Source organism: Neopsephotus bourkii, unplaced genomic scaffold (assembly GCF_033783945.1).
Source record: "Neopsephotus bourkii isolate Nb327-2 ecotype Australia unplaced genomic scaffold, CSIRO-AGI_Nbou_v1 NB_948, whole genome shotgun sequence".
NCBI lineage: Eukaryota > Metazoa > Chordata > Aves > Psittaciformes > Psittacidae > Neopsephotus > Neopsephotus bourkii.
Genome location: NW_026901442.1, coordinates 39,681 through 183,859, shown reverse-complemented (window position 1 = coordinate 183,859; position 144,179 = coordinate 39,681). Strand labels below are relative to the sequence as shown.

Below are 144,179 nucleotides of genomic sequence, written 5' to 3'. Positions count from 1 at the left end.
ATATCCTTTTGTTTCAGTAGCTGTTTGGTAAATGATAGCAAATATCTGATATGAAGATAATTATTTTTCAGATGTATTGGGCTAATCTGGCATACCTGGGGGCAAGTGACATTATTTTAAATGGTTATGCCTGGAGAACCATGGCTGAATTTATTCCAATATTGCAGATAATAAGCATTTTAGAAGTTTTCACAGGGGGCTGAAAAACATATTCACATATGAAACATGCAAGGCAGTGTGCAATTTTCCACTTTTGAAGCAGATGGATTTCTCTTAGTTCTGCTTCTGGCTGGGCAAAGTTAGTCACACTGGTGAGAGGCAGGAAAGCTGCTCAATTCTGCTGTTGAGGGACATCAAATTAGGATTAGATGGCTCTTTAGTAAATGAAAGATGGAAAATTTATCTTGGAGATACAAATTCTGACATATTTTTGTTATTATACAATGTATTGTAACTCCTATAAAATGAAATGATTAAAATAATTTATGCTTTGTTAAACAATGAACAATAACATCAACTGCTGAAAAATACAGATGGATACTTTTTTTTCCTAATATTTCCATTCTTGTTTTTCAGTCTTCAGCAACTTACTACAGGTTAAAGCAAGATGTGAGATGTCCCTGCCCATGGCAGGTGGGTTGGAACTTGATGATCTTAAGGTCCTTTCCAACCCTAAGTATTCTATGATGATATGATTCTATGTGCATATCAACTACATATGTTCTTGCACTCCAAGGTGCTCTAAGTGGGCATGTGACTTAACTCTTCAACCACACACAGTTTTCTGTCCTCATTGCTCATCCTGTGCGTGTATCTTGGCTAAAATACATGTTTCAGTGCAGCAGAGAAGCACACAAGCAGAGATCCTGTTCTATGTTCAGGATCCTGTTATCATCTCTACATCTTTGACAGTGAGTTCTTCAGACTAGGCTATTTCTCTTACATTTCCACATTGCTTTTCATATACTTTTGAAACACTTGCAAAAAATACGAGCAAAATGTAAAACAGTTATAGTCAGTTCTGTTTGCTAGATGTATTAAAGCACATAGTGAATCTGGCAACCATAACATTTTTGTTAGTCGTTTTATGGGGTCTGAGAAAAGTCCCTGATTTATACTGGTCTGTGACAGTTTAATGGTGTTGTTTGTTATGAAAAAATTAAGAACATAATGCTCCCAACACCTATATGAGCAACTAAGTGCCAGATAAAATGAGCCTGAATTTGTTAAGTTACACGTGCACCAACAATACTCAGGCTGATACTCATTCTGAGCTAATGATATTACAAGTGAATTATTATCCAGTTAGATCACGAGCCCAGGTTTGATTATGAAGGCATGTTTATACACATTCAGGTTTCATTATTTGGAAGCAAGGGCACAGTTTAGCAACTCATTTTGATTTCTTTTTCTGGTACTAAACAGATGGAGGAGAGTTTGTTTTTTGTGAAAATAACAGGAAGGTAACATAAAATACTTGAACATGCAACATAAAAATTGGACATCTTAGTAGTGCTGCCTTGGGGGTCACCACCTCCTGGTCTGTATGGCTAAGTAAACATTAAAGATTAACACATTTGTTGCTTGGTTTTGATTAACCATCGATATTAAATGCAACACACAGAATGTAGGCTGGGGCGGTAAAGGCATTTAAAGCAGGCAGCATAATGTCTAGAACAGTTAAACCCTCCACTCCTGCCATTACCTGGCTATCTCTTTTCAGCCATGTTGGATCTTACTCTCACTTGACTTTTTCCTACCTTACACTAAAGGCAAGGCCAAATCCTAACTGATAATAACACTGAGAAAGGGCTTCTGCAGTTGCTTAGCACAGCAGGAGCCATGCAAATCTTTTCCACTTTGATGCTGCCAGTGCTGCAGTCTCTCATCAATTGTTGCATTAGTCTAGTTCACACTGACACAGCCCCAAAGCAGGAGATTTTAAGCAAACCATTCTATTCTTCAAATATGCATGCTGAGGCTCATGTGCATCTATGTTTGCATATTCTTATGCTTTGCATATACATATTACAGCTTTTTCAAATATAATGGATTTTATTCCGAAATGCAGTTCTAGGAGGAAAACTCAAACGTGTTTACTTGGAAGAGTTAGATACAAATAGAGGCCTCATTTGAGGGTCTTAAAATACAAGAATAAAGCCTGTATCTGATCTGATTGATTTGTAAAGATGAAGCATGTGCATATTTGCACAACTTTTACAGGCCTAACTGTGTTTATTCTGTCTGTGAAAAAGGCATCTGGTCGAAACTGAACACTGATGCTAAGGTGCTTTGTGCTCCTGTGTTAGGATGGTGCTGTTTATGGGTTCTGATCAGTCCCTGTCGAACCAGCTTGGAGAGCAGGAAGAACAAGCAGAAGACCAAAAAAGACATAGAAGACTCTTGACTGTTGGCACACTATATAACACTCAAGTACTTCTGATTCTGAGGGCAAAATCTGGGGAAGTGGAATATATAAGCCTTATTTAAGCAAATATGGTAAAAATAATATTTATTTTCCCTTAATGTTTTATCAGGATTAGTAAAACCACGATGTTAATGGATTACATATGTACAAATTTGAAGCTATGTGACTTAACTATGTATAATTTCCTTTTTTTTTTTTTTTTCTTCTTCTTCCTTTCCCAGGAAGATTTTGCAGGGAGCTGTTGCTTTGTGGCAAAAATCCTACTGCACTTTCACAGTTTTGAAGAGATTAATTTCTGCTGAAATCATCTCGGTTTACTTTCTTCCCTCCCTTCAGGTGATATAAGCAGAGCTAGGCCAACTGTTTATCCAAAGAATGTGTTTTATTGAAAAAGGTAACAGACCTGTTACAGTGGTGCCTGGTGACTGCTGTCCTGCTCTACATAAATGCGGAAGGTGGTGTGTTAACTGGCGAAAAACAAAATGCTGACAAACAAAACCACCCAAGAGGTGCAAACTGCAGCCTTCTCAAGCTGACAGTTCTGCCAGGCCTCTGCATGAGGCCATGCTGTGTGAGCTAACCACAATGCTGTGTGGAAGGTACCTGGGAACAGGAGGCTGCGACAAGCCAATGCTGCCCCGAATGATGGTTTAGTATTCTGCTGGCTGGGTTTGGGTTGCAGAGCAGCAGAGAAACAAGAAGGGAACCCCAACTGGTGTCTGTTAGTATGGAAGCTACCACTGGGTTCATGGTTAGAAGTTTTAAACTCTTTCTTTTTTGTCAGTCACCTACTTGGACTGCACTATTGTTCAGTATTTCTTTAGGTATGTCTTCAGACTGACAAAATCTGAAGCTTTACCTTCAAGCTAAGCTCTTGATCCACTGAACCGTAAGTAAAGAAGAAGCTGCAGCAACGTGAAACATGAAAATACAGGGCCATCTCTCTTTTCTGCAGCTGGCAGTGTGGGCAGGAAAGAAGGGTAGGAGCACACAACACACAGAGCATAAGGGCATCCAGGAGAGGCAGGTCCAGGGGTGTGTCTCACTGCTGCAGGCACTCCAGCAACTGTGCCTTGTAAGCACTTGTAAACCTCATGGGGTGAAAGGGTGGCAAAACCCCCTGTGACTGTGTTGCTCATTAACCCTTGTCTTGCCTGTTTCTTCTCTGAAAGTGTAGTCAGGCATTGGAACAGGCCACCCAGGGAAGTGATGGAGTCACTGTCCCTGAAAATGTTCAGAAACCCTGTAGAAGAGGCCCTCAGTGATATGGTTTAGTGATGGACTTGATGATATTAAAGGTCTTTTCTAACCTATTTGATTCTATGGTTTTATCTACCAAGGGCTGTTAAATAGCATTCCCTGTTCCCTAAGTAGCTAGCACAGTGTCTGCCCTACAGACTGATGCAAAAATAAACAAAAAGCATCCACTATCTTTAAAAAAAGAAATAAAATATCTGAGACATTATAACCCAAATAGGAGAGCAATAACCTCATCCTAGGATTTTATATAAGATGTACAGCAGTTACTCTGCTGCAGTATGTCCCATGGTGTTTGCTAAATAGAATGTAGCATGTGTAGCTGCCTCCAATTGCTAGTTCAAGTTGCCACACATGGCACATATATAACCCTGTGCTGTTATCATTATGAGTAGGGTTCAGGAAGGCATTTGCTGACTGACCACGTGAGCTAGAGACATTTTTGCTTGTTTCCCACATAAAAACTTCTCCATTCACTTTGTAAATGTACCCTAGGAAGATAGACACAGGCCTGATACATCTCAGAATTAGACTCCATGTAACTTTGGAGGTGTTAATATTGCGCCCTGAGAACTCTCAAAGTAACCTCCATCAGTAAAAGGTCCCCCATGAGCTCACTACTGTCAGTAAACTGAGGCAAGCCTCTCATATATGTAGGTCCACAAGGGTCTGCTCCTTGTGGACATGCGCAGCGCATGCAACTCTTGCAGCTGCTGCAAGTCACCCCATGCCTGCATGGCAATGAATGTTTCTAAATCACACGCTTTTGAAGGGACTCTCCCGGAGGTCCGCACTTGCCCTGTGAGGCTTTGCATCATGTCACAGATCTGAGCTGAATAATGCGTACTGGATGAAGCTGAACCAGAAAATACATCCTAGAAGAGCAACCTGTGTATTTCAGCTGCTGATTGGCATTAAGCGCACAGGACAAAGTCTGAAACAAACCTCTGAAACATGCAGTGAATGAGGCCACTGGGCTCTCCACACCTGCTGCCACACTCCTGCTGAGCAGTGCTGCTCAGCTAATGCAAGCACAGCCTATAAGGTTCCACCTGGCTGTGCTGTATGCTCCTCTGCCAGACACAGCGGTTCACACTTGGGGATGGGTCAGCAATATAGCAATGTTCAGCATGTCCTGCTGATGTCTATTCACTTTGACAGCTAAAGTGGTGTCAATAATGATACTTGCAGCAGGCAAAGATTACCTTACGTGCTGTATACAAACAGCATGCCCTAGTTCTTTGCAAATGACCCTTGGACTCCTCCTGCTACTTCGTGCAGAAGGAAGTCTGTCCGATCAGACACAGGGATGAGGAGGAGAAGGGTGGATGCCAGTGCACTGTTCAGCTTACCTCCTTATGCTGAAGTCCTTCCAGATTCCCACTCCTGTGAGAGTGGGGGTACTAAGTTCTTCAGTGATTTTGCTGGGTCTTTCACCACAGGTATTATTTTCCCTCAAAATCTCAGTCGTGTAGGAGCTCACGATACTTTTTAATGGCATCTTTAGCACTTGTATTAAGGGACAAAGCCTTCAGCTGTCGCGGCTCAAAAGCCAGGTGGCATACAAGGCAGCAGGCTAGAACGTACTGGCTCTGCACCCTCGCCACAGCGCGAGTCAGTGGGGACACAAGGTCGTTTTAAACCCGCCCAGTTTCAGCTTGAACGGGTGAACAGAAGGGCGGGCCCGCGGCTTCTCCGAGCCGCGAAGCGGACGCAGCTCCCGGCACAGCAGCAACGCACTCTGCGGATGCACCCGACGGCCCCGGCCCCGCCGCCCCGCTCCGGTGCCGCCGCCGCCACTCCGACCAGGGCGCTGCCGCTCCGGGCACTTTGGCGCCCCCTGGCGGCAGCCAGAGGCACCGGCAGGGCCGGAGGCGCTGGTCGGGAGGAGGTGACCGGGCGAGCAGCTCCGACTGCTCTCGGGCTGAACCTGGAATTGTAGAATCCTGGAATCATATCATCAGCTCGGTTGGAAACGACTTTTAAGATCACCAAGTCCAACCATTACCCCAGCACTGCCAAGACCTCCACTAAACCACATCACTGAAGGTCTCATCTACAGGGTTTTTGAGCACTTCCAGGGACAGTGACTCCACCGCTTCCCTGGGAAGCCTGTTTCAATAACTAATCACCCTTCCATCACCCGAACGCCGGCCGGGGCAGGGGGAGGCGGCCTGGCCCCCTTGGGTCACCATAGGATGCTTGGGGTCACCACAGAATCCAAGGCGCTGTATCCCTGAGCATCCCGCGGGGCCCCTGTGCTGCAGGTGTGCCCTGTGCGCAAGTAGGGCTCTGGAAAGGAACAAGCCCTACTTACAGGTTTATTTTTTTCCCAAGACCCCATTTTCCTAAATCCCGATTCAGTTTAAAAATAACTCTTTGCAGGATCTGAGCACTGCTACTTTTGAACAGTGGCTTGTGCAGGCTTTCTGCTCAGGTATGTGCTGCAGGGACTTCCACAGGCGCATCAGCGACAGAAACAGGTGCCTTTTGTGAAATCACATACAACATTCTGTCACTATGGCTAGAATTTGAGTCACATCTAACCATAATAAGGCATTATTTTGCGGGTTTGCAGTTGTATGGCAGGCAACGTGGGACAAGGCAATTTTGCTTAAAGAGCACTGGTTTGAATGAAAATTGGATTGAACAAAATCTCAAACACAGTCTTCTGGGTGCTTTGAGGAGTTGAATCAGTGCAATCTAACAGAGCTGTGTCAGTTCACCTTGGTTGAAGGTCTGGACAAATAGGTTTGTTCTTTCACTCAGCAGAACAGAAAAAGAACATAATGGTGACTGTTGAATTCATGTGATGGTTATACCACTGAGGATGCAGTAAGAAAAGCAAACCCCCCCTAAAGATATAAAAGGGTGTCGAAATAGAAAAAAGTATGAAGGTAGAAGGTGGAAGGAAGAGAAGGAAGAAAGCCTTCCTAGAATACATCTCTGTTCTTAAAAACAGTAATTAGCACTCAGTACAGCAAGGAAATGTCAGACTGAAGCTTCTCAAATATCTGTGCAACATGAAACGTCTCTTACAGAATTCAGGCAGAATGCATCTGATGGGTCAAGATTTTAATACATCACTATTAAAATTTATTTGTTCAACATTTTCTCTAAAAATAAACCCAGGGCTCTTTCAATGAACTTGATGTCTACAGAAGTAAACTTTAAAACCAATATGAGGTTTGTAGTGCAACCTTCTGGATTTCTCATATTTACTCTGATAGTACAATTTGATGTCATAAAAATGAAGCTATGATTACTCCATGAAACATGCTTCTGCAATGAATATGGGAAGAAAAGGTCAGCAGCAAAAGTCTGGTATCTTACTGAAGGAGTTTTCTTGTTGTGGGGGAGGGTGATTGGGTAGAAATCTTGACCCTAGTGCTGCAATTGGATCCATCATGCCTGACCTCTGTGCTCCTGCAGTCCCTGCTGGGGTCAGCAGAACTGTGTGCTAAGTGTGGGGATGTGTCCATGTGGAACTAACTGGGAATTTGGGACCTTCCAGTTTCCTGCTGTGGAGGGAGGATGAGTTCACCTCTGTGTAAATATTGGAAGCAGAGCAAGAGATTTCCGTAAGAGAAACATGAATGTATTTTTAGATCTTCTTTTCTCTCAGTCCTGTAGAGATAAAGCTGAACACAGATTGCCTGCCTTTCTCCAACTACGTATCTACCTGCTAACACCAGGCCATTGCTGCTGAAAATCAGTGTGGCCCATATTTCCCTAGAGGGAAAAACCTCACACATAATAATAACTGTCCAGTGGTTGCTACTGCAGGTATTAATCCAGGTTTGAGATGGTTAAAGTCGTGTCCCAAATACGACCTCTGTCAGTATCATATCCATCACTGTGTTTGTCAAGTGCTCCTCAAAAGCGCTTTATTTCGTGGCACCTTCTAAATATACAGGACAGGGAGCTGGGTGTGCACCTGAAGCTCCATGCAAGTGGACAATGCTATGAACGCACCTCTCCATCCAAAGCTACATCTTCTGATTGCTAGTGAGCGTACATGGATACTCAGTGGCTTCCAGCTGCCAAGTACATCCCAAATAACCTCCCTGTGTTCAACACCAGGATCCTCCAGCCCCCGGGAATGAGATCAGACACAGATCAATGACAAATGGCAGGAGTTGAGACAGCTGTGTTGGTAAGTAAGAGAAAGCTCATGCATTTGACAATGGACACCTGCTTTTAGCCATGCTATTCCAGGCCACGAGACTAACAAGCAGGCACACCAGCAGCACACCACTCAGTTACTCTGGATGGTGACCATTTCCCTCTAGATCAATTTGCATATTGCCTGTTCCAGGAGATGTGGGCAATGAAAGTACATTGGTTTGAGCCAATTGGAGGGAAATGGGCAGAACTGAGGTGATCTTGAATGGGGAAATACTGACATGGTTGGGCCAGGGCACTTCTAGGCATGCTCAAGAGCAGAATTTGAAGCTTATGTTGAAATACAAGATAAAAATGAAAGGACTCATGGCATTCTCATGACTCTGGTGTTCAGACATCTCCTGAGAAAAGGTTTTTTTGGGACCTTCATTCTGGATTGCAAGTTACCAGAGCTTATGCCTCTCATCCTTTGTTTTATATGGCTGTAAATCCATTTGTGGTTACAATGCCTGGAACCATGTTATCCCAAAAGTTGAAGCTGAGAAAGAAAGTTCACTGCGGCGCTGGGGTTACCTGCATGCTCTGGGGAACCTACAGCCTGAGCTGTGTGCTAGGACCCACATTCAAATAAGAAGGGACCTCAGGACCACCACTCCCATAGAGTGAGAGTGCAGCAGTGAGAAGATGCAGTTTCCAAAGGCTTTAAAACTGGTAGTACCATACCCCTCTGTCAAGGGTTCAGAAAGGTCCCATTTCCTTTAGGGACGTTAACCTAGTAGTTGTTAGGAATCCTGGTGAGAGACAGTGCTTTGCATCCCCTCAAGGTGATGAAGGCAACTGAGTCACTGTTTATATTTTCTCTGTTCTGGTTCAAGAAGAGTGCTCCAAAAATGCCTGTAGGACTGGGCTGTACAGGTGGACCAAACAGAGGAAGTCTCGTCTGTACACTGCACTTATTAATGAATGAGCTGGTCTATGGAATCAGACAGAATTAAGACTTTATAAGCAATTTCATGGATCAGATGCTTGAGCATTTTGAAGTTTCCCAAGCAATCAAGAGGGAAAATGAAGCAAGAATAAATCAAGTGTATTCTAATGATGATGAATGTGCAGGAGCAGTCATGACCTTCCACAAACATCTTGTGCATTCACAGTCCACACCGGTCAGCAAATCTGAAAATCAGGCTTCTTGTTGGGGAATCCTAATACGGATTTAGATCCCTGAGTTTAATAGCTTTGCTATTAATAATTTTGCTATTAAATAATTAATAGCTCTGCTATTCAATTGCATAGCAAAGGGTTAATGAATTCTGAGAAAAATAAGGAATTGGTTAAATATCTTCAGTGACACTGAGCTGTGTATCGGTAACAAGATTTTGCTCACACTTGCTTACCATGCAAGTGTTAAAAGATTCTTTGGGATTAAAAAGCTGGTGTGTCTTAGAATCACTGTCTGTTGTCCATAGTTATTTTATGAAGAGAATGGGTATATTTCCTCATAACGTGGAGGTGACAAGTCACCACAGGCGTAGTCTCCTAGCAGTTCCTCTGGCTCATCAGAATGGTTCTCTGACCTAAAAATGGGAAGGGAAGCAAGTGCAAAAAAGAGTTTAGTAAACACAGAACATGCAAGTAACCTCAGTGCTGCATTCTGCCTGCCTTATCTGAGCAAAGCACCTCCTGACTTCTTGAGAAAATGCTGTGAGATGAAGTTTTACTTGGATTGAACTGTTTGCTTGGTTCTTTTTGCGTCAGGAGGTGACCTTTGTTTTGATGCTGCCCATGCCTGTCACACATAGTGGTGAGAACAATGGGTCAGTCAGCAGTTTTTCAAAGAGACTTTGATAAATGAACTAAAAGTGACTTCTGTTCTAGGAAGGATATAATTCTAGAGTAATTCCTATAATAAGAATATTTTCCTTAGAGAAATGAACTATATAAAATTATTTAGTGTCTGATTAAAGCAGTTTTGTACTGCTCTGTAATATCAGTGGTCTTTTATATGCCCCAGAACTAGGAAAAAGGTAAGGGCTGCAGGGTTGCTACAGTGGGAAAGGAGCATGTTGTAACCAAGGGTAATGGGAATGAGAACATCTGGTACTAAAATTATTCTTGCACTGTTCTACAAATGGTGTTTTTGCACTGACTCGTGTGTTGTGATAGAGTGGAAGCCTCTACAGCCTTCTGGCTGTAGATAAAATAACCTTCTGGTCAACAGTCTAAAGTTAGTGAGATAAATACAACCGCTTCCCCTTCCCCCCCGCCCCCTGGAACAGGAGCAACAGTATCTTCAAAAATAACAGATTTAGTAGACTGAAAATTGAAAGGGATTCATAACTGAATTTAATTTGGATAATAATGCTTTCCAGAAAGAGTATGTCTCCATAGTCTCTACCCAAGAAATACTCCTAACAAAGAACAAAACCCCAGCTGTTGAAGAAGGATAACACCCTGGTCTACTGTTTTTTTTCCTTTGAAACCACACACAGCACTTGAAATAGTCATAAGCTTGTGTCTTAACACACCAAAGCATTTCAGAAGAAGTACCTCTGATCCCTGGTATTCTCTGCAGGATAAGCAGCGTAGTTCTCATCTCCGGTAAAAGCCAGGTTATCCAGGGGGTAGGCAGGGCAGAAGTGAGCAGACCCCGGGCTGGGAATTGATGAGGCACTGGGGGAAACAGCACCGCAGCAGCTGAGCACTGGGTGAAGGTATCCAGGGCTCACAGCAATGCCCTCCTGAGCTGGGTAGGGTGGAGGGATGTACTGTACCACTGTGGCACCATGAAAAGTTATCGGCTGGTTAATGCCAGTGAAGACGAAGGACTGTCCGCTTGCAGTCTGGTCGAGGTCTGATGTATTTTCCTCTCTTTCTTTGCAGGTCTTACATGTAAGCATGTTAAATTTACAAACAGCAATCAGAATAAAAGTTACCCCAACAGACAGCAGAATAGGCCCTAGTAACTGAGTCCACTCCAGGTGAGTAATGCCATCATATTTTATCCATCCCATCACGGTGAAAGTGATCCCCACCAGTCCCAAAAACACACCTGAAAAGAGCAGAGTAGCACCAGCTTTATCCCCATCTGACACCAGGGCATCGGATATGTTTGACTGACAAGGAGTGACAGAAAAGACATTCAAGGAGAAATCTTCTACACTGTTGCTGTTCGGCTCCATTTCTGAATATAATGTCTCTTCTGCCTCAAGGGAAAAGGGGCTTGTAAGAAACTTGGCAGAGCTTTTAAGGTTGAAGGTTCGGGTTAGTTATACAAGAACTTGTGTGTGTATATGGTTAACAGAGTCCACCATGTGAAAGAACTTTGCTTAGAAGAATAAAGGTCTGGGAAGTGAAGCCTGAAGCAGTCACTAAAGACTCCTTGAATTACCACCATCACTTCCGAAATGGCTTCACCCTTGCATGGTTTCTTATCTCTTTGTTTATCCTTTTCTATAATTTGGCACCTGCTGATACTTCCTCGCTGTGCCCATGTCAGATGGGAGAGAAAGGAAGCTGCAGCCACTGCAGCTTTTCCTAGGCCCCCTGCCAGCTGACGCAGCCAACATATGGACAACACACTGTCCATGTGTTTAATCAACAACAGCGTGGCAACTCTTGCTCTCCTTGGGCCATCACTTCCAGCTCCATTTTCTGCAGGAATACGCATGGGCATTGCTGGCAGTACTTTGGAGTGCTCTGAAGCATGACATTTACAGCCACACTTGCACCTCTGTTGCAGCTTGCTCTGCAGTCCAGACCCTCTGTGGTTTAAAAAATACCGAAGTAGGCTTTCTGATAGTTTGCCAAGGGGCTGTGGTGGGAGGGTAACCAGCAACAGGGTGCTGAGCGCTGAACAGCCTTGGGAGAGCTGCTGTTGTGGGAGAAAGGTTGTTTCAAGCCAGCCAAAGCTTTCCAGCTGTTTGAAGGTAGCATTAATTGCTCTGCAATTTCCCCTTAACTGTGGACAGTTTTTGTTGTGGGATCTCCACCCCTTTCTCAAAGTTTACACTGAATAAAGCTCACATATCCTGAATAGCACACCGCTGCAGGAATGAGAAAGCATCTCCTGCAATGTTTAACCTGGTAAAGTGAGGGACCTTATCCTGTACCTAGTAGTGTCTAGAACATTTTTTTTTTTACATCACAATGAACTGTTCTGTTGAACTTATGTCCCATATATTAAACAGACAACTTAATTGAATACTGAGATTTTCTATTTCCTAACAGTTTCAGACCAAAGTATTTGCTGATGGAGGGTTCTGGTAGAATATCTTTGTATAATTCATTAAGGAAGAAAAATCTCCAACTACTCAATCTGTTTTGACTTGCTTGTCAGGGGAGTACACACAGGACAGAGATTACTACTCATGTGGTAGAACATAAAATGCTATTTTCTGCTACCAGCAGCTCTGGGGAAGCAGGCTTATCCTGATATTTATAAGATGTAAATAGCTCTAGAACTAGAAAACTCACCTTTCAGACTGCTTCTTCAAAATCAGTAAAGGTGCCTTTAGTCTATTGTACCTTCATATCACAGTGTGACAACAGCTCACTTCTGAAAGGGCTGCTCACTGATTTTGGCACCTTTGGAACTGAATGCAATTGCAGATGGGAATTTCTCATTTGTTAGCAGATAGACCTTGAGGAATATCAGCACTGAATTCCTTTAGAAAATGTCTGTGAAGTCTCCAAAGTCAGTATAATATCTTCTATTACCAAGGGTGCCAATAAATTTTCTGGCAAATACACTCAATATCAGCCTTTCCCACAGCATCGGGTCAGTCATCACTTGAGCAAAGAGTTAGGGCTTGCAATGCAGTGGTTTCATATATGACAACTAAATCAGAAAGTGCTGAAATACTAGCTAAGCTGTCCTTGTATTGGCAATTATAGCCAAAACATAAGTCACCTTTAACGTTATATTTGGTAAACTTAATGGAATGAACTTCTGTTACTGCTCTCTGCAAGTCAGTTTTTTCCATACCATGAATCATTCTTGTCACTGCTTGCTGAATCTTCCAGGCTTTCCAACATCATTTTAAAAGCAAGCATTATATCATAATAGTTGTCTAAGTAATGATATGTACAGATGTAGTGCCACCTCCCTCCTCCCACTCATTCAAGAATTCAGCAGCTGCTGCCGGCATCAGGATTGTGGTGGAGCACTTCCTCAAACCTACGTAATAGTCCTTAGATGCTGGCTGGAGTCAGAGTTTTCCAAGCTGAATGTTACACCATCCCATGGTTGATGCTCTTTGCCTCTGGCCTAGGACACGAATTCATGGTTGTTGAGTAAGTAAACAGTAGAGCTGGAGAATACAGGTGGTTTCTTCCAAGACTACTTGTCGCTTGAACTTAGAAAATTGGATAGAAGACACTTTCTGTATGGTGTTGTAGGATCTAAATTAAAATGACACATCTTCCTGTAAACTGTTGCCTCCCTGTAAGGTAAGAGTTTCCTCTAAACCTCCCCAGATTTCTCTCATTATTTCCCCAGAGAGTGGCAATGTTGCATTTGGGCAGATATAAAGGTTTTAAGAGATTACCGGATCACATTGATTTTTTAAGTGCAGTACTTCCCTTTGTCAAGTATGTGTATATTCTGGGGATTCACTTAAATATGCTCATTTATTAAATACATCCCCTGTTACCTGGAATTACTCATAAACAAATGTTTTGTAAAACCTAACAAATTGGTGAGACTGAGATTTTCAGAATGAGTGGTGTTTCCAGATGTCTACAGTTTTCTTCCCAGATGCTTCAGGGACCTTAACCCTAAACACAAGCACTGCTTTGCTTTCTGTTCTCTATACAATTTTATATTACCAAATATTGCTTGCTGCTGGAAGTAGATTTTCTGTAATGCTCTGCACCTCCTAAGTTCTCTAACTTGTTTCGAGTAATCTTAGTACTGGCAGGCCTTCACTTGATCCTTTCCTCTTCTCCTTCTGCTATTTGTTTTTACATAACTGTTCACATTAATCAGCCCATTGTAGTGAGGTTTTACTTTCTTATGTGCCTGTACTATAGTCAGGGACTTAGCCACAGCCCATGCAAAAGATAATGTATAAAAGTATATTATACCATGGTATTGCACACTGAGTGACTTTAAAAAGAGTTAGGTACAAATCATCGCTCCGTAATGGAACATTCAATTGTAGGGAGATAAAGAAGCCAATGATTTGTCTGAGAGAGACTTTTTCCTAGGGACAGAAGCATTTTTAATGAAAGCAACACAAATCATGTGTAAGAGCAGTACCTGAAGAACCATCACAAATGAGCCTTGCACACTTGGTCCCTGTATTACTGCACTGCCACCCTCAAAGCGTAAATAAGCTGCGAGGAGCAGGCTCAGCCAGCTGCCCACAACCACATCTACCTGCAAGACAGTTTTATGTGCTCCTGGGGAGTGCCATCTTGTTAACAGGCACACCAAATTGAACCTATTTTCATGCCTTATTATCCAGATACATACACGCATGATAGATGAAAGAGCACAGTTCTAGACGAAGGCTGACACATTTGCACCAGAAACACGGAGGTATTGACACAAAAGTCTGCCTGGGCACAGAAATGCCCTGGGAGCCACTACTCTGAAAAGGCAGGATGGAAAACAGATAGATGGATACAGCACTACCAACCAAAAGAGCAACAATGGGAGGGGTGCATCAAGTGACTGTTGCTATCCTAAAAACATAGCATAATTGCAGACATCTATGATATCTCAGTTTTTCAGATGAGTTAGCTTCCTCTTTTTAGCTGCTGCTGATGCAGAAAGATTTCCTGTAGAGAAGAGGCATCCATTTATATTTTCATGAATCCTTCTCATATCCAAAGGATGGTACTGTCGCAGTTGGAAGCAGAACAATGTCAGTGCAGGCAGCAAGGAAGAGAGACCTTAACTTCACCTACAGAGGATAAGCAGTCCTTACCTCCCACTTTGCCTGTTTAAGTAAGTGTGAATCAGTAACCAACTTGATTTGCTTCCTAGCATTTGTATGTCAAGCACTTAAGCTAACCATTGGGCAGAAACAGGGTTATAGCACCATTAGTGTGACAGTAAAGTATCTCACTTCCTCAATAAAAAAGCTACTCTGTATTATTTTAAGCTACTTTTATAGTTTTACAAGGTGTTGCTTCCTTTCTAATACAGGCATTTCACCCCTACTCCCCACATCAGAAATTCCTCCCACTAATACTGTTCACCCAGTGGTAGCCCTCAGTGTCTGAGGCAAATCTGATAGACTCTTACTCACATTTTCTGACCTTGCTGAAAACAGATTTTGACAACACAGTAAGCAAACACTGCTGGCCTGGCTATGTTAGCTCTCACAGTGCTGAGCAGTTTATGAAGATGCAGCCAGCACATCCGCTGAGTTTTCAAGGAGCGATTCTCCAAGTCAAAAATAATACTGCTAATAATAATAATAAGCTAATACAGCTGTACACCAAGCTATTTCCTAAGCACCTTCTCAAAACAGTACAAACACTTGTCTTCAGTCCTCATTTCCAGAGATAAGTAACACCTACCCTTCCAGGGAAGTTCAGGTGCTGACTCCAAAGAGTCAGGTCAGCCGCTTTCTAAAGCATGCTTTCCTTGAAGACTGCTTTTTTAGAAATAAAGGGATCCATACTGGAGACTCTTCAGTACAGATCAAAACACAATAACCCTGAAATAGAACAAGATCATGTTTCAGTTCCAGGGGTCTCAGATCAGCCACAACATATTCTACTTGATTTGTCTGGTCTCTCGGGTACATCTTGGGAAAAATTGATGGTGCAAATTGCAGGCAGCACAAAAGTTTAATACCTATAGAGTAGAGCAATTAGATGTGACTATTTTTTTAACATGGTGACATATTTCAAGATTTGTTTAAATACTTTTTGATGAGTGAGTGTTCATTTGTAATTCAAACAACAGAACAAAGCCAATGTAGGTCTTTGCTTAGGATCTTTTAGGTAAAATACCCCAGTTTTTTTACTTGCTATGTAATTTGCATAACAAATCCAGAGAGACAAGCGTCTTTGACATGTGCAAGGCTTTGTATTCATGAATGAAGCATGCCAGTGGGCACCACTGTTAAATATCAGGTTAGAAACAAAAGCTTAAAAAAAAATAAATCAAAAATATGGTGAACCATAGCTTGGATTACAGAAGGCATTCACGGAACAGCATCCTTGAAAAACTCACTAGGTAAAAAACACTTCAGAGAAGAGATGACGAAACGCTGGCTTTTGTGGATCCCCTTTCGTCATATAGACATTTCCCACGGCTGAGTCATGCCAGTTCAATCAGCTCCCACATACCAAATCCCTCTGTGCTGCATTCTCTCATTACTTTGCATGTGTAAGCCCCTCAGCTCTATTGCTGGCTAAATATACCTCCCTCACTGGCTGGTTTGTTTTTGTGTAGCTGCACAAAGAGCAGCCCTAGCACAACTGAGGGAACAACACAGGAGCGTAAATAAATAGCCACACCCAGGAGCTCCTGAACGTCTCCAAAGAACCCTGCAGGTGAGAGGCACCTTCACAGAAAGATGACAGGAAGCAATCACCTTTCCCTGGGCACAGGAAGGAACTCGAGTACTTCAAGCTTGCATTCTGCTACAGCCATGTTCCCTGAAATTCAGCAAGGCAGAAAGAAGACAAGCTGAGGTGTAGCTGAGGTCCCAGAGCATGCAGGTGTTGAGTGCCAGCTAAACAAGACAGAGGTCACTCTTGCAAGATGTATTAATTCTGGTTAAGTTTACCGTGCTGAACCAAGTCAGAACAGTAGCTCTCCCACCTTCTGCTTCTGGGCACAGAACAAGGTCTATTTTTCTCAAATGGGGTTCAGAGTAAGTCGTGAAGTGTTAGAAGCAACTCAGTTCCTGATCATTACCCTTACCTACTACAAGCAAATCCCCCAGTTCAGGAATAGGTGCAAACAATGGGGTAATAGAACTAGAACCTGTCGTCCCTCCACCCTGAAGGCAGGCAGCTACTGCTTAGGGGCTGCACAGGCACACAAGCGCTAAGGGAGCTGTTTTCTGAAGGGTCTGTCAAGTCCTATGTCAGGTAAAAATATCCACCGCATGCTTTTCCGTGAAAGTGCCTCTCTTGCATTTGCTGGTAAGTAACATCTGCATCTGGAGCATATCGGGCTGAGTGGTGCTCACTCTCACAAAATAAACATTCCTTGTGTAAACTATGAATGATGATATATGTAACAGCTGTATAACCCCTCTGAAATCAGTCATTATCACAGTTAAACTGTTAGCCTATTAACTACCCTCCGTGCTGCTTTAGGGCTCTTAACTGCTTGTTAAAAAGGATCTTCCTAGGGATTATACTTATATAAGTACCAGAGAGGGTCTAAATTAAGCTATGGAATGTTTATTACCAGGCAGACCAAAAACTAACCATTCAAGTTCTCCATAACATACTTGATCCCAATCTTAAACATCCCCTTTTGTGATGTTCTCAGAGAATACATAAAGCCAGTAACTGTGCAAATCAGTATTTTCCACAAGTCATGCAAAAATAGAAACAAAACCACTTCCTAATTATTTCTTTTTGAAGCTCCAGATTTAATTAAAATAAGAAAAAAAGTTGGTTTCTACTTAGTGCCTCCACTATATCAACAACTAAAAATAGAAATTGAAGCTGTAACAGAACAAGATGAACATTTAACATTCTTACAGTGAACTGAATCCCTTCAGACTACTTGCTCAAGAAGCCCAGCATTATCTAATATTCCTTGAAGCCCAAATTCATTGTTTATGCTTTTTGATGAAAAATTAGACACAGATAACATTTTTTTATTATAAAATGTAAATAAATTCAAAAATTGTAAATCTGAATGTACAATTTAATTTAAAAATTAAGTCTAACTGACAGTCCTTTATGAGCTGGTGTCAGATAGAACTAAGGAAGTAGATGAAGAAGATGAAGAATATTCATTATTTGTTATTGATGCTTTTTCTTCGTATTTTGGAGGCGATTCAGAGGAGAGGTATAGCACTGGTAAAATATCTGAAGGTGAGCTGCTTCCAGAAATTGTATATATGGTTTCATAGTCTCTAACAGCAACTGTTCTTTCATCGTCTGCAAGCTGTGCTCTACAAAAACACAAAACTGCATATTAGCATAATTAATTTCTCTACAGTGAGTGAAATTCCACTTGACTTATGTAAACATACATGTATGCACACGCTCCCTAAAAATCCCTAGAGCAAATAACTTGCATAAGCATTAGGATTTCATTCCCTAGGCTACATTAGGATGCACATGAAAATTCTATTACTTCAGAAGGGAAGGGCAAACAAGCTCCTTTCTAGCTTTTCACATCACCAGTCACAGCCTGGCTTATGGGTATTAAGGGCTTCTAGCAGAGCTATCTCATAATCTTACTAAATCTTCTGATCCTTAGCTCCTGATGTATCTTCCCTTTTGTAGTCTATCACATATACGCTGTCCCCTTCCCTTGTGAAATTAAATGACTTAGAATCGCATTGCAAAATCACAATCCTTAGCCATTTGAGATCTTACATGAAAGGCAAATTGAAACTTCTATTAAGCTTTCCAGCAACCCACGACAGACATACGGAGTAGCAATCCTGCTCAGAGCTGGAGAAACTGAATTGGACACGACCAGACCGACAAGTTCCCAGTGACAGTCAAGGAGGGCAGCCAAATATTCATTACCATCCTCTGACCATCATACCTAGATCCCATCAGTTGTAAACACATGGCTCTGGCACCCTGCTCATCTCACCCTGGAGTTGGTTGGCCCTCAGCATGTTGCTTCGTCTGCTTCCCAAGGGAAGGGAAGAACTCATTCTTTATGAATAGCAAGTAGAATCGCAACCCTGGACTTTAGCAGGGCAAACTTTGGCCTCTTCAAGCGATTGCTAGGGGAAATCCAGTGGGCTAGGCTGCTTGAAGGTAAAGGGGCCCAAGATAGTTGGTTGACGTTCAAGGACTGCTTTTTCCGAGCTCAAGATCGGAGCATCCCGACATGTAGGAAGTCGAGGAAGAGGGTCAGGAGACCTGTGTGGCTAAATAGGGAATTGCTCAGTATGCTCAAGTGGAAGAGGAGAGTTTACAGGTCATGGAAAGAAGGGCTGGCCACTTGGGAAGAATATAAGGCTGCTGCTAGAGGATGTAGGAAAGCTGCTAGGATGGCTAAGGCCTCCTTGGAATTAAAGCTGGCGAGAGGGGTCAAGGACAGCAGAAAGAGCTTTTTCAAATACATGGCAGATAAAACTAACACCAGAGGCAATGTAGGCCCGCTGATGAACGGGACGGGTGCCCTGGTGACAGAAGATGCAGAGATGGCAGAGTTACTGAATGACTTCTTTGTCTCTGTCTAGTCTGCTGGAGGCAGTCCTGAAGAGCCCTGTACCGCTGAGACCCCAGATGAAGATAGGTCAACGGAGCGGTCTGCCTTAGTCGATGAGGAATGGGTTAAAGACCAGTTGAGCAATCTGGACATCCATAAATCCATGGGTCCAGATGGGATGCACCCGCGGGTGCTGAGGGAACTGGCTGAGGTCATTGCTAGACCGCTCTCCATCATCTTTACCAAGTCTTGGGAAACGGGAGAGGTGCCTGAGGACTGGAGGAAAGCAAATGTCACTCCTGTCTTCAAAAAGGGCAAGAAGGAGGACCCGGGTAACTATAGACCGGTTAGCCTCACCTCCATTCCTGGGAAAGTGATGGAACACCTTATCCTTGGTGCCATCTTAAGGCATATCAAGGATAAGAGGGTTATGAGGGGCAGTCAACATGGCTTCACTAAGGGGAAGTCGTGCTTGACCAATCTCGTAGCCTTTTATGAGGAAATAACACGGTGGATGGATGATGGTAGAGCGGTGGATGTGGTCTACCTTGACTTCAGCAAAGCGGTTGACACGGTCTCCCACAGCATCCTCGCAGCTAAATTGAGGAAGTGTGGTCTGGATGATCAGGTAGTGAGGTGGACTGTGAACTGGCTGAAGGAGAGAAGCCAGAGAGTTGTAGTCTATGAGGCGGAGTCTAGTTGGAGGCCTGTATCTAGTGGAGTGCCTCAAGGGTTGGTACTGGGACCAGTATTATTTAATATATTCATCAACGATTTAGATGAGGGAATTGAGTGTACTATCAGCAAGTTTGCTGATGACACTAAGCTGGGAGGGGTGGCCGACACGCCAGAAGGCTGTGCTGCCATCCAGTGAGACCTGGACAGGCTGGAGAGCTGGGCGGGGAATAACTTGATGAAACATAACAAGGGAAAGTGTAGAGTCCTGCATCTGGGCAAGAACAACCCCAGGTTCCAGTATAGGCTGGGGAACGACCTGTTAGAGAGCAGTGTAGGGGAGAGGGACCTGGGGGTCCTGGTGGACGACAGGGTGACCATGAGCCGACACTGTGCCCTTGTGGCCAAGAAGGCCAATGGCATCCTGGGGTGTATTAGAAGGGGGGTGGTTAGTAGGTCGAGAGAGGTCCTCCTTCCCCTCTACTCTGCCCTGGTGAGACCGCATCTGGAATATTGTGTCCAGTTCTGGGCCCCTCAGTTTAAGAAGGACAGGGACCTGCTGGAGAGAGTCCAGCGCAGGGCAACTAAGATGATTAAGGGAGTGGAGCATCTCCCTTATGAGGAAAGACTGAGGGAGCTGGGTCTCTATAGTTTGGAGAAGAGGAGATTAAGGGGTGACCTTATTAGTGTATATAAATATATAAAGGGGGAGTGTCACGAGGATGGAGCCAGGCTCTTCTCAGTGGCAAACAATGAAAGGACAAGGGGTAATGGGTACAAATTGGAGCACAAGAGGTTCCACTTAAACCTGAGAAGAAACTTCTTCTCAGTGAGGGTGACGGAACACTGGAACAGGCTGCCCAGGGAGGTTGTGGAATCTCCTTCTTTGGAGACATTCAAAACCCACCTGGACACGTTCCTGTGTAACCTTATCTAGGTGTTCCTGCTCCGGCAGGGGGATTGGACTAGATGATCTTTTGAGGTCCCTTCCAATCTCTGACATACTGTGATACTGTGATACTGTGACTCACTCCAAGAACTGACACTTGCCCTTGTGGGTACATCTCATCACCCACCAATACTGTGAGGAGCAGGAATACAGAGCACCTTATCTTTAGTGGTGCTACTGGTGTGTGAAGGTGTGTGCTTAAAGCAGAGTGAACATACTAAAAGATGAATGCTGAAGTGCTATCTAACAGACTGCAGTACAAAACCAACCATGTCTGGGATCAGACCATGACTCAGCTTCCTACAAGCTCCCTCATTCAGCACAGCGTCTGGTACAGCACTTGCTGACAGAACATGGAGCAATGGACTCAAAAATGAAATCACATTTGCCTAGTAACCACTCACATATGAAATGGGCATTCCCTTCCAGCTTTGGGATCTTCAGCCATGGCACCATGCTAGGAAGAACAAGGCCTCTGCTGCTCTTCCATGAAAAGGGCTAGGGAACCAATTTGCAGTAGTCAAGATGCTGTGGCCGTGACCAAGCTCTGCACCATGAAAGAGCGTGACTGAGTGAAATGCCCAGAGACGAGGGGTATCAGCTCACAGGGGCTCTGTGAAGACCCTGGGAAGCACTGAAGGGCAACAGTTTGATCACCCCCAGACACAGAACATTGAAGCAAGAGGTCAAGGTTTCAGCATCCAATGTTGAGGTCTTTTGTCCACTCCACTAAAACAAGCTAAGCTACAAACTGCCATTTTGTGTACATATGTTCACAAGATGGAGAAGTCCAGATAGGCAAGCAACAAGAATTAATTGTGATCACGTACAAAGTTCAGAGCACAAGAACTGGACGTTAATGGACTGACGCAGCTGATCCAGCTGCAGGGGATTTTGTAGGAGAATGGATGAAAGAGAGGGGTAACCTGTATGTGCATCAGCAGGGAGAGCCCACAAGAAGTGTGAGGAGCTATTGGTTTTGACATTCCCCCACCACCCTTTGTTTTCTGTTTCTCAGTAGGATGCACTGCTTCCATCCCTTCACAGCTTTTGGTAATCTACATATTTTACCAAACACATGGGTAGGCAGCCCACATCTGAACTCAGGGCCTGAAATCAAGGGTAATGAGCACTTGTGTCCCCCAGTTTACTGCACTGTACTTATAGACATGTGGTACAAGAGTCACACTCTCTCTCCCGTATGCTTGCAAGGCTACAGCAGAACATGGGTGTTCCTGTATTCATCCCAATTATCCACTCCAGCCTGGTCTTCTAAATGTATTTAAACAGTGTTTTTTGAGCGTGCTCTTGGACCATATTTGGATTGGCTGTCTCAGAGCTATTGGAGGTTCAGGTTCACACTCAGGGCAAATAATTTCTCCACATACATCCATTTGCTTTGTGTGTACATCTGGGATGTACATGCCAGAAGAGAGTTACAGCGCGTGCTGGACATAGACATGCTCATGTCTGATGCCTAACTCTAGACTAGCAGCAGCTGGCATGAAACACCTTCCAGCTGTGGACACCTTCACCCAGCCCAATCAGGACACAGATAGCTCATGTAAATTTCTTCTTTCAGTAGCAGCAGTTTATTTTCTCTCCTGCTTGGTCTGGCCATCCTTTAATTGCAATGATATAGCTCTGAGAGCTGATACATTACACTTGCAATCTGAGAGCAGGCAAAGACTTTTATACTTAACGAAATAAAGTGGTTTTTTGCACAACAATTTATCCCTGGCCATGAGAGTCACTGCTCTCTGGAAAGTACTTTCACTTGATCAGCCCAGTATCTTCTCATACTTACATCCGCCCTTGCCATCCTGAATTGGCACGTGTTTATGGCCCTGAGTAATCATTAGGTTCTCATCAGTTTTGTACAAAAAGTACTTTCTCTGAAACAATTTAAGTGGAAAACCCTCAGACCATTAACTGTGTGCATAGCTAGGATTTATTAGGCCTTGTATCCCTCAGCACACATCATCAATCTCAAGCTGGACCTCAGTCAGTGGGAACCAAACACCGAGCGTCTTCCTTCCCTAGGTGGTATGTAAATGACCATTTTATTTTGTTTGGGGGCTGGTCCCACTGTGCACTAGAAAGAGTGCTACATCAGTCATCAAGAAGACTGAGTAGGGGTTTTGATAGAGGTGTTTATGTTAAAAAAATGCAACACAGTGATTTTGAGAAAAAGCAGAAAAATGGTCTGGCTTGTAATAATAGCAACAGAAGAAGGCATCTGCTGTCTCCAGCAAAGATGGAAAGGAAATGTTTGGAGGAGGGCACTAGGAAGTTAAAGACAGTATGAGGAGCTGTTGATAATGATTGACTAGAGAACAGTGCCTTGCACAGTGGGGCTGACCCTCAAGAATCCACCAGGTACACTTCAAAGGATGACTGAAAAACCAGAGACGTTGCAGCACACAGTGTGGTACAAGAATAAGCACCACTTCTAACACAAGTATCCTCCTGCTGTGGCATTTAGGACTTTGGGCAGGAAGAAGGTTCATGCTTGCTCACTTCAAAAGGAAGATTAGCATAAGTTTTAAAGTGTGCCGACATCAGGCACACAGCTGGTCATGGAATACACTGCCTTGTGTGAGTAGAGAAACCTGGAGTACAGTGGAAAGTTATTAAAGCAATGGACCAACAACTACGAGGACTGGACACAGGCGGGCAGGCTGGAGTTTTTCCGCAATGATGGTGCTTAAGATGCTGCAGGTTGTAAACTGAAGTCATCCAATGAAGTACCACACTACCCACTGACTCACAGATCAAAAATAAGCTGACATAGGACCTCCCTAAAGGCAAAGTCAATTCTGGATCATGAAAGCCCTGAAAATGAGTTGGGGGCTCTAGGCATGTGGCATCTAGTTGTCCTGGACTGATGTAATTCTGGCTCCTAGTATGTGGTCCTTGCAGTACCTCTTTCACCTCCAAGTTAGCAGCCCATTGGTGGTAACCCACAGGGGATAGATAACCCTAGAAGTTCTTCCACTGTAGACTGGAAGTTTTCAGTCACTTGGCAGCTCTCCTTCCCACAGCTTGGTAGTGGCAGCATCTAGCAAATCAGCTGTTCTCAACCTATGGAAGATAGGCTGCATGGGTAAGGTACAACACCTTGACATGAAGCTGGCATTGCAACCTTCCTTTTAAAGCTCCTCCTGCTCTTCTCTGCCATATCCTTTTATCTTCACACACTGACACAGCTGGAACAAGGCAGACCAGCAGGTCTCACTTCCTCAAGGCAGTAAGCTAATGGTCACAGAGGGAACAGAAGCCACTGAAGTGGAGTTGCCAGGGTCACAGGACCTGGGAGTAGGTGTCATTAAGGGCTCACTGCATTGGTTCTACAGAGAAAAATCTCTGAGTGCAGGTATCATCACACTGAAGCACTGCTGGCAGGGGCACCTTCTCTTGGACAATCTGTGGAAGAAACCTTATCTGACTATATTTATTTAAGGCTTTGTTTTTACTTCATCAAAGTTCTTTTCAGTCACAATGAACTGGTAAGAATTTAACTCCCTTAAAGGACACTCTGTGGTTTGTGATTGCCCTTTCATACCAGGATATTTTAATGCTATTTCAAGTAAGGTATCTGAAGCAAGTCCAATGACACACTACAAAACTTTGTAGTGCCTAGCAGAGAGTTAATTCACAGTGATTAATTTAGAATGTGGTCTTAGATACCTTGAGAAGCAGCCCATATTTCCAAAGACAGAGAAGAAAACAGTCTTACCCATCACTGAAGATAGAATGGTATGGTGGGGGATTTTCACCTGTAGGCAAACTGCTTGACATAAGACAATGTGTTACAGTTGGTGACACAGGATCAGCAAAATAAGGAGGTGGTGGAGGTGGGAATATCATTACAGCATCACCTAGGGAAAAAAAAACCCACTGATTACTACCTCTGAAAAACTGAACACCACTGTTTATTATAACTGTATCCAAAAATATTTCCTATCTTTGGAATTACTTTGTCTACCTTTTAAGATAAAGAGCAACAATCACACATACAGAACTGTTATATTCTGGGCTGTTAAAGTACATTGGAGGTACATTCAAAATCAAAATTATCCCAGAATAAAGATGTGGCACATTGACAAATGGAAGATTTCATTTAGAAAATACCAGGTAGGGAGCGGAAGTGCTCCATCTAGCTAACAGACACAAACCTCTTCACTGTTGGCTAAATACAGAAACTGGAAGTGCAAGGCACAGTTACTGTTGGCTCACTTTAAGGATAGGGAAATATTTAGTTTTCCTCACATATCTAAAATAGTTCATCTTAAGTTTTTCCACAGTACTGCAGAGTTGTAACAAAAGTATTCAAGTCATATTAATACCACAATGCTATTGATGCACGATTCACTATTAAGTGTACTGCGCAGCATATCTGTCAATATCAACTTCATAATCAAAGAGTTTCAATTATTTAATTTTTAATTTAAACAGAAAGTTTGTATCTATCATTCACTGCATGATTTATACTGACATTCACAGCTGCCTGCCACCTTTCTTCCTTTGTAATTTGTCTGCAGGGACAGGTCAAGGAGCATCAAATATATTGAGTAAGGTGGTGGTATTTTTTAGCTGAGTCACCATCGTTCCAGAATGCCACAATGTCAACCAGACCTCAGCCTTCAGCCTGTGTTTTCCTGTTCCTCATGGAAATATAAAATGAATCCACTAATTTTGCTTCCTCACCTTTAAAAACAATCTGAATTCCTTTTTATGACCCTTTGATTTGTCCTGGTCTCTGGAAAACTGACTTTACACCTTCCCATCTTCTAAGGGTCACCAGGTTAGAGGTCTGTACACCGGTTTGACAGGCAGAAAGAAAAAGGTTTTGCATAACGAATTTCAAGTCCAGTCAGATGACAGTCAAGCAATATTATGATTGACTAATCATTTTTGAGAGGTAGAAAAGTTATCAGAATAACCTATGTATAGAATGTGTTCACAGGATATTAAAAGCAGTGGTATATGCAAGGGAGCATTCCCTGCCATCATACCACATTTACTCAAATACTGTGCAACTACAGAAGCATTTTGCAATTACATTTCTGACCAATGGAAGATGTGGCCATGATTAGAAGAAATATAGCACACTTCCTACAAAACAGATTTTCCTGGTTTTGGGGGTCAGAGCTTAAATCTTAAATAAAGTCACAGAAGTCAACACACCTGTGATTTGCAGTGTCATCTACACCCTCTGGGAAAGGAAAATGGGTTGGACTCATTTGTGTTTGATTACGTAGCTTCTTTTGCACAGATAGTAAGACCCTTTGCTCTCTCAAAGGTTTTGCCTTTTAGAGAAAGGTAACTGAACTGATCTTACAAAAATATGTATGAGACAACATTTTTCTGTTTTGGCTGGTTTGACATACCAGAACTGACATTCTTAGACCTCAAATAAGTAATATTCAGAGGTAAATAATTAGTGGGAAAACCCCCCGTATTACTAACTCTCAAATGTAAAGTTCACACACTATTTACCCACCTACTGTAACCTGAAAATGTTCAGGCCTCTGAGGTTGTTCTTCATTTTCACAAGATTCTTGGCTGAGATTTAAGTTTTGTTTCTTTTTAACATGAGCTATCACGAAGAAACACAGCCCAGTGAGCACAATCAAAGGTCCCATGATTTGAAGAGACAGGAATCCACAGCCCTGGAGGTCCACATCAGAACTGCCAGTGTGGTTGAGCTGTATGGTGTGCCAGCTGGAGCTGCAGCCAGGAACCCAAATGCCCAAGATGCTAATTAGCATTCCACTAGTTAAAAACAGGAATCCAAATATGAGAAATTGGGCAAACTGACAGTTCCCACGACAAAAAACAAGACTGTACACCTGTTCATTCTGCAACTGTCTTTGTCTTATATACAACCTGGCCCTTGATCTTGCCAGTAAAATACAAACCAGTCCACTTACAGCCAGCACAGGCCCAGCAGCCTTAAGGACCTCATTACAGTCACTGAATGTTCCAGATGGGCATGACTGTAGAATAAAGACTGAAAGCAGGAATCCAGCGCACAGCAACACAGCTCCACAAACAAAAAGGAAAAAAATAAGTTTCCCATGTTGTCCATTATTTCCTTCACCCCCTGGTGCAGGAACAGCCACTGGATACATTACAACAGAATCTTCTCAAGCAGATGAGTTGGGTTTTTTTTGTTTTTTTTTCCTGTTAGCATTTAGTGGCAGAAAACTACAGTAGATCTGTGAACATGAAAATACATTAATAAGAAGAAAAAAAACCAACAGTGGGACTAGCTACATTACAATATTTATTTCTGCATTTGCTACTTGGCCTGTATTGTATATACTTGGTCTATTTTCTGTTTTGTAGTACCTCCATTATGGATTAAAGGGCCTATTTGAGTCTACTGCCATTGAATGCTGATGAAAAGACAGAACCTGCTTTATAGGTAGACTGAAAAAAAACACCCAAAACCTGCAATTGCTGCTGCACATCTGAAGGAATTGTTTCTTTAGATACACAGTCTTATGAATAAGGGGACATTATTTTCAAAGGCTGAATCTGTGGAACAAGGACAGGCTACCTCGCCCCTTGAAAGCAGAAAGCTAAGGGAAATTTCTGCAGTGAATGGCAGAAAATGAGAGCTCTTGAGAGCTTGATGCAAATGAATACTGATGATTATTGGACTTTAAATCTTCTAATGCATACCTTTTCAAAGCATATAAACCTTGCTTCTCCTTCCACAGGCAATAAAAGCTTTTCTGTTTCTTTCCTTAAATCAGCTTATGGTCCTATACAGCTTCAAGAGCAAGCACACAGAAGATTTTGGTTCTGTTCTGAAAAGACATAAGAAAAAAAAGAAAGACAATTTAAAAATCCATACTAAAGACTCCGTACTTCACCTCTCACTCATTCAGTAGTTAGAATTGGTAAGCATACTGCTAGTCCATATGGTCTTATGGATGACAAATCTGCTGGATGTGGACAAACTGGGACAGGCAAAGCCTGACGAAGTTAGGACCTAGTGCCATTCAGTGAGCTCTAAGGAAAACAAAACCAAAAAGTATTTCTGACATTATGCACAAGGAAGTTTGTGCTACTCTGACACTCTGGACTACAGGGGTCATATGGACATCTGTATTCTATACTACAGTGACTAATAACCATGAGATCTCAGGTCCAAGCGGCTACATCCATCAAAAGTCAACCTGAAACCCAGGGGAATTTCAGACTATGGAAAATAGTATCTGGATGAACCACAAGAAAGCTGTTCCCTAACAAGTACAGGAGTTACTTATGTGCGCTCATATTGCGGTGTTTTAACACTGCCCTCTTCCCCTCACCCACAACCTCCCATGACAGATAACCTCATCTATTTCTTGGTGGATATTATCAGGATATATTGCATGTATCAGAAAGGATAAGTATGGACTGGAGGAGTCTGTCACAGATAGAAGCAGAGAATCTACTTAGTTACTGTTATTAGTTAGTTAACATCCAGACTTTCCTCTACCAGCTTCCACTGGCCTGCTACTAATTCAGATAACCAGAAGCTAGAAGTCAAGTTAGATTGACTCCTCCTTACATGTGCTTCGTAACAGTTATTCCACAAGAAAAACAAAGTATTATGTGATTTTTGTAAACAAACTGTTGAACATATGTCAGCCACAACAAGCTTCCCATCACTCCTTAGTAACTGCAGTGCCCCACTGGGATGAAAACAAAACACAACCATAAAACCCATGTGTCACTCAAACATATAATTATCCGTTTGGAACGCAAAGCAATCTATCAAGTCATTTTACTTAGCCACTTGTAACTGGCTGAGCAGACACAAGAATGGTGAAGTTATTAGACGTATTACTGCTGAACGTCAAAACAGACTGCCAGCAGCATGGGAGAAGGCAGAGAGCAGCATGCAGGTAAAAGGCACAGTAAGCGCTAAGCTCAATGAGCAAGCAAACAGACTATACCAGCAGCAGCAAGAAGGCCATACTACAGGAAGAAACAAAGTCTCCCAGCTGGCTATCTTGAACACCAAAACTGAGGGACCTCCCTTAATGCATCCCATCACTGTGGTTAATTAATTTGTAAACTGTGCCTGCTAAGTGTTTCTTCACTGTTCTGGATTTAGTCTATGTATCTACTAAGACTGGGTCGAAAACGTGCTAGCTGAGGTTCCCTTGGTAGGAGAGTCACTGTTTCAGTCTGGAAAAAAAAAAAAAAAAAAGGTTATAAAGAATACTAAAGATAGGTCAGTATATCAACAAAAAAAAAAAAAAAAAAAAAAAAGAAATTATGATTGATTTCAACCTCAGTACCATTAGACAAGCACACTTTCAAAACTGCACAAGCTGGAGCCAGTTTGAAGGCTTTCCTTCTGAGCAGAGAAATTGGATTAGTTTAGTCACTCCTCCTTCCTCGATTTCACTGGTCTTTCTGAAATTAATACAACTGTTTCTCATAGTTGCACATAATTTTTCATAATCCTTCACATCTAGTAATTTCCCCATTTTTATAATTGATCTGAAGTGGCTCAGATTTACTGTTCGACAAATGCACAAAACTGAATAAAGCGCCTCTGAAATACAAAAAAAGAAAAAATTCAATCAAAGCCTAGTTTCAGACTCAACTGTCTTGAGATACTTTTTGCTGAGGCACATTAATCATTATAGCAGCAATAATACACTATAATTAGAGACAACTCTGAATCCTTCCTTTGCATTTCACTCCAGGGAAGAAAACATGGACAAGTGAATTAGGACAAAAGGAAATAATGAAGGGAAAAACAAAATCCAAACATTTAGCCCCTAAAAAGAAGTATCTGTAAATTTGTTCATTACACCAGCACAGTGTCTGCTTCTCTTCCACCAATCTTGTTGTTATGAGATTAAGTTAAAACACACATTAGAAATGAAACATGTGCGTATTTTCTTAATTCTTTCAGGCCACAGAAGAAGGAACATTCAGAGCAGTCTGTTGTGGCTTTGAAGATGAAAGCCACAGATTTAATGCTGCAAAATCCAAAGGAGGACTAATTTTCATTTATGCTACCACCAAATTTCAATAGAAAACCCAATGGAAGATTAAGCTTTATTTCTTGTGTTTCAAGAAGAAGTATTTTAAGAAAGAAGTAAGCCTTATATTGACTATGTGCTTGAAATACTTCCATTAAATCTGATATATGCAGAGGCACAGACACAAGAGAATTTTCCCTTTACATTGACCCGAAGTCTGAGAGCAGACATGGAAATACTAGGTCAGAAACTGCTAGAACAAGATCTGTTAGTGTGGTGGCAGATAAGGATGAGGAAAGAGGGAGTTGAAACAGCTTGTAAAGGAAGTCTGGTTATGAGCTTAACTTAAATGATATATTACTTTATCCTTTTGTAAGTCTGGCCCAAGCCAGGTATATTCAACATGAAATAACATCACAATCTCGTCAATTTTCTGTGTAATACTTGCATTACAAAATTCATATTATGCAGAACTCCAGTAATTTTAAAATACAAGTTTTAATGATGGAACAGGGACTTTTTACTTTCTGCTTGAACCTTCAGAGTTCATACTGTCCAATATTTCCACTGCAAACACCAGGCCATAAATTTACTCCCACTTACTCACATGATACAGCTTTTTCAAATACATGTCAGATAAAACTAACACCAGAGGCAATGTAGGCCCACTGATGAACAGGATGGGTGCCTTGGTGACAGAAGATACAGAGATGGCAGGGTTACTGAATGCCTTCTTTGTCTCTGTCTACTCTGCCGGAGGCAGTCCTGAAGAGCCCTGTACCTCTGAGACCTCAGATGAAGTCAGGTCAACGGAGCGGTTTGCCTTAGTCGATGAGGAATGGGTTAGAGACCAGTTGAGCAATCTGGACATCCATAAATCCATGGGTCCAGATGGGATGCACCCGCGGGTGCTGAGGGAACTGGCGGAGGTCATTGATAGACCACTCTACATCATCTTGACCAAGTCTTGGAAAATGGGAGAGGTGCCTGAGGACTGGAGGAAAGCAAATGTCACTCCAGTCTTCAAAAAGGGCAAGAAGGAGGACCCGGGTAACTATAGACTGGTTAGCCTCACCTCCATTCCTGGGAAAGTGATGGAACACCTTACCCTTCATGCCATCTTAAGGCATATCAAGGATAAGAGGGTTATGAGGGGCAGTCAATATGGCTTCACCAAGGGGAAGTCATGCTTGACCAATCTCATAGCCTTTTATGAGGAAATAACACAGTGGATGGATGATGGCAGAGCGGTGGATGTGGTCTACCTTGACTTCAGCAAAGCGTTTGACACAGTCTCCCACAGCATCCTCGCAGCTAAATTGAGGAAGTGTGGTCTGGATGATCAGGTAGTGAGGTGGACTGTGAACTGGCTGAAGGAGAGAAGCCAGAGAGTTGTAGTCTATGAGGCGGAGTCTAGTTGGAGGCCTGTATCTAGTGGAGTGCCTCAAGGGTTGGTACTGGGACCAGTATTATTTAATATATTCATCAATGATTTAGATGAGGGAATTGAGTGTACTATCAGCAAGTTTGCTGATGACACTAAGCTGGGAGGGGTGGCCGACACGCCAGAAGGCTGTGCTGCCATCCAGTGAGACCTGGACAGGCTGGAGAGTTGGGCAGGGAATAACTTGATGAAATATAACAAGGGAAAGTGTAGAGTCCTGCATCTGGGCAGGAACAACCCCAGGTTCCAGTATAGGTTGGGGAACGACCTGTTAGAGAGCAGTGTAGGGGAGAGGGACCTGGGGGTCCTGGTGGACGACAGGGTGACCATGAGCCGACACTGTGCCCTTGTGGCCAAGAAGGCCAATGGCATCCTGGGGTGTATTAGAAGGGGGGTGGTTAGTAGGTCGAGAGAGGTCCTCCTTCCCCTCTACTCTGCCCTGGTGAGACCTCATCTGGAATATTGTGTCCAGTTCTGGGCCCCTCAGTTTAAGAAGGACAGGGACCTGCTGGAGAGAGTCCAGCGCAGGGCAACTAAGATAATTAAGGGAGTGGAGCATCTCCCTTATGAGGAAAGACTGAGGGAGCTGGGTCTCTATAGTTTGGAGGAGACTGAGGGGTGACTTATTAGTGTATATAAATATATAAAAGGGGAGTGTCACGAGGATGGAGCCAGGCTCTTCTCAGTGGCAAACAATGATAGGACAAGGGGTAATGGGTACAAACTGGAACACAAGAGGTTCCACTTAAACTTGAGAAGAAACTTCTTCTCAGTGAGGGTGACAGAACACCGGAACAGGCTGCTCAGGGAGGTTGTGGAGTCTCCTTCTCTGGAGACATTCAAAACCCACCTGGACACGTTCCTGTGTAACCTTATCTAGGCGTTCCTGCTCCGGCAGGGGGATTGGACTAGATGATCTTTTGAGGTCCCTTCCAATCTCTAGCATACTGTGATATTTGACACCCAGGTGCAATCACATCAATTCAGGAACTGAGGATTAAAAGCATTGGAAGAATTAAAATGCTGCTGTCCCTCTGTTTTGTTTCCCAGAGAAGGCCCCATTCCTGCTCTTTTGCTTGCAAAAGCACCCAAATGACTTCATGCAGAAGGATCAGATCTATCCTGTGCTTTTTATTTCAAAAACTACAATACCCTGTCAGTTGTAGTCCACAATGGAAACCCATTAGAAGTCACAAGCCATTTTTTTCAAGATTTTTCTATTTAAGGGTTTTAATCCATACTTTCAATTTTTGAGCAGCTACTGGGAAGTTGCTACTGCCATTGTGGCTGGGTGGGGTTTGTTTGGTGTTTTTTTTGTTTGTTTGTTTGCTTGTTTGGTTTTGTTTGGTTTGGTGGTGGTTTTTTTTTTCTTCGTAGGTTTCAAGTAAAACCATGACTTCAGACAGGACAAGCTACCTGGAAGGAAAAGTCCTGTCATCTTCATTCAGTTTAACTTCCATATCAAAACATGAAGAGCTCTCCACTTCCTCTCACTCTCTGTATTCAGTTCCCTCCTCCATTCTTAACTCCCTCTGTACAAATGCCATTTTCTGTTCTTTCTCGTATCACAATTTCCCCCCAGATTGCACTCTGAACTTGACATTCAGCAGAGAACCCATCCATAAGTACAGCTGGTTAAACCACACTAAACTGGAGTTCACTGCCTTCATTCCCACAGTATTCCCTCCCCATGGTGTTTTTAATCATTTGTGTTAAGAGCTAGGAGGAAATGCCTGACAGGTTGAACTTCCAGTTTTCTACTTTCAAACAACATTAAGGCTACAAGGACTAACAGGTTCTGAGATGCCAAACACAACCAATTTGATCTCTTGCTTACACACTCTTGGGTAAGTGCCTAACAGTGCTTTCACCTCATGGAACATACAACTCTGATATCCCAGGAGGATTTCTCTAAACAGGGAGTGGATGCCACAGAAAAACCTGCCCATATGGACTGACAAAATGATTGTGTTAGCTCACACTGTAAGAAGAGTAATGCTGTTATTTATGACCATTGAAGGTGGGGCAGAAGTCAATGTCTGGAGAAGTGCTGGAAAGCAGCTGCAGCAGGAATTTCCAGAAGATGGGATGAATCCTGACAGTCTCCAGACACGTGTGCCAGCTATCCTTCTCACCACAAATCGGCAGTCAGAGATTCTGACCTCTGCCAGGCAGAAACATGCTCTGTGAAGAAGCTGCTAGCTACAATCCCTGTGGGCCACAAGAGAAAAACAGCTAAAGCTAAAGTAAAAGCTAAAGTAAAAAGTTCACAAATGTTCCCCAATCACTCTGGCTGGCAAGAAAGCCCTGATGACACAGTTGGATGCGAGGACCCCAAATGGATGTCTGGACATAGAGGAGCTTGCAAAGCACGATTTGGTAACCCACTGATTAGATGCCTTGCAGGTAACTAGGACGGCACCTAGATTCAGTAACGTGCTCTGAAGGTTCCCATGCATGTAGGTGGGATGCTTTTTACAGGACCCACTGGTGGACCCAAGAGCTGGGACAAAGCAGCTCCTACTTTCTGCAGTACCTCCAGGAAGGCTGGGGAGAAGGTAGACAGACACAGGTAAAGCCAGAGCTGACTTTCTTCAAAGAGGTAACACAAGACAGACCGATTTCTGGCAAGTTCAGGGAAAGTCTGTCCCACGAGTCTGGTGTACGTCAAAGTTGCAAAAGCCACAGGCCAATCTTCGAGAGGGTAATGACAGTGACCATCAGGAAGATGCAAGTCTCCCAGAGCTACTCAAAGCCTTCCTGACCTGATTTCTTGAGGTTGGCTTGGAGCATTAAATCACAGCCAACTCACAGACAAGCAATTAAGCTGCTACTCCATCTGGTAAATACAGCATCCCATGGGATAATATCAGCCAATCCGCAATGCTTTCTTCTAGACACTAACTCTTTTAAGCCACGTTACGGTCTTCAGCAGGGCAGATCATGCCCGGAGAACGTAACTCCCATGCTGGAGCAAGGAGTGGCACAGGGCTGCCCGTTTACCCACTCTTGTGAGGGAGCAGCACTTTGCCGGTGTGGGGCCAGCCCATCACCCCAGCAAGAACCTTCTCACCAGTGCCTTCCCGGGTGTGTGCCACCAGCAGTAACTGGATCACGGTATATCAGCAGAACAATTTGTAAAGGCCCCGTCAGAGACATCTCATTCTCTCACTCTAATGGCGTCAGTCACACGGTGGGGAAGAGGTGTGGGGAGCGGTGGGCTCTCCAGGGAGATAAGGAGGCTTTACTTGCCGCAGGATGTTTATGCCCCAGATAAGCGAGACGCAGAGCTAATGCCCTAGCCTCCACGCTTGAGGGGAGTGAAAAACAACAGCGAAGGCAGCGGCCCGGCCGGCAGCTGGAAGACACGGCACACGGCCACCCGCCCGCCGCGGCCCCCTCCGGGGGTCAGCCGGGGGACGAGCCACCCTCCAGCAGCGCCCGCCTTCCGACAGAAAGCGGGCCTGCCAGGGTGCCCCTCTCCTCACCGCGACTGCCTCCCCTCGCACCAGCACTCCCAGGCTTCCCTTGCCCCGGTGGAGCGGCCCCCGCTTTCGCGCCCGCCTGGTCGCTTCTTTCGACTCGCGGCGGAAGCTGTGACTGCCCCGGCAGCCAGAGAAGCGCCTCGCCCCCCCGCGGTAGGCAGCGCAGAGCGAGAAAGGGTCGCCACGAAGGGCTCCCAGCATCCCCCCTTACCTGGCTGCGGTGCGAAGGACTGCGGTGGTGCGGCCGGCGACGCTATTTAAGCACCTTCGCCAGGCAGCGCGCACCTGGGCGGGGCAGGACAGGGCAGGGCCGGGCCGGGTCGGGCCGGCCGCGCCGCACCGCCCCGGGGGACCGTGCGGCTGCGGTGGCTGTTGCGGCACCGCCTCCTCTGGAGCCGAGCGCTCCGCCCGGCGGTGGCCTCGGTTTCCCGGCGTCACCTCTCAGCCGCTGCGGCTAGGCCCGCCGCAGACAGGGCGCTTCCCGCGGCCCGCAAGGTGGGGGGCTGCTCCGCCGTCCGTTGCCCACAGAGCAGACCCGCCGGGGCTTTGCCCGCGCCCCTGACGGGTGAGGAGGAGAAGGTGCGGGTGGGAGGCGACGCCATCTTGGTGTCCCCGCTCGAGGCCGGCGCTGAGGTACCAGCGGCGGTGCGGGAGGTTGCTGCGCGGCTGGGAGGTCTCTCAGCTGATGGAAAGGAGGCTCAGCTCTTTGGGCAGGGCCGTTGCATATGTCCCTGGAGTCATGTGTACGTGCCCATGGTCTGGTGTGCCTCTGAAGTACCGGTGGCTTCGAGGTGAGGCGGGTGAGCAGCCCTCATGGAGAAGTTGTGCCACATCTTCCGTTTCAGGAGCCCTTCTTTGGTCACTTTATCCTTGACAGACTTCTGCACACTTGGGAACTTGATAGGCCAAGCTTAGGTGCGACTAATTTCATAGAGCCATAGAATGGCTTGGAAGGGACCTTAAAGATATCTGGTTCCAGTGCCCCTGCCATGGGCAGAGATGTTTTTCACAAGACCAGATTGCTCTGGGGAACCTGTGCCAGCGTCTCACCACCCTTAAAGAATTACTTCCTAATGTCTGATCTAGGTCTACCTTCTTTCAGCTTAAAGCCACTTTCCCTTGTCCTGTCTCTACATGCCTGTGCAAAAAATCCCTTACAGATTTTGTGTAGCCCCCTTTAAGTACTGGAAGCGGCTCTGAGGTCTCCCCAGAGCCTTCTCTTCTCCAGTCTGAACAAGCTGAGCTCTCTCAAATTGTGATGAATTTCTATGGAATTCAGAATTTCCCTCAGTGATGTCCAGTTCAGCCAGTGGACATAGGGGAAGGTGCTTTCTCTCTTACTTGCTAGGTGCAGGTAGTGTGGAGGAAGAAGCTGGCTTTGGTAGCAGAGACGAGCTGTGAAGTGCAAGGAGCAGCTGTGTGAGACAAGGAGCCAGGGGAGGAGGCTGGGTTGTGCCACACGTAAGCGGGTGTAGCAGTGGTAGGACCTGAATGACAGCGGGACTAAAGCTGCCCCACTGGTTAATCACAGCCTGGTACCTTGGTGAAGTGTGAGGGAAGTCATTTGGAGTTATGTGAGTCAAAACAAGGGGAGCCAGAACAGAAATGAAAGGTGGAGTGGTGCCCAGAAAATAGATGGCAGGAGGAAAGAGAATGCATCAAAGTTTTGCTTGACAGGATGATAGGTTGGATAGATGGTGAGACTGGGGGGAAATGGGATACTGGGGTTTTGGAGGAGATCTGGATTTAGGTAGAGAAGTAGGGAAAATTTGGAATTCGATGAAGAACCAAAGAGTGTATGAAAATACATGTGGGGTGTAGGAGGGAGCTTGTGATGGGCTATAAGGCTCCAACCTTTCCAGAGCTTGAAGATTCCTGGATTTTATTGGCCCATTTCTGTCTTGACTGTTTTACGTCCCAGTCCAGCTCCCACTGACTGCGAGGTGGGCTTCAGTTGTTAAACACTTATATGCTGTTGTGAAGAGTCTTAGGATAAGGAGAGACTGAAGTAATGATTCCTGTGTTCTGTGAAGAGTGAAATATTTTAGTGAAGTATAAAAGGGAATAAAAAAAAATGCCTGAAGAGAACAAAACCGATTGTTATGAACACACATCGAAGCTTACGTCTTGCAAAGAGTGGAAGAGTGTAAAAAATGTATAGGCAGGCTATTTTACGATGTGTGAAAACAGTGACACGAAATTTAATTATGTTTATGTAGCAGTTTTCTAATACCTGATTCTGGTTCTGTTTTTCTTCGAACATGAAGATGTAATAATAACAATAAAAAAATATTTATGTGGTTCTTGTTTCTATATGAAGTATTTTATCAGGCTAAGCTTTCTTCAGTTGTCTGATACCATTAAATGATTAAACCACTACTGTGCTCTCTTTTCCTGTTATATAAATACTTTATTCCTTTTATGTAAATACTTCTCATGCCAAACCTAACATGTCTTAAGGATTTCACTTTAAAAAAAAAAAGTCAGGCTTGACAAAAGTTGTCATGTTTGCTGGCCAGCATCTACATGCAAATGGTTAATGATTTCTCTCTCCAAAGCTTGTCATAAGCTTTTCCTCTCCGTCCACCACTTGGGTTTCTTGTAGTTTTGGGCTTCAGGATTTGACACCAGTGATGAAAGAAGGGATTTCAGGAATATTGTTCTTCAGTTAGTGAGATTCTGACTCAGCCTGGTGTGCTTTTTCAGCAGATTAAATAGATACTGGTTCCTGTCATGGCTACAGTCATAAAACTATAATCTCGAGATGTATCATGTGATTTAAGAGAAAAATTATTTTCTTAACTACTTTTTTTAACTTTTGATATAGTAACTGTTTAACTGTGAGAAATGCATACTTTAGTTCCAGATTGTAAGTGGTAATATTTGTCAAAAATAGAAGTAAAAATACAGGAAGGTACCAAGAGAGTTGTTTGTGCTAAGTCTGGATATCATTGGGTGACAGTGTGTTTTGGATGTTGATGCTAATAGAGAAAGTAAAGTATTTTGGAATGGCATGGAAAGGAGTCCTGGAACTATGGAAAGCTACAGTACATTTGCACCTGGACTATGGCAAGGAACCCAGAAATACCAGAAAGTTACTGCTTTTGAAATTATTTCTGTGGTCAAAATCAGGAGACTCTGCCAAGAAGATTTTAGGATTATGAGCAGAGAAATACAGTTATTTATAATTTATTGGTTGGGAATTAGTCAAGGCTGCTTTGATGGAAGCCACTACTTATGGCAATAAACTGATTAAATATGAATGAAAATTTCTCATTTTGTATTCCTTTTTATTATTTTATTATTTTAATGAGCAAACATGCTTATAAATGGCAAAGCCATTTATGTGGCTTGGATTGTTTATCGAATGATGGCCTCTAGAAATGAGGTTGCAAATGCAGTAAGACTAAATGCTGGTCATTTCTAGAATAAAATTCCACGTTGCAGAAGATATGTTTATCTGTTATGGTCAATATGAGGCTGGTCAATAAAATCACAGTTGTTAGACTAATTTTTCTTTTTTGAGATTAGATGTGAAATACTGGATGTGCTGGGATTGTGCTTCAGTTCAAAACACAAAATGCGATTTGCAGAACTTGTTCAGATGTTTCAAAACACAGGGAATTCAGCCTGTTCTAAACTGTCCTGATGAGAATGTAACCACTAGAGAAATACTTAGTGTTTATAATTTGCAGCATTTAGGACTTTTTTTTTCCTGTTATTTTTTTTCTGAAATGATACAAGATCTTTGAGTCTAGGCTGGTGCTGTTTGCTTTGTTTTAGTCAGAGCAGACCTTTCATTAGTATACTTTGAAACAAGAGCTGCTGAAAAATACATAGAGGTAAATAGTAGATTTTACTTTATAAAGTGCGACTTGCTTTCTGTGATGTTGGGGGCCAAGTGAGATGATGGTTCAGAAGTCAACAGTGATACAGGCCTCCAGCTCTCATTCAGTTGTGTACAGCCAGTTCACAGCAAGAACTTTGTGTGCATAGAAACTGCAAAGCTCAGCTGAATGGCTAACAACTGTATGTTTTGGTTTATTTGTGTTCTGCTAGACTCAAATGAGCTATACTTACAAATAGGATATAAAAATTTTTGTTTTATTAGAATTGTTGATTTATAGGCTCAAAAATGACAGAAGCATTGCTGCCAACATTCAGTAAGCTTTTGAAACAAACTTAATTAACCCAGAAATAGTTCTTTGCAGTTTGGCAGATGGCTACAAAAGAGCCACAGAAAAAAGTATCATGCTGTATCATGCTGGCTGTACTGGCAGGGAGGGTGGACTAGGCATTGACACCCTCCTCCAGAACAGCAGCCAGCTGGGCCTGTGGTGGTGTGCTCATGCAGTATACTCTAGTGACCTGTAAAGGTCATTCCTTCGGGAGGAACTGGGAGAGACGCAATAACAAAACGAAGATGACTGTTCTCTTCAGGGCCGGGGCAGGGCAGGAGTGTTCACGGCTTGGCTGGTGGTCACTGCCTCCTCTTCATAAATCTTCCTTCCCAACCTCCCCTCTCACTCTCATCTAAAAAGTGTGTAAATGCAACAGTCTTGCTCAGTATTTCTGGCACTAAATTGTAGAACTGTGGAATGGTTGGGGTTTAGACATTTGAAGGCCATCTAGTCTAACGCCTCGGCAATGAGCAGGGACTTCAACCAGAGCAGGTTGCTCAGAGTCCCATCCAGTCTGATCTTGAATATTTATAGGTGTGGGGCATCTGCTTCCCCTCTGTTCCAGTGTTTCACCACCCTTATTGTAAAAAATTCCCTCCTTGTATCTAGTCTGACTCTACCCTTTTTTAGTTGCAACAGCCCTACTTTTCCCCATCTTTCTTATAAGCCCTCTTTATGTCTTGAAAGGAAATTAAGGTATTTAAAGAGAAGTGATTAAAAATTAGTATCATTCAAACAGGTTAAGCATTAACCCTAATGAAAACAAAATAGGGGTTTTTTTGCTAGGAGAGATAGACCCAAATCTCACATCTGAATCTTTTACTGGGTTTGCTTATCGCACATGCATTTTATTTTTAAGAGAAAGGCATGACAGATTCTTCAGCTCTGTGATGGCACTGGGGTCAGGAAATGAAGGTAAGCCCTGTGAATGCTTCTACGTGCTGCATCTATCAGTATAGGGTAATTTTCTGCTTCAAGAGTTCATCATCAGTGCTGTTACTTTAAAGGAACACATGGCCAATATACACTTAACCAGGAGAAAACTCATCTTGATGATGTGTCATTGCTGATTTCAAATAATTTTTGAAAGTAAAAGAGTAAGTGGTCCCAGTCTGGGAAGAAGGACTAAGTACAGTGAGAAACACTGGTGTTACACTTTCGAGGAGAAACCCCTCACTGCAAGAAAGACATTGAGGTGCTGGAGCAGGTCCGGAGAAGGGCAGCAAAGCTGGTGAAGGGTCTGGAGCACAAGTCTGATGAGGAATGGCTGAGGGAACTGGGGTGGTTTAGCCTGGAGAAACAGAGCCTCAGGGGTGACCTTATCGCTCTCTACAACTACCTGGAAGTTGTGCCAGGGGAAGATTAGATTGGATATTAGAAAAAAATTCTTTGTTAAAGTGCTTTGTTATCAAGCACGGGAACAGGCAGCCCAGGGAAGTGGTTGAGTGGCCATCCCTGGAGATATTTACAAGATGTGTAGATGTTGTGCTTAGAGATGGTTTAGTGGTGGGCTTGGCAGTGTTAGGTTAACAGTTGAATTTGATTATCTTAAAGGGAAAAGATGGATGGAGACCCAGGAAAATCCTTGCACAGAAAGTAATAATATTCTGTCCAAATAAAATCTAAGCATATCAGCATGAAGGGTGGAGAGTGTTGCTTCTGTTGTGGATGAACAAGATTTAGAATGGGTTATAGAGAGGGGTAGTTTGGACTAGGTCAAGCTCAGAAGTTAACCTTTTGGTAGGTAACTTCAGTCTGAAGTGAACCTTGCCTCCAGAACTTTTCTGTAAGCAGATCTGTCACACTGCCCTATGTCTTTTCCAGTCATTCTAGCTGAAGTAAAAGATGCTAGATAATAAATTTTGTTGAGGTGGAAAATAGCAAATAAAACCAAAGGTTTACCTCACTGTTCCACTGAGGTCAAGTGAAATAAAGCTTTCTTCAGAAAACTTCTTTCTTCAATAGATGAAAAAAATCAAAGAAAGATGTTGAGAATGGATCTTCAATCAAGTGCATGTGAATAAAAGGAGGAAAAGCATAAGGTTAGAGTGATAGTTAAATAGATTTTCAGTGAACTAATGGAAGGTCCAGAAAGCCAGGATAGCATAGAGAAGATTGTATTAGTAAATGGGGAGTGATTGGTTCTAAAGAAGTCACCCTTTTTTGACCTTTTTATGTTAAAATCCACATTTTAAGCTCTGAAGAGTTCATTAGATTGATGTCAGGTCTTTATCCCTGCTTTGAGCAGGGGAAATGGCTAAATGATCTCCAAAGTTCCTTCTAGCCACAGTTCTTCTGTGATCTTGTGAAAATCCGCAGATTTGTTGTCAGTGGTTCTACCCCTGGATGTATCTTAACAATAGTTCAGGAAAGTCCTTAGTTATCCTAAAGTGATATGAAATTGTTTTGTCCTTATTTATTTGATCCTAAATCTGTTCTTGCCATTTCGTATGATGATGAAATCTACCTTATTTATTTTCCTCCAGTCTTTCGTAATCTGCAGAACTTCAGGATTTTTAACACGAGGTAACTGGAAAAATATTAAATATTAATTCTGCAGGAATCTACAAGAAGCGTGCTTAAATTTGACTCCCTGCTTAGTTATGTCTAAAGATTAATTTTTCAATCTATCATGTTCTTGCATTGCTCTAGTTATAAACCAAAATGTTGTGTACTACTAAATCAGGTATCTTACATAAATCTTTTTTTCCTTTGACCCTATTATTCTTATGATCCAGATTTTCAACCTAATCCTAAATTAGTTTAAGACCTCTATTCAGTACATCCATGACTGATACTAATTAACTGTATTTTAATTTTCTTACCAAGTTCTATATTAGTTATTTGGATTATCACCTTTTCTTTTTTTTCTTAATGGTTCAGTGTTACCTTTTTCTTAATCTTCAAATACTTTCCAGCATTTTAAGACTCACTGAAATAAAAATTAATGGTCCATAGTATGCCTTATTCAACTTCCTAAATTCTTGGATGTCTTTATCTGATCTGCTGGTTTAAAAATATTTAGCTTTACTGGATCATGTGTTAACATCTCTCTTTAGATACTGTTGGATTGCAAAATATTTTTACCATGTGACTACATTATCTAGATATCCTTTAAGAAATGTGGCAAAATGTTTATTGATCACTTTGCTTTCTCCCTGTTTTGTGTTCTTACTCGTACGGGCATTTTCAGCTAGTATGGGTCCAGTAGCACAGTGGAAGTGAAACATTTTTGTTGTTGGCTTTTTAGAGCAAACTCCTTTTTATCACTCTCAGTTAAACATTCTACATGGACTTTCCTACCCCCTGTGTTTATTTACTTATCAATCTCTTGCAGTTTATGACTTCAGGGTTTGTAGCCACTATTAAGAGAAGTCTTCTGTTATGTCATTGGAGCCAGCTCCTTTTAGTTTCCCTCTCTGGCTATGGCTAAGTGAACAGCTGAGTTCTTTGTTTTGTCGCTGCCAAAAGGGGGAGATATCATTCCCTGCCCCCTTCCCTGCAGTTAGGCTAGGGATTCCTCTGCCTGGTGTTTGCCAGGCTCTGCTGCACGCTGGTTCAGTTGGCTTAATTTACCATAAATATTTTCTTCTCCTCTCTTGATTCCCGCAGTGCATTTGATGTGTATGTGGTTGGTGAGTTGACTGAAGCAGATAATGATGCATGCCAGAGATGGTACAAGGGGTGGTGGGTGAAGATGGAGAGCATGGCCTATGTCTTTTGGCAGTATTGAACTGTTCTACTGGCTTATCATGAAGCTGTATCCTAAGCCAGTTTGGTTGATTCTAATTTGTGTAGGCATCTCAATCATGGAATTATTGCTTTATGAGCATCTAGAAAATCTAAAAGTTGACCTTTTGAAGTACCACATGCCCATTCTGTTTGAATCTGGTTCTAAACAACAAATGCAGTCAAGTAAAGGTGAGTAACTAAGTTGTCACTAATATCTGGTTATGCAGTCCAGGCAGACATCTTAAGATGAAGTGTAATTTATGATTCTTTGTTTGGCAACTACATCAGAGAGTGTTTCATTTAGTTTATTTCTGTCCACAATCTCTATGCTCTGCCCTCCAGTCCTGAGCTCAGTACTGGGCACTGCAAATGAATTGCACATAATCTGAACACAGTCAGCAAGCATGGGAGTTTGTGGAGAGTTAAGGACCCTCCCAGAAGAAAGCAGCTGCTGTACTGCAGATTATCAGAGCACAGAAATTCTTTACTCAGGAAGGTGGCAGGCCAGAGAGCTTCTTTTCACTGTCAGTGGCAAGAGAAGCAGGAGACTGCACTGCTGCTGCCTGTAATAGAGGGAACAAACTGCTTCCTGAAACACAAGTTATAGTTTTACTCTTTTTGACCAAACCCAGGTTCTTGTAGGACTGTTTCAAGCTGGATGATCCATGGAGGAAAGGCTAAATGGTATTTCCCAAAAACCTCTGAATTCTAATGTGTGTTTTTGTGGCGTCTCTTAGGGTTCAGCTAGAAAAAGTGCTGCCACCTTAAGCAATCTGGAGAAGTCATAGCTCATGAAATGAGGGTATAGGTTCCCTGCTTCTCCCTCTAGGGAAATTACTGTTGCCTGGAAGCAAGGGCCAGATGCTTAGGTGACATGTGCTACCCATGTTCAGTCAGCACGGAGTACAGTAGTGCCAAGACATAGCTCTTAGCTACATGGAGACAGACGGCACTTCTTGAATGGGAAGATGTCCTGCATGTCCTCCCATAGAATTAAAGACACAACAGAGAAACACAAGCTGAGATGGTTTAGGATCTCATCAAATAGCTTGCAAAATGCCAAGAGAATCACAGAATCCCAAGGGTTGGAAGGGACCTCAAGAGATCATCTGGTCCAACCCCCCTGCAAGAGCAGGGTAACCTAGAGTACATCACACAGGAACTTGTCCAGACGGGCCTTGAATATCTCCAATGTGGTAGACTCCACAACCCCCCTGGGCAACCTGTTCCAGTGCTCTGTCACTCTCACAGTAAAGTTCTTCCTGATGTTAACGTGGAACCTTCTATGCTCCAGTTTACACCCATTGCCCCTTGTCCTATCACTGGATATCACTGAAAAAAGCCTAGCTCCATCATCCTGACACCCACCCGTTACATATTTGTAAACACTGATGAGGTCACCCCTCAGTCTCCTCCAGGCTGAAGAGACCCAGCTCCTTCAGCCTCATAAGGGAGGTGTTCCACTCTCTTAATCATCTTTGTGGCTCTAGATGTAATGGCCATCCCCTTTTTTGTTTTTCAGTTTGAACTCCTTCAGTTGAGGGCTGTGCAAAATACATATTCTCCCCCTTAATATGGGAACACTGGAGCCCACATCCAATTTCCCGTGTAATTTCCTTGTTCTGTCTCCTGTGAGTGTAGTGTTTGCGTTATATTACCTACAAGTTTATACTTAAGTTATGCCAGAGTAACCATGTGTTTTAGGTTAAGTTTCTTGTCCTAGATATACAAGATGCAGTTCTTAAGCAATTGTCTGCATTTTAGACCTTAAATAAATTATCCTATCTTCTGACTAGAAGTGGACAGCCAGCCTACTGCTTGTTATCAGAACATGGAATTCTGATTGCAGCAGGAGAAAAGCTGCAGCAGCAGCAGACTGGTGAGACTGGAGAGATGTCAGCACCAGAGGTGGCAGATCACAGCCTGCAACACTTTTCCTGTGCTTACATACTCAAGTACTTAGCCTGTGTTGTCAATCTGGGAACTGCTCAGAAACAAAAAGGGACTCGTACACAGAGGCTGAGGGATTCTGATGTGCTCAGTCAGAGGCCAAAAGTTGTGTCTGTTCAGATTTTGGTTCTCTGTCAAAATCCACAATCCTGTAAGACTCCAGAAAAACAGGGTGCAAAGCAAGTGGAAGGTAAGTTTTTGAGCTTGAGTTGGTGCGGTTTGATTTTTTTTCCTTCCCAAGTTTTATTGGTTCATCATCCCTGGATCCAGTGTTGTATCAGTACTACCACTGGGGCAGCTGTACTACTTCTGTATTGGTGACGGCTATTCGTATAACCTGCGAGTAACAGGAGTGGGAAGTGGAAAGGAATGCTGTGGATATTATATATATAAGGAGTTTATCTCATTACAATGGAGGGGACATCTGGAGGGGAGAATCAGCAGTTGTCTTAAAAATGGGCTGCTTCATTTAACCACGATGAAGAAAGAGTTGAGTCATCACTGAATTTTGAGTCATCACAAGTACCACTGCTAACTTTCTGGAACAGAAAACATGACTTGGGAAATGAGAACTTCAAGAAGGTAGGCTGGGTGATGGTAAGAGGAAAAGTTTAATCATAATCAGAATGGTGAAGTCGGCATGATTTATGGCTTTGATTATTAACCTTTTTAAAAAAAAACTTCTAATAAAAAAAAAAAGGCAAGTTAAAGAACAAGGCTTTTTAAAAGAAATACATCTGGGACAATGGCAAACAAAAATCATACTTTGTTATAATAATTACAATAGACATCCCAGATTTAAAAAAAGAAAGAATTGATTCCAAAGGAAGTGAAAGCAGCTCCAGAAAATGCAGAATTTGAGTATGTTTAATAAGTAATCCAGAAGAGGCCTCTTGTGTTTTTAAGAATATTTTAAAGACTGTATACTTTCTATTGGTTACTGAATGAACTAAGGACGAACATATGTAAAAATCAACATGTCAGCAAACAGTAATGTCAAACTGAGAAGGAATACTCAGTCATGTAATATGCAGAGTTGAAGATAAACATTAATTTTTCAATTAAGAGGCCTGGTAATCAGTCCAATCAAGGGCACCACAAAATACATTTTGCAAATATGTTATCTGCTGCTTTAGTACTTGAACTGTTTTTAGCTTACTCTATCCTTGGAGGAATTCCTGAGGGTTTTTTTGCATGCTCTAAAGTAAAACTGCCCTTTCATGACAACTGAAATGGAAACCAATTATCTAGCAATTCCAAGAAAACAAAATGTACACAGATATTAAGATACCTGTCTTAAGCTTCTCAAACACACAACACTTGAAATGTAATCCTTTTTGGCATGCTGCAAGACCTTCCCTTCTACTTAGATAGCAAAATCTACCATTGTTTTAACTCCCATGCTGTTCCAGTTGATAATCAAATAACTTAGCTCCTTCAAATACCCTACATAAATATTAATTGGCAGTGGTAGAGGTAGTCAGTTATCCCTGAAAACCAACCTGATCATGTACTTAGATAATCACAAACCTGCTTGGGCAGTATAATCCAGTTTACAGTAGTTGTGAATAGTACATGGGCACTGGTGTACAGTAACAAAAGTCAAATGTTAACAGGAGTGCCAGAGTAAGTGATCTCTGACACTTTAGGTTCAATGAACACTAGAAGACCTGTGCAGCCTTATACCCTTTTACATCCCTAATTGATAACTGAGGATGCTGGGGAGATAGATGGAAAGGAAATGGACTGTGAACTCTCCATGGCATAGCCTGTTCTCTGGTCATTGGTGAAGACACATGGGCTAGATGGATCATTCCAAACCAACCATAAATATCCTGGGCCTCATCAAAAGGAGCATGACTAACAGGTTGAGGGGGATGATTCTCCCCTTCTACTCCTCTCTCATGAAACGCCACCTGCAGTACTGCATCCAGCTCTGGGGCTCCCAGACGTGGACCTGCTTGAGTGAGTCCAGAGGAGGCCATGAAGATGATCAGAGGGCTGGAGCACCTCTGCTATGGAGACAGGCTGAGAGAGTTGGGTTTGTTCAGTCTGGATAAGAGAAGGCTCTGGAGAGACTTTAAAGGAGCTTCCTGTACCTAGAGGAGCCCTACAAGAAATCGAGAGGGACAAGGCCATGTAGTGACAGAACAAGGGGGAATGGCTTTTAACTGAAAGAGGGTAGATTTAGTTTAGATATAAAGAAGAAATTCTTTACTGCAAGGATGGTGAAGCACTGGAACAGGTTGCCCAGAGCAGTTATTGCTACCCCATCCCTGGGAACATGAAGGGTCAGGTTGTTCGGGGCTTTGAGCAACCTGGTCTAACCTGGTCTAGTGGGAGGTGTCCCTACCTGTGATAGGGGGTTAGAACTAGATGGTCTTTAATATCCCTTCCAACCCAACCATTTTATGATTTTGTGTGACTGTAAAGCACTTGTATTCTTCACTCTTGCCTTCCAGCAGAAGATAAGAATCAAGCTCTTGGACTATTAATTTCCAGTATGACAGGAATGGTACTTATTGCAGTGATATCCAGCCATCTGAGAAAGTCAATTTAATAAGTCATTGCTTACTAAACTTACACAGGCTGTGGGGTTAGGAGGAAGGAAACCAAACACATTTGCTCAGTTTCAACTTTCGTTTCTGTGGTTGCAGCTTAGAAGGAGTGTTCTGAGACTGATCAAGTAGTACTTAAATCATCTACTTTTTCAGACTGGTGGAAAATAAGAAATCCGAAAGAACTACTTTTATCTTGCCACTGATTTTTTTCCTGTGCACTCAACAAAACATAGGCTTATTAAGGAAGTTAGGGAGTGTACAGCATTTGATAATACTATTTAAGGAGAGCAGCTCATGTCTACAAAGTTGAGATTTTTCTGATAAACATATCTGCAGTTTTGCCTAATGTAAGTTAATAGTTTAAGCATATCAGCTCAGTAGAGCCATTGGCCATTGCAGATGACTTGGGCATTCCAGTTTAGTAAAAATGCAACTCTGTGGAAGTCATCTTTCCACCCACCTTTTCTGTCTTACGTATATAAAAGAGGTCATATATTATCTCTACCCCATATCATCTAAAAATCGTATCACAGAATGGGTTGGGTTGGAAAGGACCTTAAGGTCATACAGTTCCATTCCTCCTGCTATGGGCAGGGACACCTCACACTAGACCGTGTTGTCTAAGTCTCTGTCCAGCCTGGTCTTGGACTCTGCAAGGTATGGAGCATTTACCACTTCCTTGTGCAACCTGTTCCAGTGCCTCACCACCCTCACAGTAAAGAACTTCCTTGTATCTAGCCTGAACTTCACCTCTTTAAGTTTAAAACCCTTCCGCCTTGTACTGTCACTACAGTCCCCTTTGAAGAGTCAAATCAACACTTTCAGAATGTTCAATACAGGCACAGTTTTGTTCTGTTATCTTACTGCTTAGTAGCTGCGAGGGACTAACTGCAAACGTATAGGCAATATAAATCAGCATTTAAGTTATATATTACATGTTTATTATGGGTGCATTTTTTAATTTACATTTTATGAAAAGTCAGAAGTATTTACAGTTTTTGTACGACAAACTTGTATGCTCTAATTTACAGTCTGACGAAGTAACAATTCATAAAAATTCAGATCCTTTAGAGTTGTGTTTACAAACTAATTTTCTTAGGAGGCAGCTACAACGGATATTGCTGTATACATAAGCAAGAACCAGCTTGCTACATATGTTTCTTTTCATCAGATAGCTACATGTACTTTTTACATTGTTTTTTAATGTCTTTACAAAATGTTTGAACGAATTTGTATGGCTTCAAAATTGTAACCTGCACCCAATGCAAATGTATGTATAATCACCTGAATGAAGGCTAGTTTAAAAGTGCTGAAATATAACTACTTCATTTAACTTAGAAATGAAAGTAATACTTAAGGATAGCAATACAGTTTTGGGTTTTTGTTAATAAAATAGTCATGTTATCTATGGTTTGACTGCAAAGCAGATTACAATTAAGATTCCAGTAAAAAGACTGTACCATTTTATGAGTTAGAAATTTACCTTTCAGTAAGATTAGCAAATTAAGAGCCAAATACACTCTTCCAATCAACTCTACAGTACAGTATGTACTTAATGTTAGCAATGGAACTCTCATCTGCAAGTGTGTAGTATACATTAGCATTTATGTAGCCTCTACAAAGCTTAATTTCTTGTAAAGATTGCCTCAGCAATCCAACTTATTACTGGTTTTGCATAAATTAGTTCAAACACATTTTATTGTTTTAACAGAGAATCTGAAATAGATACCAGTATTCAAAACGGTAATGTAAAATTCCCACGTGCAGGTTACTGAATTATTTTGCCCGAATACTTTTGATTTCAGCACTCAAAAAAACTCTTGATAATACAAATACATAAAAGATTTTATGAAGTAGTGACTACTACGTCACTTCCCTGTGCTTAGGCTGTGGGAATGTCAAGACTAGATGACAATACACATATTAAAATTGGTGGTTATAAAAAAACCTAATAAAAATAGCAGTACTTGTTATCCTGCTGCCAAGAAATACAATTCTAAAATGCTATTCCTCCTAAAGTACTATGTTACAATCACATCCCCAAAAGCACTCAAAGTACAAAGACTTGCAGTCAAAGTGAAGAGAAATGCTGTTTGCTTTTACCATCTTCAATGATTTTTCAGTATTCTTGTCTTTGGTAACATTAAAGTTACTATCTCAAAGTTTCAAAGTCCTGCTTGGTGCATCTCCCTTTACTACAGTCACATTTATTGCAATTACCCCATGAGGAAGTAATCCAGTATTTTAAGCCTCTTTTAAAACAATCTCCAGTTTTTTGCAAATCTGCCTTCTAAATAAATCCCAGTCAAAATAATTTTTATAAAGTTGTATGTATTATAGAAACTCCGTGCTTTCTTGAAGAGCCAAACTTTGTAAGAGGAAGTGAGGCACATGAATAACAAATTGGATAGGCACCAGCTTTTTCAAAAAAGGCACAAATGTTACGCAGTTCATAGAAAAATAAATTAAATCTACAGCATTAATTCAAACAATCACAACACCCACAAAATTTACTAACTGCAGAAGTAGATCTCTGCTTTCTTTTGCAATTTTGTAACACATTGCACTTAGGAAAAAAAACCCTATATAAAATGACTTACATGTTAATAACACATGATATGTGGGTATCAAGTTACATTTATACATCTCTAACTCAGCTGGTTTTGTGGCATGTGTAGATAAAAACTACACAAGACTGCCTCTTCTTTCTTCAAAAAACTGGCAACTAAGAATCTGAAAAATTAATATTACTTATGGAAAGCTCAAATATTTCTTACTCCCTCTCCTACATTTTTAGGCTTAATGTTTACAGTATAACATATGATTTCATATTACAACTATGGATTGCTATTTTGGCTTCATCTATATAAATTTACTAAAATTTCAACAAATTTTCCCAAATATTGCAGTTGATCATTTATAGACAGTGTTGAAGTTAACTTCAGTGCTATTTTAAAGTAAAAAAAGTTTGCAAGATGACTTTTAAAAGTGCATTTTCTGTTCTGTAGTTCAGCTTCAAAGCAGGGTCAACATTTTGGAAAAATTAATGCGTGCTAAAATAGTGTTTAACAGGTAGAGGCAGAGTGAGCTTCTTGCACTCCTTCGATCCAAAGACTTTCACAGGTACATCAGCAGTCTGCCATGTAACGTCCTGAAAAATAAACATAGTTTTTTTTGCAGTCAGTAGATAAAACAGATTTTGTCAGTATTTTTCTGGGAGCAGTTTGAGTAACTATGGAAAAACAAAACACCTGTGAGACAGTTTTCAGCCATGTTCTAATGAAGAGTAACTATGTACCACTTAACAGTTTCATATTTTGTAATTTAATGCTACAGAATATATAATATCTATTATGAATATATAAGCATGTCAGCGCCTTACCAGTGGCAAATCTCTTCTTGAGGAGGGACAGCCGATAGCCAGTCCCTACGAGCTCTACATCTACTCCTGAAAGGGTGCTTCCTTCACTAATGAATTGCACTGCAAGCGTTGCTGGTTTACTGGGTCCTTCTGAAACTTCAAATTTTGCCCTCAGGGATCCAGAACCTATAAAATACCAAAACTGAAAAGCTGCTGTTGTGCAAGAACAAGATGATCTCTCAAAATTTTTAGTAATAAGAAGTGAAACTGAAGTGATGACAACTGAGATCTATTCCTAATGGCAGTCCTACATAAATGTTCAAAGGTGATAAGAGAGCAAATATGTTTTTTTCCAAAACTCTACTGAAGACAATGACTAGTGAATAATTTACAGAGAAATGATACACATCTGCAAGATTATATATAATGTGTGTATCAGCCTGGTAATCACCTACTACTTGAAATATCTGATGGGCAAAAATTATATTTATTTAAGTAATTAACAATGGAATAACAAAAATCAACTATTTTTGCTTCTTTAAAGCATCTTCCTATTTGTAGGCAACAGAAACTGCTAAATGATGAGTAAAGTTAGTAACTGAGATATTACTGGTTTAAAAGCAGGAATTAATAAATGGAATTGTTTTATGCCATTACTTGTTAATAAATTTGGCTTAAAGTCCACTTTATTTTTTCAGTAGGTCATAGTTTTGATAAATTGGCTCATCTTTCCACTCTAAGTATAGAAACTGATATATTCAAGTGATTTGGAATTTTGTTCTTATCTCCATCTCCACTTGAGAGCTCACATAATGTGTTGGACCATAAAATAATCCCAAATCATACCACCCTGTATACCAGAATAAAGATGACTTCAAGATATTTGCCCTAATATTAAAATGTTTGTGCAACTTCTCCTTTTGTTTCTCTAAGTGTAAGACCAGCATAGTATTACTTCTTCTTAAAACACTGAATTGTGAGTACTGTGTGTTTATATTCAAGGAAAAGGAAAAGAAAGATGGTGCTAAGAGAAGGGAATATAGCAGGAGCACCGGGGTGCAAGGCTACTGAACATATGCAAGGTACAATCCGCATCACTAAGCAGCACATTTTAGGTTGCTCTGCAGGTACACAATAGCTCTTCCTCGGGCTGCATTTGTGTTTTAGTATGACTTATTTTAAAAGAAGCTCCACAGTTTGGAAAAGGGAGAAAAAGAGGACTACCCATGTGTAATCATAGTGGAAGACAGAACTGCAAGGTCAGTGAAGGACAAAACACACCAGGCTACAGCAATAATTCTGATTTAGTTTGAATCATTGACCACAACTCTGCAGCCTTCGCAGGCATAAAGTCCTCCCTTTCCAGGTTTGTGATGGTTTCTTTATGAAACCAGTCATACTTAAAAGCAAATCTATAATTTCATAGTGGCCTTCATTAAATTCTTAACAGGGCTGAAAGCCTTTCCTTTACACCCTGAATTCATTTCTGCACAGAGGCCTTGGGGATAAGATGCCTCCTTTTGGGTCCTGTTTTTCTGATTCAGAAAGAAAATGCATCTGAAGAGGCTGCAAGGGCTGTGACATCAACCAGACCTCAGGGAAAGGCAGCTGGGCAGAGAACAACCCTTGATACCTTACAAAATGCTACATAAATTACCACTCTGAGCAGATGTGCATAGATTCATCTTTTTTCTTGGAGTCACATATGGTCAAAACAAAGACCGTCAAAATGCTGATCAAGAATCATCTGTGTTATCTCAGGACAGGACTTCCGTATCTTTTTGTTTTCCTTTTACAGGTAATTAATGAATTCACATTTTGATATCTCACTGTTAGATTGACTGAGAAGGTGAACTAGTAAAGAGCATACAGCACGAAAAGATGTGTGAACAGGCATGAGGGTGTAGAGGCTAAAGCTGATCACCTATTTACTGCTGTAACTTTCCTGTACAAGAAAACAAAACAAAAGAGTTCTACTTGCCTCCATTCTCAGACTTCTCTGAAATGCTAGATATTTTCCAATATGCTTTCATCTGGTCTGCATTCCTGTAAAAGAACAGTATGTTAGTTATAAGCACCAGTTTTAGTAAGTTATTTCTCTAGATTTACACTGGTATCTTACAGACATCATTAAATGGATATTTACAAAAATGCTTCATAATTTTAAGATAAGTTTGTGGAAAACTATGTAATGCAATCAGGAAAAAAGAAAGGTGTGTTTCTACTCCCCCAGAGCAGCAGCACTCAGAAGTACACGCCACTTTTTTACATCGTTAAGACTGCCTAGTGCCCCATCTATGGCTTGACAACTCAAAACCCTCTGTAGTCTCAAAGGGTAAGGCCAGGCCAAAAGCCACTGAAGTAATTCGAAAGCTATGTCTTTATGCTTCATGATGATGCTATGAGGGGAAGGCACGCTGGTTGCCTTTCTCTATGTAAGACTCCTGGCAGCATTAATTTTATACCATTTCCATTCTAGTAAAACTGGTTGGCGTAACAGGGTTTAAGCTAACTTCTGATGCTGTAAAGGGGCAGAAAAGGGCACCAAGCACATGACATTTTAACTTCTGGAGCATTTTGCTGCAGTCCTACAAAGAAAAAGTCAACAACTTAAAACTGCAAGCAGCATGAAGTGCTGATAGGCTTGAAATTGCTTTTGGCATTGGTGCAGCAGAATGAAATGCTCGTGCAAGTAGCACAGATGATAGTGGTTACTTGCACATGCTCCAGTTATAAACCCCACCCAAACCTGACCACCCAATCCACTCCCTCAAAACACGCAGCCCAACATAATACTGGAGCTGCTGGGACATAACTGTAGTTTTTTTTCCTGGTCAGCTTGCCAGGCTCAAAGTTCCATCCTTGGGGAGTTGCCTGCGTGAAACAGAATCTGAGCTCATGTGCCTTCATCTGATGAATCTATAATGAAACTGTCATTGAGTCTTCCTAGCTAATACTAGGTGTTCTGGGTGGGTGCTCCTGCTCTCACTCAGGCTTCATTACAGAGGGTTTTGTGGAAGAAGCCTGGGCAGGGAGATTGGCTTCACCGGATGTTCTAGTCATGTCACTCAGGCAGGATACTGAACCTCCCCTTACTCAGAATAATCTTAACATTGATTTGGTTTAAAGTATTGCTCCCTTAAAATCCCAAGTCAAGAAAGATTCAGTCTGGCCAGGATTTTTTCTGACTTAAAGTGATACTGTATTACTACTTTGTTCAATTAATACATTGAAATGTATTGCCTTCAGAAATATCAGAACCCATCTAACAAATGCATCAGGTTTATTTTCCTTCTGAACCTTTCTTCATAAGGTAAATTGATCTGTAAATAACAAGGTTAACAAAGCCTTGCAGTCAAAGTGAAGAGAAATGCCTTCAACCTGGTATTACCTTCTTCATATTAAAAAGACCCTCTTGGAAATACACAGCCCAGGAATTACAGGTGGGCAAGTACCTATGTGCTCCTAAGCTGCAGGTGCAGTGTTTGAATTCTGCTCACCTTTTGGTCCACAGCTGTACTGCCCTGCCTAGTCCCACCCTCTTTGTTTTCGCAGACTTGTAGAAACATAATTACCTGAGATCTGTGTCTCACTTTCAGGGACTACTGTGTATGCAGGCGTAGAAGGCAGTGGCAGATAGCTGCTAGTCAGACAATAATCTGTAAGATGCTTGAACTGAAAGACAATGCTACCTGGCTTATGAATTGCTCCTCAGTTACTGAGGTTTGTTTTAAAACCATTTCAATTAAAAGCTAATTTTTAAGCCAGAACAATCAAGTAATCTTTTTAAGAAATGCTTTTTTTCTGATCTCTTTATATAATCCAAATATATGGATATATTTATACACACACACAAATGGTTTTTAAGCATTAAGATATTTTGGTTTCAAATTACTGTATTAAAATGCCTGTTCTGTCTATTGGCCAAAAGAAAGCAAACATTGGAGATTTCATAAAGGCTTGTATTACATGGTTGGAACAGGTCCGTATTGTCTCAGTTTATGTGAATTGGGTGCACACGATCTGTAAACATCTGATATTACACATCTTATCAAGAGAAAAAAAAATTAGCTGTTTCAGTGAAAATTTTCAGACTGACATTAATGAATACACTGAAATGAATCTGAAGTAATACTGAAAAGTGTTAATATTACCATTTTGCAGGTGGAAGTGACTGCATGTTTGTTACTCCTCCATCTACTGGTACCACAACCTGGACATTAGACAGCATGCTAGGCGTATTCATAGACTCTGGATTGTATTTATAATCCACTCTAACATCAGTAGTGCTAGCATTACATTTCCAGTAAGTTGCAAGATTCAAGGGGGTGGACTGGATGCCATTTGAAGATACCTGTGAAAGAATAAACAATTGAAAGTAGCTTAATTAAGGAATTCCCCTCTTGGGCATAATTAAGGAATGACAGTAACAAATCCTGCAAAAGATCAAGAGAACAACTGATCTCTGAGCCCTTAATTGCACAATTCTTAAGACTTGCAGCCTAAAGTTAATTCTTGTTCTTTTAAATTAAAATGAGAAGAGGGACTCTTCAAAAGGGACTGCAGTGATAGGACAAGGGGTGAGGGTTTAAGCTTAAAGAGGAATTTCAGGTTAGACATATGAAAGGAGTTTTTTACTGTGAAGGTGGTGAGGCACTGGAACAGGTTGCCCAAAGAAGTGTTAAATGCTCCATCCTTGTCAGTGTTCAAGGCCAGGTTGGACAGAGCGTTGGGTGACACAGTCTAGGGTGAGGCGGCCCTGCCCATGACAGCGGGGGTTGCAACTTGACGGTCTTAAGGTCCTTTCCAACCCTAACTATTCTATGATTCTATGAATATTGAAAGAAAAGGTTTAAATGCTTTCTGGTCTATGAGGCTCCTTCCTGGCTATTCTGTCAAAATAGTTTTGTTTTAATCTTGTGTTCTGCCTCCCATGTGAATCATGCTTGTGGCAAAATGACTTCATCCTTAGCAGCTGAGTGCCATGCCAATTCAATGTCCAAGCAGCCAGCAGCACAGGGCTATTAATACCTGTCATTATGGGATAGGGAGCCAGCAAAACAGTTCTTAAGTATTCAAAGCAGTGTTTTCCCTGCAGTAGAAGGGTTGGATGCTGCTTCTTTAGAGGAGCTTGTGCTACTGCCCTGCTGCATCTCCATCATCTTCCTAGCCTACATGAGTACCTTTCTCTGTCCTGGTGTCCCCTCTCACCTTTCCTTGGCAGCCCAGAACCTTTTCTATCTGCCATGACTTCCGCGTGCCAATGCATCATATTCCCCTGACAGTAAAGATCTTAAAATGATAGTATTCTTCCACAGTACTCATTTCTGCTATCTGAAGAAAAGTTTTGTTCCTTCCATTTTTCTCAGGAATTCTGTGTGCCTAACATGCTTTTTATAGATTCAGTATGCCAAGATTTTAAACTATATTGGGAGAATTTGGAAACCATAATGTTATTAATAGCTGGACTGACAAGTTATTTTGGTTTTTGATGTTGTCCTGGGTTTAGCAGTAGCAGTCATTTTTCTCTTTCTTGGTAGCTGGTGCAGGGCTGTGTTTTGACTTTCAGCTGGGAACAGAGCTGATAAAAATGATGTTTTGGTTTGGCCAAGGACTCTGTGGGCCTCATGCTCTGCCAGGGAGGAGGGAAGCCAGGAGGAAGCAGAGACAGGACACCTGACCCGAACTGACCAAAGAAGTATTCCATACCACAGCACATCATGCCCACTGTGTTAGTGTTTATCAAGTGTGGGGCTTGGGCTAAGGTTTTTGTCTCACTGTACTTTATGGCAATGACTTGTAATACGGGTGGGCTCCAGCAGCAGGGTGGGACGGACGTGGCCGTGGACTGGTCCCTGGCCGTCCGGCTGCTCCTCACCGTCCTGGCCCTCGCCCTCGCCTCCGTCTGCGTGAGGCTCTGGGAAGCTGAGGGGGAGCGGCCCTGGCGGCTGGCGGCTGCTGAAGCGGCCCGGGAGAGCGGCCCCGGGGACCAAGCGGGAGAGGGACCGGAGGCCAGCAGGGTGCGGCTGCCGGTGGAGGAGGTCAGGGCAGTTGAGGAGTGGGAGGAGGCGGCTGCCGAGCAGCGTTAGGAGGCGGCAGAGGAGCCGAGCCCCGTAGCCGAGCCCATGCCCATGACGGCCGAGAGCATTCCCCAGAAGCCGCCCGCCAAGCTCCAGGAGGACGCAGGAGACCCCGCAGCATTTCCCAGCGAGGCAGAGGAGGAAGAGCTGGACTCAGGAAAAGAGAAGCTGGTGGTGGGAGAGCTGGCAAGCACAGCAGCTACACCAGCCCCAGTGACAAGTACAGCAGCATCGTTTGAGAGTTCTGAAGGTTTTGAATGGCCTTTGGGTATCCTTGGGACCTGCCTGCTGATTGTGATGGGGATCAGCATGTTGGCACACGCACAGAGTGTGTTTTACCCACCGCCATTTTGTTTGATCTCAAAAGTTAAGCAGGGTCGGGTTTGGGTCTTGTCTGGAGTTAGATGACAATATGGGAGGACCAAGAGGTTTCCCCCAAGGCTGGACAGCCATGAGTGGCAGGGCATGTAGGACAGGATGGGCAAGTATCTAGTCCACTGGGCCCCTCCAGTGCTTTGGAAGCGTTGGAGATGGAAGGACAGTGAATTATTTTGAGCCTGGTGGGCCCATGACCCTTAAGGCCATCAGAGCAGAGATGCAACGTCGAGATGGACTCATGATCGAGGGGTGGCCTTAGCAATGGACACTATTGCCCAGGTTATTCACAAGTGTGAACACTGCACGCAGCCTCTCCTGTTCTGAAAGACTGTTACAAGAGATGGAGCCTGACATCATGGACCAGATGGACTCAGCAGCTTTATGGGGACTGGCCCATGCACTACGATGAGAGTCCACTTAGATAAGAGTGGTGGTATATTGAAAATGTGGGATCTGAGCATGACGTGAATGGTATGGAATAAGGGGTGGATAATGTCCTGGGTTTAGCAGTAGCAGTCATTTTTCTCTTTCTTGGTAGCTGGTGCAGTGCTGTGTTTTGACTTTCGGGCTGGGAACAGAGCTGATAACAATGATGTTTTGGTTTGGCCAAGGACTTTGTGAGCCTCATGCTCTGCCAGGGAGGAGGGAAGCCGGGAGGAAGCAGAGACAGGACACCTGACCCAAACTGACCAAAGAGGTATTCCATACCACAGCACGTCATGCCCAGGAGGTAACTGGGAGTTACCCGGAAGGACAGGGGGTCTGCCGGGTCGGACTCGTGGTTCGGCGGGTGGTATTGTACTCCTTTCCCTTGCTATTTTCTCTTATCATTGTTGTTATTGGTGGTAGCGGTGGTGATTTGTATTGTACACTAGTTGCTAGACTGTTCTTATCTCAGCCCGTGGGAGTTGCATTCCTTCGATTCTCCTCCCCATCCCTCTGGGAGCGGGGAAGGGGGGGGCAGCCCCTGGGGAAGGGGGGGGACTAACGTGGGCCTCGATTGCTTCCAGCCTGGCACCACTCACTGGGAGTAAGTGCAAAAGCTGTCTGGTTGGGGTTAAACCACGACAGATGTAGACAGTTGTCTCAGACCTTCAAGTATTTCAATGTAGGCCTAGCAAATCTCTCTTCTTTTGAGGTGTCTATTTTGAATTTTCACAACGATTTTTTGCTGACAGCCAGAACATCTTCTCACAGATTCAGAACAGCTGAGGTTGGCAAGGTCATCTGGTCCAACCCTCCTGCTGAAGCAGGGCAACTTCCAGCCAGCTGCCGAGGACCATGTCCAAATGGCCTTTGAATATCTCCAAGGATGGAGACATCACCACCCCTCTGGTAAGCTGTTCCATTGCCCAGTTAACCTCACAGGATGATGTTGAGAGGGAACCTCCTGTGTTTCTGTTTGTGCCCATTGCCTCTGGTCCTGTCAGTGAAAAGCGCCTGTGTCTGTCTTCGATGTACCCTTCTGTCAGTTCTTTGTACTACAGATAAGATCCCCTTTGAGCCTTCTCCAGGCTGAACAGTCCCAGCTTTCTCAGCCTTTTCTCATAGGAGGGGTGCTCCACACCCTTCGTCATCTTAGTGGGCCTTTACTGAACTCTCTCCATTATGTCCATGCCTTTCTTGCAATGGACAACCCAGAAGTGGAGATAGTAATCCAGGTGTGACCTTAATCAGTGCTCAATACAGGGGAAGGATCACCTCCCTTGAGCTACTAGCAGTACTTTGCCTAACGCAGCCCAAGGAACCATTTGCCACCTTTGCAGCAAGGGCACATTGTTAGCTCATGTTCAATATGGTATCCCCCAGGTCTTTTTACTTCCAAGCTGATTTCCAGCTGGGTGGCCCCCAGCATGTATCAGTGCATGGGGTTGCTCCTCCCCAGGTGTAATTCTTGTCAAACTTCATCAGGTTCCTGTCAGTTCATTTCTCCAGCCAGCTGAGATCCCTCTGGAGGGCAGAATGACTTCCAGAGTATCCAGAGCATCCTCCCAGTTCTGTGTCATCAGCAGCCTTGCTGAGGGTGTACTCTGCTCTACCATCCAGATTATCAATGAAGTTGTTAAGCAGGATTGTAAATTCAGTATTGACCCCTGGGATACAGTGCTAGTTACTGGTCTCCAGATGGGCTTCACGACAGCGACAGTCACTCCTGGGCCTGGCTGTTCAGCCAGTTTTCAATCCACCTCAACATCTGCTCATTCAGCTCATACTTCACCAGCTTTTCTGTGAGGATGCTATGGGAGACATTGTCAAACACCTTCCTGAAGCAGACAATATTAACCGCCCTCCCCTCATCCACCAGGGCAGTCATGTCATCACAGAAGTTTATCAAGCTGGTTAAGCATGACTTTCCCTTGGTAAATTCATGCTGAATACCCCTGAAGGCCTTCTTGTGCTTTGTGTACCTGTAAATGCTTCCCAGGATGAAATGTTCCATTATATTGTGAGAGATCAAAAGTTGTATGTTCTCATATATTCCAATTCATCAACTATAGCACCCAAAACTTATGAAATTACAAAATCAAAAGCAGTACAACTACACACTCAAATAACTCCCCACCAAACCCCTAAATTCAAGGAGACTTTGACTTTGCCAATAAATACATACAAAAGCAGTGTTACACCCTTGCACACATGAATTGGGAGTGATGTGTGAGCAAGCTGAAACAGATCATAAATCCAAGGGAATGACACGAAGCATGGAGGAATGCACTAAGCCTAGGCAGAGCCTATGCACTCTACACAGTGGTATACCCAGAATTTGTCTAGATGAGGGATGACAGTTCATCTGCATGCTAGCAGGCAAAAAATGATTCTTTTAATTCCTGTGTATTATCAAATCTGCCAGAATTCCTTAAAAAATTCCCAAGGGAAAAAAGTGTTTACCTGATACTTTAAAACATCCACGTTGTAATAGGATGCAGACGGATTCTGCTCTGATAATTTCTTGAGGTAGAAAGTTATAGCTTGCATGTTCATCCAGAAGTCCATAGTACTGGAGTCACTTTGTGACTGATCACTACAATGAAAAAGAAAGGTAGGAGTCAGAGGGCAACACTGAGTTTTATTATTTGTACGTCTAAAAAAATGGAGATTAGATCCTTCCCTTTCTTCGCTATTTAAGCAACTCTAATGCTTTCTAATACATAACTGTATCTTTCTAAATATTAAGACAAATTAACTACTTGTTACAGAAAAATTCTCCTTCAAGTGTGTGGAGAGTGAGTGTTTCCTCCACTGATGATCTACATCACAAGATGGAGTTCATGCTGAATATGGATTTTACTTTTAATAAGCCACGATTTTAATACAACTAGGTGCTGTGAGGATGTGTGGGACATGGGGATGAAAGTGATATTTGAAAAGGAATGTTATCCAATCTGGAATAAATCCTAAAATCATAACTGGTCTGGGATACAACACAGCTTCACTAAAGTACCAAATTAAGATTTGTGCTGTTTCTCTTACCATACTTTCATATATTTCTACAGAATGTAAGCTTTCAAAGTTTTTTTAAATTAAAAGTGATTTTCAAATTATTATAATCAATTGTTTCTTAGATAATTATAGCCGCATTCAATCTTACTAACATTTTATTATATTATTTCTATATGAAGGTAAGAGTGCACATGATTGCAGAAGCTGTTTGGAAGCTACTGGAACATGGTGTTGTGCAGATCAAGAATATTTTCAGCTCTGGTTGCATCAGTTTTATGTTGAATAAGGATGAAGCATTTAAGAAAACTGATTCAAAACCCCAAATTTAAATCACTTAAGAACCAAAGACCTCTTCTGGATGTCTGTAGATACAGTGAAGAACTGCATCCATTCCTAAGGAATGTAGAGTGTGTCTGCAGAGTGAAAGCTGACAATGAGTACCTGTAACACAGTAAATATGACTGCAGTGGGTAGTCTGTCCAATTTACTCAGATTTTGCTTCTTGATACATTACTGCGATTGATGAAATTTCCATTTTCAGTAAAAAATATAAACACTTATCACTAAAGAGGCCTTCCAAATTTAAATAAATGAAACTAGTAGTAAAACCTTTCTGTTGCTCCACAAACAAGTGCAATTCAAACCAGAAATTCTGACATCACTAGAAATAGAAATATCACTCTCATTAAAAACTTTAATCTCCGTAAGTACCAAGCAAATGAAATCCTTTGCAGTATACAATAAAAAGTCAGAATATTACTATATGAATTTAACTTTGTAAATATCCATTATAATGTATCCTTTCTAATTAGAGGCGAAGTGTTACAGCACTTAAAGAATACTAGACACTTTCACTTTTTAAAATCTACTCTTCCCGTATAACTCACTCTGTCCGATACAGCTGTGTTACCATTTCAGTTATAAACTGGCATGTCAAAAAGCGATTCATACAAAGTTAATCATTCATTACATATGAATGATAAAAATGAAATTAAATGGAAAAGAATGGATGCATATAATTTGATTCTTTTAGTAATTTAAAAATGTAACATCAAAAAGCATTTAAATTTTTCAAATCTTCAATAAATTAGATACTGCTTAGCTGAAACAGATCTCTGCTAAATAATCTGAATTTTTATAATTTTTTAGGAGATCTGAGTGCTGTGTTTTCAACAATTATCCTATACAATCAGCACCCTTTTTACTTAAGAATTCTCCCAAGTGTTCTGCTAAACACTTGAGAAATACAGCTATATAATGCATCCAAACTAGTGTAGAAATTATACATCTTAAAAATACGTTAGTAGATGATGAATGAGATCAGGTGTAGCTCTTACTACTTGTCTTCCATGTGAGGCTACTGTTTCATCATTTAATCCTACCACTGTTACTACTGTGTAAAGAAAAAATTATAAAATGCATGTAAACCAAGCTGCATTTACAAACTATTTTTTTTTTATGGCTCCTGTTACACTCAGCACAAGTTTCAAGTCAAACTCACTAAGATTTTTTAATGGTGGCACTGGACAGAACTGAGGCGAATATGATTAATTCAGGAAATGAAGCTGTATATAAGCAAATCAACAAGATTGTAGAGAATTCCAATTTACATAGACAACTGACATTTTACAAATCATGTATTTTACTTTTTTATTAAAAATATACAAAACCTGTACACAAGTTGTGCATTTGGAAGTATCTGCTCTAATTTGCTTGTGTTCTTCATCCTGAAGCAGAGCACGGCTGGAGATGGGTTGCTGGTGAATACCTTAATGATTCCACTTGGGAATGATACTGTCATATCACCAGTAATCTTCACAATACATCTAGAAAATAATGAAAACATCAGTTTCATTGCAACTCATCACTGCCTAGCTTTAATACTAATTTTAAAGCAATCACTGTACTTTCAAAATCTGATGATCTAAATTAAAAACAGAAAATCAGTTTCAAATGAGGGTAATGTGACAATGTACCGTCACTTTCAGCTTGAAAGTTAGATGAAATAAGAAAAAACTTTAGCTGGTTAAAGCATACAGTAGTCTTTGCGGATGTTTTTTAGGCTTTGTAAACATGGCACTGCTATGCTTAGGCAAGGCCTAAGTAGCATAGCAAGGGATGTGATGGAATGAGAGGCTTTTAGCTGGCCAAATTTATTTCTAGCACCTACCTGACTATGATAAAAACCCTTCTCATTTTCAGTTTTCTCATTGGACACAGTTTTGTAAAGCAAGGATGTAAGAACTCCTAGTGGGATGCCGGCCAATACACAGCAGCAAGTCACTACTGTCACTTATATCAGGGGGAAAAAAACAACCCAAACCCAACAACCAGCTGTCTGAATTCCCCTTTTAATAGTTTTCCCAAAAATATTACAAGTAAACCCAGTGTGTTTTCTTACTGTCACTTATTATTCAAAACAATTCACTATTTAACTAACTTTGTGGGATCTGCTCCTTTAAAGTAGGCGTTTACAGATTCAGTAAGGGCTACTGCAACAGGCAAGGTGTCCTGGTTTCCAAGGCTGACAGGGCTGGGACCACCTGAAACACCTAGAATACATACAGTGTATAGGTTTAATTTTCAAAAAGCTTAACAATAGATTTCAGAACAGTTGACTACATCTGTAATTTTCACAAGAGGTTTTTGCTATCAAGGTTACAGTAGCATCTGAAGTATTACTTGAAAAAGTGTGTAGAAAAATACAGACATAGTACAGTACAATCGTACCATCAAAACACTGCTTAGCAGCCTAAGGAAAGAAGACTATCAGTATGACATTATGTAAATGGACAGACAAGAAAATACGTGAGACAAAGGAACACATCATTAGAATAGCTATTGGTGAAAGTGAAATAAACAGATCCAAAGGAAATCAGACATTGACTAGAGTACTTAAAAAAATCCCTACTGTATGCTTACTGTATGGAAAAATGTATGATAAAGTGGTCACAGAAATGAAAAGAATTCACTTACAGTATGCATGAGCTTAAATGCAGATACATTAATATTACGCATTATAAGTTATCTGTTAAACATTCTAATTATTTCCGACAACAAAGGTTCCCAAGCAGAAGTTGTTGGAGAAGCCTTTAGAGGTGATTGGCCAACACAACACAGTTCCAATGCAAAGCTAGGAAAATGAACTCAGATCTCAGGGTAAGACGTTTTGAAATGCATGTACAAATAATGAAACCGCTGTCATAGGATTTTACATTTCACCAATTCTCTATATGTGTACCAAATATAAAAGACAATACTGGAAGTTCTATATTTTTATTAGTACAGCAGTGTAGGGCATCTTACTAATTTCTTATACCACTGCTGAAATGTCCTGTATCACATAATATTAACTATCACAAAGGAAGCACAATCTTTCTTTTTCATGAGCAGAATGAGAATTTTTCTCTTATACCAAAAAGCAGAAACAAAATACTTCAATATAATATTTCTCATGGCAAACTAATTCTATTTACTCTAAAACAGTGGCTGTGCCTTGTGAACTCTTTCAGAATCAAAAATGAAGTTAGGACCTTGTTCTTCACACAGAAACTAATGAGAGATACTAGACCTTAAATCCAGAGATAAGTGAAAGTAGTAGTAACAACAAGAGAGTGAAAGACAGGAGTTGGTTTTCTTCTGCTACCTCATACCTCACTCTTCATTGTGGTTTCTTGCCTAAGGTAGTAAAATGCTCTAAATACTCTCAGCACCATGAAAGAAAAAAATTTAGTGCAACACTGAGTCCTCCTTAGATTGAAAGTGATACTCTAGTCATGGGTGTTCAGAAATTCTTAGCTGAATGAAATATTATGATGCTCGCTCCAAAACACCACTGTATTTATTTTCTCAGTATGAACAGTAGGTTGGGTTTATTTATTCTTTCAGACAATACACGGGTCATGATTCCAAAGTTTTCTTTTTCTCCCTGAAGCCTACCAATAAAAGCTGTGATTCTCAATAATCTCAGGAATCTAGAAATCACGATTTCAAGAAGTAAATGTGCAATAAAATAATGAGTTAACAGTAACCAGAAATTCTGTTTGGTGAAATACTGAATTCCAGAAGTATTTTCCACTTAAAGTTAAAATACGCACTCAATGGTTTTGGCACTATGGTTGCTGGGATGTTTTACCTTCTTTTTCTCCCAATTTACTAAGGAAGAACAAACAGTTGCAAGCAGACAGAATGTGATTACCATGTGTTATGTCAGATTGTTTACAGATGCATATTTTAAAATCTTTTACTTATCATGTCTTTGTGTATATTTTTATATTGATAATTGCAATGCAGAGTAATGCAAATATATAAATGATACTCTTATGCGTAAAAGACAAATACTGATTTCTTGACTGAAGAGTGAATTTTATTAACAACACTATTTTCAGGGTTTTTTTTGGAAATACCAAAGCAAACAAATATAAGTATATAAATTTCTCTGAGATGTATTTGAGGAACGACAAATAAGACAGCTTTTCTCTCTAATTTGCTCTGCCCTCACTGTTTATCACCCATCGATTCATCAAAATCTATGGGTCTTTGTAAAACCTAGTAAATTGAAACAAACACAACTGCTTAACTTAACTCTGTAAGCCATTGTTTTGTTGCCTTGCTGCTGAAGAGACAAAGCAATGCAGTAATATCCAGCTTCAGGGCCTTCCACACCTCTGTGAGCTCTCAGAGGGAGGCTGTGTCAAGGGAGCCTTGCTGCATCTCAGGCTGCAGCTCAGCCCAAGGCTCCAGTTATAGCACCTTCAGCAGTGACAGCAAAGCTGACTTCGATGCCCTGCCACCTGTCTCTGCCCCAACCACCATTAACAGCCCCTGAGCTGTGCTGCCACAAGAGCTACTGACACGAACATGCAAACAGTTGCAGTGACACACTCAGGGAGGTTGCCAAGCTGCAGAATAAAAGACTGCATCACTGGTCATAAAAAGGGAAAACAAACCTCATCAAATGGTTTAGGAACAATGATTCAGACAATTTTAATACTGGCTAAAAAGCTGTCATTAAAAAAAACTATTTTACAACAGTTACCTTTGTTATCTGTACTTTCAAAGAACTGTATTATATGTAAGTATAGAAACATTTTTACTACTTGTCTTATGATTGTCAAAGTACGAAAGTATTCACTTTACTTTAAAGAAAGTAGTATTGACAAACCAAAGAAGCAAGAGCAAGTTCCAGTTTGTCTGGGACAGAGAAGGGATAGACAGAAGATTATGTTATATAAAAGCAGTTACATCAAGTTTTGGTGATTTCAGCAACATATAACTCGCTGTGTAGCTGAGCTTTCAGGCTACTTGTATCTGCCAGATACTATAGCTGGACAAACTTGTTTTAAAAGTACAACCTTATTAGGTGCAGTATATTAGGATGATTAGTTAACATGTAAATCTGCTTTGAATACAATACCTGGTGGTGTCTCACAAAGCTTTTCAATTGTAGGAAGATTTCCAATCAAAAGACCATCCTCTATTACATTTAAATAAAACAAAACATTGCAAGAAAACAAAGTATTTCAAGCAAAAATAATGTTAAAAATATATACATAAATAATTTGCAAATTAAGGCTAAAGCATAAAAGAAACATTCCATTATGCATGCCTTAAAGTTAACTTGAAAAAAGATCATTAGAGTCAGCTCTATTATTTTGAACAAATGGGGTAACCAAAACACTGTACTGTGCAAAAGTCAAAAGAATATAGACACTAGTGCAGAGTATATTCTCATGCCCATAGTCTTCCAGCTATCTGCACTGTCCTTCCCAGGTCTTCAGGACTATTTAGTTATTACAGTCAATGCAGACAGAACTGTCCTTGTTTACTTTTTTCTAGGCCCAGTGAATAAACTTGTCAAACCTCAGTGTCAGCACACGCCTCCTTACCTCCTCCCTCACCTCATGATTTCACTCTGTCACTGTCTCCAATAACACACACACTCACAGCTGGGGCTATTGATGCTGCTGCCACCAACTTTGGGTTCCTTGGTGCTGAGGCCTGAGGATGTGAGCCTGGATGAACTTTGGCAACCAAAATATCAGTTATGTTTCTATGATGCTTCTCAGCATTTGGGAAACTGGTGGACACTGAATTGTAACAGCTAAGGCTAGGCAAACCTTATTAGCTTTTGCCTTGCACAGTTTGAAACAGTTGCACTATTTTCAGTGCAGAACTGACACTACTCCCACTAAAAGCTGTGAGGTGCTCTCCTGACCTGCTGAGCCTGGGGGTGAGGAATCCTTGGGACCAGTAACATTCACAGGTAACTCAAAAATCTGATTTGGCTTGGGACTGAATGGTAATATAATCAGGACTAAAACATTTCAATTCTGCTACAGAAACAAGTTAAATGTCTTTAGAAAAGCCAAACAAACCACACAAAAACTATCCCCTAATAAGTCTCCTTTTCATTTGCTATAACCAAATATGAAATCTAAAGGACTTTCATTTAAAAATATGAGAAAACCTTCTGAAATTAGTGGCAGCACATGAAAACTAATTTGCTTTTCATCGTTATCTTTTTTGGGTTTTTTTGCTTTTACTAAACATCTCTTTAGATTACATACTTCACTAACTTGAAGAAAAAGACACATTACTTTCATTATTCGGAAAATGCAATTACAGGATAACAACAACAACAACAAAAGAACATAACAACTAAATTTTGTAAACATTTATGTTCATTCAAATTTTTCAGTTCCCAAAATATGTCTGCACTTACATAATCATCTTCTTATATACTTACATATAATCTTCTGAACAAATATATGATAACATGTGCTTGATGAATGAATGTATAAGCATACAATATAAGAACTCAGAATATTAATTTTGAAAAATATGTCCTTAAAGAACATGCCATAATTGGATGTATGGTCTAATCCAATTAAATCCCCTCTCAGTGTCATCTAGAAGCAGGCATTGCAAATGATGCTTGAAGTACGTGGACTGGACTCACATATGGAACACCTAACTCCAATGAGTGGCTTTCCTAACAGATGGAACCTAGTGGCAGAATTATGCTATTTCTAAAATAAGTTAAAATGGTTGATTTAACTTACCAACTGTAGGCGTGTTTGCTGCACTGAGAGAAGCAGAAGAGGATATGGAGGAAATGCTCTCTGCGCGTGCCAAGGGAGCTGCAGGAGGTGGACTGGAGTTAGAGGTCAGTGGAGGGCTGAATGGCCTAGGCTGAACAAAAGAGATTACAAGAGCATTACACAAAGTGATTCTAAAGTGATGAAAGACTGTAAATAGAAGAGTTCTTCATTTCATTCCCCAGTCAATTTCATAGTGTTTCTCAACATAGTTTCTTTAATGCTTTATCTACCCTAATATTTTGTGTAAATCTGAGAAACCACATTTCCCATTATAATCAATTCCATTATTTTATAGATTACCATTATTAAGATTCTGCCTGGGTAGTTAAATCTAATATATTTGATTATGTAGCAGCCTGTCAATAATTGTGCAGTAACACAGTAGCAGAACCTAAGCCTGCAGCCTTGTGTACATGTGCAGCAAATGTGGATTTATAGAGCTAAAGGAGAGCTACTAACAAACTGGAAGTGAGTCCAGCAGAGGCCAAATAAAATAGCTGGAACTGAAGTACATGAGAGGGAGATAGGCTGAAGGGCCTGGCCTGGAGCACAGAAGCCTAAGGAGAGATCTAGAAGCAGTCTTTCACTTGCTAAAAGGGTTTACAAAGAAGGGGGCGTCAAGATCTCAGAGACACAAGAGCTACAGCAAGGGAAATTTCAGCTGAACTTGGCAAAAACATTTCTTCTTGTAACCTCATGGTTACAAGACAGGCTTGCCCAAAGAGATTGTAAGATTTTCCTTTCCAGAGATTTTCAAAACTCAGCATGTCCCTGAGCAACATGATGCAATTTTGAAGTCAGCCCTTTTTTGCACAGGAGGCTGGCCTAGAGATCTTAAAACGTTCCTTCCATCCTAAATCTATAGAAGTTTTTATGATTTGCTTAACTGTTAAGATATTAAACTAATGATTATTTTGGGATTAACCTATCTAGGAGGTACTGGAAGCCTTGAAGCATCTATTTTGACTGAATAACTGTTTATTTTTATTTTGGTTCTATCACAGTTGTTGCTGGTTATGTGGCTTTTATGCAGATTATGGAAACTGTAAAAGGAGTTTATATATAATGACGAGAACTGACAATCTTCCACTTGTATCCAGACAATGCCAATTTCTAAAACAGCAATATAAAAAGAATGTAGCTTTGTGCAGAATCATACTTCATAGCAGAACAGTACTAGCTGAATTCTTCTATTTAATTATGACATAAAGAACAGAGTACTCGGTCTAAGAGCAATTATTACAGTTTTATACTGGAGTGAGAAAAGAATCTCAAAATTAACCCTATTCTGACCTTACAGAAATGCAAAACAGTTTAAAAATCTTATTTTTGTCAAAGCATAAGACCATAATTTTGCCCATAACAAGAGCATGATGAAAATACTTGCTACTTTGAAAGACAGTAAGAGGAGCTTAACCACGGTAACTTTTTTCCAAGTCAGTAAGTCAAATGAAGCCTAAAGAATCCACAGAGAAGATTAAGTGTGGCTTGGTGTGATAGGTTGTCTGGTTGTTTTCAGTCTTTGCCATGTTCCTTATCAGGAGGTGGACCCACACTGCAGGCAGTGAGCAGCTGTGCAACCTCTCACTATCCCTGATGGACAGATGCTGCACCTACCTTCTCTACCAACAAACACAAAGGGTAGGGAGAAGTCACAGCAGGGTTACTTGTGTTAACACATGACCTGATAAAGATCCATTTAATACCGTTCATTTCCCAAAGCTTTGGGGATATCCCTAAATCAATGGAGCTTTGTTAATAACTTCAATAGTATTTAACATTTTGAAAACTTCAATTTTATACATTAAATTACTGATTTGTTCAATTAAAAACATTCAGCTGATGCAAAAATTATGTTTTAGACTTCTGTACTTCTGTTAATTATTTTGTTACAGTAATGTTATTATGGCAAACAACATCCATATTTGTCTGGCAATGCTGAAAATCTGCTTGCTTACTTAAGCATCAGCTGCAAAGCAACTCCACTGTAATGGCATAAATGAATGGTATCTCTGACATCAAGTTACAATGGAAAGTTAAAAAAACCCAATCAATACATACTATTTCATTAATCCCACTAAGTTTCCCGGTAGACAGCTTTGGTCTTGAAGCTGGCCTTGGAGGGGGTACAATGGTGCCTATAGAAAGAGGAGTTGTGGGCCTTGCTGAAAGAAAGCAAATTTAAGAAAAGAAATATTAGAAAGATCACACTGAACATTAACATGTACTCGAATAACTGGAAGTTACATTTCTAGTAGAAGCTGCCCCATGTTCTTCTAAAGCTAACAGAAAAAACTAACAGATGGTGGCAGCAGTACAAGGATGCCACTTTTACAAAGTTACTTTTCTGAATAGAATTATATTTCAAAATGTTAGATGCCATCCAATAAATATGCCAGACGTAAAATTAACTTCAAAATAGACTGAAATGTTAATGTATGTACAACTATGTTGTTGCAGCACATTCTATTATCTTCCTCAAATTATTCTGGATGACTCTTACTTAATTAAATCAGTTAATGGTATTTAAAATACAACTTTAAGTAGGGAGATATTTCAGGCATTCGGCATAACTCTGCTGTCATTTAAATATGGGAGTTTCATTACTGACTTGGGAAGAAAGAACTTAGGCTAATACTGACATCATTCATCTTAAGAGCTGCAAACTCAAATGTTCCCAAAATATGTAATTTCTAAAATACCAATAATTCCTTTAAAATTCTTATTATGCTCCAAGATGACAGTGCATGCTAAACACCGAGTAGTCTGCTGCATTACTACAGGTATATTCAGTAAGTCCTGGCACACTTGCCCATATGCACTTTTCCTTTGCCCTCTTAGTATGTAGCATTACCATGATATCATCCACACTTCAAAATATGGGGTGTTAAAAAGGAACAGTTTTAAATTCAACTTATTTAACCTGAAATCTAATCTATACAAAGCTACATAGGAATGGAATTGTTTTTGCAAAATCAGTCACTTAATCTTTGGGATCTGCTGACATCCCACAAAAATACATTCCTATTTCTAGAACAGTAAAGCTCTGCATAGTTAAGAGAAAACAATGCCTTTAATTGAATAATTTGAAATTTTCTTCTTATTTCAAACTGAGTATTTACTTCATCGTTTTAACTATCACAGATGTTGGTGCTAACAAGCAGTTTAGTACATTCTAAGTAAGAAGATGAGTTAATTTTAATGTCAGGTTAACAATAATAACAAAAAGAAAAATGAGTCCAAAGCTTGCTTTCTGGAGTCAGTTATTAGCAAAGAGCAGTACACAATGCATGCTTGCCATACCCTTATTTGTATGAGCACAAGAAGACACTAAACTATAGTCCAGTAGTGCTGAAGATGATGTGGAAGGAATTTCAGCAGCAGTAAAAGTTTCTTCAATGAATAATTGTTCACGGCATACAGTATTATTGAAAAGGTCACTTTGATCCTCAGAAGCACAGCGGTTGGAAGAAGTCCCAAGCAAAGCAGAAGAGGCAAGGCAGGCACTTTCAGTTTTAAAATGCAATCTTTGGGGTTCCTTCTTGTCTGCGCTTGTGTGTCTAATTGTAAGAAGTTCATCAGCAAAGGAAATCCACTGACTCTGAGACCATGAAGTACTGGTACTCTCTGATGGCGCTGCTGTAACACCAGATTTACACAAAATGCCAGTGCTAAAGTCTGGTGAGGATGGGCTTGCAGACCCAGAATCTGTCTGGTGTCCAAGCAAAGACTGACATACTCTACACCCAGGCAAATCAGTGGTAGATGAGGAGGAGCTCCTACTGTGCTCTCTTAGTGTAGCTGAAGGAAAAGGGAAGAATTGAAACTAGGACCAACATTGAAAAGATAAAAATTTCAATATTCAAAAAAGTATTCAATATCCACTGCATGAGACTAGCCAGCACAAAAAATAGCTGCTCTACTAGGCTAAAAATCCCACTTTCAAATAAAAGAAAAAAAAACCCAGCCACATACCACATGTACTTCATTCCTACTGCCAACCATGTCACTTCCTATTTTTTAAGTGAGCCAAAAAGTAATCTGTGTTTCTCTGCACTTAAGGCCCTGCTTTTCTTATTCCTCCAAGTTCAATCCTGTCATGCTTTAACTTCCACTCATCTTTGTGATTTTGTTCTGGTGTCCTACTCTAGCTTTCTTCTTTTCATTTATTTCAAAGTTATTTAATCAAAACTATCCTATCCTGTTCCTTCTAAACATTATCTTCTCACCCTTAATATTTGTAATGTGAAGGCCCAACATAAATGGCTGTCCAGTGAATGAGTGCAGACAATGCAGTCATAAGATCCTGTTTGATATTCTATCTGTATCAACCTGTATCTAGTGAGTTACTATATGTACACTGCATGATCCACCCCAGTTTATTTCCTCTCTCATCCTACAGTCTTCAGGCTGTTGGAAAACAGGAGTTTTCCACAAGTATTCCCTGCATTTGGCTGTTGCCTGTTGCAGTAGATGACAAAAGCATAAAAAGCAAAGGTTAGTCAGTTCTCAACATCTTGCAGACTGGCAAAGCTAGGAGCAATGGCAGAGTGACATACAGAATCAAAAAACAGCAACATGTTTAAAAGTTCAGATAAAAAGTATAGGTGTCCTCTTTACAGTGGCCCTTTTGCTATGAACAAGTGCATAATCTAAGCCAACATAAACATGGCTTTCCTCTTCTAGTAAATATTTTAAATATTACTCAAGGGCTTTAAAGTACTTCTAAAACACCTATTCCAAAAACAATGTGAAAATGTTCAAAACTATTTAAAAAATACATATGGATGAAAATGAGGAAGATAAATAAAAAGAACCAATCTTACAATATCAATAGCTGGCTAAAAAAATGTCTGTTTTGTTTGTTCAAGATAACAAAGTCAGCTTAAACTTCTAATAAAGTAGGACTATTCATGGACGACCAAAGTTTACTTCTGTGCTGCATAAACCACTGTCTGCTCAAATACCATGGGGCAGTTTAAGTGTTCAATGATTAACACAGATTTACAAAAGAATAGCTAAAGAAATGTTTCAACAGTAAAAAGAGAAGTGTAATCTGTGGGATATGCTACACCAGGATATGCAGATATGCTGTACACAGAACAACTAATTCACGTAATTTAAAATTTTGATGGAGATTTTTCAAAGCTTTAAGCATCAATTTACCTATATTAACCTTCAAGTTGAAGATAAAACACTGATTTCTAGAAAATACAATCAGATCAAAGCATTTTTTTATTTTTTTTAGAAATAAGGTGCAGGTTAGTGAGCATCAGAACTTGATTTAAACAACAATATAAACTACATCAATCCAGTATTTCCCCCCCCCCAGGAACGTATTAGTAATTTGTTATACGTTTGGACACTTACTTTCTACTTAACTCCATGGCTCATTTCACAAGTGTAAATATCTTAGTTAACTCCTAGAACAACAATCCTTTCAATGATTATTTAGCAGGTAAAGTTTGCCAAAGCACAGATGCCTGATACCAGCTTTCTCACAGGATATATTCCACCAATTTCAATTATATGTAGGGGTCTGTGCATAAGCCTTTTTCACATATGATGCTTGGATAGGTGACTCCCCCAGGATGTGGCTTCAGAGAGTGTTACAGATCCCAATTACCTGTCATTACTCATAAACCAGAGACCACTTTCTCCACAGTTCTGCTGTCAGGAAGGCAGCAGAACTGTGTACAGGAAGGGCTGTACCAGCATTTCCTAACCTGCTTTGAATTTCCGGCCATGATCAGCTGGATACAGTAACAACCCCAGCATAGCAAATTGTGTCATTGGCCTTTCTCTGCAGACTCTTAACATGAGACCAAAAGCTAGCAAAACAGCTTTTGGGAAAGAACCACTTCTTTTCAGCATATTCAAGTAATACATATTTCTGTATAATTTATCCTTAAACATGCTACAGATTGGAAGTGACTGGTTACCTAAATCTAATGATTTTCAAAAGCTAGATTTGTTAAAAATTTAAAGGAACACAAATTTATAAAGAAAGAGTATGTTCTACTTAAAATCTGAAAGGTTATATAGCAATACTGTTTGAGAAGAATTAACTCTAGTTTTGCAAAATTCCCCTATTGATACACATATTCTTCCTTACTGATCATTAATCCGTAAGATCAAGCACAGAGGCAAACAGCTAGAAAGCCATGACTGTGAACAAAGGGAGGTCTATTATATTTTTTTGGTATATGAATACATAGTTAAAAGAAACAGTGAACAATTCCTTTCTCAGGCATGTGGGAGGAGTCTCTACATTAAGACAGGAAAGGCTGGAAAACAGATACACAGTAGGTAGACTGAAAATAAAAGTATACTGCTTTACAAAATTCTTTCAATAGACTAAGGATGTCCCCTTGCAATAACTAAAGAAGCAACAACAGAACACCCTGATGTATATAGACAAAATGTTTTCTACTGTCAAATATTTTACCTGAGGAGGATGAGGATGCCAAGGAAGCTGAAGAGGAAGATTCAAGAGAACTGCTGAAAAGTGGGTCCCATGCCAGGAGGTCACTGTTCATCTTTCTATGATAGGAGTTACAATTGGAATATAAATGAAGGATGTATATATGAATAAATATCAAACTACAACTTTGGTAGTAGTTACTTACAAATTTAGTACTTACAAATTGCAGGTCGAGGAACTGATAGGGAGATTAACTGAACTGACACCTTGATGCGACTTTGTGTGGACATGCTTACTAATGTCAGTTAAAGGATTATAATTTTCAAAGAGATACATCTTCAAGTATTTCTGTATATACATTTATAAACAATGTATACAGACCTGTCCAAATATGGGGCTTGTAATCTTAAACACTTTACCATGGAATACTATAGGGTAAAAACTAAAACTGTTTTATTTAAAACCTGAGATTTTAATAAAACCCAATATTTTGTAATCATGTCATTATAAGTAACAATTCAGATGGATGACAAGGAAGCAGGTACATTAGAAAGGAGAAACAAATTAATAGAAACCCCCATTGTTACATAATTTACTCCTTCTGATGCAATAGATGCCTGAATTAAAATAGCAGTCAGCTGATATTCCCAATGAATTTCTGAGTATTGTACCAAAATAAGACCAAATTCTCATGAAATTGTTTCTGACAGAATTTTGAATTTGAACTTACTCATTAGTTGGAGCAGAAAGCTTTGATTTTGTTAATTCTTCACCTAAACAAAAGACACAGTATTATTGCCAAAGCTGTGACAATCTAAAATAATCAGTTTCACTGTAAGAAGATAGAGAATATAACCATAAAAAAAACTTCACTGGAAGGGTGGTAAGGCATTGGAACAGGCCTCCCAAAGAAGTGGTGGAATCGCTGTTCAAAAATAGTGTAGATGAGGCCCTCAGTGACATGGCTTAGTTGTGGACTTGGCAGTCCTGGTGTAACAGTTGGACTTGATCTTAAAAGTCTTTTACAACCTAGTTAATTCTACAATTAACAGTTGCAGTTCAAAACTAATTATAAATTATTAAAAGACAAAGAGAAAATGTATTTTTTTTTCAAAATATAAATTCCAGTAGTCCTGAAATACATTCCAGTAAGAGAGGACTACACAAAGCAGTGCATTTCTGCAGGAAGTGTTTTCACTTGAAATTTCTTCCTTGAATTATACTGTTTACTTCAGTGTAATTCTTCAGCAAATCTGGCTTGATTTCCCACTGGAAGAAACCCTACAGCATAGAGACTAATGCTCTGTCCTCTGTCTCCAGGGCCACCTTTTATGTGTTTGACTATAAAACAGAGAGTATGCTTTGCTAGTTTTTGGATGATACTAAACTTGACTGGGTAGGAGGGTTTTAAGAACTCCCACAGTAGCCTTTTCCAGAGTCCTCCCTTTGGCTCTTGGATATGTTCCCTATCACTGTCACAGCCAAACTCATCTGTTTATCAGAATAGGGAACACCCAAGTATATTGTAAAGGTACAGGTATCTAGAACTGACAAGAGACCTTATTTTATTTAATCTATAGAAACTTAAAAAGTTTATTTCTTCAACAATTAAAAAAAAATCTATTTTGATGCTATGTTAAAAAATTAACATAAATAGACTAAAAGTTAAAGATTTATACTTACTGGATAAATTTTGATTCATTTGTGCCTGAAACAGGAAAAAATAAATTAGGAATAAATTCTTTTACTGTCAAGTCAAATGCTCTATAGTCCCAGGGTTCTTATTTCCACTAACTTTCTATGAGACACTTTGCTTTCAGTGCCAGGCAAAACACTCTCAGCTTCCAGAGGACCAGAACATAAGTCAACACAGAGCAACCAGTGCATACCTGCCACACCAGTAAGGCAAGGCAGGAATGAACCCTGGGGAGATGACAAAGGGAGCTGTATTACTAAATCCCTTTACAGGCTGGGACAGTAAAATTAAACAGCTTATATATCACATGGTATATATGAAAAGAAACATTCCTAAGGTTCTCCCAGTGACTCCCCTCACATACTACACCTACTTGGGTTTAATCTAAAAATGTAAATAAAGAGCCATACTGTACTTACAGGACTGTGTCTCTGCTTTCAAAATGTGAGGGGAAAAAAAAAAAATCATTATTATTTTTATCTATTATGCACAGTATTTTCTTAGTATCAGAACCATTCTTATTTTGATCTGAACATTGCACTACCATACTTTACTACTATTTATTTGTAATACCACCTCATGATATACAGGGTAATCATTCTGTGGATTGGCAGAATACATCAATAAAACTGCACTGTAAATATTACATGTATCTCTATTATATGATCTGTTTTAAAGTTCTGTATATTACTGAATACTAGTAAGTAGGCTATGTTAAAAGTATGCTCAGCTAACTCCACAATGTAGTCAAATGTTTTGGGGTGGCAGCAGCAAGAAGACAAGGACTGAGCACACCCAAGACTCAAAGGAAAGTTAAAATCTGAGAATGGAGAATTACTCAATGTTACACTGCAATAAAGTGTACCAAAGATGACCTAGTACACAAGAAAAACAGAATCATTCAACTTGAACCTAGAATAAATTTTGAACAGTAAGACATATGTTTACACTACAGACTCTTTACCACTCTTCTGCACATTAAAAATACCAGGAACAAAGCAACTTACAGATATTGCTGGAGAAAGAGTGATGTTCCCTATAGATACTTTTAATTCATCCAAGGAAGGCACAGTATATTGAGAGCTATTATTTGGCTGGACAGGTTTTATTTCTACATGGAACCTTCTGGGTTCATCATCTTCAGAATCAGAATCGCTGCTTGAATAGAAATGGTTCTCTTTGGAATGTTTTTCTCAGTTAAGGTAGAAATACTTCAAGTTCATCTTATTAACCCATTTCATAATTACACTCGACAAAATGCTCATATTATGTCAACACCACAGATAAATAATGCTGCCTAACCTCTTTCTGTGGTTAAACAGACACTTGAAATACATCCACTGTCCAAAATTCATAACTCAAGAGTTAAAATTTTCATTCATCTTCATAATGGTATTCTGTTCTAAAAGGTAACGATGTTCAAAACTGAACATTGGCATATTTGAAGGCATCAGTATAAAATAAACATACTACAGTAGCAACAGTTCTTCATGTTAAATTCATGACTTTTAAGACTAAACCAGTGATTCTAACACACATATGAAAAATGCAGTAATCCTTTTAAACCATGTGAAGGAAAGTCCTCGCCTTTTCACTTAGCAGTGAAATGCCCACGGTACCTGTACAAAGCATTAACAACAGAGGAAGAAGTGGCAGCCAACATTACTTGCCCCTTTTGTAAACTGACAGTAAAAATTCTGCAAGAAAGGACGGCACTTACACAGAAGGCTGCACAGAAAAACTGAATGTCAGTTGCTTAAAACTGCCACCTTTGAAAAAAAACAAAACTGAGATAACTCAGCCCTCAAAATAGGCAGAGGAATTTAGCCTTAGTTCTTTATATGCACAAGAGCTGCACTGAAGAAAAGCTCTGAAAGACCTATGCTAAGTCTTAAAAGACACAGTTGTTTTGACAAAAAAGAATTCAAAAATTTTCCTCTACTTCAGTTTTGTATCACCTAGGGGAAAAGCACACACACGTTCTAAAACTTGCTTCTGCTATTTTCACTTGGAAATATACCAGCCATTTGCATTAAATATCTTCAAACTATTCCCTGACAAAAATTAAACCTGAATCCTAAAGAAATTCCAAATCTATTTCAGCTGAAAGAATCCCTGAAGTCAAATGTCTTCATCTTACAGCTTATCTGTCTCCCAAAATGGATCATACCTAGAAAAGTAAGCTTCAAAGACAAGTCAGTTCTCATTTCATCAAAACTTTTCTGGTCTTGGAAGTTATCACCAAGTTTCAAGATTTATTTCCTATGAGTCAGGCAGCTACTGTAAAATGCTTTTCCAACACTTAAGACTGGACTTACTAACTTCCATTATGGTTAAATAATTTTCTCCAATAAATCATCTGAAGAATTCCAATCAATAGAACAAATACTCACTCTTGGAAGCTGAGGGAAAAAAAGAGGAAGAGAACTGATGAATTACTGAATCTGGTGAAGATGTTCTGAAGCTGAAGTACCTGGCTGACAGGGACTGCAAATCACTAAGCTTTTTCATTGAGTGTATCACTTTTCCTACTGTTTCACAACAGAAAGTATAATGTAGAAAAGGATGCCCAGATCAATAATTTACAAAGCATGGATTTTATTCACTCCTCTCTCCCTTTCTTAAGTATATGCAGAGCATGAAATAATGCCCCTCTCAGAACTGGATAAAAGTTTGTCACTTTTGTATAAATTTTGTAAAAAGGAGCTGCTTTTATTGGTAATGTATCTTTACTGTGGGCAATAGATGCATATTCTGCAAAGCTGATGAAAACAGAGAAGCTATGATGATGGACTTGTTCACTTAAAGGTGCTGTTTACTGCTTTAAAGTTTTCAAAATTTATGGTAATTGCAAAGCGTAAGTTTACCTTTTATTTGCAGTAACCAGAGAATTCAGTGAACAGATTTTCAAAGATGAGCTATCTTACTAATATATTAGGCTTGCCTAGATCTACAGATTTTATTCCCAGCTCTTAGGTAGGGCTTCTCTCTGTTTCTGATGGGAGGAAAAAAGAAGACAAAGAACTTTTTCCTTCAAAGGAACAGCAAAGAAGAATCGTGATCTCCATAAATAATGACTCATAAGAAAAATCTATTCTGCATATCAAAGCCATTAATAAAAACATAATAAAAGCTAGAAGCACCAATTAGAAACAGCATGTGGTATAATTACTTTATTAAGCAAAAGAAATTCTATTTGTTGACTGCTGGAGCTCCCAGTCTTTTGAATGGTGTTATAAAGAAGTGGGAAGGTGCAGGGATAGAACAGATAACCATACTACTTAAAAAAAGTTTACAATCTTTACTTTATAAACTGTCAGAGAACTTTTCAGGGAGAAAGATTTTCACAGTCACCTTAAAGCTTTTGTTCAGGTTTTATTTTTTTCTACTGTCACACAAAAGCCATTCTCTTAAAGTTCCCAAGGCAGCTGATCTAATATTTAACATCTGCATACATAAAAAATCTAAGAAAACTGAAATTTTGTGCATTTTGAAAATGCTACGAAAGTTTCTTATGTTGGAACATAAGCATGAGTGTCATTCATCTTCCTTTATTTAATACTTTAGTCAGTATTTCCTTGCAATAACATCAAATAACTTAGCACAATAATAGTAAAAAGGATATCGTGAGTTGCTTCTGGTTTAATGCTGTATCCTTCATCATCTACATCAGGAATGTTCTAAAAACAGAAAATATTATTTTGACAAATAACTAAAAAAACCTTCATGTTGTTCTTACATCAGACTGAATTTATACGATTGCTAAACTAAAATTTGATTACCACAGCTCATTAAAGTAATTGTTCTTAACCATTCATTATTATAGTTATCTCAAGTTATGATCAAGTAGTTCAAAAGTAGTGTCACAAGATACTTCAGGAATAAAACAGAACAAAACAACCTCCAAATTTACCATAAAAACTGGCAAGTTTGAATTCTTCTGCTTATACTGGTAATCCCATGAAAAGAAACCACATCTTAGCTTTACTACAGAGTGTTAAATAAGTCTTGCAATTCTCTTGCACCAAGTATTTTCCCAGTTTCTACTTTTAATTCTCTCAGCTAAATTACTTTAGTCTCTGATAATGCAGGAGCAAAACCTTTTCTAAGTACTAGTCAGCACTTTAATATGTGAGCAAAAGCATTCTAGATTGCAACATCCCCTCCCTCTTGAAAAGACAGTAAGTGCTGTTGCTTTAGCAAAGAATAGCCACAGTAATTAAAAGGCATGGATGAAACTTATACGGCAAGTGCTCAAAACTAGATTCTGAAGTTTTCCTTTACATATCTCCTACACCCATCCTGGATTTTTTAAGCTAATAAGGACAGAAAAGCCCACACATTACTGTGTATCCAGAGTTAGTCCATAGGGACTGCTCGGATGCCTCTGTAAGTTTATGACAAAAATTCACAACTCAAGTGGCTGAAAAATGTAGTAATTTCACCAGTTATATGTTTCTCATAAAAGTTGCAAGATTCATATAAAAAAGTGATTTGTTTTAGTGTACCAATCAGTTTATTGTTCTAGAATTTAGGTACTGGGAAGTAGTTTAGCTAACAGAGATTATATGCAGTATGGCCAAAGTATAGTTTGCTGCTATAAGGCACGAGATCATAGAATGGTTTGGGTTGGAAGGGACTTTAAAGATCATGCAGTTCTAATCCCTGTCACAGGCAAGGACACCTTTCTCTAGACCTGGTTGCGCAAAGATCCATCCAACCTGCCCTTACCCACTTTCAGGAATGGGGCAGCCACAACTTCTCTGGGCAACCTGTGTCAGTGCCTCACCTCATAGTAAAGAATTGTTTCCTAATGTCTAATCTAGATCTACCCTCTTGCAGTTTAAAACCATTCCCTTTTGTCCTGTCACTATATGTGCTTGGAAAAAGTCCCTCTCCAGGGACTCTTCCTTGTAGACCCCTTTTAGGTACTGAAAGACTGCTCTAAGTTCTCCCAAAAGCCTTCTCTTCTCCAGGCTGAACAAGTCCAACTCTCACAGCCTGTCCTCATAGGAGAGGTGCTCTAGCCCCTGGAGCATCCTCATGGGCCTCCTCTGGACTCATTTGAGCAGGTATACATCCCTCTTGTGCTGGGGACACAAGATACAACAACTTACACTGGAGACTTCAAGTGGACTAGAAAGGAGCCACTTGAGCTGAAATATGAAATCAAATTTAAAGAGTCACTTTGAAGAGCTTTTGAATTACAGAGGAAAATATAAACAAAAAAGGTAGCTTTCCCTCTATTTCCTTTGCAACATCATAAATGAGAGGTCTGATATTATACTGAATTAAATAGAATGAATTTAAATATTTTAGTAAAAAGAGTAAGAAATACAATCCTGTACAGGAGATGTAATACTGTATGCTACTAAACAGTGCATCAAACTAAGGCCAAAGCTGATTTTTTAGCACAAACCTTAAAATATGGAACATATATATGCAATTTCCTGAAATGGTTGTAAGATCTGGACTGCACAGTTATTTGATTTGGTTTTTAATTAAAAAAAAAAAAAAGAAAAAAAAGAAAAAATCATAACAGTAGGATCACAAGGTCCAGTATCTTAGATGTACTTGCTCAAATCACAGTTTTTAGCTATGCTTGACCTCAGGCTGACCTTGTTTATATACCAAAAAACACTCATGAAACTTGACATCAAAGTAAACAGAACAAAAACATAGCTAGAGGGTAGGTACATTTTCCTGCAATACTGTAACTTCTGAATTCTGAAATTATTTTAATTGTCAAACTGGACAATTTTAAATAGATCAGGATCACTCATGGTTAAGATGAATTGAAAACCAACAAAAATCTTTAAATATACAACATTTAGTTTTTCCTCCAGCTGAGCCATATACGTAAAGGATATTATTACTGGGCACGCACAGCATGCACAACATAGATAGAAAATTTGACTATTTTGACATAAAATTGTGAAAGAACTTTGCAGAAGTTATTTTCATTGCACTATTTTAATTTACTAACTAATCTCTTGGATAAAGCAAATACTTAGAAAGTACTAAAATCTCAAAGTTGTTAAAATACTAAGTTTATTTCTTAGTATTTTCATGTTAATTATTTCTGATCTTGAAAAGATATTTGGCTCATCTATTCCACAACAATAGCAATTTACCATGTAGCCTGTATTCATAAATTCAGGCTAAAACTCGAAGTTACGTGCATGTTAACAGAGATGGATGCTTTACAGCTGAAGTTATAAACACAGAAACTGAAAAATTCCTTGCCTTCTTTTTTTTTTTTTTTTCAGCAGGCTTTCTTTCTAATAAGGTGCAGAAATTTATACTAATTTGTACTAAATTTATACTTCCCCCCCATTTCTAAAGTTTAAATAGATGTAAGTGTACACAGTGACTGACTACACAGTGTATACAGAGTCAGAAATCATCCTCTTTGTATTTCCACTTTTGTCAGTGATTTAGATTGATTTTGTACCAATTTACAGTAACTCTTAAAACACCTTCTGCTTTCTATATTTTTGTGTAGACCAACAGAAGAATACCTGGAAGAGATACTGAATTTACCTTTGTATCTACAGATAGATTGTGTCAAAGGCAAGCAAAAAGGTATCCCAAAATGTTACAGGTTAAGTAGTAATTTTAGAATAATGTTTTCAATATTTTGAACAGTTGAACTGATTAATGGTTCTGTTTTCTGAAACATCAGAATTTTATTTACTAATTTACACTTTATAACAATGATAGAGGATATATCATTTTGAGAGATAGACATATGCATGAATCTGTTGTCAATGAAGCCATTTACATTTATTTGACTACTTTTTACTCCCTTCTCCAAACTCCTACAGTTACCGAATTATATACTATGTTGCATATAGCAGTGCATCTTTTAAGTAAGCAGATCTAAAAGTATCCCAGCCAAGAGAAGGGTTGCAATCCAAATTCAGATCTTACTGGACATAAGAGGAACCTTGTAAATGCTTCCTTAGAGGAAAAGTTTCTACTAGACCTCATGTGTTCCTATGGGCCATTGAGACAGGACACACCCATGGGAAACGACAGTGGGTTCTGCCTTTAGAAAAGCTTTCTAGGTAATAAACACGCTAAGCTAGACCTCAGTTGCTACTTTTTTCTAGTGTACACACAGTTAACTTTCTACTTTTCTTAATTATGAAGGCTTCATTTAATCGACACTACATGTGTAGATCGACATACAGCAACACAGGAATTTTAAAACTTAAGATATACTGTCATCTATATTTAAAGAGAGACTGCTTATTGAAGTGGTTAACCTTTTTAACAAATACCAGTTCTCAGTTCACAGCTGCATTCCTACACATAAAAACCTCTTACAGCAGTTACAGAATTTGACAGATATTAACAACTGATTCAAATGCATTACATTTTTCAACATATACAATCTGGCAGTTACAGAAAAGGATGAGCATAAGCAGATGACTTGCCACAAATCAATCTGAGAAGTTCCGTTTTGGTACAAAAGACATTTTTTAGGGCCATCTCACTGTTTTGTTTTTTGTAAATGGAGAATCCAAGTTTGAACGCATTGCATTATACATTTTGGGCTAGTGAGAAGGCCCTAATGATACTGACTACACACGGCATGTTCAAAGATCCATAATATCATGTAGAACTGGTAGATAAAAGTATTGAACTCATTTCTTATTGGATCCTTAAATTCTAAAATTTCAGTATTTACCTCGGTGCTTATCATTATAAATAATTCTAGAGCGGTTATCTTTTACATTCCTTTCACACAATTAGAATTCTTGACAAATAAACAAAAGCCACCTTTAAAAAAAAAGATCATGTTAATAATACAAAAGCCAGACAGTTTTTCTGTGAGCGACCAAAGCTCAAAAAAATCATAGCAACTTTAAACAATCTGAATTTTCTAAGGGCTGGTCCTCATAATTTTCTATCAATCAACCACAAATGGTAACTGCTTTCAATTTTTTTTTTTAGTAACAATTTTCTAAGCTTAATTTCCTGAAATGTGTATTGCAAAGATTCATAAAAAACAAATTCTCAGAAATAATAATATAGATGTCTATAACTATTTAGACAAAGTTTGGAAAATTAAAGAGAAAGGGAATCTTAAAATAAGACACAAATGGAAAGCATTTGAAAGTGGATCTTCCAAAAGGACACCAAATTTAAAATATAAAGCACTCTGGGGTGCTTGTTTGTAAGGGTTGAAATGAATCTCATTTATGGTATACTACATAGTTTTTTCACAAGAATAACAGTAATAGCTTCTGCTATTAAAAGCATTGTACCATTCAGAATAATACTGTTACTTGTAAAAAGCAAGAAGAACGATAGACCAAATTTTAAATTCAAATGCAGTCATAAAAAATTTGGCATAAAAAAATACAATAAAAGTATTAATTTTGTTGCTGAACACTATGCAAGTTGATTTTTTTTTTTTAACAAAATATAAACTACATCTAGGCAGAACAATTAACTTAGAAGATCATATGGTGTGCCCCACGCAGCCAGAAAGAATGTCAAACACATTTACAGTCAAATTCTTTGAACTAATTATTTTTACAAAATGTAGAGACGAAAATAAGCAAAGAGGAAAATAAACTTTGCAAGCCAAACTCAGTTGTGGTTCACTCCAGTGATTCAACTTGAACCGTCAAAAGACATTATTTCCATGAAAATCCAGATAATTACAGGGCTAATTCTAAAGTTACTTTACCTTAAATACACCCAAGAAAAGAAATTTGCTCTAAGTCAAGATGACTCTGCACAGGATAAAATAACTCTCCTGATGATGCTTACAGGCTGTTCTTACACATGTAGTTCTATTAAGTGGCAAAACTTAAGTTTCCTTATTTAGAAGAATGGTTCTACTAGATTATTCAAACCATACTTCTTAAAAGAAAATTTAATATTAGGTACTGAAACTCCCAGATATTAAATGCAAAGAAGAAAATCCACACAACAGGTGAACATGAAAACTTATTGTTTACTATAATTGGCATCTAAATAAATGAACTGAAAAACAAGTCAGTCTACAGAAAATGAAATTATTCTACAAATAATTAGCTAATACAGGTATAGGTAGATGGAATCTTCCTATAGATAGGTTTAATTTAAGACAACATACAGGTTTAAATAAAAAAGCTCAGTTAAGAAAGTAAAGTATTAACATTCCAATTTAATTTGCAGCTGTCACTTATTTGAATTTAATAAATAACATTGTAAGACGTATCACAGGTCAAATTGACAGCAAGGAAAACCAGGCCATTAATGAAGTGCATCTAGAAATACTGCATTTAAAGCCATATTTTTAAAAGTATATTCCTAATACTCTATTTCCAGTAATAAAGCAGAACTCCATTGATATTAGAGGGATTTCTCAAAGGAAACAGTAGTAAGCAAAGGAATATCATGATGCAAATTTGGGGGCGCATTAAACTGAACCTTTTTTTATTTAGAACCTATTAGCCAACCATTAACTTGAAAATGAAGTAGCAAGTACTTGCAGTAAAAACACCTTGTTTAAAACCTAAAATGTTAGGAAGGATAGGTGTATTTCTGACACGTTTGTATATATTGCTAAAGATTATGTACTGAGCAAAATGAACACTTCAGCTATGTTATCAAAACAATAAATCCTCTATCAGATAAATAATGCATTGCAGGGACAGTACATAAGTTTTATCAGACTGCCATGCCTGATAATATTAGCATATGAATTTGTTTTGGAAAGAAGTCTACTTACAACTGAGTCTGCATCTGGACACTCCCTAGGAAACAAAAAAAAAAAACAAACGAACAAACAAAAAAAGGAAAATATACAATTATAAAATGCACAAATTATTTCATTCATACAGTTCTGGCACTTCCTTTAACATTTTTAATTAATTTGAAACACTGCAAATGACCGTTCTGCCTGTCAGAGTCCGTTAATATTTTCACTATAAATGATCCACATTCAGCTGAGCGAGATTTCAATAAAAGCTGAAAGTTCATGCTCAAAACACTGCAGAAGAAAAACTCAAAAGAAACGGTGAAAAAAATCAAGCTCATGTCACAGTGTGAAAAAAACAAAACCCAACTTAAAAGACTCCAACCAAGCAAAGCCAGGATTACCCCACTGTATTCTAAATCAATATATATTAACTCTGTGGCTGATGTGCACATTAAGTAGAAGTCACCAATCCTAATGAAATGGTCCACATGCAACTGCAAAACATTCTGGCCAATAACCAGTTCACACAGCAATTACGACTATTCTTAGAGGAATTCGGAGCTTCCCTTTTTTGGAATTTCATTCTTAGTCCATGTTTGTCAAGCACAGTTGCAGTTACGCACTAGAAGATGATGAAAAAAACCAGCAATAGTACCCTCCTAATAAGCACTTTTTAAAACAAACAAAAACATCGTCAGCTGAAAGGCAGTGATTACAAGCACATTACTCAGAAGTACTATATTTTTCCACTATAACTTCGATTTTAGCAGCAGTATTTAAAAAAACCAAAAAACCCCAAACAAATGACACTGATTCTCCCCAATGTCTGCAAAAAGCAGAAGCAATTACACTTACAGAATGTGGGAATATTGAGTAGAATACAAGTCCTCTAATTTGCAACCTGACAAAGTCAGAAATGCCAGTGTAACTGAACAACAGTGATGATATATAATAAAACCTGCACTTATAGGGAAGGAGGGGACACCTCTCCCCCCACATGTATTTTAATCTAAATCATCTTCTCTGAAAGCCTAAGCATGTTAAATATAAAAACTCCAGTGTCATTTAAAAAAAAAGATACGAAAACTTGCTATCATGGCAGCATTAATATGAAATTCCATATTGCCTGTTAAGGAATTGACAGTGAGGTGGAAGGATCCCATACCCTCTAAAAGGCCTCACACAAAAGAAAATATATGTAACCAAGTTTATAACTGACTTACATCTTACTTCCCTCTGCTGGCTAAACTGTATTCACAGCAACAGAAAAAGCTACTTTAAAAGCTATTTTACAGCTCCAAGAGAAAGTACTAGACTTCTCACAAAAGATATCAAACAGATTTCCTGACACGTGGTTTAAAAAAGTGTCTGTATGCAGACAAGACAGTCTGAAGTCCGTAAAGGTTAAGAAATTTGAAAGATGTGAGGCAAACTACAATGGAAGTAATTTCACCCATAATGAAGATTTTCAAAATTAGCAAGCTAATAGATCTCAAATAGTAATGGCAGATCTGGTATCATACGGAGGAGCATCAACAGAACCTCCCAGAATCCATTCTTGAGATACAAAGGAAAACTCAATGGACTGCAGATGCTGGTGAAATGGAGAATGAGGACATCAGGTATTAGACAGATGTGCTTTCACATCACTAGATGTATGATCTTTCTTTTAAGATTGAAAAAATAGGTCATGCATTTCAGGACATAGTAACTTTTCAGCAACATAATGAATCCTCTGTTGTTTCTTTGTGATATTTTAGTTCATTCACAATTTATGGATTAATGCAAGAATCTTTATAAAAGCCTGTGGCATGTGTTACTTAGGATGTCATTTTCCCTCTGGGCAATCTGTTCAAATGTCTCACCACCAGTGACCAACGTCTCAGGTCAATATGCTATCATACTTCCTTCTTTCTGACCTAAGAACCTACTAATTTTTGTATTGTTTGTATGTACATAAACAAAATAGTATAAATTAAATTTCAGTCCAACTGATTGAAAGCAAGGCAATTTTTTTTCCTATTTCAGAGTATCTGAGCTGATTTATTTTTTCTAATGACATCACTGTGCCATGAAAACCAAAATTTTTAGACGACAAACAGTAATACTGTCTTTCAATGTTAAATAAAATGTATTTGTAAATGTATTTTAGAATTGTAAGTGTATTTTAGAAAAACATTCAGATACTATGATAGATAAGCATATGAAGATTGAAACTATTTCACATTGCGTAGAAGCCAGTTTTCACCCTCAATGCATAACAAAGTTTTCTTTGTGTTACAAGTCAAAGGAAAACATGATCTCTGAGTAAGGATATATTGAGTCACAGACCTGGGATGAAAGAGATGCCTGGTTTGCAAAAAGGCTTATAGCATATATAACATGAGATTATCCTGAGTAATAACCCATATGGTGGCAACTCAATTATTTCATTGAAGAAAAGCTGACATCTACAGAGTTCAATCATACAATAGTACTCAATACTATCAAAATCACTCCTTTGCAATTTACTAAGTAAAATACACAAAAGGTAAATGATCAAAGGTATGTTTTTGCTGCTATTTTATACTACAGCTGTTTAGCATCACAGAAAAAGTATAGTAAATAACTTTCCAGAGAGAATTGATTACTTTAAGAAAGAGAACTAAAGCTGTATAAAACATGAATGTCTTAAAATATTTAGAGTATTTTATTATTTTAAATTAAACATTCATCAGAAAAAACAATTCTTTGTAACAAAATAGTATTCTCATATTACTGCGGATCAAAATCACACTATATACACCTCTTCTCTCACCAATTACTCCAGCTTAATGAAGTACAGAAGAGAGGGAGGGGGAAAGACTAAATCACAGAAAGGGAAGAAACAGAGAGGAATGACAAAAAAACCCAACAGCTTGGAGCCCTAACAGGCATCATAACAGAGAAGAAAAAGCACGGTTTAGAAGTGTATCACTCTCAAAATTAAACATTAAAAGAAAGATAGCTACGAAGCACTTTTTATGTGCAAATAATTAGCACCTGAAGTTCTTAGGTCATTATTTTTTCAGCATTATATTAGAAAATGAAACTGGTAACAGATTTTTTTAGAGTAATTTTAAATTGCAGATATTGCCTCTCAGAATATTTCTGTATTGCTAAGTTTGTGAAATTGTAGGCTATTTTTCTGTTAAATCAAATACTTCTATTGAGATAACACATATAGAAACTGCAAAAAAAATACACTGGAACATAGTGGTCAGAACTACTAATACACAGACAGCAATAAGTCCATCTTATAAGAACTTTGATTCAAAGTCACTTTTTGGAGAGTTTTAACTCATGGGATGCTGACCACATGCAATGAATATGGCAAAGGGTATAGCTGGAACATCACTTAGAAAGATGGCCTTTCAAAAATGAGGGTGCGCATGATGCACTGAAAAAAAATCGAAGTATTTTTCTGTCCTTCAATACTGTACAAAAAAGTTTTTTCTAATAAAAGGATAACTGAAGTTTCAATTCTGCAAACACAGGCATCCAGCACTTGTTCCATGCATGGAGTTATTATTTTATTAAGAGCACACATGAGGATCACATTATCCACACTGTTCATCTGTACATCTATACTGTACATCTGTAGAACAAGGGAGAACTACTTATCTATGCACAGGAAAGGATGAAACATGAGCAGAATACTGTGAATACATGTATGTTATTTCTTTAAAATCCTTTGTTACAAAAACCTTAATAACTGATGTTTTCACATTTATAGCATCCTAAACCTCTGCTATAAACCCTTTTTTTTTTTTTTTAAGCAACAACTAATGTTTATACCTATAATTTTACTAGTACAGTAAAGTACAGCATAAGGCTTCAGGAGGGAAATATACTTACACAGATTCAGTATCTTTTTCTTTTTTCATTATTCCTGATAAACCAAAAGGCTTCCTCTTCCGTGGTTTTATCCCTATGGAACAAACAGTTTTCATTTAAATATCAGAGATACGTGTGTATTTAGCAGCATCAAACATGGGTGCATACCAGAGAGCATACATTTCAAGTGCTGCCACAAGTGATAGAAAAGTCTAACAGTGCATACACGTATGGACCCAAACTAAGGGAATATTTCAATTTGTTGTTAAGTAGCACCCATCAAAAGTAAATTAAAGCATGGTTCAACACATTAACAGCTCCGTATAAGACTAATTTGCGCTTTACATCCAACTCTCCATGTTGGGTATGCAGACTGTCACTTCACCCCTACCAAAAAGAAAAAAAAACAAAACCAAAAATGGCTGTACTACCACTTTTGAGGAAAGGTACTCTGCTCACAGAAACTTAACAGAAGCTATTGCTCCAGCTAATTCTGAATAGCCTATGTACTTGGACCAGAAGCTGAACCCTGTCTCCCACAGCTACTACAGTTCAACACCATTATTTCCCTGCATGTTTATGGCAGTTGCAAGCCCCGGTCTTTCTTAAGAAGAAGGGTCTTGGTCATGTAAAGAAAGAGAACGTCTCTTCGCTTTCCAGCTGATACAAAGTTCATGATTTCCCAGTGCTCTAGCCAGCTCGCAGGCATGCCTCCACTCTGTTACTGCTTCCCCATTTTTAGCACTGGACACATAACTATTATACAGACAAAAGAAAGAAAAAGGTTGCTCTGATACCTGTTTAATGTACTAAAGTTAAAATACATTTAACGATTGTATCAGAGTTGCACTCATATCTGCTTCTGTCCCTATCTTTTTGCTGAAGCAAAGTAGACTGCCAGACTAAAATGACTTAAGCACAAGTGTCTGATCCAACTAGTCTACAATTTCAGTTTGATGCATGATACTCCTGACAGCGTGCTTTTAAGCAAAATGGTGGAAATAATTTGGCTTCAAAAATTTAACAACCTGAAGTTGACAATTCAAGCACATCATTAAAAAATAAAAATAATTATATTCCCCTTTACAGAAATACATTATGCAGCACACTCTTACATATTAAATAACTGAAAACTTCTCAAAACATGTATTTTTAAACTTAGCCATATATTATATTGTCTAAATAATATTCTAAAATTATTTTTATATGCTAGTCTGGGATTTATTTTCTTTCTGGGACTTATGTAGCCCAAAACAATGACAAATTGAGTACAAAAATAGTTTCTGAAAATGGATCCTCTCTGCTTCAGTCAAAGAAAATTTTACATCTGAGCTGCAATGTTGACAATTTAACAGTTGTCAGCTGCTATAGCTATACTGTCAGCTCCTCTGTCCTAAAAGTAAATACATAGCTTATTCATACAGAGCAGTTCTTAACCACTTAAAACAATCCCTAAGCAAAATAAGCTATGCCAGGAAAGAAAGGCTCTGTGACCATAACGCTGCATTAAACTTGGTATAACAACATGGTAACAATGGAAAAAGACTAGGCCATGTTTAGACACTTGTAAATTAAGTTACAATACAGTCGTAAGTGAACCAAATCCAAACCTCTGCAAAGACAGGGTCTTAGCCAAAGTATATTCTGTAAGAAACATTCAAATTTCCTGACCTTTTCCATTAGGCTTATTGAGCATAAAGTCTTCTTTTTGTTGAAGTTTCTCAAAAGGAAAACGGCTTTTTAGTCTACTGGAGTACTTTGAAGTTCTAATTTAAAGAATACTCAATGCCCTTCACTCCACAGTTTTAGGTCCTTACCCACAGCATTCTTACATAAATAACTATGCTACAACAACTCACCTTCAACAGCACTGGATGTGTTACATTCTTCAAATTCAATAGGGCCTTAAAGAAATTACAATGAAGATAAGCTATCAATATTTCTTATAACGTAATTATAAATTTTTAAGTGGTATCTGAAAGGCACAATTACCCTGCCAATGGTAAAACAGATTGCAAAATCATACATGTTCAGCAAATCATTAAATATTTTCATTTCTTTCATACTGAAAAAACAAAATACTAGTGCACACTGTTCAAATACTACTCAGTTACTGATGTTATTATAACCACACGAAACACCTAATTGGTGTCCTCATTCAAAATTGCACCCATTGTATAGTATCAGTTTAAAGTTTTCAATTTCTCTTCTTTTTATTAACAAGAGCTTTATATAAAGAAAAATGGAAAAAAGCACAGCTATAGGCCTAATTTTCAGATCCGTGCTTTCGCTAACTCTGTTGTCAGTTCTTCTGTTTTCTCTTCATAGCCATTTAAAAGTGGCATGCAGAATCTTTAACACAGCAATATGAAGATTAAAAAAAAAAAAACTAAAAAATTCATTAAGACTAAACAGAACAAACAAACAAAGAATAATAGTTAAGTACTGTGCCTAAATAAATGCATTATTATGGCTTTCCACTACAGTTTACAGAAGATGACAGTCAACGGTCATTGCAAAGTGAAGTTCTAACCCTTCTTCAATCTGCCCAGGTCTAGAATTTATTTAAGCCATTATGAGCCATTTTAAGGAGCAAACTTGCGGAAACCAATTATTTTCTGTACAACCTTGTTCAGGGAATGGCAGAATCAGACCAGTAGTTGTGCAAATACAAAGAAAAGTGAGAGCACATGCATGCAGGTGCCATTACTTCAGCCCACACTAAACGGATAACCATTTTGACCCGTTTGCTTGCAACAGTATTCAAAGAACAAAAAAACAAAGTTTAGCATGCCAGCACTGTGACACAGCACTTATTACTCATAGATTCATAGAATGCTTAGCATTGGAAAGGACCTTAAGATCATCTAGCTCCAACCCCCCTGCCACTGGCAGGGACACCTCACACTAGACCATGTCACCCAAGGCTCTGTCCAGTCTGGCCTTGAACACTGCCAGGGATGGAGCATTTACCACTTTGGGCAACCTGTGCCACTGCTTCACCAGTCTCACAGAAAAGAACTTCTTCCTTGTATCTCATCTAAACTTCCCCTGTTTAAATTTAAACCCATTACCCCTTGTCCTATTGCTATAGTCCCCGATGAAGAGTCCCTCTCCAGCATCTTTGTAGGCCCCTTTCAGATACTGGAAGGTCTCCACACAGCATCTCTTCTCCAGGCTGAACAGCCCCAACTTTCTCAGCCTGTCTTCATATGGAAGGTGGTCCAGCCCCCTGATCATCCTCATGGTGCTCCTCAGGACTTGCTCCATGTCCTCTGTATATTAAGGACACCAGAACTGTATATATGGCACTCCAAGTGGGGTGTCATGAGTGCAGAGTAAAAGGGGCAGGATCACCTCCTTCAACCTGCTGGTCACACTCCTTTTGATGCAGCCCAGGATATGGTTGGTTTCTGGGCTGCGAGAGCACACTGAAGTTGGTTCATGTTAAGCTTGTCATTGGCCCACACCCCAAGTCCTTCTCTGCAGGGCTGCTCTGAATCACTTCTACCCAACCTGCAGCTGTGCCTGGGATTGCTCTGACCCATGTGCAGGACCCTTGCACTTGGCATGGTTAAACTTCATAAGGCTGGCATCAGCCCATCTCTCAAGCATGTCAAGGTCCTTCTGGATGTCATCCCTTCCCTCCAGCGTATCAACCGAACCACACTGCTTGGTGTCATCAGCAAACTTGCTGAGGGCATATCAATCCCACTGTCAGTGTCATCAATAAAGATGTTGAACAGGATCGATCCCAACACTGAGCCCTAAGAGACACCTTGTTACTGGTCTCCAGCTGGACGTTGAGCCATTGACCACAACTCTTTGTGTGCGGCCATCCAGCCGGTTCTTTATCCACCGAGTGGTCCATCCATCAAATTGATGTCTCTCCAATTTAGAGACAAGGATGTCGTTTGGGACAGTGTCAAATGCTTTGCACAAGTCCAGGCAGATAATATCAGGTGCTCTGCCCCTGTCCATCAGTTCTGTAGCGCCATCATAGAAGGCCACCAAATTGGTCAGGCATGGTTTGCCCTTAGTAAAGCCATGCCAGCTGCCATTAACCACCTCATTGTTTTTCATGTCTTAGCATGGTTTCCATAATAATTTTTAGGGAGTTATATACAAGCACATTACAGATAGCAGGAAGAAAATACTCCAAGGCAGCCAAAATCTGTCCTTCCACCCCCTTATGCAACTACTTCAGGTGAGAGTTTAAAATCTTGAAAATTTCAATTAAAATAAACTGGAAGTAAAGTGATTGTGCAAACCTCAAATACAGAAATTGCTTTCTTTCATGCACCCAAAAATACCTGCTAGCAAAAACTGCTTTCCAAAACTAAGTCTAATTATTCACTGTAACAAGACAAAATACAAATTCCTAACAGGTTACTCATGCTACTAAGTATTGTCAATACATGGGTGTTTTAAGCTGGTCTTAAAATCCTTTCTTCTTTGCTCTCCACTAAATTCACAATAAAATAAAGTCAGGATGGTCCAAAAAAAAAAAAAAAAAACCACCAAAAAAAAAACCCCCAAATCCAGCAAATTTTGCTGTCTCACAAAACACAAACCAGCACAAAGAATCCAGAAAAATGGATTTAGAGAACTGTGTATGTCTATATCCCCACACTGAATTTCCTCAACATTTTATTTTAGGAATTTAATGTCTATTGTTCAAAATATATTGAGCAAGAAAATTACCATAAAACATAGAAGCTGAAGAACAAATCCATTACCTCTTCATCACTACACTTTGGGACAATACATTTTTCATCACTTTGCTGAGGATTCAGCTACTTCTGTTTCTTGCTTCTATACATATTTGGTCATTTGGGCAAGAAAAAAAAACACAAAAGCCAAACCAACCACAAATAGTCATCTCCAAAACAAAAACAGGAGGAAAAAATTACAAACAAGAGACTTAAACATATTTTTAGAGAAAAACAACACTCAAGCTTTTTCAGAATACCATGGGTTTTTTACCCTTTCCAGCTGCCAAGACTGATCCTCAGATTTTTAGAACTTTTATATCAATGATTAAAATAAATATTCCTCCTCATTTCAGATCAGCATCTTCAACTTTCTATCCTAACACAATCAGAAAGCAGATTTTAACAACACATCCAAGTTTCTCTATTTTGTCCATTATGCTTGCCTAACACTCTAACACTTGTCTTTGAAGGTCCGTCTCTTTTTTTTTTTTTAAACAGCTTGATAAGCTTTCTATTTGAAGATACAAACATTCATGCTTAGTGAAGAGATACAGAGACATGAAGATCAGATCATCATTACCTATTAGGTTTAACAAAGGCCTGTTTGCCTCCAAAAGTGTTTACGTCACTGTGGCAACAATCTATTCTTTTTTTCATAGGGAAGACTATAAAATGCAATCTGAAAAATCTCAGTTACTCAAGAATTGCCTGAGATAGTAATGTGGTGGAAGCTGTGCAAAAATTGCAGTAAGCCAGGTCCCACTTTTCACTAAGGCATATATTGGAAATGTTAAATACACTTTCTTCTTAATGATACCTATTAGCTTATTTTATCCTTCACCAAAATGAGCAGTTATCATTGGAGTACTTTCTCATCCCACAATACACCTTTTTCTCCCCCAGCATATATTAGCTGCTTTACAGCAGGAAAGATAAACTACAATCATGAAAACAGCATTTTCTTACAGCAAATTTTGTGAATCTGTTGTAGTTCAAAAGCATCACTTGATCCTATCTTGTTTTTCCTAACCTAGCTCATTATTTCTATAAGGCCCTTCACCCTTTGGAACCTCAGAAGTTCAAGACACCAGTGGCTGTCCCTAATGAATATGGAAACATTAAAAAAAAAAAAATAAAATCAAGTTCAGCATTTTCCTCCAAAGTCTGAAGATGTTTGCTGGTTTTGTAAAATTTGCATGTAACTCACCCCCACAAATATAACACATGTTGCATTATTTGCTTGCAGCAAAGGCAAATTCATACATTTTGCCTTTTTGAGTGATGTACATTGAAGTTTGTAGCAGTTTTTAATTTTCTTACACTTTTGTTCTGCAACATATGCTCTCTGTGTGCCTGCTCTAAAGAATACCATGTTTTGCCTGGGGAGTAGTATTTTAAAATAAAAATAACACTACAGAAATAGACATTTCTTTGTGGCATTCTGTGGTGAACCAATTTAGAAAACAGGATAGCTGTAACGAGCTTTTGGTAGGCTATATAACAGCTGGAGTCTCCTGTGGCCAGATGTCTTTGTGCTAAAGAGGTAATACTACTGTAGTCAAGCCAGAAGCGTGTACTGTGACCACATACTGCTATGGAAGCACAGCATCTATATGGAATTTGGATGCTTTCTGAACTAGCTCCCCTGTGTTGTCCTTTGTATTTCTGTATATGGAAACAAAAGTATCTGCACTATCATTGCAAAATATCCTCAAAATGTTTCTTCTCTGAGCTACCATTAACAGCTATCTTTCCAATTACCAAATTTCCAGTGTGTTGGTGCTAATGGAGACTGCCAGGCAAGTGTTAATATAGACATGCAGTCAAGGAATACTAACTCATGTTCAGGTATCACTTTTGTAATAGCTAGACAAAGATTTTAAGGCGAATGCATTACCTCTTCTCTATGAGACAGAAAAGCTTTTTAAACAGGCCTGTGCAAGGTAGAAAAGTTTTTTTAACAGACTTGTGCCCAATAACTGAAGTATAGACAAAGGCTGAATACCAACAAGGATTTCAGCTCAGAATCTGGAAGATTATCATGGCCAAATTTCTGAAGCAAGTACACACAGATTCACTGTTTGTTGCAACATCCAAGGTAATAAAAGCAGCTGTTTCATGTTTAAGAAATATTGCAGATGTTGGGGACTGAAGTAATCCCTGAAGCAGTCTCCAGAGTCCTGGCCAAACGGTAGCCCAAAGCACTGAAAAGGACCATCTAGATGTTACCATACTGCAGTAATGATGATCATAATGATAGTCTGCAGTATTACAGTCAAAGCATCAAGATTTCTTTTGTTCTTTTTCTTATAAAACAATGCAAACTGAGAAGGAAGCCTATTCTCAAGCATTCATATGGATACAAAATAAAATACTAGAACTAAAGGAGCACCATATAGGGAAAAAAAAAGAAAAAAAGGCATTTTAAGACACCTGCAAGAGTAAATGAAAAGCTATAGCTGAGATCTAGTTCAACCCTTGCAAAACTCTCTGAATTAGCGTTCTGTTGGTTTAAACATGTATAGCTTCAAGACAGCATTTTTTACAGTCTTGTCCACCTACTAGTATATTGATCCATAAAATGGTAACTGTGGCTTAGCATCACAAATAGCCACACATTGACTTGAAAGTATTTGTTACTGTACACACACAGAATAAGACAAAAATAATAGAGTGCATAAATAAAATGACCTTCATAGCAGTTAGCCTTTATAGCAGAAAGAGATAGGAGTATCAAGTGGTGTTTCAGTCACTTAAGAATACCTACATAATGAGAATTTAGCACTCTGCAAAAATCGGTAAGCTCCTCTAATTGTACGTAAACGTTCCCACCAAGCATCATCATAAAGCATTTTCCAAGGCAAGCTGCTGCAGCTCGCAGAATTCTACCAGTCAGGACAGATATGAACATGAAGAAAAGCAAATGGATGATGGTTTTACAGACACATGAAAGCAGGTATCTGTTATTTACATGGGACTTAAGCAAATAAATCAGAGGAGGTAAGTTCTTACTCTTGAAAATGAGGAAGCTTTGGTTTGCTAGAACAGAAAAGCCAAATTATTCAAGTAATTTTAATAAATAGAAATGTTTTAATTAATCTAATAACTTACAATGAGTGGCACAGGCATAAATTAAGCACCAGTGAGTGTGCAGCTTGGGAGGCAACTCCCAGGATGTTCAGAAAACACAAGTACTGTTTTGCTTGATACAAGATGCATGTGAATATGTGGGCTTTCATACGCTAAGACGTAAAGTGGATGGCTAAGGAGATACTGATCTTCTCTAAACATGAAATGAAGAAAATGTAATTACACTCTAAATTATGTTACTACATATTTATCTACTGCTATAGTAGTATCTACTACATATTTAGCTCACATCTACGGGAACAGCATTTTCAGAGCATACACAAAGCAACTACAGAAAAAGAGTTTATAAATAGCAACCTTACACCTGCTACTTAATTCATCTACAGTGACACTACTTATCTTGAAGACAGTCAAGCATGTTGTCAACAACCTTGGAAAGTTATAAAACCTATCTCCACAAAATCCTAGACGTACGTTTACTAACCTATCTGTGCATCTCTTACACAAAAACTCTTTGAGGAAGACATTGGGAGAAAGTTTTGCTAAGGTAAAAATAATAATTCACACTTTCCTCAATGTGTGTGTTTGCGGGAGGGGGACCAGGATTTTTCTGTTTGTATCTTTAAACAAATGAGGCAAATACAAAAGCCAACTACTATTACTAGGAAGGGAAACAACATAGTACGTCACAAGCTGAAAAAGAGTCCCCAATAAGTGTGTCAATTAACTGGAAAGTCCTGCAGAGCTAAAAAGGTAAACAAATCAAGAAGTCAACAAATCAACTAAGAATACATCTGCTTTTGCAGACTGTCTCCTTTCTAGTTTAAGGGGAATATGCATGACAGAAAGAAATGTTATCCCTCCCAAACATAAATTTTTATTAGCTACACTTAATTCTCAAGTAACTGGAAACATTAACACATCTGTTCCAAGCAAAAGCTTTCAAAAAACCCCTCTGTAAATCTGTACTTGTAGTCACAAATATGATAACAAAACATATTCTTATTTTTGATAAAAACAAAAGTTTGTCTCAGAGTAAATCATGCATGAAAGGAGGACAATATTTTTTTAACTGCATATGCTTCACATGCTGGTTCAAATGGCAAAGCTTTGCGTGCCTGGCTCAGTGCCAGCTGACAGCTCAGCTGGATATCAATGCACATTCTGACCCCCCTTGCAGTGTGTCACTTCTGAATTGTTTCCGCAGTAGAAAGTTTATTCAACCTCTCTCTCAAATTCAGTGGACCGACCATCATTCTGCTATTTAATCATAGCAGAATAGGTTATTTTTCTGACAGCTCTAAAGCCAGACAGCAACTCCTAATGAACAGCTTGATACAAGTGGAATTTCAACTGTTTTAGCCTCAATTAATTCTGCTGTCAAAACAAATGACTGCTTTTAGTGTTTAGATGTCAAGCTGCATCACAAAGGTCAATTCTGTATGTACACAAACATATAAGCAATCTTTCTTGCTATTAACTTGTCCTGTGACATGTTTATCAAAAGATCTCAAGATTTCAGATTTAGAAGCAAGGAAGACAAAATACATTTTCTCAACACTACTTTTTTTAACACTAACTTCATTTTATTGCCTGTCCAAAGCAGAAAAGTGATTTTATAAAAGGAGAATTTTATTTTTCCCTGCAAAAGTACTTCTTATTCTGGTGTATTTTATTTGTAGGAATAAAGACTAAAGATGAATGGCTGTTGCCATCTCTGAGGTAAAAAACATATTTGTGATACATATATCATGCTAGTACCAGACTGTCACAGCAAATGTCAGTTTGTGTATTTGGTCAGGCCTACTTTGCCAAAAAGAGGCTAAAGGGCAGAAAACATAACTGGCCTATTAACAATCTGAGGGAAAATACTGAAATAATCCTGGTAAAACTGTATGCTTTAATCTAATTCTACAAATACAGAGCATGTATATCAGCTTAGCTAGTAAGTTACATAGATCTGCCAAGCAAAGTCTCTTTTTTAGATGAAGATGTTAACATACAAGGAGAGTATCTACTAAACAAGCAAACAGTTCTAACCCTCATTCTGCTACTAGGCTTCCAGCCCTGCAGACAGTTCATGGGATCAAAGGAAACATTCATCTCAGGCTCTTCTGGTTCTATGGGCACAAGCTGATAAATACAGCAAGCACTACTCTCAAGAGGCAATATTTCCATGTGGCTTACAGAGCAAAATCAAAGCAGAAGAGGATCATATCTGAGTAGCTTTAAAATAGTTACTATCAATTAAGATGTTTATCAGAAGCAAGAAGAGAGGTTTTTTTTTCTATGCAAAAAGGTGGCAAACATCTTTAATTACAAAAGAAAGTAATGCTTATTGCTCAGACAACCCAAAATTTTCAATAAGAGACACTGAACACATACCCAAGGCAACATTTCAAGTTAGAAATCCAACTAGCTTACAAACATCACAATACGAAAACAAATGCTGGAAGTTTCAGCCACAATTTATGAAAGCATGGTATCTGTGACCAGCAAAATTAATGTCAGCTAAGACATCAATCTGCAGAACACTACATTCCCCAACTCTTGTCATCCACATTTTTTTATCCTTTTCTACTCTTCTCCTGCTTTTCATATATATATATATATATATATATATATATATATATATATTCACCCCATATTTCCTCTCTGGCTGCATAAACAACAGGATTCAAGCTGTGGCTAGTTTTGAACTATACACAGGTTAACTGACTGGATAACACACAGATACAAATGCACACAGATGTCTGCTGACTCTCCAAATTTATAATTGTTAAGTCTGCTTTTTCCTTAACATAGCATGACTAGTTTTGGTCCTTCTCTCTCTCATTTTTATCAAGTCTATCAATATGAGATATCATGAACCTATTAAATTCTAGGCCTCATCTTTAAAGACTACTTCAAAGAATCACATCTCTGTAAATCACCTACTGTCCCTGTAATCCAAGATGGGTATGGTTTCTTACTGAACTTAAGCCCATGAAATCATCAGAGGTTAAGGCATTTAATGGGACTGTTTCCTAAAGAGAAGAAGTGGGTAATACATTTTTCAATATTCAGGCTTTTTTTTTTTTTTCAGGTAGAAACAATCTTTTTCAGTAAGACAAAATCCTCTCCATGGGAACATTTTCCTGCTTAGTAGTGCTTTTAAAGTGACTTTCCTACTTATTTGTACAGAAAATTTATTTTGTGGGGGAAGAATGAAAAAGTATACATGCTTAACTATCTCTTCACCCCAGCTGTAAAATGGGAAGTATTAATCAGCTCGTAACAGTTTCCACACAGGTACTATCAATAAGCAAAGAAAGTAAATGTGAATTTCTTCATGCTGTGCTTTTTCTGCAGCTTATAGTGAGTTTGAGACACTTGGGGGGGGGGGGGGGAAGGGTGCCAAGAAATTGACAGGAAAACATTGACAAACATGTTATTAAAGATTATTACAAAAATCTACCTTTCCTAGTTATGCCCAAAGAGCTACTTGGAGCCCAAAACAGTGTAGCTCTGTCCTTGAAATATATCTCAGCATTTAAAGACACAAAATATGCATACTATTATCCAATATTGTCCATAAAATATAGATAATTTGCAAATCACTGCTTGCAAAGAGAAGAAATGCATGTGACAACCTTCTACTCCTGTCTGTTCTTCCTGAACCAGGCTATCCAAAATTATGCAGGACTACACAATTCTCTGAAGGATTGTATCCACTATAACAGTGAAACAGGGAGGGACTTCTGAAACTAAATATCCAAGGCTGAGAAGTTTAATGATAGTAACAGCATTCCTTAGTTTTTCCAGATATCCCCTTTCCCCTGGGAGAGCAACTCTTCAAAACAAAATTTCATTATTAAATAAAAAATTTGAATTATAGACACTATTAAAAAAGACAGGAACTTGAAATGTTATTGTTATGGCTAAACCTGGGCTTAGGTCTGAGCAGCTAGTTTGATTAGCTAGGGCTTGGACACCTTCCTTTTTCCTACCCTCATACTACTATTCAAACAACAGGTCAAAAGTACCCCCTTACACTGCCAAAATGAAGACAAATCAATATCCATAATCTAAAACTGAATTACTGACACAGAAGGCCACCCAGGTGATCTGTAACAATTACGACAATAATAAAAATGATAATGAAGACAAAGCATAAGAGATCTTCCACTTCCTGTGAACCACTATGAACGCACAAAGTTAAATACAAGCCAAGTAAGAAGTCGCTTTTAAATGCCAGAATAAATATTTGTGTTCAAGAAAGAGTATGGCATATAGACCTAGTTGACCAGACAGTCAATCTGACACAGAATTTTCCAGTGGTAGCTTCTGGTGGTATAATGTACTATCATGTTGGGCTATTATTGTTTACTAAATTATTAATTAATTAGAAGTGGGACGCTGTGCAACACAACTTAGCGACCACTAATACTAGACAGACTATTATAAGAACAGTTTAGGATTTATTTTAATTTTATTATAAAAGAAGATAGGTTGTTTGGGGTTTTCTTTTAAGTCCAACTTTAGCTTCCTGTGTTTGCTTGCCTAGTTTTAAAGTACAGTTTACCTCAAAAAGCTTGGGTTACAAGGCCCAGGCCATTGCTCTTCTCTAACACTGGCGTCTTTGACAAATAAACTACATGTACAGATGTTTATAAATAGGTTTCAAAAAACTTCAAAAAAATAAATGCCACACCCAGCACTGTTTCAGGTCTTTTCTTTCAAAACAGAGTCCATTATTTACGCACATAAAAAGCTAGTAGCTTGAATCAAAGCAAGCTTCAATATTCTATGGCCCTTGTTTGGCATCTCAATCTCTGGGAAAGGACTAATTTGTTTCTAAGATTTCTTAGGAGTTATTAATGCAGTTACTGAAAACCTTTTTTAATTATTATTTTTTTACTTTATCCTGTTCATCTTGTATATTTCTGTATTAGATAGGAAACGTAGTTTAACACAACAAACTAAATAGGAATTATTAACACGGAGTAAGACTGCACTTACAGTACTTGCATTAGCTTCCCAGTTGTGGTGCAGCTCACTTTAATGCCTTCGTAATCACTTTGGAAAAAACATAAGCAGTATGCTGTTACATAGGCATTCAGGACTAAAATGCCCACATAAACCATTAGAAAAGACCTGACAGTCATAAACTCACACCAAACTTTGCACTAAGCCCCACCACTGCCAAACAGCAACATGAAACATTATTCTAATCAAGTAATAATTCAGTTGAATTAACAGAATCAGAAATCAGCTGAATTAAAGCCTATGAAAAACTGTTTTTTTAAATATTTACTAAATTGAAGCTTTCATAATTTATGATTCTGGTAATACTCGATGTCAGCAGCATTAATGGATTTGTAAATAACCCAGATTAAACTGCTTTGCTTGCCATTCAAATAGTAAACATCACAGTCAGTTTTGAAGCCTGTTAAAAGTCCACATTGCTAAATAACTGTTATTTTTTTAAGACTTCAAAATATATGTGTTTGCTTCCCAGGAACTGAGCTCTTAAATGTGTTCACTCAGAACAGACAACAGTCACTAGCACACTGACAAGGATGCCAGGGTATTTTTTTGTTACACGCTACCTTGTGAGGTAGTGGACATTTTGACCCCAGAAATTACAGGCCTGTCAGCCTGACCTCAGCGCTTGGGAGGGTCATGGAGCAGATCATCCTGAATGAGATCACACAGCAAGTGCAGTGAAAAAAAGAGATATCAGGCCCAGTCAGCATGGGTTCATGAAGGGCTTGAACAATCTGATTTCATTCTATGACAAGGTGACCCACCTGGTTGATGAAAGGCTGTGAACACTGTCTATTTGAACCTTACAATGCAATTGTAACTGTCTCCCACATCATTCTCCTGGAGAAACTGGCTCGTCATAGCCTGGAGAGGCATGTTCTTCTCTGGATTAAAAGCTGGCAGCCAAGCAGGCCAATGGCATCCTGGCCTGTAGCAGCAATAGTGTGTCCAGCAGGGCAGGGAAGTGATCACCCCCCTGTACTGGGCACAGGTAAGGCTGCACCTCAAATACTGTGTTCAGTTCTGGGCCCCTGACTACAGTGATATTGAGTCACTGGAGCAGGTTCAGAGAAAGCAATAACGGTGGTGAAGAGTGTGGAGCACAAGTGTGACGAGGAACTGCTGAGGGAACTGGGCTTGTTTAGTCTGTAGAAGAGAAGGCTCAGGGGGGAAGATGGAGTGAGGTGTGGGTCAGTCTCTTCTCTCAAGTAACAAGCGACAGGACAAGAGGTAGTAGCCTCAAGCTGCACCACAGGAGGTTTAGACTGGACATTAGGAAGAATTTCTTCATAAGAGAGGGTGCTCAGGCATTGGAACAGGCTGCCCAGGGAAGTGGTGGAGCCACTGTCCCTGGAAGTGTTCAAAAAATGTGTAGATGAGGTCCTCAGTGACGTGGTTTAGTGGTGGTCTTGGCAGTGCTGGGGTAGTGGCTGGACTTAATGATCTTAAAGGTCTTTTCCAACTGAGTTGTTTCTTTGATTACAGCTTTTCTAAGTCACTGATACATTTACTAACTCTAGACTGATAGTCTCGCCAGAAAGAATTTCAGAATGATTAAAGAAAAAAAAGTCCTGAATTAATGTCTCCATTTGACACCCATGACCTTAAACTTTACAATGGCTGGAGTTACCAGGAACCTTGAGACAATTTTTTCTGTATGGGCAAAGAAATAGGTTTCAGCAGTTCCAAAAGCAACAGGTCAACAGTTTTTTAATCAGCATTACTGCTCAATTACTGACCAAACATCTACTTTCTGGATTTGGTGAAAGAAGAAACAGAGTAGGAATCTTACATCTGCCCTGTTCTGAATCTTGTTATATGTGGACACACCATTTGCTTAAAATGATTTACACTATTACTCCTAATATCTAAAAGGATAAAAGGAACAGCAGTCAAACGCCCTACTATATGTGCAAGAGCCACTGATGTCTGATCGACAGCAATCATGGACAATAAATACTGTAAAGTAATGTTAATATTTAATCCAAAGAGCCGATGCATTGCAGTAACTGATTTTACAACATTTTAAAATATGCAAACTACTTCTAGTCCCTCCATAAAGTTCAAATTTGTTGGAGAGAAAGTGAGAGGAGACAAGAAGTCTTTTTACAGGCTTGTGTTTTCCACAGCTCAAATTCTAGACACAACTGGTACACACAAGTTGTACATTCTATTCTTTTCTGCCAGATTTCCTCTGCCTACTAGTGTGTTGCAATTTCAAATCATGTTCTGGCTTATTCAGATTTGTACTTGCTTGATCCATCTTTCAAAAACCAATGAATTATTTTTAATTATAGTGAATAGATGACCCAGTGCCTCTCTCACACTGATTAATGGCACAGGATATATAATAATAGCCATCTGCAGAGCACTGTTTTATTGGATGCCCAAGGAGCCAGCAAAGATTATGGCTTTCCATTTTTTTTGTCTGCATTACAGTAAGTTTTGATTTCTTTTTTACTAGATTTTTAAGAAAAACATGCAAAAATAAGAGGAACAACTTAATTACCAACAGCCACTAACACTGATACCAGAGCAAATTAATGAAACCAAATCATCCAGATTTGATTTTGTTACTGGCTTGCTTTTTCTTTTTTTGGACAATGCATCATAGCTGAGACTTATTTGGCCTTCAAGGTACCTTGGTAAACTGTGTAGTGGGCAAAAACTAATACATGGACAAACACATACTGGAACAAACTAATTTTTAATAGATTATTAGAAGATTAAGTAAATATAGCTAGAACTTACTGATAAGTCATTAACCTTGAGTAGCCATTATCATTTCAGTTATTGATTTAACCTATGCTTTAAGTAGAAGAAAAGGACATTTTCTGCCATTCAATAAATGAATTTTCCGAGGAACAAGGAGCAATAGCCTATAACAAACAGAAAACTGATTCATCAGAAGTGGCCAACAAGTTCTGATGAACACTGCAGGATCATGTGAATCATAAAAGCATCTTCCAACTGATGGTATCAAACCTGCTATTAGACCTAACAGCAGGAACATATCATAAAATCACATAACAGCTTGAGTTGGAAAGGATTTTTAGAGGTCATCTAGTTCCAATCCCTCCTACAATAAGCAAGGTCACATTCAAGTAGATCAGGTTGCTGAGAGCCCTGTTCAACCTGATCTTGGATGTTTCCAGAGATGGGATACCCAAAAGTTCTCTTGGAACCTTTCCCATACAGTGTTTCACCACCCTCATTGTAACGTATTTCTTACTAACACCTAACCTAAAACTATCTGCCTTCAGTTAAAACCATTGACCCTTGTTCTGTCACTACAAGCACTGATTAAAAAAAATCTGTCCCCATCTTTCTTATATTTTTATCATATATATTTTATACTTTTATCTCTAAGTACTGAAAAGACACAATAAGGTCTTCCTGGAGCCTTCTCCAGGCTGAATAACCCCAGCTCTTTCGGCCTGCCTTCACAGGAGAAGTGCTCCAGCCCTCTGATCATCCTTCATGGCCTCCTCTGGACCTGCTCCAACAGGTCCATGTCTTTCCTGTGCTGGGGGCCAGACAGCTAAATGCAGCCCACTCCAAGTGGGCTCTCACCAGAGCAGAGGGGCAGAATCACCTTCCTCGACCTGCTGGTAACTCTGCCTTTGATGCAGCGCAGGATGTGATTGGTTTTCTGGGCTACAATCACACATTGCTGGCTCGTGTACACCAACCCAGGTGCACTTGGCCTTGCTCAAACTCACAAGGTTCACATAGGCCCACTTCTCAAGCTTGGTTCAGGTCCCCTTGGGTTTTAGAAACTGTTCAGAGCACACTAAATTCTGACCTGAAGCTTCACTGGTTATTGCAAGTCCTGCCAGTTCTCTTTCTGTTTTTCACTATTTTATAGTGATTTATTTTTTTTTTTAGATCAGTTAAAATACCTGCAAACGGACATGGCTATATTAATTACACTGAATGGAAGAAACAAAAAATGAATACAATTTCTTCAAATACTGTATTACTAAAAATTGTAAACTAAAAGCTAAACTAAAATTTAAATGAGTATTTAAAATAAATTCAGTAAGAAGTAGGTGATACAGCTGACCAGGTAAGTTATTTAGGTAGCAGTTAAAAAACAGCCATTCAAAAGAAATCCACAGGTCAATTTAAACGTCTCACAAAGCATTATGGCTTGAAACAAATGTTGCCTGTATTAGCCAAACCAGCGCTAAAACTCTACAAGTCCCTACATATTATGATTACAGGTGACAGAAATTAGCCGCCAGAGGGAGCCCACGTAATCTAGTCCAAAGGACATCACTATACAACAGGAAAGTTTAGATAACGCAGGTCAGAGTTTAAGAAAATAATTGCCTATATCTAGAAAACTTTATACAGTTTTTATAGTCCACGCAATAAAACAGCCCTCTTCAGTACTTCATTTCAGATTAATTCTTATTTTTATAGATATAAGAAAAAGCAAGTGAACTCTGCTATGAAGAACTGGAACTAAAGTTAAGAATATACTGAAATAAACCAACATACTTTGTTATGGATTACCTTTTTAGTTTACTTTGTTCTCCAAAATTCAGTATTTCAAGAAGCAGCCTATCATCTAAGGTGGTATAGTAGCTCACAGATAGTATGGGAGAAGGCCTACATAGTCCTAACGGATTTTTAAGCATTTTCTTCAAACAGATTTAGGACTGGAATCTTAAGCAATAGTTAAGTACGTAACACATCTTTTCTACATTTGTTTTGTATGCCAAGTGAGTATAACTTTTACATTGAATATTTATATTTACCTGAGAAGGCACCTCTTTCTCCAGTCTAATTCATAAATATATCATGCACAGGAACTTCCAACATTTGGTGCACGAGTTACAATACCTTTCCATTCAGAACAATCCTCAAAGGCAGAAAAGAATATTTTAAATCAAGAAAAGCAGACTTTATGACACTGAATGTTTCCACTTCATTCTTAAGATGGCTGGTACCTCACTTTGACTTCCAAATCTTTGTACCTGTCAAAGCTGTATGATTATAACTTGATACAACAAATGTAATAGAAACAGTAACCATAATTAACGTCACTGGCAGTTGGTGTTTCTAGTCTTTGACACTTCACAACTTCTTGTGAATTTGTATTCTTTTACTGCTGAATTTGCATGTGCTTTCCCTCTGCACCATGACTGCTTTACAAAGTTGGTATCAGTAAAATAATTTAACACTGAAAATTCAGGATGCATACGTTTCCAGACTAAACATAAAATCATAGAATAGTTAGGGTTGGAAAGGACCTTAAGGTCATCAAGTTCCAACCCCCTGCCATGCACAGGGACACCTTGCTCTAAACCATATCACCCAAGGCCTCTTCCAAACTGGCCTTGAACACTGCCAGGGATGAAGCATTCACAACATCCTTGGGCAACCTATTCCAGTGCCTCACCACCCTAACAGGAAAGAATTTCCTCCTTATATCCAATCTACACTTCCCCTGTTTAAGTTTTAACCCATTACCCCTTGTCCTATGCTATCTTTCCTTAGAATACTTCTAAAATGAAGAAATGCAATTTGGCAAAACTTTTATTTGGCCCCAGAGAACACAGAGGCCTTTTGAAGAACTCTGTAAAGCAGCAAGTAAGTACAGAGCACGTACAACTTCTCCCATTAAAAAGTGAAGTGTTAACTTTTCGTGCAATTATAGTGTTTTCTAGCAAAAAAACCCCACAGTAACAACATGGATGACTTGAAGTACAGAGTGCTCTAGCATACATTAAGAAGTATCTTTGTAACCCAAGCAGTAAGAATCCTAAATGCAAGATGGAGATCCCTAGCAACTGACATCTCACAACAGCTAGTCTAAACACAGGTAAAACCACTAAATTTCCTGATTTCAGACCCATGTAACCTGAATCTGTGACGTTCATACTTTTTCTTCGTTAATCTTTATTGAAAAATTGCAAAATACGCAGGAAAGATTTGGAAATTTTTCCATATACAGTCTAATCTCAGCCCACATGAGTATCAGCATTAGTGGATCACAGAAAGAATATGAAACAAAGTTATATTAAAAACACCTAACAGAGACGCTGTAAGATACCTAACAGTAATATTTAATAATATAAATTCTTAATATCGACTGTGTTATGCACATCCTTACTCTTAAGAAGACATTTGTGCTTCTATACTGGAGGAGAGAGATGCTAGTCAGGACTCTCAGTGCTGAAGAAAACAGAAAACAACACTACCGAATTCCTGTATTCATACACCTAGTATGACACACTAAATACTTTATTCTTCCTATAATGCTAGAAAAACAGTACTGTGAGATTATTTTTTTTTAAGAAAGTCCTATACACCACACCCAACAAACAATACATTCAGAAAGCACTAGTCAGTTTGCTGCTTAGTGAAGAAACAATCTATATACAATTTATTCTTATGGACAGTTTTGTAAACTAATCAAATAAACTGATGCAATTCTTCCAGAAGTTTGATAAGCAGCTTTATAGACATCTGTTCTGAATATAATTTTTTTATAAATCTATATTCAAGTTCTGAAATATGATTTATGCAGAAACACATAGAAAATAACACATAGTTTGTGCAAGGAACTTTGTTTCTTGACAAATTTCACTGATGTACCAAGAAACAACATAGTTGAAAAGCTTCCTTGAAGATCTATGTAGAGGAACTCAGAGCTAAAAAAATGCCATGCTTCATGAACATAAATACTACATATACAATTTCAAATTCTCAGAATTCACTAGTTTTGATATAAAATTATTCATAGAAATTGATAACACATGATTTTGTCTAAGTACCTTAAAAATACAGCACACTAACAAACAACGGTTTGGCCTTTTATTAAGAGTGGAAACCTAAAGTTTTAAAATTAACATTTCCTACTCTGTTATTTTTAATCTCTTACCAGGTCTTTCCTTGCCAGTTCCTTTTGACTCAGCAAATTTCTGGATCAAACTCTCAACTGTAGTATTTGTCATGTTAATGATAAACTCTTCATGCACCTTCAGAAAAACCACACCACACACAAAAGGAATTTAAAAAACAGTAATTGAAGGAATGTAAGTAAGAAATAGTTTTCTCTAGAGCTGGAGTTCAAAATACTTCCCTCTAAAATATATTACAGAGCTTCCAGAAATGAACAGGCATTTTAGTATTAGCAAGTGTTTGTACAACGCAGATACAAAATTAAGAATGAAAGAATAGAGCTTGATGAAGGGTCTAGAGTTTACTTCAATTTCCTCCATCTAAAATGACTTGTGCGTATAACTTTCTGAATTTGTCAGCAACCTGACCCATTACAATGTCAGCAAGACAAGTAGTCTCCTAAGCCAGTACAAGTTAAGGGCGTGAACTGCTACTACTGTATTATCACAACTCCCACCTGCTTGAGTGAAAGCATTACTGTTGTGATGTTTTTGGTATGACAAAGGAACAACTACATACTCTTAATAAGACGTTTTTCCAACAACACTATATGTATATGTTTTAGAAATAAATAGTATGACCCTAGTGATCACTATTCACTAGCAGAAAACCTCTAAACTGACAAATAGTCACTCTAACAGCATGCAAATAAAAACTCCATTTCAAAACATCCAAAAATTAAGAATTGTTTCTAAGGATTATTAATTAAACCAACTAAAGAAATTATAAAATCTTCCATTACTGATAAAAACCTGGAAACTTCAGACTGATACAGTTTCAAGTTTTAAACAAAGAATAGCACAATTATGTGTGAAATGAGTGCTAATTTAATACCTAAAGAACAGAACTTTGAAAGACACCAAAAATTCTTCATTTTGTCAAAATATTTTGTTTTGTTGAGACTAAATTTATTTAGGCTTATTCTGTAAATTTTGTGATGCTGAACTTATGGATGCCACGGGAAACCATGTAAATTTGAGCTTATGTTCAATTTACCATAATTTGAAAGCTGTGATCTTGTAATTACCATAAACACAGTAAGAAATCTTCCACTTAATAGTTAAGAAAAATATGTCGCATAAAAAAAAAACCCCAAAAAACATTTTACCTCTCCTATTTGTAAATTAACTTCTTTTATGGTGTTTGACAATGATTCTATAATCTCTTTCATACGAAGAAGATGTGTTTCCTCAATGTCTTGAAATTTCTGTAAACCAATACAAGAAACTGTAATGAAATCATACTGAAAAGATTTCTTGAAAGACTAAACCTTAAATTTTAATAAGTACACATAATTAAGAAAAAAAAAGACAAAACCAAAATAAACAAACAAAAACCCCAAAACAAGCAAAAAACCCCTCACCCCCCCAGAAAACACCCATTTATTTTGTTTCTTTGCTTGCTTGGTTTTGCTTTGGGTAATTACAATGTTAATGAAAGAAAGGTGCAGAATTCAATTATGAAATAATGTACATTAAATTACAATATATTCTTTTAAAATCACTGCAAATTTTTTTACTTGCTCTTTAAATTTTCATTTATCTTTAGTATTTCTACCAAATAGTGTTAGAAAGAGTTAAAAAAACAAACCACCCTCTTTTCTCCATTACTGAAGCCTCGTTTTTCCATCTAAACACAGAAATCTTATTTCTTAATCTGTTTTGTACTTCCTTCTTAGCAGTCTCTCCTTCTGGTCAAAATATACACATGCTTTCTCTTCTTCCTTTGATTCTTCAATTACGATCAATTTCTTTGATCTTTAAACTCACTGCAAATAATCTTTTAGGTTTGCTCCATTTTACACTTCCAGGTAACAGCCATTTTAAAAGCACTTCTAATGTTTTTAATGACCCTTCCCTAGCCAGAGATCAGAATGTTCCATCCTCCCCAACAATCAACCATAATTGTCTTGAAATATTTGTTTACTCCTGCTCTTAGTTCTCTTCCTATTTCTGTAACTGTCCTTTCAAGTGTGTCCAAACTTTAGAGCACCACTTAATCCTCTCTACAATTTGTACAGGGTTCTCTGAATATCATACCTTCACATTTCACACCTCCTGCTACTCCGATTCCCAAAACCATCTCCATACAACAAGTATCTAACTTCTAAAAATCTCAGTTTTTCTTTTGCCATACTTGTATACCTCTCCAGCCATCAATCAAACAGATTTGTTGTGTTTTTTTTTTTTTCAAGCAGCCTTACTCTTTAATTGCAGAGGATATGGTCATCCTCCATAGCCTACTCTATGACCTTACTTCTTGTATTCGTTGCCTTATTACATAAACTACATTATTTGCTTTCAAAACTATATATATATATGGTCCATCTCTACAGTCACTTGCTATCAGGGTGTCAACACACATGCACAATGTGTCCTTCCAATGTGCGACTTTTTCCACTACCTAATTTTAACCTAAACACGAAGTCAGCTTTTGAAATTATGCCAATGTTTCCCTCATGTTTGGTCTGAGCTTCCCATAAAACTCCTGAAAACAGAGGTACCAGTCTCCTTTAAACTCTGCTCTACAATGACTATCAAAAAGCTGGCCATTTAGAGACCTTTTTTTTTTTTTTAACTCAGTAAAAAGCATTCCCCTCCTCCAATTGTTTCCTTATTTTTTTTATTGTTTTATACTTAAGATGTAACGCCTTTGAAGTAGAGCTCTCTTGGCCTTGTACAGTACATAATACAAAGAGGTTCTGATCAAAGAATAAGGCTAGGTAGTATGATACAACCACATCGTTCATATCATGGATATAATCATTAACCAGCTTGTTTACTTTCCCGTTTGAAAGATCAGTCCATTTTTAAAACATTTACTGAAATGAATCTGTAATGTTAATGACCCAACAATTGCAAGCCACTTCTTAGCATTTTAAGCTACAATAATGATGAAAAATCCCTAGACTGGATCGTTAGCTGTCCTCGGTATACAGAGTTTAAGCAAACATTACTCCTTTTTATAAACATGTATTTTCCTGTAAGTCTTACAATTTTTTTTAAAATGAATTATTATTTATTCCTGAACATTACTTACATGCAGGCTGCTCAAACACAAAATCATCCAAACGCAACTCTACTCAGTTCTAACTTTTAAACAATAATTTTGCATTTTCATCTATTTGATGGGTTCCAATAATTGACTGTGCTATGCAATAAAAAATAATAATTAAAAAAAAACTTCTCACAAGGTAAAAATCTGGCAAATAAGACATCATGTTGTATTATGCAATTGCTATGCAGTTGCTAAAAAACTACAGCTTTACTCAGAAAAATCAATGAGGGATTTCTATTAAATCCCATTTCTAAACAACAGTGAACTGTATTTTCCTACTTCTTTAATCAAAATGAAACCTTCCATGTTTATCACAGCAAAAACCATAACTTGCAATTCAAGATTAGAAAGACTGTATGTTTTAAAATTCAGTCTCTCAAAATCACATATTACAAGTCACTTTGATAACTGCAGGTAAAATAATAAAAGACAAAAGAGGAAAAAGATAAAAAAACCTCAGTGGAGTCCGAATAAGATAAAAGTACACCTAAGTGAGTACGTTACTCACGTTACTACATTAGTAATATAGGTAATTACATTACTGCATTAGTACCTAGAATACCACAGCAATTAAAAATGTTTATCTTCAGAAAAATAGTATGCAAACAGTATAAAATATACTTAAGCTAAGACAACTGATTTTGCACTGAAACAGTTGAGAATGCTTGCACTCCCCACTGACTGTTTTCCAAATGAATATATTTCAAGTGAAATGTACTCTAAATTAAGATAATACACGATGTGCTTCATACAGAAGTAGGCTTCCACATATTCGTAAATGTTGTTATTTTTCCTATCAGGTCATCTTTAAAGTAGGTCTTCTGCAACCAAATTGTAGCTGCAGCTACACTACTACACTAAAAACAAATTTCGAATTTATACTGGCAGAATGGCAATACTAATTTCTAGAGTGGTCATGTTTGGACAATTTCCAGGTGTCTATTATCACAAAGTAAAAATTTAAATATTAATTAAAAAGGTAGTTGCAATTAAGAAACCAAGGACATATAAACAAGTGTGGTTTGTGGTGAGGGGTAACTTTGTACAGTTTTTGCATTGGGAAAAAAAAGCAAATGAATCAAATGATCCTAAATCTCCAGCCCTCCCACCCCCAAACATAGAAACACAAAGGAGCCCAAAACCATGGTGAGATTTTCCCAGCTGTAACATCCCTTATAGCAAAAATGTGTGGTGGTAGGCTTTTTTGTTCCCCCACCCACCACTTCGCTACATCTCAGCCTGGTTTAGACATGTAATACCTACCTAATAACACAAATAAAGATTAACAAAGAGCATCTTCATATTCTGTCTCTAAATGCAAAAATAAGCTGTTAGTTTTCTCATTCTTTTGTTGTAGTGGATTATTTAAATGGATTAATTTTTTTTAGTACATGATGAAAAGCCCAACAAATATATTTGCTGAAAGCCCTTACATTTTTCTTCACTAATTCACTGATGATAAAATCCATTTCATGTTTACCTTCTGTCAATTCTAAAGAACTCGTTTCCATTATTCACAACATTTTTGCTCACTGGGTACAAGTTTTTAGGGCAGTTTAGCAAAGCCGGCTTATTGAAGTCATACTTGTTTTTTCTTATTGTTTCAGAAAGTAATAAGACAACTACCATAAACATAGTCTCCTTCCTGTAAGGTAAGAAATGGGCAGCATGAAGCTTTTATGAGACTAAATAAAGATTTAAATCAACCTGCCTGAACTTGCTGTTCAGTGTATTAGAAGCATTAACAAGATCTGTTTTCGTGGGGGGTTCAGAAACTTCCAAAGCAAGCTAAATAACAAACAGGGTATGAACTTCTTGATCCAGAAAAGCTGCATTTGCATACAATTTGAGATAAATAAATGGAACAGTTCAGTATTTTTTCTGGTATTACTTGATTGTTTTGTAGCAAAAGGTGGGGTCTACAGCAAAAAGTCAGGGCGCATTGCAATTTATACAAAACCACACAAAAATGGAGTTACTGGAATGCTTACTAAGGAAATAAAATAATTACATTAACAGAAACAGTATAAAAAAAGTTACCATTTTGAGTAGCAGCAATATGTGTCCCATGTCAGTTTCAAACTCCCCAGGAGTAATGGTACACTTCTATGTTTCTTTTGTTACTCTTTTATTATAGTTGTTGCCAAGAATTTTATTAAGACACATACTAGTTTAAAGTTTAAAAAGGTTGCCTAGTCCCAAAATTCTCAAACGATTGTAATCACACATACCAATTCCCATCCTACTCCCACTCAAATTGCCTGGGGATAACTGATATGCAAATATTTTACGTTACAGTAAGAGACACAAAATGCTAAGGCAACAGATGTAAATGTGTATGGTGGACATACATGCAAGCGAGCCCAGGCCAGTGTCGCATGTTAAACCAGCTTAAACTAGCTTGGTACCACACTGACTGCCTTTGTGCCAGCAAAAATGCTTATGTGATCTCTTAACCAGACTGTAGGTCTCTTCTGGTTTAAAGTTTTAGCTGGATTAGTTCTACAACATACTCCTTGCACAATTACTTGACAAAGGAAGAAGCATGTACTTCTCCATCTCTGATGTGTGAAGCTGTTTTTTCAATATATGTTTTAAATTAGCTTGCTGTCAAAATTATCAGTTGTCCTATTTCCATGTGTCCTGGGTTCAGCTGAGAAGTACGACAGGCCATGGGTATAGACCAGTACCCATGAATTTTCTTGTTGAAAGAGAGAAACATAATGTACGTAATCAAATTTAACTTGAACTAAATATAAAAGCATAGGGAGCACAGCTTCTTCAACCAGAACCATGTCAGGATGTACACAAAAACATGCTTTTTGCAACTCTTCATGGAAAGGTTGTCAAGACTCCTAAAGTAACAGCTGTGTTACAATCAGAATTTTGCAGTAGAGCACTTCTTTGTTGCAAATGCCTGGACTGGGCAGTGGGAGGGAAAGTTCTGGTATGTGATATATGTGGTATCCTTTCTCTAACAGCTGTGTTGAGTATCTATTTAGAGATTAACTAGATCAAATTCTAACGAAGGTTTCAAAGTAGTTTACAGTGGAGGATAGGCGTGCTTTTTACATGTCAGCCTACACATCCCCAAGCTGCAAAATCTCAATTTCCAAGGAGTTACCAAAACCCCTAACACTTTCCCACTTAAATGTTAAAAACACAAGTATGAATGAATCTCCCCAATAATTCCATCCCCACCTGAAAATTAATCTTTGACGCTAATGGAAAGAGTGAAAGAATTTTCAGACAAAAAGAAAATCCCTATCTTGTAAAAGCCTTACTAAACCAAGAACTAAAAATAAATACGCCAAACAGTCCTTAACTATTACTATTAAAAACAGAAATGATGAAGTTTTGTTTTCGAAATCTGGAGCAGTGGTAAAAAGTCTGTTATAAACAGATTTGAAAAAGAAACTTTACAACATAACAAGAAGCAGCATATACAATGATACAGAGAACTTGGTATGCTCTGGAACACAGACTAAAAGTCTTCAAAAACCCAAATAAACACCAGAAATTCGAACACATGCAAGTGCTTTTCACAATCTCAAGTAAACCCAAGGAAGACACTCTAACAAGCTGTAACTGAAGTGTTTTGCTGGAAGGACACTGAGAAATCCACAATGGATCCCAATATCAGAACACTTAGAAATAAGTGATACAAGACTTCCCACATAATCATGTATGTAGGTGCATCAATGCATCTACAACACTTCCAGAAGTTCATTTTGTTGTCTTCCTAAAAATTTCTTAAAAAAAAAAAAAAAAAATCTAGTATTCAATTGTGTCATTCCAAGACAGTGCCATCACAACATACACAGTCAGTGTTTACCTTCAAATGTATTACTTCTAACGTTATTGTCCGCATTGGTTTCCAAAGGAGATCATTCTATTTTGAATCAATTTTTCAAAAGCTTCGATATCAAGTGTTCAGACATAAAACAGCATCTGTTATTTTAAAAGTAACTCATTTAACACAGCACTTACCTGTGCAGTTTCTGTCATTTTTTGCTCAAAATCAGATTTAAATGCAGCATATTTCTCCACATACAGTTTATAGGTATCTGTAGCTTTTTTTGATTTAACTGCTGCCTGCAGATCAGTGCAAAAAAGTGTCAAATGTCACACATACAATCTGATCCAAGGTTTTTAAAGACACCATTAAAAGAAAGCCTAGGATGATCTATAAGGGGAATATCAAAACAGTGAAATGTCATAACAAACTTTTACCACCAAATAACTCCGATTCAAGCTATTATGGATTTCTATTCAAGCTATACATAAACCACATAAAACGGTAACAAGGCAACTACCTGATTTAAATCACCTCCCCTTATCAGAAATAATGAATTTATAGAATAAGTATTTTGAAATCAAAACTAAAATGCTGACATTAACTAATTAGTTCTTTTCAAATATTTAGATCTGCGACAGAAAACAGGAAGAAAGCCAGACCAGAATTCAGAGCAGAGTTATTTGTGGAATTCTGAGAGAGTCAGAGGTTTAGAAAAAACAAAATAAAATCAGGAAGGCACAGTTATCTTAAAAATACACACAGAATAACAGAGCCTGAAAGTGCTTCACTGTTTGAAGAACATGGATCCTTCAGGCATTAAAAGGAGAGCATGACAGGTTGTATCAGTCCCATAAGTTACTTTTCCTGAATTTTACTTCAGGATTCTCACTCTTGTACATTCACACAAGGGAATGACTGAGAAGCAAACAGTCATAATTAGTTTCCCAAATGCCATTTACTATGCTGAAATTATAAGGTGTTCTCTGAACACCTGCTTTTTTAAAATAATTGATGTTTTACAATAAAATTATTCCAACTTTAAACATTAAAAAGGAAATGACCAGTTAAAAGACTTCAAAAGTAAGTTTCTTCATAAACCATTACGTAACCCCAAATGCATGGATTTTGAAAAAAAAAAAAAAAAATCACCAAAAAAACCCAACAAACCAACAAAAAAAAAAATTCTGTCTCTTATAATGTTTAAGATGAGTAAAATGTGACTGTTATGTGCTGAAGAGCATCTACAAAAAACAACTACTCAGCAGGCCAGACAAAATGATGAAACACGTGAACCTTGTATGATTAACTACTAATCTCTTCTGAAAACAGGACGTGTTTATTCTCAATTGGATGCAGCAACTGCTAGAACTTTTAGCAGATTTACCGTAAGAGAAAGTATAAGGATCAGTCAAGAATTTTTTGTCAAGTCACTGTAAATAGAGAAGTTCACATGTCAGAGAACAACAGGAAATTATTACAAGTTAACACTAGCTTTCAGTTGCAATGAAAATTGCAAGGACTCAGATACCTCCTCAGATATGAAGTATTTCACTACATATTTCACCTTATGATTGGCTCTTACCATATTAGTGCAGATTCCCTGCTTTCTGATAATTATTCTGTTATTTTGATAAAAAACATTTTTTATGTTGTGCTAAAATTAACAAGTCTATTCTCTGCCAAAGTTAAAATAAATGAATACAAACATTTCTGAAATTACAAGTGTAAATCTGAATAAAGACATGATTGAAAGAGGTGATGGTCATGGCTACTTGCTCCCGCTGGAAACATTGATCAAGTGCTTTCAGAGCATTCAAATATGGACTAACCATTCAAACTAGGAAAGACATAAAACAGAAAAAAAAATGGCCTTCACCCACCAGTGCTTCCTCTTTCTCCCTTCTCACATAGACATCAGACTGAAACTTTTTTTTGTATCCAGCTGAACAAGAATAATGTTACAAGTCAACATTTCCTACTGAAAACTTTCATTCTATTTACAAGAATTCAGAAAAATTGTATTTTGAACAGACTGGCAGGAAAACTTCTGCCAACCCACGTATTTCTGATTCATGTCTAGAATCCAACATTGACTGTCATTGGAGACAGAAGCTAGAAAAAAAAATATCTGGCTTTACATCAAAAATAAAACATTCGGAGCATGGTCAACAAGATCACTTTTGTTATCACTGAAGACAATAAACAGTTCTATCTGGTCCTTCAAGACAGGATTATAAAAGGCACTAAGATCATTCTCACATGAACAGAGTCCTGTGAAAATCATGTAACTGAAATGGGAACAGGCAGAGGCACCATGATTTAAAATGAGAAGACACAGAGACAGGGAAACATGACCTATTTCCTCTACTAATTTCCTGGAAACAGGAAAGGTCAAGGGAGGGGTTCCTTCCCTTGTACTCTGCACTGGTGAGGCCACACCTGGAGTACTGTGTCCAGTTCTGGATTGTCCATTGCAAGAAAGGCATGGACATACTAGAGAAAGTTCAGTAAAAGGCCACTAAGATGATAAAGAGGCTGGAGCACACCTCCTATGAAGAAAGGCTGAGAGAGCTGGAACTGTTCAGCCTGGAGAAGAGAAGGCTCACAGGAGTTCTTATCAGTAGTACAAAGAACTGACAGGAGGCTACACAGAAGACAGAGACAGGCTTTTTTCACTGGTGCCCAGTGACAGGACCAGAGGCAATGGGCACAAATAGAAACACAGGAGGTTCCCTCTGAACATCAGGAAACATTTTTTTCCTGTGGGGGTGACTGAGCAATGGAATGGGCTGCCCAGAAGGGTGGTAGACTCTCCATTCTTGAAGATACTCAAAAGTCATCTGGACATGGGCAACTGGCTGTAGGTGGCCCTGCTTGAGCAGCAAGGTTGGACCAGATTGACCTCGAGAGGTGCCTTGTAACCTCAGCCATTTTGTGAATCTGTGAATAGATCAAACTCCCCAAAAAGCCAGCACAGGACTAAATACAACAGTAAGATACTCACCCTTAGGTTTCTACTCCATAAAATTGGAGTCTTTTAAATTAGCACCAGAAGCAACATCAATTTGATTTTCTTTTTAATGGGCCAGACTTCAGATACTGTATAATTAGCTACTATGTCTTACTGAAGGGTGAACATCCCTCTACTCTTCAATAAAAAGAGGACTGAGTACTTCCATATTTACCCAAGGAAATTTATCCAAAACCATAACAGATGCTGAAACACTTATACACAACTTCTGTAAAAGCCAATAAACAAAATTACCATATGATGCAGGTATATGCAAAATAATTAATAAAACTGCAGTGCAGTTTGAACAGATAAGGAAATGTGAACAAAACAAAACAAAATATCATGCACATTATGAAATAGCCACAATTACTACTTTTTACTGTTTTCAGCCCTTTGTGAGCACTTCACTCACTAATATGAGGTAGTGAATTTGTTACTGATTGACAACACAACGGATTAAATTAAGATGCCACGGCACTACCTTATCAACTTCTCTCTGTGTTGCTCCTTCCTTTTTCAAACGTTCATGTTCAACACACTTGGCATTGTAGTTTTCCTTTGATTTCTGTAAGGCCTGAGTGATACTTTGAATATTTTGCACTGCTTCCAGTGTTCCTGAAACGTCTTCTTTAGTCTGCCAAATATCACATGGTTGTCAAAACCAAACCATTTTAACGTTACCAAGTCATTGGACATGCATAAGAAAAAACTAACAACCTTTTTATAAGCTTTGATTTGTTCATCGCCATATTTGTGAACTTCTTTTATTAGCTCTTGTAATCTCCGCACAAGATCCAAGTGGCAGCTTGCTAGTTTTTCTGTTGAAGTTTTGAAAACATCCCAAACCGGTGCAAATGTCCTAGATTAAAGAAATACGAATTTTATTTTATTTTTTAATAGTGGTAAAGTACAATTGATAAGTTTCCACAAGTTCGCTTCTGTTTCTAAACCAGAAACAAACAAAACCCTTAACAACTGCTATAAATCCTTATTTCATGTTTCTGATGTACTTAGAATCTTATCTACTGACTTTTTCCATGTTTAAAACTTTAAAGCATTGATGTTCAAACTAACAACAGTGATACTGATAGAGAACCTCTGAAGAGCAGCAACAACTGGTATCAGATTATCCACTGACAAAAGCTGCCCACAATTCTGGCTCCTATTGCTACAGATAAATAAATCTTAGATAAGAAGTCTGAGTTCTTGTTGGTATAAACTTTCTAATAAAAAAACACTTATAAATCATTCCAGTTTTTAAAAACACGACTCCATGGGTAAGACTTTCATTAAACTATGGAATAAATCTATTGAGAAGTCTCATTCTTAGTATCTTTGAGGACAGAAATGACTCTCCAGAAAGCAGAAAGAATAGAAATAAATAAATTTACTGCCACATTTGCAGACCATATGTTCTCTCTATCATAGGCTTGGAAGCATAGGACAGAAAGTCATGTCCTTCATTATGCTGAAAGGAACTCAACCTTAGACAGAGAAACAGCTCCTCCGTGTTTGGGCTTTTTTGGTTTTTGTTTTGAACTGTGAATAAAGAACTGCACTGTCTTTGTTGTATATATAGTTATATGATACTTGCATGGTTACTGAAGAACTAACAATCATTGTTAAAGGTGGCAAGGTTGTACCACCTTCAACTTCATTAATAAAATACTCAGAATCAAACTTGATTGATAACATGTATGCAGTTATTTACTTATCTCTTACATACACCTACTCACCCAAGTTGTGTATAATTGCTTGCTGATTTGGCTAGTTTTGTCATTGACCTTGAATATGCCTCTTCTATTGTAGCCCTGTCAAAGAAAAACATTAAAAGCATAATCAAAATTTTGAAGATATTTGAAGTCAAATATGCATCATAAAGGTGCAAATCAAAGGACTTTTTACTTAACGATCCCCTCAAAAACCATATGCAAAATCAGAAGTATATTAAAATAAAAAGAAATCTAAGAACCCAGTAATAGACTATTGCAGGGAACAGAAACAAATAAAACGTAGTAACTCAAGACTTGAAAAAGATGATTCCTTCCTTCCTATACTCTTTGCTCTTCCTCTCTGCCTTTAACACTATTTAGAAACAGTTAGAACAAAGTGACATAACAATTAACTGCCTAGCACTGTCTAAACACCAGAGATACACAGAACAACAAAATCAAATATATTTGTAACAAAAACATTTAAATAAACAAACTGATTTTTTTTTGTTTGCTTAAGTTCTTTGCATAAATGTATCTGAGTTTGTAAAACTGAAATTAACATGCAATGTAAAATACTGTGTTCTACTGTTTTCACTCATTTTTAAAGAGGGTTGTCTCAATATATTCCAATCTATTCTGGAAAACCTCTTCCCTACACAAAGTTTCGGGATATTTTCCTGCACTCAAACCCACAATTTTACTTGTCTCTTTGCAGATTCAAAATCCAAAGACCAGCATAGATATCTTCCTTAGAACCTCTGCTGGGGCAAACACCAGGGAATAGCAGTCACACACAAAGTGTTACAGGAGTGACTCCCTGCAAGTTCTTCCCCATCAACCTTGCTTATTCTGGTATTGCTAAAGTAAAGATACACACTATTTTAATTTTCTGTCCTTAATCAACATTCAATATGTAGTGTCAACTGAGATTTAGAAGCATCCTGGATTCGAGCAGAAATTGCCTTTTCCTGAAAATGCAAAAGCTTGCAGCAATTTCTTTCCTGCTTTACTCTATCTGGGGGGAAAAGAGAGAGGAAAAGAAACGGAGATTAAGAATTCATGCCTTTCTCAAGTTCTAACTTGACCACTTATGGCTAAGGCAGAAGTTTTTATTTTTCCTTCACAGCAACATTTTGCAACCAAAAATATGAAACAAAGCAGCGGTAGTCACCTGAAACAGAGGGACATGTATTTAAACCTACTGAAATTTGAAAGTAACTATCCAGTCAGTTGGACAACCAACTTGGAAATTAAACTGTAAAATGCAGCAACTAAATTAGATTTTAAAGGTCATCTACAAATAACTGAAGTCATTTGCCACAAAAAAAAAGTCAATTAACTTTATCCTCCTTCTATATTTGCATATATTTTAATGATAAGAAAAAGTTTAAGTTTCCAAGGTTTGGAATTCTTGCTCACTGTGCAGGAACTCGCATATATGCACAGACACCCAGAAGATAGAGTGATTATTTTTTTATTATCATGATGAACAATGTATTTTGGTTAATTATCAATAGCTTCTATCAATGTGTTCTACATTTCATAGGTCTGTGCTTCGCCATCCCCCCGTTTAGTTAAATGGCCATATATGCATTGACAGTTTCTTCTGATCAAGGAAATTCTTTTTATGACACTTTCAGGCAAGTGGTGCAGAAAAACATTTGAAAAACTTGTGGAAAAAAGCCAACACAATACCTATTAATTTCCCACCTGTGAAGAGTGATTTCTTACACATAAAGAATTGTGTGTGTGTATTTAACACCTTAAACTCGTTGACAGTATTAAGACATTAACTTACCAGTATTTAAATAAATATAAAAATAAAAGGGGGCAGCCCAGACTTCTTACATTTTCTCTTCTTTAAAAAAAAACTACATGCTTTATCAAGAACGTAACAAAGATACCTATCTTACAGCAGATAATGTGCTCCATTCAAGACTTATCAACACTGAGCAAATTGCTTGCCACAAAATTCACTCTTTCAGATGACATATTTCTGAACCAAAGACCCAACTGTCTCAGTTCTTTTAGTACTTGACCATTAAGAGGTATCAAAACCAAAACAAAAAGTGAAACAACACTGTTGAAAATGGAATTGGTATCAACTAAACCGACACAGCCAAGAAGGAAAACTTCTGCTCCTTCTAAGGATAATCCAGTTGGAACAGCAGATATACTATAGAAATAGTATATTATTAGAAACACATTTCAAACTTTTTTTTTTTTTAGATGAAAAATTCTGCAATTTCAGAAGGTTCTTACAGAAGTTTTGAAAGAAAAATGTTTAAAAAAATTGTCATTTCCCACACTCTAAACAGTTTTTCTGTTTTCATTACTATTTCTAAGGCTGGAGAAAAGAGAACAATAGACCTTTCCCCAAATAGGCTGCACACAACCAAAACACTATTCTCAACACCGCAAGTGACAGAGACTGGCTTCATACAGACGTGTCTTTTGTGCCCTATGCAGTCTGCACATCCAGACACACTCCACCACCTTCCCTTTCTGAGATCACTTCATGAAAAGAAACCCAGCAATCCTGACCAACCAGGTGAGTACTGTCAAACAGTACATACAAAGATTAAGCACTCTAACTTGTTAAAAGTATTATCACCCACTCAGACCTGTCTCTACCTATCCAGCAGTTTTCAGTTTTCACTCAGGGCAAGCCACTTTTAAGGAACGATACTGAAGCCTTGTCAAATAAATTAAAATGTAGCACCAAGATTCTAGTGAATTTCAGTCTGTTAATGAGAAATGAAATTTTCCACATATTTTAACAAAAAGGCTGCTAAAAGGCTACATCTATCTTTGGCACTTTCTATTCACACACAAGAACAGAAAACAAATTTCTTGATCTCTCACTGAGCATAAAGTGCTCATATGGATCCTCATGTCGTTAGTCTTAAATATCTTTAGTCTTAAATGTTATTTAAACTTGTTTAGCTGGGGAAAAATAAAGGTCTCATTTACAAATCACTAGAATGACTTAGCAGAAACTTCAGCTGAAACACTTTTAATATGTGGAGAAAGGTCCAAATATTTTACATATTGATTGCAAAGGCACACCTCATTTAAAATTTCATTTGGAAAAATTTACAGAGTGAAAAAACCCTAGAATACCACATTAATTTTTGCTAGGAATTTTGTGTAGAATTACCTGTTAAGTTTTATTTATTCACTATAATCAAGCAAAGAATACAAGCCAGATATAGCATCATAAGGTGCTCTCTGGAATCAGGAATTCTTGAAACACAAAATTCCTTGTGTTGAGTAGTCCTTCTAAGAGGAGACTGTCCATCACACATGCACTCGAACTCACCTGTTTCTGGCTCAGTTGAAAGATTTGTCATTTTCCCCAATTCACTTTGAAACTATGCAAATGTCAGTGCAACAGAGTACCTGTCGTGGTTGTTAAACTTTGTGGAAACTTAAAATAAACTCTGTTAAGATCTATCTGAGACCAAAACTAAAATGTTGATGAAAAATTCCAGGAAACAAAAGCTGCTTTGTGGGACAGCTTTACTGCAAGAAACCTTCACTGAAATAGGTCTTCAATCAGTCTCTTTGCAAGACTTCTCCTTGTGTCATCTGGTGAGACTAACTGAATCAAGACAAAATTCTGAAGCAGACATACAACTGATTTTGCCCAGAATGAAAATTGTTTTGTTAAATGTAGCAGCAAGAGCAGTCTTCTTTCACTGAACAACTAAACCCAGCACTAAGTCATCTGTTTTGGAAGTTGTGACATTTGCAGATTTCGGTTCTCTCTTTTCAACCCCATAGAGAAGAACTTGTGTTATTTTCTGCATATTATTTTCTTGTCCCTATGTATCACTCCTTTTTCTTTTAAAAAACTTAGTTTCTCATCATCTTGAAGTATAATTTTTAAGATCATATGAGCAGTTGCTAATACCTTTATTTTACATCTACGGACAAAAACTGCTAAAAAGCCTGATAAAGTCTGCTACTTTGAATTACAGCTTTTCTTCCAAACATGAAGAAAAGTTGGGATTCATTTAAATAAAGTGTTGGACACCTATGTGGCAATTCTAGGTTTTTACTCGTTTTTTTAATTAAAACCTGAAAAATTAGAAGTTTGTTATTAACTGATACGTTAAGAGTCACTGTTCAGTTCAAAGTGAATGTAATAAACCTAGATATTCTTGTAGGATGTAAGACATATTTTTAAATGCTCATTGATTTTTATGTATTTTGCATGTTACTACTAAACATGATGATAAACTTAGATAAAAAACAAAACCAGCATATTAAAGAGCCAAGATTACCAAGGATGAATGCTCACCTTTCTCTTATAAAGTCTGCTAAGTCTTTTGTTGACAAATGTCCATGTTTCATGTTGTGATAGAGGACATCAAAGCCATTGTTCCTTTCCCCCTAAAGATAAATAAAAAGGAAGTATAACTAAGAAACACAACATGCCAAAGCAATTACAAAACAAAATATAGAACCTATGCACTGCAATAATTAAGTTATATGACCTGAATGATTTCTAATGCCTCACCTTTTTACCAGACGCCATTAGCTCCCTTCAATCCTCTATATGTAAAACAAACTAAAACCATCTCAGCAGCTACCACTACCCTTCTAGTGACAACTCTTCTACTTCATATTTCTAGGTTATATTCATACCCATTTATTTTTAGATTTCTGCAGTTCTTGTATTCTTTAACTTCCCATGTTATTTAACACATACTAAATATTGTACTCTCTCTTCATTCTCTTGTATCTTTCATTATTTTCCTTCAATTAGTCTTCAGACTTTGAGATCACTGGATATCCCACTTCCCCAGTTCTTCACACTTCATTGTATCATTTTCTGTTTTTTGAAAATTGGTCAAAGAACCCCCAGAAAACCAAACAACAAAAACCAAAAAAACCCTAATCTCATCCTTCTCACAGGTATTCTTCCCTTTGTGCATTCTTGAGGTCAGTTTTAAAACAAGCATTTTTCAGTAAGTTGTGCCTCACCATAAAAATGGAAACATTGCCCTCATCACTGATAAATTCAGCCATCTTATCACCTCTGGCACTGTGGTGAACTTCCTCCAGGCACAAGAAACCAACAATAGAAATTAAAGGAAGGCAAGGCATGGCACAACATACAGCACTGATCCTAGGAAAGTCCTCCTGTCAAGCTATCCATTTACCTCCACCTAGCTGCTACAAAAGACACAGAAGCATGCCCTCAGCAAAACTGCATGCATGTTCAGAGTACAAGGGAAAGAAGAGGGAATAGGATAGAATAGTTCAGTTGGAAGGAACCTACAAGGTTCATCTAGTCCAACTGCCCGACCACCTCAGGGCAGACCAAAAGTTAAAGCACCTTGTTAAGGGCATTGTCCAAATGCCCATTAAACACTTGACAGGCTTTAGGCATCAACCACCCCTCTAGGAAGCCAGTTCCAGTGTTTGACCACCTTCTTGGTAAACAAATGCTCCCTAACGTGCAGCCTACGCTTCCCCTGGCACAGCTTCCTCTTGCCACTGGATCTCAAGGAGAAGAGCTCAGCACCTCTCTCCACTTGCCCTCCTCAGGAAGCTGCAAAGAGCAATGAGGTTACCCCTCAGCCTCCTTTCTCCAAACTAGACAAGATCGGAGTCCTCAGCCATTCCTCACAGAACATGTCTTCCAGCCCTTTCACCAGCTTTGTTGCCTTCCTCTGGATGCACTCAAGGACCTTCACATACTTCTTAAAATCCTGGACTTTTCACAGCAGCAGTTCTACATCTCCAGTGAGAGAAGCCTGAGAATTTGGTCACACACCCCTCACAGTATTTCTGTCCCTTCTTTTCCGGAAAAGTTTGTTTGTGCAGCCACGAGGTACTCCTGATTAAGGAAATTATACAGCTGAAAAATAAAGCTGTATAATAAAGGCAAATAAGAACAAAGATCCGTGATCCAGATCACTATGAGGACACAAACAGCTGCGCTGGTTTAGCAGAAGAGGTGGGAGCGAAGAGCAGGCGGCAGGCAGTGACATGCCAGTTTATGTAAGTGGAAGCAGCAATGGGTGGACAGAAGAACTTTGTAGGAGCCACAGTAGTAGGCACACTTCTGTGAAGTGTTAACTGCACTAGATAATGCATAGTTAACTGCACTAGATAACTGCATCAGTCAATAATACAGCAAGTTGCCTTAAAGGGTACCATGCACAGACACATGAATTTACAGATAACAGATAATGGAAGGCCATTTGATTCACATTACTAGCCAGGATTAATTGCTTTACTTCTTTCAAGCATCAGGGAACACAAAACCAAACAAAAAGAAAAAACACCTATAAGATCACAGTTCCTAAAGCTGCAGCAAATTCTAACCTGAAAAAGTTCATTAAAATGCAGATCAGTTTGGCACAAATGCAATTACAGAAAGGTCTCTTAAAACTACAAGCAGAACTAAACTGAATATATGAAAGTACAGCAAACTAAGCAGACCGCCTACTGAGCAAATCTTTTATAAATTGGAAAAATAGAAGGATAAGAACACCAATTTGTAAGAAATGTAATTTTTTTTAATGTTGTCTTACAGTTTCAAAAACCAGTTTAAACAGCTTAATTCCCACCTATTTTTCCTTGTAGTCTAAAACCCACAATAATTTTAACCATTAGTGCACTAATAAGTAGCTTATTATTATCTTCCTGTATTTATTCAGTATAAAACCTGAATGCCACCGCATCACAAAAATGCCAGGATAATCTGTAATTAAGACCTCAGTAATATTTTCAGTAAGAATAATGACTAAAAAAAAAGTTCTTATTTAACTCCTCCAAAGCTCTTACCATACCCAAATTTGGAGATAAACATTTACAAGTAAGTGTCAGGCTCTTCTTCCAGATAACTAATAAAACTCTCCTTTAAGAAATGTTCTTTCCCTTTGCCTTAAGGTGCTTATTCTAGCTAAATCAACACATCTATCAAAATGTGCTGAACAGAGACTGCTTCTGAACTTTTCATAATGGGAGCTTTAATGGGGAATTTTCTACTGGAGCGCCATAAATTTCCTGTCACTTTAGAAACACAGGAAGAGCAGCACAGCCATGACCCAACCTCTGGCTGCAGCCTTCCTGATAGCTGATAATCTGTCAGAAATGTAACTTTGCAGACCTTTGGAGAATGAAATGAGCCAAAACAACGAATTCCCATTGTGACCTTGTTCCCTATCTGTAACTGAAGGTTACTGCAAATGAACTAGAAAACTTAAATTAAGTGGAAAAATTAATCAGTCCTACCCTTCTTCCTGACTTCACATAGAATAGCAGAAAGCACAACAGAGAAACAGAACAAATACTTTTCTCAATTAAAAAAAAAAAGTCCCCTGAAAGCCACATCTTTTATACATTTTCAGTAGTTATCAGAGGCTGAGAGGCAAGGTAAGAAAAATATTTAGGTTTAAACAAAGCAGCAACTCCAAAGAGGGCTCTGAGATTGGAGGGCATATATGGTTTAAGCCTGGCAGAAGTAAAAGGCATTTTTTCACTTGTGAATATATTGTCAAATGTAGCTTCTCTTACCAATATCAGGCTCTACCTATAAGAACAAATATCTAGACTTCAAAACTGTTCAATAATTTACATGATCAAGAGTTCTGACAATAAACCTGATTTAAATTCTATAAATTATGTTGTTTTCTACTTGTGTTTGGAGACATATGTATACTCATGTCAAATTAAGTACGAAATCTCAGTGCAGAGAGCAGACGTTTTTCTTCTTACGAAAGCTGTATGTCCTCTCCACAACTCCTTCATTCAATAGTTACATTCCTGAAGAGTAGCTCAAGAAATTCATGTAATAAGCTCCAAAGTTAAAGCTCTGTATTTAGGATAAACACAGAGATGTATGCTGTGGCTAAGAGAAAAAGTAGCTCAATTTACAAAATAAGTAAGTATTCTCTTACATACACATATACCATCAACACTATTTATTTGTGTTTTGATTGCTTTTCCTCTACACTGCCCCTCCCCACACACATTGTATAAAATTCTATACATGGAAATTGTGTGTCAAGCCAATTTTTCTTCATGAAGTGTTTTTACCTGCTTCTTCCTGGTGGCAACAGTAACAACTGGGATCACTAAAAGCCCAGTACCAGCCCACTCAAAAACAAATGCGGCATGTGGCAGAGGGAATTGATAAGACCTTCCACTCCCATTCAGAAGCACTGCTATGACAGATAGACAGTGAAGTCAGATGCAGATTCTTCTAGAAGTTGCATCTTGGAGAAAGCGGAACCTCTGTTGTGATGCATAACATCAGGTTCTATGCAACAGACTTCCAGGTAAGCTTGAAACGCTATTATGAATGTCATTTTGCAGGTGAAACACTATTAAGGATGATCCTGTTATCACTCCACAGAAAACAACTGTAAAATTGTGCATGAGAATGCAAAACATAAGTGGTTACCTCTCCAGATAGGCTCAATTTAATTACTTAAGTTCATTAGCAATTTTCTCCTTTTGCCATAAAGCTAACAAAACTCTCTCTTCAGAAGCCGGTGCTCTTGCTGAGTTTTCCCATTTTATACTGCCATGAGAGATTTTGTCTACATAATATAGAGGACCCTGACAGCAAGTCATAAGAGGAAACAGGACTTCAAATATAAGTAAACACTTCACTTAAATAACCCTATAGGGAGGCATTACTGGCCAACCTTGAATACAAAATAAAATCACAGAAAGCATGGGCAGACAGTCCTTCCATTTACCTTCATAAGAACTAACTGCAATGATCTCCTCATGGAAATGAAAGTAACAATGTCAGCAAATGTGAAGTCAGAATTCAGCATTTCCATGACTTGTGCATAACAGGAAGCAGATTACAGGAACTCTGTTTCACTGAGCTAGTTAACAGACTTTGAAAATTCTTAAAAATAAATTTGTGTGCTGCATATAGAGATGATTCTGAATTTAAAGGCTACATTTGGTAAAGCAGCAACTTCCAGGCAATCAGAAGGAGTACATATTTCCTATGTTTCTGCCAAAATATATGAGTGCCAGCTCTGTCGCTTTGGACTAAAACCATTCAAATACCCTCTACTATAGCAGTGCCTTTTTACCCAGTATAAACAAATGTTTCTCCATTATTAAAGTGATTTTAAAGTTCCCATCATTGGTCAGATATGTACTAGTTTCAAGAGCATGAGAAGCAAGAAAAGAACAGCTGCAAATACTGTTTTCACAGCAAAACTAAGTATATGACACAATAAAAGTGCCCTCCAGGCAGGATGGGGAAGAGAATCAAAAAAATATAAATCCCATGGGTTGAGGTAAGAACAGCCCAGTAACTGAAGTGTAATATAAAACCACTACTATTAATAATAATGATAAGGGAAATAACTAGGGGAGAGATAGAAAACTAAAAGGTGAAAGGAATAAAAACCAATAAACACAAGTGATGCACAATACAATTTCCCCACCCATCAACTGATAACAGCAGCCAACTGGGCCTTCCAGGTGACACCTCCCATTTATATACTGGGCATGATGTGCTGTGGTACGGAATACTCCTTTGGCTAGTTTGGGTCAGGTGTCCTGTGTCTGCTCCCTCCTGGCTTCCCATGTCCCTCCTCACTCTCAGAGCATGAGAGACTGAAAAGTTCTAGATCAGGGTAAGCACTGCTTAGCAACAACTAAAACATTGGTGTGTTACCAGCACTGTTCTCAGACTAAAGCTGAAACACATCACTGCACCAGCTACTAGGAAGGAGAAAAATTACGGTTACAGGTGAAACCAAGACAGATGTATAAACCCATTTTCAATGCTCTGAAAAACATTCTTTATACTGCTGTTCTGTAATCCGGTTTCAAATAAACAGCATGTGCTTCATCCATTCCCCTTAGGCAATTATTTAATTTTATGGGCCCCATACACATGAAAGTACTTCTGTACTTTATATACACATATATATATAATATATAATTAATATATTGTTATATTTTCAAAAGTTAGCTATCAGTAAATTTCAATTTCAATTTCTGTGTGTCTGAAAGAGCTACTGAAAATTGGGAGTATTGAAACATGGAAAAAAGCAGTCACCTAATGTTTACACAGACACAGTTTCTTCAGTACTGGAAGTTTTGAGATGTTTGAACACAAAAGAAGGCAGCAATTTCAATTTCCTTCTTCCAGCTTCAATAAATTAAACAAATATAGGCTCCAGGAAAGCTCTACATATATGAAGGGCAGATATTTTCCTCTATGTCTAGATAATTAAAAATATTTTTTGAACATGAAGATGGAAAGTTGCCAACTCATGCTAGATGCACGCAGGCAGAGGGAGGAGACTAAATATTGCACAACAGCTCCCAGAAACTGAACATCCACCTCTATGCCAAGCAGAAAAATAGCACTTTGTAAACATACAAATGGAACTCCAGATACATGCTTGACAAGTCTCAGTGTCACTCATATCATGTAAGTGTGTAACACAACACGTCTTACACTTACTAGAGCAAGCCTGTTCACAAAACTAAGATTATTAAGCCTGGATATCACCAGCCTTTACATGTTACAAAAGCTCATGGGAAGAATGGCTGTGAAGAGGATTCCTTTCTCAAAAGCTGTAACACAAGAAATTAAAAAGATAAAATAAGAGGAATTCACCAAGCAAATTTAAACATGTATTTTCATACCCCAGGACTACTAGAGTTACCAAGCACAGGATTACAGAGAGACCTGTTCCAGCTATACATGAAATTTCCAATAGTTTAATCAAATTAATTTAAAACACTCAATAAGTTAATGATGATTGGTCAGAAGGGGCTATTCTTGTTCACTTGACATAGCTTTAACACACAATTAACAAATATATCACCTGCACCAGCCAGTGTTCCCTTTAAATTACATCACCGTTTTGATGTAGCACATACATAGCAGCAAGCACCCAATGTTTTATGACAACATCCTAAGTAGGAGTTGGGAATGTTTGGCCACCTGACTTGCATGCCTAAAACTCAGTCACAAGAATCAAAGCCATTTATAGGCTGTGCTACTAGTTAACAATTTTTGATACCACAAAAAAGTAACTGTATCCTACCAACTTTAAAAACTTCCTCTCTGGATTGCTGTGCTCAATTAGCAAGACCCTACCATTTTAAAGCAACAGAAAAAAATTTCGAGTGACAGATCTCCATACTTCAACTTTACAAATCGTGAAAGCAGTCTTGTTTCTGATCTCTTACAATCAGTCAACAAACAGCAGGTCCATAAAGCATCCAGATTTCTTACATCTAACAACAACGACAACAAATTGCAACTACTAATAGACTTTTAAAAGCAGTACAAGACAAAGGTCTCATTATAAGCTTGAAGTATAAGGTTGAAGACTATTACAACAAAGAAGCTAAGATTTGTTTTGTTTACACAAACACTTTTGTGAAGTTCTTAAAAGGCAGCAGCCCCAATAGTGTGCAAGAAATTGATACACATTCACATGTCATTCCCATCTTCTAAAGAAATCAGTTAAGTCTTTCAAGTTTTGGATGTCTTATCAATTACAGCAAATAATCAAATCAAGGGAGCATCCTAGAGCTCAAAATGCAGACTTTCGTTTCCAAAGCACAATTTCAGAGGCAAACTGGTGGAAGCACGTACCTCAAATTATTCACTATTATGTTTTGGAATAATTTTCATATCATAGAAAGTATAAGCATCCCATCCCATAGATGATAATTATTCCGAAGTTTCACACAATACTGCCTTTCTTTTTCCTTATGGATTTCTTTTCATTATTTTTAGTCATTATGCATTCAATACATTTTAACAGCAATCTTATGATTTCCATATTAACTTTTTTCTCAGAAAAGTCTTTGATTTCAGTTATGGTAGTTGTGCTTTAATCTTTAGGATGAGATTTTCCAATGAAAACATGTTAATTCAATTTTATTTTTATGAAAGATAAAAAATTTCCATATATTAATAGTGATCTCCCACCCTGGGGCTTCAAATTAAGTGGATCTCTATGCCATGAGAGCAAATCTAATATCTTGTTTCATTAGCTTTTAATATTCTGTTGAAAGCAAAACTCAAAAAGTCAAAATTAAATACAACGCTGCAAACAGAACATGAAACCCGGCCTGAGCTATGCTTTATAGTCAAGAATAGTACATTGTATTCACGAAATTAGTTTTCCTGAAGCATTAAGGACAACTGTTGCTTCCATTTTGTTTCAGGCTCAACAAATACCCATGTTGGTGTTTCCTTATTGCTAGAGATGCACGCTGAAGCTTAAACACGCAAAGAAATAGCAACATTGTAAAGAGCCCAATGATTACAAGAACGCTTACTTTAACGTGTCAGACAAGCTACAGTGACAATGAAAACAAGTTGTCATTCCATGTCAGTGTTAATAATAATCCAAATCCGTATTTTCTATTTTCTCCATATATCTCTACCCACTGGAAAAACATCTACGTGTGCAGAAATGATTGAAAGACTGTGTTTCTAAAGCAGACTGTAACGCCTGTTGTTTCCCTAGCTGACTCCAGTTCAGGCTGTACCTTCTGACATGCAGATACAGACAAGTCCACCGGTACAAAAGCACAGAGCTCCGAGCCGCAGCTGGGCGTCTGCGTGATACCACTGTTAAGTTGCTACAGTCGATGCTGTTCCCCTAGACAACCGCACTGTTCGGGAGGCTTAACGGGGAGAGACCGGACCGCAGCCCAAGCCACATCCGCGCACCGCGCTGCTGCGAAGGCGAGACCCTGAGCATCCCCTGCCCGGCTCCCGGCGGCCCCCCGTCGGCCCTCCCCCAGGCACCCCAAGCACCGGAGGTGGGCCCGGCCAGGGCCAGGGGGCGCCGGTCCCCCAAGGCGAGCTACTCGGGCGAGGTTAGCGGCAGAGCACACAGGTACCCCGCTTCACCCACGGGTCAACCCGCCCGAAGCGAGCCGTGGCGGCCACCGCTCCCCGCCGCGCCTCCCGCGGCAAGGCCCAGGCCCGGGGGTGGCGTAAGAGCCGAGGCTGCTCCCGCAGGCGGAGACCCCAGCTGCACCAAACCGAGCAGTGCCCTGCCCGTTCCACCCGCGGCGCGGCCGAACATCCCGCAGCGCTTCCCTACCCAGAAGCTCTCCACGAAGTACGCCATCATCAGCCCGCAGCCGGTGAGCCCGGCCCAGCCCCTGCCGTCGCAGGCGCGGAGACGCGACGGAGGAAAGGGGCGCCTCCGCGGCGCACCGCCCTTCCCGTGACGGGACAGCCACCGCCTTCTACACGGGCCCGCCACCCCCGGCCGCGCGTGCGCACAACTGCCGCCGGCCCCCAGCGGCCTGCGCAGGCGTACGGCGTGTGTACACGCTTGTGTGTTCCCGAACACACAGGCGCATGCGCAGCCAGGCGGCGCGCGGCGGCCGCTGTGGTGGCTCTGCTGGGCCGCGGGTGGGGCTCGGCAGCGCCCGCTCGCGGCGACGGGTGGGAGGCCATCCGCTGAGGGAGGGCACCGCGCTCGGCGGGAACACCGCCGTCGTTGCAGCGGGCTAGGGCCAAGGACGTGTAGTAAAATCGTGTTCAGTGACCAGGGGTGCAGCAGAGCGCAGGGGAGAGATTCGTGCTGTTGGAAGAGGCCAAGCGCCGTTCCAGCCAGGGTCTCAGAGCAGGTAGTCCTTCAGACTAGTCCTGCTGGGAGCCTTGTGGATAAACTGCATCATATCCTCCCAGCTGCCTGCTCTCACAGGGCTTTACAGTCCCTGTGGCGTGCTCCTAAAAAAAACGATGCTCTTCACCTAAAGCCAGAGAGCCTGGAGAAACTCTTTGCTTCAAGCATTCCTCTTCAGTTGAAGTTCAGTTTCCAGACTCTCATTTGCTTGATGTGTTAGCCATTGGGATGGTGCTGGTGGCTGGACCAGAATACAGCTCAAGTGCCATCTGTGTCCAGTCTGTACCTGCCATGCTGCTTTTCGGTGGCAGTATCTCAATATACTACTCATGGCAGAGTTGGCACCACTGGGCTCTTTCTGGGCACCACAAGAGTTCCTGTTATACGTTGGTGGGATGATTTGTTGCCCAAGACAGCAGTTAGCTTTTCATTGTGGACTAAAACCAGAGGGCCAGGTTTCACCAGTAATGTGAAGGACTGCAGCTTGCCATCCTTTGCAAACATGTGGTAAGCACTTTATCATGGCTTTGTCAGCACAAAGCTTTATCCAAGGTACAAAAAGTAAGAAGCTGATATTCTGTTCTGGGTGTTCAAGGTCTTCCCTTCCCATTCATTGAAACCCTATCATTTCTGGTTTGAAAAATCTTGCCTGACTTAATACCAATGTCCTTTGGCTTTCATTCTCTAAGACACTAGGAAGGCATAGAGCAGAACAAGGCATCCTGCAGCATAGGTACAGTTATATAGAAATCCACTTTGATAGGGATGATGATCAGGATCAGTAGCTGTGTTCGTAAGGCACACTGGAATTCCCCACAACAGAATTTACTTCTAAGGAGTGAACTTTAACTCCACATGCTGTCATAAAATGAGCACTACCAGCACCAAAGGACTGTTTTTAAACTTTCCTATACATGCTTCACGGCAATCTTGTCTCTTATCCATCAAAGTAGCACGGGCAGCTCTGTTGACCCATGCTTCTTTGGAGACTGCTCCTGGTAAGAAAATCCTAGATTACTGATTACCTTGCTTTATGTGCTGCTAGATATTATGTAATGAGCACAAATGAAGAATGGATCAGTCCATGCACTTTGCCAGTGCCATGGCAACATCAAGTGAGTGTTTCCACAGATTTTTAATCATATTTCTTGCATAGTACCCAGCAGCAGCTCTTAGCAAGTACCAGCACACAATATCTCACATTTTAATTTAAAATTCAGTGTAAGTACTTGGAGCTGTGATGAGGAGGCGATTTTATGTGCTGTGTCAATATTGAGCCAGTTTATTCTAGAAGCTGGCAGACTCTAAACAACATTCACATGAGGTCTTGAGGTTATGGGACCAGCTATATACAGTACCAGCTATATACAGCCCGACCAAGCACCGACCGATACCTCCTCCAACCCTGCAGTCCACTAGCCCTTCCAGGTAACCCTCTGTTACCTCCTGGGCATGACGTGCTGTGGTATGGAATACCTCTTTGGTCAGTTTGGGTCAGATGTCCTGTCTCTGCTTCCTCCCAGCTTCCCTCCTCCCTGGCAGAGCATGAGGCTCACAAAGTCCTTGGCCAAACCAAAACATCATTTTTATCAGCTCTGTTCCCAGCCCGAAAGTCAAAACACAGCACTGCACCAGCTACCAAGAAGGAGAAAAATGACTGCTACTGCTAAACCCAGGACACAAACAAAACCCCAACAGCACAAAAAAGGCCCAACAACAACAACAACAACAACAAAAACAAGCCCCTCAGAAGACTGAGATAAAAGCCACAAAAAAGAATCCAAGATGTAGGAGCTAACAGCCGCCAAGTAAACTAGAATTTTTCAGCCTGGAAAAAGACAACTGAGAAAGAATATGAGGTAGAGAACTCACAAGTAAGACTAGAAGAGGTGAGTTAAAAATGAAAAATACCTCCTAGTGAATGCCCAAGCTGAGATTTCAGTCAAGCTAGAACGAAGGGGAAACTGGACAAATTTTCAAGGCTTCCCTAGAAATTCTTAAAGGATCACTAAATACAAAATCAATGGAATATCACTCATTCTGGAAGCCCCTTGGTCTGCAAGTTAGTGAAGCCTGTTAGAATACTTTGCAATAGTATCATTTTTGTACTTCAAGCTTATGCTGTTTCTTGGGTATTGGCTGCCAAGGACAGGACACTGGGTTAGGTAGACTGTTTGTCTCAGTACAATTGTTCCATTGTTCTCCTGGTGCAAAGGGGATGGACAGAAAGGAACAGAATTTTGATAGCCATCACCTCACATTTAATCCTGTATAATAGAACAATTACCATTGAATATTTTCTGCAGTGTTCATGGAAGACCCATGTAGTTTTCTGGATTACTGATTTTTTTCAGTGGAGAGTTAAGAAAAAGCGATTCCTCTCCTGTTTTTGTCATCTACATGGTTGTAGATGAAGAACCACAACACAAACCTCACCGAAGGGGTTTGAAGAACTTAAGAGATTTTTTGGCCATACAAGTTACCAGTTATATTTCACAAATATTATCCTAATTTTTGAAAAATTATGCCAATTGTCATTAGTGTGGGTTGCATACATGTTAAAGGAGTTGTTCAGCTCAGGGTTTCCCTTTTGGAAAAGCATTCCTGATTCCTCAATGTATTAATCCTCCCATGTTTCCAGCTTCTGGTTTTATAAGTGTTAACATTAACTTATTTTCAACAGTCTTCAAAAGGGTGTTCTTTAAAAGTTAAGTTCTTTTAAAGGGTGTAGATCATCTGAGATGCGGTATTGTATACACTAAGTTGTTACTTAACTTGACAAATATGATGCTTATACTACAAAATATATGTAGTCTACATTGCTTCTAGGCTACTGGCATTAATATGATTGACAAATAAAGATTGTATATTTTATTTTAACTTATAGTAACTAAGTCAATTTGCCTTCTGTCTTAGACATTCGAAAATGGATTAAGAACTCTAGGTGAAAGAATTGAATTTAGTTATTAGTAAAGCACTTGATACATGAGGCTACAATTAAATACACTAAATATTTTAAGATGAACAGAAGAATAAAGAATCCAAGTAATTGCCAAAAATAATTTAATTACATTACTTAATATTATAATGAACTGCCAAAAAGCTCTTAATTAATTAAACTTGAGTAAGAAACTGATTCAAGTAAGATTTTAACATGGCACTTTATTTTTAAAGAGAACCTAAAGAAGCAGATGGAGGTGGGGCCATTTTATACACTGTATATGTATTTCATATACCATATTGAGGATGTCGTGGAAAATGCATTTTCTTTCTTTACTGTCTTTATTAAACTAACTACCCAAAGAAGCTTGATTGGTAAACAGGAATTGTTGCTGCCAACTGAGGTATGTTCCAAAGATTATGAGCACCAAAAGGAAATAAAAAAATCCAGAGCTTTTTACCAATGGGGAGGAGGAAGAGGAAGATAGTGAACTGTTAGCAAAGTCATTTAACTTTGGTATGTAGTCAGGTTACTTTTTAGGATTTAAAACATATTTTAAAAAGCATTATGTTCTAACCAAGCAATTGTACGTGAACGCACACAGACATTACCCAGAAGTTTAATAATTTACTTGCTCATGACCTACACGTCACCTTCATGACCGGACATTTATTGCCTTTTTGTACAAAAAGTGTGATGAACTCCTATAGACAGAAGTTGAAGCTATAATAGTTTAGGGGAGGTATATTTGAGTAGGAGAAAGAGATTATGAAATTAGCAGTAAATACAGCTAACTTGAAATATTTATTCGAAGGGTACTGACAATTCTCCATCACAGTCTTAAGGCAGGCTAAGCACTTTTTGTAAGTATATGTAAAAACTCAAATTGTCTGACAAGACAACACTGTTGAGATTATGGACTACATTATATATATTTTATTTATATTGGATTTATATTTATATATGGATTTATATTTATATATGGACTACATTATATATATATCTTCTGGGTAGCATGGATGTTTCTAAAGTCCTCTCTGAGTTTTAGATAAGCAAAAATACTTGTGCACAGAGTTACAGGTAGCCATATTTATTACAGTAGGAGATAACTGATTTTTTTTCAACTTGGTTCGATACCTCATCAAAGTTCTTTCAAAGTTAGTGATGATTTCTGTGTTCTGTTGAAGATTGACAGCAATTTTTAATGACAATTTTCAAAATCCCTGGAAGAATGTATGCCATTAGGCTGCTTTATCTGACTCACTATATATCTAAATGCACAATTCTACTGATCTAGTCACCAAGCTAGATTGCATCCCATTCATTACTTCGATCAGTTAAATTATGAACCCAACAGGATTGTTTCACAATGAGTCACTTGGTGCCAATACTCCACCTTCATTACTTCTCTGCTGTGTTGCTTCCAAAAGTACATGTCATCAAATTTTGGTGCTTAAGGCCTTCAATAAGGAGAATGGGGATATGCAAAAATAAAATCAGGTAAATCTGCCTATGGGACAATACTGGAGAAAAGGATGCAACTATCTTACTCACTTATGCTAAGGTCTGTAAAGAATTAAAGAAAATGAATACTTGAATTCTTACTTTTTCATGTGATTAATCTGTTCTTCCAAAGTATTTCTACCACTAGAAGGAAAATGTACATGTATATACATGCCTAGGGTTAGCTGGGACTTGGTTCCAAAATATTTATTTGATCATGTACATTTCAGAATGAAAAATATATATGTAAGACAATGACTATCAATTTGTTAAGGAGAAAAAAACCCATCACCATGTAGGAGGACTCAAAATTTCCTTTTGAGATAGTAACAAAGTTAAAGGAAGACGCTGAAAGATGCCTTGGGTCAAGATGCAATTGTGGGAAGAAAAATATCACCTCAGAATTTAGTTTTAAAACAGTTCGCTTTTTTTTTTTTTGTTTTGTTTCTGTTGTTAGTTTCAAAAGCCATCTATCTTTTTTATGGTCTCATTCACTATGTTACATTTTTCAAACTATGGAATCCTTCAGTTTCTATACCTGCAAGCCACCCCTAATCAAATCAATGTGAATGTAAACCTGAAAGATATCCTGAGAAAACTGCAGATTAAATATGCTATACATGTAAGTGCATTCCTTGACAGTCATTTCAAGGTCTGGCAAATTAACATCACTTTTCATTGCACACAGTGCTTTACCAGAGAAACAAAATTCTATTTGGCATTTTGGTTAAGCACAGGGGGTGCAGAGAGAAATCATGGAAAATTTAAAAATATTGAGATCAGTTACAGTAATACTACAGTAGTTACACATCCAAATTAACTTGTATGCTGATAACACAGTGAAAGACTTTAAGTTCCCCTGTATGTTTAATAAAGGAAATTTGTGGCTATCTTTTATCAAGAGGCAATAAGAAAAGTTAAACTGGGTAAAACTGTCAGCATAAAATGTTGTATTTGACATGATTTATTTCCATATTTTAAATATAAATTGAGGTTCAATAAAAATTATTTAAACCTGAAGCTACAAAATAAATACCTAAATTTTCACTTTTCTAATTCAAATGAAAGTCTGGCAAAAAAGAATTGGTGTCACAACCCCCCTTCAAAACTATGTTTCAAAAAGAATTCCTTATATGCCATCACTTCATAGAATCATAGAATAGTTAGGGTTGGAAAGGACCTTAAGATCATCTATTTCCAACCCCCCTGCCATGGGCAGGGACACCTCACACTAAACCATCTAACCAAAGGCTCTGTCCAGCCTGGCCTTGAACACTGAGAGGGATGGATCATTTACCACCTCTTTGGGCAACCTCTTCCAGTGCCTCACCCTCCTCACAGTAAAGAACTTCTTCCTTATATCTCACCTGGATTTCCCCTGCTTAAGTTTTAACCCATTACCCCTTGTCCTGTCACTACAGTCCCTAATGAAGAGTCCCTCCCCAGCATCTCTATAGGCCCCCTTCAGATACTGGAAGGCTGCTCTGAGGTCTCCATGCAACCTCTTCTCCAGGTTGAACAGCCCCAACTTTCTCAGCCTGTCTTCATATGGGAGGTGCTCCAGTCCCCTGATCATCCTTGTGGCCTCCTCTGGACTTGTTCCAACAGTTCCATGTCCTTTTTATGTTAAGGACACCAGAACTGCACACAATACTCCAAGTGAGGTCTCATGAGAGCAGAGTAGAGGGGCAGGATCACCACCTTCAACCTGCTGGTCACGCTCCTTTTGATGCAGCCCAGGATATTTTCTGGCTTTCTGGGCTGTGAGAGCACACTGCAGCCGGCTCATGTTCATTTTCTCATCGACCAACACCCCCAAGTCCTTCTCCACAGGGCTGCTCTGGATCTCTTCTCTGCCCAACCCATAGCTGTGCCTGGGATTGTCCTGACCCAAGTGCAGGACCTTGCACTTACATGTATGTGCAGCATAATTCCATCTACTTTCCTGTGGGCCAAGGGGACAAAAAATGTGTGTTCAAGGAGAATGGGAAGTAACAATGTAGGAAATAGTGGTAGCAGAGAAACATGTTCATGTATCTGGTTAAAAAAAGTTGCTTAATCAAAGACGCATGGACAGTAATGTGATTGGGTGAAAGGGCATGTGATCAGTAAGGTCATTGGCTGGAGATGTGCATGGTGTGCGTATGGAGGAGGAACTTTGCTTCGTAATGGAAAAGTACCGAAGGAGCTAACTGCTACTAACTACTAAGCAGAGTACTAGAAAAGCCTGTGAGCTCACTCAATAAACGTCTTTAGTTGCACCACAACTGGATTCCGTGCCTCATACGCCACAAATGGTGCCTGAACAGAGACATCAGTAGGAGACTCATAGAGTCCAGACTGGTGGAGTAGCCTGATTGAACCAGGGATTACAGAAAGATTATGTGCGCCCATTGCCTACTAGATAGGTGAGCAGTCAGGAACCTTGGGAGGAAGCTACCCGAGGACCAGCAGCACAGTATAGAGACTTTGCGTAAATTGTTAGATGCTCAAAAGAAGGCTTTGACAGGTTATGTTGCATGAATTTAAGTGACAACTCCAGTTCAATACATGCACAAATACAAAGGTTAAAGACCCTTACTAACCAGCTAGCAGAAAACACCAGGTGAAACCCTTTCAGGGTTGGATGTGGGGGTGGAACTGGCTGTGAAAAGCTGTTTTTAGTGGTAATAGGTACTGGGTTTTTATGTATTTTGTGTTGTGTTCCTTGTCTTTTAGCACTAACCTGTTCCCTTATAGACAGTATATTATACAGAACTGTAGTACAGATGGTAAAATATTTGTGTGTTCCAAGCAAGGACCACGGGGTGACGTGTCAATGACAATGGATAATGGTCCATGGTGAAACACATGAAAATAGAAAAGTACTGTTTGGCATGGGTTGTGGGAACATAACCTTGAAAATAGGGGAGTTAACACCGCTGTTAGCAAAAGGGAGTCTTAACCAGTAAACCTCTGTTCACATGCTGGCCATGTGAACCTTCCAGCCCAAGGAGGGATATAAGGACCCATCACAGGAATGGATGGGTGAGGAGGCCAGATGCGCATCTTGATTTGGGGGATGCCCTGACGACACACTGCCTACCAGCCCTCTGACCGGGCAACATGTTCCATCTCCTTCTCATGCTCAGTGGTATTCCATGCAACCAGGGGTTGGTATGTATATAAACTGCTTCGCATTAATATATATATGTATATTTGCTTTGCACTAATAACTCAATAAATAGACTAGAGCATTTGATTGTTTACGTTGTGTTTGGTATCTAGTCTTTGTACACAGGAATCCTAGGAACTGGACCATAATTTGTGACGAGGATGGGATTCCGGGTCTGAGAGACTGTGAGAAACATTTTGGGATAATATGAGTAGAGTGGGGCGTGTGGCTGTATCAAAAGGCGCTGTTCTGTGTGTGTGAAAGCAGGGCTTGGTCTGTGTGTGTGCTGTCAGGGTCGCTTTAAGGTTGTTGTGTAATATACTATCACTGTATTTCGTAGGAAGGAGCCTCGGGCCATGGCTCCTCCTGTGGAGCAGCAGTGGTGGAAGCAGGAACCCGGGAACATGTTGTGGCATAAAATGGAGACTTGCACTAATATAGGACCTGAACTGTGAGGAGCTAAGGACCCCATGGGAGTGTTAAAGTATTGGGGTGAGTTGGTAGAAACTCCTGATACCCCCTTGAAGGAGCGACTGAGTCATGCTGGATGCATGACAGGCTGCTTGCTGCCTGCCTGCAAAGGCATGGTAGATGAGAACACAGAGTTGGAACAGCAAGTAGCAGATTTACATTCCAAGCTAGAAAGGGTTAAAGCAGAAGTGCTGTTGCAAAGGCAGGCATTTGTAGCTGCTGCAGAGCAGGGTGAGAGACTTAGGAAAGAAAAAGGTGCCACCCTCACAGAAAAATATGCTGTGTCACCAAAAAATGGAGCGATAAAAAGGATACAAGGGCAGTGAAGCCACGCGCCTGTGCCCTTGTGTCTGAGCCTGACTGGGACCTGGGGGCATGGAATGGAGATATTTGAGGTACCTGTGAGTCAGAATCAAATACTGAAGATGAAAGAGACGTGAAAAAGAAAGGAGCCAGCGCAGCTCCTGTGTTTAAACATCAGACGATCACCTGGGCAAACAGACAAAAACAGGCGAATTGACAGACTATAGTCCTGAGGAGATTAAGAATTTATTGGCCAGGGGAGAAACCCCAGAACTGGCCAGTTTGCCTCATGGAGGAAGGAGCAGATACTGTATTGCTAGATGGGGTGGATGCAAAAACACTGTAGTACTATCAGAACAAGGAAACCCCATTGAACAAGTGATTGAAAAGCTAAGCCAGTTAGGGGATTTACCGAGACTGGCCTTGGACAAAGCAGCTCACGATAAGGGGAGAGAAGGAAAGGAGGAGATAGAAAAACCTGCAAGACGTCCTGTTCCCCGTGGATAATTAAAGAAGAAGGATAATAATTGATGATAGTGCACCTGGGTCTGGAACAGGCCAGGGAGTGTTTGTGTGCATGGGTGCAATGGAATTTATAGTGACTGCAGAAATGGGGAGGGCCAGTGGAACTGATAACCTGCGGGAGGGAGTATGCTTATGTCCTCCCGCCTATAGGTCCATGATGGCTGCCTGCAAAGTTTGTCAAGTCATACCATGAGCCTGACCAAGAAGTTAAAGAACGCAGTGCCTCAGCTGCAGGAGCTGACCTTGAAGAGCCTGAGTGGAATGAGACAGAGGAAGAGAAAAAGGAATGATTTGAAAAACATCACTTGGGGGCAGCTGAAAAATAACAAGTTGAATATGCCTCCAATGTAGCTGTTATTAGAGGCTGTGATTTTCTGTGTAAAACCACTGTATTTACTAGCCAGTTGCTAATGAGAAACTACACCTTGTATCACATGGATTTGTCACTTGTAAAAGAGATGTTAGAGCATGCAAATTTGCAGCAGCTGCTAGAAAATGCTAAGGCAGAAGCTGAGAGATTCTAATACAATGGTAGTGTTATAAAGCAGGTAATGGAACCAATCAAGAGGGTAGGAGAACCCCACTGGTGAGAAATTCTTTCTTTGGCTGGTGCCCCACTACCACTAGCATCTTCAACACGCTGCTGCACCCTGCAGTAGTTACACTGCTAACGTAAATCTGTATGGGCTTTGTAGAGTAACAATGTGTTACTGAGTGAGGCCCATGAAACCCTGCATTGACGAGGTGCAAGGACTGAAGTTGGCCAAATGCCTCCTACCGTAAGTCAAGGGCAAGACTGGGTTGGCCTCTGCATTTGCCACCAAGAACCTTTTGCTCCACTGTTGGCTGCAACTCAGCAGGCATTGTGCAGTAAGGACACATGCCATGACAGACCTTGATGTGAGGGACAGCCTCCTCTGTTAGGGAAGGGCAGGCTAAATAGCCTGTGGTTGGCATGAGGTATGATCTAGTCCAAATAACCTGCTCAAGCAGCATCACCTAAAGCAGGTTTCATCATCCTCACCAAAAAAAAAAAAAAAAAAGAAAAAAAAAAGGAAAAGTTAGCACAAGCAACTACTGTAAGTAATAATAATAAATATCATATTTGAATCTTCTGTTCTCAAAGGCCAATGTCAAGCTGCTCTTGTGTGATTTAAGATTCCTTAAGCAGAGAAGGAGAT

General features: G+C 39.2%; 3 protein-coding genes across 5 annotated transcripts; all 3 read right to left on the bottom strand.

The window, feature by feature from the left end:
• Positions 1-8,791: 8,791 nt before the first annotated feature.
• TMEM174 (transmembrane protein 174) lies at positions 8,792-11,062 on the bottom strand. Its single transcript, XM_061358603.1, has 2 exons — positions 10,358-11,062; positions 8,792-9,384 (listed from the first exon to the last, which is right to left on the bottom strand). The coding sequence occupies exons 1-2, from the start codon at positions 10,987-10,989 to the stop codon at positions 9,282-9,284; spliced, it is 735 nt and encodes a 244-aa protein (XP_061214587.1). The 5' UTR covers positions 10,990-11,062; the 3' UTR covers positions 8,792-9,281.
• Positions 11,063-17,169: 6,107 nt separating this feature from the next.
• TMEM171 (transmembrane protein 171) lies at positions 17,170-35,010 on the bottom strand. 3 transcript variants are annotated; one of them, XM_061358600.1, is made up of 5 exons: positions 34,900-35,010; positions 27,451-27,578; positions 26,264-26,981; positions 24,497-24,638; positions 17,170-17,910 (listed from the first exon to the last, which is right to left on the bottom strand). In XM_061358600.1, the coding sequence occupies exons 3-5, from the start codon at positions 26,892-26,894 to the stop codon at positions 17,694-17,696; spliced, it is 990 nt and encodes a 329-aa protein (XP_061214584.1). In that variant the 5' UTR covers positions 26,895-26,981; positions 27,451-27,578; positions 34,900-35,010; the 3' UTR covers positions 17,170-17,693. The 3 variants fall into 3 exon arrangements, with proteins under 3 accessions (XP_061214584.1, XP_061214586.1, XP_061214585.1); XM_061358602.1 differs by having other exon boundaries at positions 26,264-26,535; XM_061358601.1 differs by lacking the exon at positions 34,900-35,010 and adding an exon at positions 33,492-33,891.
• Positions 35,011-48,030: 13,020 nt separating this feature from the next.
• On the bottom strand, positions 48,031-133,734 carry FCHO2 (FCH and mu domain containing endocytic adaptor 2). Its single transcript, XM_061358599.1, has 26 exons — positions 133,568-133,734; positions 124,792-124,883; positions 120,507-120,581; positions 119,488-119,629; positions 119,252-119,404; positions 115,949-116,053; positions 110,010-110,108; positions 108,882-108,978; positions 91,013-91,057; positions 89,175-89,247; positions 85,329-85,353; positions 79,221-79,275; positions 76,603-76,781; positions 76,015-76,026; positions 75,583-75,607; positions 74,630-74,672; positions 73,924-74,018; positions 69,537-69,640; positions 67,437-67,566; positions 62,813-62,924; positions 62,043-62,198; positions 59,821-59,953; positions 54,628-54,827; positions 52,455-52,519; positions 50,495-50,659; positions 48,031-50,263 (listed from the first exon to the last, which is right to left on the bottom strand). The coding sequence occupies exons 1-26, from the start codon at positions 133,595-133,597 to the stop codon at positions 50,241-50,243; spliced, it is 2,433 nt and encodes an 810-aa protein (XP_061214583.1). The 5' UTR covers positions 133,598-133,734; the 3' UTR covers positions 48,031-50,240.
• Between the last annotated feature and the right edge of the window lie 10,445 nt (positions 133,735-144,179).

Bases quoted from the DNA above. Each gene is read 5' to 3' on its own strand.
- TMEM174 (XM_061358603.1), bottom strand. From the start codon at position 10,989: ATGGAGCCGAACAGCAACAGTGTAGAAGATTTCTCCTTGAATGTCTTT. The intron at 9,385-10,357 runs GTACTTCTTCTG...TCCCATTTTTAG, and splicing joins GAGAATACCAGGGATCAGAG to GTCAGAGAACCATTCTGATG.
- TMEM171 (XM_061358600.1), bottom strand. From the start codon at position 26,894: ATGTATCCAGTGGCTGTTCCTGCACCAGGGGGTGAAGGAAATAATGGA. The intron at 24,639-26,263 runs GTGGGTAAATAG...TTTTTTCCCTAG, and splicing joins ACATTTTCAGGTTACAGTAG to GTGATGCTGTAATGATATTC. The intron at 17,911-24,496 runs GTAAGACTGTTT...GTGTTTTTGTAG, and splicing joins CATTCTATCTTCAGTGATGG to AGCACAGCTTGCAGACGATG.
- FCHO2 (XM_061358599.1), bottom strand. From the start codon at position 133,597: ATGATGGCGTACTTCGTGGAGAGCTTCTGG. The intron at 124,884-133,567 runs GTAGGGAAGCGC...ATTTATCTTTAG, and splicing joins ACTTCGTGGAGAGCTTCTGG to GGGGAAAGGAACAATGGCTT. The intron at 50,660-52,454 runs GCAAGTAGAACT...GGTATTTTATAG, and splicing joins AGAGAAGTCTGAGAATGGAG to GTTCTGGATCCCTGAGGGCA.